We start from the raw sequence: 144,179 nt of genomic DNA, 5'->3' as shown, positions 1-144,179 counted from the left end.
TAATTTGCAAGGATACGTGCAACCCAATGTTCATAGCAGCAGTATTCGCAATAGCCAAGACATGGAAACAACCTAAGTGTCCATCAACAGATGAACAGGTAAAGAAGATGTGGTGTATATATATACAATGGAATATTACTCAGCCATAAAAAGAGAATTAATATTGCCATTTGTAGTAACATGGATGGACCCAGAGATTATCATACTGTGTGAAGTAAATCAGACAGAGAAAGACAAATATGTGATATCATTTACATGTGGAATCTAAAAAATAATGCAAATGAATTTACTTACAAAACAGAAACAGATTCACCAACTTAGAAAATAAACTTACAGTTGCCAACAGGGAAGGGGGCAGGGGAAGGAGTATGGGATTAAGAGATATAAACCACTATATATTAAATAGGTAAACAACAAGGATTTACTGTATAGCACAGGGAACTATATTCAATATCTTGTAGTAACCTATAATGGAAAAAATCTGAAAAAAATATTTATCATTTTGCTGTACACCTGTAACTAATACAATATGGTAAATCAACTATACTTCAATTTAGAAATATAACTGAAATGAAAAGACACTAAACAATGATATGAAAACATGTAAAGATATACAACACAGTTGTAAAGTTAAATATATAATCAGATTCAGAACTCTAATATTGTAGTATGATTGTGTATTAACAATTTATAGTATAAAGGTTAAAGGACAAGAGAATTAAAAATAACTATAGCTACTATAATTTAACAAATACACAACATAAAGTAATTTATGACACTAAAAACATAAAAGAGGGGAGTAAAATAATAGTTTTAGAATACAAGTAAAGTTGTTATCAATGTAAAATAGATCATTATATCCATAAGATGTTTTATGTAAGCTTAATGGTAACCAGAAAGCAAAAATTTAAAGTATATTCACAAAAGATAAAGAGAAGGAAATCAGAGCATATCACTATAAAAAATCACCAATTCTCAAAGGAAGGCAGCAAGAGAGGAGTTAAGGAGCAAGGTAACTATAAAACAGCTAGAAAGCAGTTACTAATATGACATTAGTAAGTCCTTATAAATTAATAATTACTCTAAATATAAATGGTTGAATTATCCAATCAAAAGGCACAGAGTGGCTGGATGGATAAAACAACAACAAAACTCAACCATACTGCTGCCTACAAGAGACTCACTTCAGTTTTAAAGACATACATAGACTCAAAGTGAAGGGATAGAGAAAGATATTCCATGCAAGTGGACACAAAAAGAAAGCTGGGTTAGCTATATTTATGTCAGTCAAAATAAATTTAAGTCAAAAATTGTAACAAGAGGCAAAGAAGTTCATTATATTAAGATAAAAGCATCAACTCATCAAGAGGATATAACAGTTGTAAATGTATATGCACTCAACATCAGAGCACCTAAATACTTAAGCAAATATTAACAGATATGAAGGGAGAAAAAGACAATACATTAGTAGTAGGGGATTCAGTACCTGACTTTCAACAATGGATGGATCATCTAGACAGAAAATCAACCAGGAAATGTTGGACTTGTTCCTTTAGACCAAATGAATCTAAAAGATATACTTAGAACATTCCACCCAACATTAGCAGAATACATGTTCTTCTCTGGTGAACATAAGGAAGATTGAAATCATACCAAGTATCTTCTCCAACAACGATGGTGTGAAGCTAGAAATCAACAACAAGAGGAATGGTGGAAATTTTACAAATGTGTGGAAATTAAACAACACACTATTGAATAATCAATGGATCAAAGAAGAAATCAAAGGGGAAATATAAAAAATCTCAAAAAAAGAAAATGGAAACACAACATACCAAAACCTATGGGACACTACGAAAGCAGTTCTGAGAGGGAAGTTTATAGTGATAAATGCATAGATTAAGAGAAGAAGAAAGATCTCAAACAATCTAATGTTACACCTCAAAAATTTATAAAGAGATGAACAAACTTAGGACAAAGTTAGAAGAAGGAAGGAAATAACAAATGTCAGAGCTGAAATAAATTAGAGACCAGAAAAACAATAGAAATGATCAATAAAACTAAGAGCTGCATTTTGAAAAGATAAACAAAATTGACAAACCTTTAGCTAGACTGAGTAAAAAAGAGGTATGACTCAAGTAAATAAAATCAGAAATGAAAGACATCACAACTTATATCACAGAAATACGTAAGATCATCAGAGACTACTATGAACAACTATATGCCAAAAAAAGGATAACCTAAGGGAAATGGAAAAATTCATAGAAACATACAACTTACTGAGATTGAATCATGAAGAAATTGAGAATATGAACAGACAAATAATGAGTAAGGAGATTGAATCAGTAATGCAAAATCTCCCAAAGAAATGCACAGGACCAGATGGTTTTACCAGTGGATTCTATAATACAAAACATTTAAAGAAGAATTAACACCAATCCTTCTCAAAATGTTCTGAAAAACTGGGGGGGGAGAAGACACTCCCAAACTCATTCTTTGAGACCAGCATTACCCTGATGCCAAAGCCCAATAAGGACACTACAAGAAGAGAAAACTACAGACTAGTATACCTGATGAATATAGATGCAAAAATTCTCAACAAAATACACATGGTTCCCAACTTACAATGCTTTGACTTACAATGTTTTTGACTTTGTGATGGTGTGAATATGATATGAATTCAGTAGAAACCATACTTTGAATTTTGAACTTTTCCCAGGCTAGTGATATGTGTTACAATATTCTCTCATGATGCTGGGCAGTGGCAACAAGCCATTTTTGTTTTTATTTCTTTTGACTTAGGAGACAGATCCAAAAAACTATTGCTACGATTTATGTTAAAGAGGGTTTTGCTTATGTTCTCTTCTAGAAGTTTTATGGTTTCAGGTCTTACATTTAGGTCTTTAATCCCTTTTGAGTTTATTTTTGTATATGGTATGAGAAAATGGTTTACTGTGGTTTAGCTGTCCAGTTCCAGCACCATTTGTTAAAGACTGTCTTTTCTTCATTGCATTGCCTTTGCTCCTTTATTGAAGATCAATTGACTATATTTATATGGATCTATTTTATGGGCTCTCTATTCTGTTCCATCAATCTATTTGTCTATTCATTCACCAATACCACATTGTCTTAATTACTGTAGCTTAATAGCGAGTCATGAAGGCAGGTAATGTCAGTCTTCCAACTTCGTTTTTCTCCTTCAATATTGTGTTGGCTATTCTGGGTCTTTTGCCTCTCCATATAATATTTAGAATTAGTTTGTCACTATCCACAAAATAACATGAGTTGGGATTGGATTGAATTTATAGGTCAAATTGGGAAGAGCTAACCTATTGACAATACTGAATCTTCCTATTAGTGAACATGGAATAGCTCTCCATTTATTTAGAACTTTGATTTTGTTTATCAGAGTTTTGTAGTTTTCCTTATACAGATCTTGTACATATCCTGTTAGATTTATACCTAAGTATTTCATTTTGGGGGTTGCCAATGTAAATGATATTGTGTTTTAAATTTCAAATTGCACTTGTTAATTGCTGGTATATAGGAAAGAAGTTGACTTTTGGATCCTGCAACCTTGCTATAATCACTTATTAGTTCCAGGAGTATTTTTGCCAATTCTTTTAAATTTTCAATACAGGCACATCTCAGACATATTGCAGGTTCAGTTCTAGACCAGCCCAATAAAGAGAATATCTCAATACAGTGAGGTACACAAATTTTTTGGTTTCCCAGTGCATATAAATTATGTTTATACTATAAGGTACTCTATTAAGTGTGCAATAGCATTATGTCTAAAAAACCCAATGTACATACCTTAATTTTTAAATTTTTGTTGCTAAAAAACACTAAACATCATCTGAGCTTGCAGAAATACATATTAATAATGTCAAAGATCACCAATCACAGATCACCATAGCAAGTATAATAATAATAAAAATATTTGAAATAATGCAAGAATTATCAAAATGTTACAGACACACAAAGTGAGCAAGTGCTATTGGAAAAATGGCACTTACAGGCTTGCTCAGTGCAGGGTTGCCACAAACCTTCCATTTGTAAAAAACACAATATCTGAGAAGTACAATAAAATGAGGTATGCCTGTATAGATGATCATGTCATCTGCAAAGACCATTTTAGTTCTTTCTTCCCATCTGTGTACATTTTCTTTCTTTTTCTTGTCTTGTTGCATTAGCTAGTACTTCCAGTATGATGATGAAAAGGTGTGATGAGAAAGGACATACTTGCCTTGCTCTTGATCTTAGTGGAAAAGCTTCAAGTTTCTCACCATTAAGTATGATGTTTGCTGTAGTTTTTCTATTTTTTGTTTTGTTTTGTTGTTGTTGTTTGTATATATTCTCTATCAAGTGAGGGAAGTTCTCCTCTGTTTCTAGTTTACTGAGAGTGTTTTGTTAAATCATGAATGGGTGTTGAACTTTGTCAAATGCTTTTTCTGCTTCCATTGATATGATCATGTAATTTTTCTTTTTTAGTCTGTTGATGTGATTGTAAATTGTAAATTGATTTTCAAATGTTGATTCAGTCTTGCATACCTTGGACAAATCCCATTTGGTCATGCTATGCAATTCTTTTTATACATTGTTGGATTTGATTTGCTAATATTTTATTGAGGATTCTTGCATCTATGTTCACTATGTTCATGAGAGATATTGGTCTGAGGTTTTCCTTTCTTATAATGTCTTTGGTGTTGGTATTAGGGTAATGTTGGCCTCATAGAATGAGCTAGGAAGAAAACCCTTTGCTTCTATCCTCTGAAAGAGATTGTTAAGAATTTGTATAATTTTTTCATTAAATGTTTGGTAGAAACCACCAGTGAACCCATCTGGGCCTGTTGCTTTCTGTTTTGGAAAATTATTAATTATTGATTAAAATTTTTAATCAATATAGATCTATTCAGATTGTTTATTCCTTCTTGTGTGAGTTTTGACAGCTTCTGTCTTTCAAGGAATTGATCTGTTTCATCAAGGTTATCAAATACGTGGGCAAATAATTGCTCAGAGTATTCCTTTCCTGTCCTTATAATGTCCATAAAATCTATAGTGATCTGCCCTCTTTCACTTCTCATATTAGTAATTTATGTCCCCCCTTTCTTTTTCTTAGTTAGCTTGGCTAGAGGCTTATTTATTTTACTGATCTTTTCAAAGAACCAGCTTTTGGTTTTGTTGATTTTGTTTATTGATTTCCTGCTTTCAATTTCATTGACTTCTGCTCCAATTCATATTACTTCTTTTCTTCTGCCCACTTTGGATTTAATTTTCTCTTCTTTTTCAAGTTCCTAAGGTGTAAACTTGGATTATTGATTTTAGATTTTTATTCTTTTCTAATATATGCACACAATGCTGTAAATTTCCCTCAGAGCACTATTTTCACTGCATTCCACAAATTTTAATAAGTTGGTTTTCATTTTCATATAATTCAAAGTATTTTAAAATTTCTCTTGAGATTTCTTCTTGGACCCATGTGTTATTTAAGGGTATTTTGTTTAATCTCCACATATTTTCTGATTTTCCAGTTATAGATTTCTAGTTAATTCCATTGTGGTTTTAAAACAGACACTTAAATATTTTTAAAATTTTAAGGTGTTTTATGGTCCAGAATGTGGTCTGTCTTGGTGGATATTTTCACCAAGAATGTGCATCTGCTATTGTTAGATGATACACTCTCTCTCTCCTGGACCCCAGCTACATTTCCCAAACAACGTTAACAACTTCTATAGTCTTCTGGAAATATTTTAAGCACTTATAAGTACCTTTCTCTATATATCTTGCATTATCAATGTTGAGGAACTTGCTTTACCTTCGCTATCAATGCTCTTGAAGTCAAGATTTGCAAGTGACTCAACACTGTATCCCCTCAGTAATTATCCCAGAGCTCTATGCCTGGTAGAATATTTGTAAAAGGAATGAGTCATCTCTTTCTGCTTCTAACTCAAACTGAAACTCTTATCAAGTTTATAAGGAACTTAGCATCTGTATCAGAGGCTCATCCTAGCAGAGATGACACCTTGGTACAAGAGACCATCACCAGTGACTGAGTGGACATATTACTTCCCATTAAAAATTGGCTAAAAGATGACATATTTTCCTAATTCCTTCTTCATTCCTTCTTTGCAAACCAGCCTCCAAAGAAATTTAGGCATAATTTCTTTGAAAAAAATCTATCCAATGCAAGCTGTGTAGATCTCTGCCCACCTGATAGTTTCTGTATGAGGCTCATCTTAACCTTAATGTGTTTAATGTCATTGACAATCCCCAGATAAGGACTAAAGAGTAGTAAGTCTCATTATGTTAGTTTTACCATAAAACTGTTATTGAGGAAGAGACGGAAATAACAGGATACTTTACGTGAGCTCTGGGCTTCTTGAGCTCTCTCATGGCTCCTAATGAGAGCATAATCACAAAATTATTATAGGGAATTTTTTCTTCAACCAATAAAACTGACACATTTTTCTGAGTCTGAACTAGAAAACAATTTTTGCACGCCCCTGCTGTCATTTACCTGCACATGGTGCAAGCACTTATTTTTGGTTCTTAATGAAGGCATGGAGCTTCTAATTATTTAGGGATGTGATTAAATGAGTTTCCCAGTGACTTGGTGTCACAGGAGAAATCTTTTAATTTGCACACTCCTACCACTGACATATCTTGCAAACAGTGACTATTTAACAATCCCCATTGCCACTCATTTGCCACTGCTCCTCCAATTCATTGACTTTGAAAGTTTTAATAGTGCCCAATGAAACTTTTAATTGCCACTGATTATCATTTAGGCTTCCTGAGGCAGGGTGTTAGAGGATATAGCCAGGCTATGCAAAGATTTGACTGCAGAGGTCTTAGATGAAGATCATATGAAGAACAAGTAGTTGCCTCATCTCTGTCTCCCCCCTACCTTATTTGTCATGAAGGGCTCAATAACTATTTTTGAAGATCTGCCTTATTTATTTTTGGGTTTTATTTATTCTCATCTCAGAGGCCTGTTAGAAATCCATAAACTAGAGCAGAGAAGCACAGAATATAATAATTTCAACCTAAATTATGACACCATCTTTATAGTTTAAAAACAGCAACTTCTACTTCTTTGTGCCCCAGTCTCATTTGTCCTGATTTACCTCTCATCTATTTCAGAGCCAGAACTTCAATGGGTTCTGCAGTTTATATCAGAAGAGGAAAGTCACTGCATCCCCCTTATCAAAATCTTATGTAATCTATATTTGATTTGGAATAACTGTGGGTAAGAGACTAATAATTAGAATGGATTTTAGGAAAATCATAGGCACTGTAAATGGAGCAGGAAATAAATGGGGGAAAGGGTGGTGTTTTTCTTACACTGATGAAGCTCCAGATTCAGCAAATTTCTTAGCATCAAGGAAAGAAGACTGAAGAAACTAGAAAGATGAGCATGTCAAAAATAAATTTAGGCAGGATCTGTGGATACAGGGAAGTGGTAAAAATAGTTAAGTTCTTACTCGTTTATAGAGAGCTCGACTGAGTATAGGTTTGACCACCGCACTGATCATTTTGAGGATTCTTTCAACTTTTTATGGTGATATAGTTTTTATCATGTTTTTCTGAATAATTAATTAGTTTTGCTCTGCATTCATTCTCCTTTGTCCTTTAAAAGAGCCAGAAGTGATTTAATTAAAACATTTTGGGGAAGTCCAGCATGTTCATCTGAAACTGTGAATCAAAAAATTCATCTACAATTTTTTCATTTGTCTTTTTGTTGCTTCATTAGTTAATTTTGATGAACATTTAGGGAATCACTGGTTGTGCATTTGCTGAACATGGAAACCATCTGCTTAATGGTAGCACTTAAGGGTACTATTTAGAACAAATCTTTTTCAGTATTTCAGACCTTGGCCTATCAATTTTTTGCAATTAATAGTAGTGGCCTTTACAAATCAGTTTGCCTCTAGCCTGTCATATACCATATGTACTTTTTTCTTTTAAGGCCAAAACGCATCTAGTTCATGAAACGATTTTCACCGTGGTAGGTCAATTTTTCTGGGCTGGAGAGCCCCTGTTGTTTCTCCTTTCTCATCTCCACTTTTCCATTTGCCTTTCTTCTACTTTACAAGAATGGACATACTTCTCACCCATCCCAAATCCACAATGGGCTCATTGTCTCAGGGTACCAAACAAAGGGACAATTTACAATATTGACTTAGGCAAACCCTCCTAATTCAAGGCACCTTAGTGTGACTATCTGTCTTTCACAGTTTCTGTTAAGGGAGAAGTTTCACATTAGAAATGATCTCAGAGGGACAGCAGTAAGCAGTCCTGAAGAGAGATCTTAGTTCCCTGCCCAGAAATTGAACCTGGGTAGCCTAGATGAAAACCGGGAATCCTAGCCACCAGACCCCCAGGGGCTAGAGGCTAGAAGTTATTTTTCTCTGGCTCTTGCCCCCAGTGAAAAATGCATTTCTCACGGAGGCAAAAACTGTAAAAGCAGGTACAAAGTTTATTACTAGAGACACAGCATAACATGTGGGAGAGCACACAGAGAAACAGTTTGTTTATTTAAGACAGAAGCAAGGCAGAGCTACACAGCCAGAGATAAAGGGTATGGGCATCCTCTCTAATGAGGAGGAGTGCAGTAAGTCAGAAACTAGACAGAGATGCGCACTGGGAGAGGAGTGCAGGTGTCCTGAATGAGGAGCATAGTAAAGAGGTGATTTAAATCACTTATATAGGAGAGTACTTCCGGGTCTTTGTTTACACTTGGCCAATTATCTTGTTTCTTTTTTCACACCTGCCTGGTCCTAGAACCCTCCCCAAAATGCGTGCGCAACTTTTTGCTAAGATGAATCCCACCATAGAGGCCTGTGCGTACATGTCCACACACATTATGGGGTGGTGCCCTCTCCCTTTTTGACCCCCAAGGAGACTTCTTGTGCATGTGCAGAAAGGGAAGTTTTCCTTGACTTCAGGAGTGGGCACCTTATCTCTTTACTTTAGCAAGCTCAGCTTCTGCCACTAGCTTTGTCCTTGGAGTGTCTGGGTGAGAACAAAGCTTCAATTTTACTCCACTTGACAAACACCAGCTGTCTGGCCCAGGGGCCCATCTATCTCCGACCTCAGAAACAGTGTCATTTTGACCCATGTTAGGTGTTACAAATTCAGATTTGTACCTGTCATGATCATCTCTAGCTGAAACAAAATTATTTTAACTAAAATTTTAAGTAATTCTATTGAGAATGCTCTAGTGTATCACTGAGTCAGGAGAGAGGATTTTATTTTGTTTGTTGGTTTGTTTGTTTTGTTTTCTTATACCCCTTTATTTCTTACATGAAGGATATCATACCAAAAGCATTCTTTTGTACATTTTTCCCCCTCTTATATATATCTTGGAAGTTATTCGTGTCAGTTTATAGAGCTTGTCCTCATTCTTTTTTTTTTTTTTCCGCCCCGAATGAAGCCTTTATTTTTTTTCTTTTCTTTTTAATTTTTTTATACATCTTTACTGGTGTATAATTGCTTTACAAGGTTGTGTTAGTCTCTGCTGTACAACAAAGTGAATCTGTTATATGTGTACATATATTCCCATATCCCCTCCCTCTTGAGCTTCCCTCTCACCCTCCCTATCCCACCCCTCTAGGTGGTCACAAAGCACCGAGCTGGTCTCCCTGTGCTATGCAGCTGTTTCCCACTAGCTATCCATTTTACATTTGGTAGTGTATATATGTCAGTGCTACTCACTTTGTCCCAGCTTACCGTTCCCCACCTCACCCCCCAACCCCATGTCCTCAGGTCCAATATCAACGGGAGAGGTGATTTTAAATCTTGGCTTGATCCCTCATTAGCAACGTGATTAAGGGGAAATATAGATTGCAGCTGAAGTGATGACAATTTTTCTTCGATATGATCTCACCTCTTCCATTCCCTGACCAAGAATATATCTTTCCTGAGGGCTGGTCCTGTGAGCATAAAACAAGGAGAGCATCATAAGGAATAGTGAAGGCAGCAAAGCCTTGTTTCAATCTTGGAAAGTCTGTATATTTTGTATTTATATATTAACTATCTTATAAAAAGTCAGCAGGTGGATGGCTCTGATAGGAATGCATAACAATATATTTATTTGAATAAAAAATGAATACACAGGTTTTTTTTCTGATTGGCTGATTGATTTGATAAGAACTGGTTTTGTCACTTAGATTATGTAGTGGATATTTACCATATATTGAATGAGGTGGGTATCAAATAACAACTCCAAGGCTTTGACAAAAACACATGATAAAATAAAAACATTTTATTTAAAAAGTTTGCAAAGATGTATTAAGATGAACAGTAATTTGATTTCTGAATTCTTTCTGAGTTTATGGAGTAAAACATATCTCCAAGTGGGAGAAGAAAAGGCGTAATTAATAGTAATTTGACACGTCTTCGTAAAGCCTTTTTGGGATCCTTCCCAGAATATGAGAAAGTGAATGACTATAATGAATGGGTAATTAATCATTTTGTAAGTTAAGTGATTTCCAATTCTTTGCTTTCAACTAAAGTTAGGTATTAGCTAATATACTTTGATATAATTGATTAAACAATGCTCTGAGATTTTGGCCTATAGCCCAGAAGATATTAAAAGAATTGAGTGACAGTGGTACAGCAAAACTCTTTCCATATCCAGCCACTTATTTACTTGAGCTTAATTGCTTAGCACTAAAAGTTATTTTAAAAAAGCAGAAGTAGAATTGACAGTAAATCCTATTTCTACCAATAAGTAATGTTGGATATATGAATTAACTGTTTTAAAAAGTACCATTTCCAATGAAATTTTACTCCGTTATATTTAATAACATTTCAATTTGAAGTGATGTAGTGTTACTTTGACTAAGTGTGTACTACTATTATTTACCATAATAATTCAATCCAGAAGTATGTTTTTAACACTTAGAGCTTTATGGCCATGAGAAATTTTAAAATTTAATTTTAATTTATATACTTAAGAGCGTAAACTATAATACATTTAGATAAAATTCTTGTAAAATGCAAGTTCAATAAGAAAATTAAATAATGTAAATTTCCAACTCTTAAAGAAGAGCATGTTTATGCATTTTCAAAAATGGGTGATTGGGCTTCCCTGGTGGAGCAGTGGTTGAGAGTCCGCCTACTGATGCAGGGGACATGGGTTCGTGCCCCGGTCCGGGAAGATCCCACATGCCGCGGAGCAGCTGGGCCCGTGAGCCATGGACGCTGAGCCTGTGCGTCTGGAGCCTGTGATCCGCAACGGGAGAGGGGAGAGGCCACAACAGTGAGAGGCCCGTGTACCGGGAAAAAAAAAAAAAAAAAAAAGGGTGATGGTCAAAAACAGAAATATAGATCAATGGAACAGGATAGAGAGCCCAGAGATAAACCCACGCACATATGGTCACCTTATCTTTGATAAAGGAGGCAAGAATATACAACGGAGAAAAGACAACCTCTTCAATAGTGGTGCTGGGAAAACTGGACAGCTACATGTAAAAGAATGAAATTAGAACACTCCCTAACACCATACACAAAAATAAACTCAAAATGGATTAAAGACCTAAATGTAAGGTCAGACACTATAAAAGTCTTAGAGGAAAATATAGGCAGAAAACTCTATGACATAAATCACAGCAAGATCCTTTTTGACCCACCTCCTAGAGAAAGGGAAATAAAAACAAAAATAAACATATGGGACCTAATGAAACTTCAAAGCTTTTGCACAGCAAAGGAAACCAGAAACAACACCAAAAGACAACCCTCAAAATGGAAGAAAATATTTGCCAATGAAGCAACTGACAAAGGATTAATCTCCAAAATATAAAAGCAGCTCATGCAGCTCAATGTTAAAAAGACAGACAACCCAATCCAAAAATGGACAGAAGACCTAAATAGACATTTCTCCAAAGAAGATATACAGATTGCCAACAAACACATGAAAGGATGCTCAACATCACTAATCATTAGAGAAATGCAAATCAAAACTACAATGAGGTATCACTTCGCACGGTCAGAATGGCCATCATCAAAAAATCTACAAACAACAAATGCTGGAGAAGGTGTGGAGAAGAGGGAACCCTCTTGCACTGTTGGTGGGAATGTAAATTGATACAACCACTATGGAGAACAGTATGGAGGTTCCTCAAAAAACTTAAAAAAAAATTACCATACGACCCAATCCCACTACTGGGCATATACCCTGAGAAAACCATAATTCAAGAAGAGTCATGTACCACAATGTTCATTGCAACTCTATTTACAATAGCCAGGACATGGAAGCAACCTAAGTGTCCATCGACAGATGAATGAACAAAGAAGATGTGGCACATATATACAATGGAATATTACTCAGCCATAAAAAGAAGCAAATCTGAGTTATTTGTAGTGAGGTGGGTGGACCTAGAGTCTGTCATACAGAGTGAAGTAAGTCAGAAAGAGAAAAACAAATACTGTATGCTATCACATGGAATCTTAAAAAAAAGTATTCTGAAGAACCTAGGAACAACACAGAAATAAAGATGCAGACGTAGAGAATGGACTTGAGGACATGGGGAAGGGGAAGTGTGGGCTGGGATGAAGTGAGAGAGTGGCACGAACATATATACACTACCAAATGTAGAATAGATAGCTAATGGGAAGCAGCGACATAGCACAGGGAGATCAGCTCAGTGCTTTGTGACCACCTAGAGCGGTGGGATAGGGAGGGTGGGAGGGAGACGCAAGAAGGAGGAGATATGGGGTTATATGTATATGTATAGCTGATTCACTTTGTTATACAGCAGAAACTACCACACCATTGTAAAGCAATTATACTCCAATAAGGATGTTTAAAAAAAAAAGGGTGTTGGTAGCAATAAAATTGTTATTTATATTACACAGGAGTGATGTACCCATTTTAATTAAACATGTTAATATGGATGATACGCTGAAAATTATAACCTTTGCATCTTTTAAATGTTATGATGAAAACCTTTTGGTATTACTTAATAATGTAGATGGTAAGATATCATTTTTCAAAATTAATCAAGGGGTTATATGAGAAAAAATATTTCTTGCCCCTTTCCTGAATGTGTGTTCATCTGCTATGATCATCTTTTTTTTCAAGGAATATTCTATTTTATTTTATTTTATTTTTTGGCTGAATAGTCAGCTTTATTTTATTTTGTCAGCTTTATTGAGGTATAATTGACATATAACATTGTATAAGTTTAAAGTGTACAATGTGATTTGATACACTATATATTGCAATATGATTATCACTATAGCATTTGCTGTAACTTCCATCACATCACATAATTACTAATTCTTTTTGTGGTGCAAACATTTAAGGTCTAGTTTCTTGGCAGTTTTCAAGTATACAATATAGTTCTGTTAACTGTAGTCACAATTCTTTGCACTAGATCCCCACAACTTATTCATCTGCTAATGGAAAGTTTATAACTTTGACCAATATCTCCAAGTTCCCCCACTCCCCCGATCCTGATAATCACCATTCTACTCTCTGTTTTTACCAGTCTGGCTTTTTTAGATTCCATATATGTAAGATCATATGGTATTTGTCTTTCTTTGTCTGACTTATTTCACTTAGTATAATGTCCTCAGGGTCTGTCCATGTTGTCATAAACGGGAAGATTTCCTTCTCTTTCATGGCCAAATAATATTATATATATATATTGCACATTTTCTTTATCCATTCATCTTTTAATGGACACTTAGGTTGCTTCTATGTCTTGGCTATTATAAATAATGCTGCAATAAATATGAGGCTGCATATAGCTTTCTGAGTTATTATTTTTATTTCCTTTGAATAATTACCAAGAAGTGGATTGCTGAACTATATGGTAGTTCTATTTTTAATTTTTTGAGGAAACTTCCTACTATTTTACATAGTAGCTGCCCTAATTTACATTCCCACCAGCAGTGCCTAAATGCTTCCCTTTCTCCACATCCTCGCCAGCACTTATTATCTCTAATTTTTTTGTCTCATCTTCTGTCCTGTTTGCTCTTCTAACAGGTGTGAGGTAATATCTCATTGTGGTTTTGATTTGCATTTCCCCGATGATTAATGACGTTGAGCACTGTTTTGTGTACCTGTTGGTCATTTATTTGTCTTCTTTGGAAAAAATATCTATTCAGATCCTCTGCTCATTTTTTAATTGGAATGTTTGTTATTTTTCTACTGAGTTCTATGAGTTCTTTCTAAATTTTGGATATTAACCCCTTATCAGATATATGGTCTGCAAGTATTTTCTCCCATTCCATACATTTTCTTTTCATTTTGTTGATTATTTCTTTTGCTGCACAGAAACTTTTTAGTTCAATGTAGTCCCACTTATTTATTTTTGCTTTGTCACTTGTCCTTAAGGTGTCATTACCAAAAAATCATTGCCAAGAAAATGTCAAGGAGATTTTCCCCGTATGTTTTCTTCTATGAGTTTTACAGTTTCAGGTCTTGTGTTCAACTCTTTAATCCATTTTGAGTTCATCATTGTCAGTGCTGTAAGCTAGGTGTCCAATTTTATTTTCTGCATGTGGTTATCCAGTTATCCCAGCACCATTTATTGAAGAGACTGTCCCTTCCCCATTGAGTATTCTTGGCTCCCTTGTCAAATATTTGTTGACCATATATGTATGGGTTTATTTCTGGGCTCTCTATTCTGTTTCATTGATCTATGTATCTGTTATTATGCCAATATCATACTGTTTCAATTACTATACTTTGCAGTATACTTTGAAATCAGCAAGTGTGATGCCTCCAGTTTTGTTCTTCTTTCTCAGGATTACTTTGACTACTCAGGGTCTTTTTAAATTTCATGTGAATTTTAGGATCATTTGCTATATTTCTGTGAAAAAATGCCATTGAAATTTTGATAGAGATTGCATTGAATTTATAAATGGCTTTGGGTAGTATGAACATTTTAGCAATAGTAATTCTTCTAATCCATGAACACAGGATATCTTTCCATTTGTTTATCTCTTCTTTAATTTCTTTCACCAAAGCCTTTTAGTTTTCAGTATACATATCTTTCACCACCTTGGTTAAATTTATTCTGGATTATTTCATTTTTTTGATGCCGTTGGGAATGAGGTATTTTCCCCCAACTATTCTGTTCTTAATGTACAGAAATGCAATTAATTCCTCTATGTTGATTTTGTATCCTGCAACTTTACTAAATTTGTTGATTAGTTCTAACAGTTTTTTGGTTGAGTCTTTAGGATTTTCCATATATTAGGTATCATTTTCCAATAAAGGCAATGGAATCTAAAAAATAATACAAACAAATGTATAGGCAAAACAAAAACTCACAGGTGTAGAAAACAAACTAGCGGTTATCATAGGGAATAGGGAAGGGGGAGGGGCAAATTAGGGGTATGAGATTAACAGATACAACTACCATGTATAAAATAGATAAGCAACAGGAATATATTGCACAGCACATGGAATTATAGCCATTATCTTCGTATAACTTTCAATGGAGTATGATCTATAAAAATACTGAATCATTGGGCTTCCCTGGTGGCGCAGTGGTTGAGAGTCCGCCTACCTATGCAGGGGACACGGGTTCGTGCCCCAGTCTGGGAGGATCCCACATGCCGCGGAGCGGCTGGGCCCGTGAGCCATGGCCACTGAGCCTGCACGTCCAGAGCCTGTGCTCCGCAACGGGAGAGGCTATAACAGTGAGAGGCCCGCGTAATGCAAAAAATAAATAAATAAATAAATACTGAATCATTATGCTATAAACCTGAAACTAATATAATATTGTAAATCAACTATACTTCTATTAAAAATAAATAAAAAAATGGTGCTGAACAACTGGACATCAAAATGTAAAGAAATTAATCTAGATACAAACCTTATACACCCTTCATAAAAATTAACTGAAAATGGATCAAAGATCTAAATTAAAAATGTAAAACTATAGGGACTTCCCCCATGGTCCAGTGGTAAAGAATTCACCTTCCAATGCAGAAGATGTGGGTTCGATCCCTGGTCGGGGAACTAAGATCCCACATGCTGCGGGGCAACTAAGCCCGTGCACCGCAACTACAGAGCCCACACACTCTGGAGCCCATGTGCCACAACTAGAGAGAGAAAACCCAAGCGCCACAACTAGAGAGAAGCCCACACGCCGCAACGAAGACCTGATGGGAACTATAAAAGACCTGAGCATGGATAGATTAAGGGTCTTATCCCAAGTATATATCCCAGTTCTAATAACTTTGGGCAGGATACTCACTTTTTAAGCCTCAGGTTCCTCACCTGTGTAATAGAGATAATAATAGTATTTAATCCACAGGTTTACTAGGGGATTAAATGAGGTAATGTATGGAAATTTAGACATAGAGTACTCAGTAAACATTAGCTCTTGTTGTTAATATTACTATTTCTCCTTACCTAAGTATCCCTCCTACATAAACGTAAGGTGAAAGAGACCGGGTTACTAGTTCAGAATATCAAAGGATAAATATAAATCACTAGAAAAAGAATGAATCTCTACCAGTAACTTTTGACTGTTTTCTGATGATGAAAAGAAAAGGTTTTCTTTCTGGAATTCACCTCTTCTGGCATCATTTGGCTCAGTTTAGTAACCCACAAGGCAAGTACAGGTGACTGTGGGGCATGTCCTCCACTAACTCATCCTGTGGTACACGTAGGAGGTAAGGACTCCAAGGGATATGACCAGAGGTGGGGGGCGGGGGCTCTGGTTCTGATCCACAACATTCAGGCTCTGCTGACAGGGGAGGAGGCTTCTTTGGCCACTAGGTGAAGCTGAGAGCTTTGTCCTTTTATCTAAGGGTCAGTAAGGTGAATGAAAGAAACCTGGAAAATAGAAGGGGCTTCTTACCTACTTACCAGTTTCGGCATACCTCTCCACTTCACTCACTCCTTGGCGGGGAGTGGATGTTTAAAGGTTATTGTTAATTTTGTGGTTCTGGAGCGGGTTTTGTCTTGATTTTTTGCAGAGATCTTATGCCTGACCTGCTCTTGAATCCGCCTTTTCAATTGAGAGTTGCAAAGGAGTATGACGGGGACTTCCCTGTTGGCACAGTGGTTAAGACTCCACACTCCCAGGGGGCCTGGGTTCAATCCTTGGTCAGGGAACTAGAGCCCACATGCATGCCGCAACTAAGAGTTCACATGCCACAACTAGAGAGCTGGCGAGCCACAACTAAGACCTGGCGCAACCGAAAAAAAAAAAAAAAGGAGTATGACGATTTTTTTCACATTTAAGTGACGGGAGCAATATGAAAATGACCCAATCCTAAATCCTTATGGTAACAGTCTTTTCTCTCACTTCGTAGGCTTGGGTTAGCTAGTATGACATGGAGGATAAGAGAGAAAAGTGTGTTTCAACTGCACACTGCTACAGAAAAGCAAATGCCCTGCCAGTGATGCTGATTCATTGCCAAGTTGAACAATTCTGAAAAAATCAATTGAGTTATCCTGAGTGCAATCTTTAACCAGCCCCCCTTCCTGTTCATACATACATATTCATCACTTTTATCAGAAGATAATCCATTCTGGAAAGGCAGCTGCTTTCTAAATAAATTGCTGTTCCTTAGCAGCTGAATCCAACAGGCTGTTTTTCTCACTTCAGTGAATTTGTTCTGACAACAGTGCATGCCAGTCATTTGCTCTTTTCTTTTCATAATTTGGTTTTATTATTAATCTATTCATTATGTTTATTGGCTCTGTCCATTATTTGAGAAACTTAGTGCATATTTACAAGTGCAATAAAAAGAGAGAGCCTCAGCCATTATAGCTTAAAGTCTAATAGGCGATGACATAAAATGATCTCTCTCTCTTCTACCTCTGACTGAAACTATGTGGGGCTATTGGGTTGACTGACCAAACTGACTAGCTAAAGCAGTATGATCCAGATAATGCAACCAGGTAAGTGGTTTCCTTGATTTTTCCCCCAACCAATTCAAATTCAAGGGTTGTTAATTGTTCTTTTTTTAAATTATTCACATAAAATTCACCCTTTTACAGTGTACAATTCAGTGGTTTTTACTATATTCACAAAGTTGTGTAGCCATAACCACTGCCTAATTCCAGAACATTTTCATCCACCCCCAAAAGAATCCCTTACCCAACAGCAGCCACTTTCCTCCCCAACCAGCTCCTGGCAACTATAAATTTACTTTCTATGTCTATGGATTCGCTTATTCTGGACATTTTATATAATGGAATAATATGTGGACTTTTGTGTGTGTCTTCTTTCAATAGGCATACTATTTTCAAGGTTCACCCATGTTGTAGCATATATTAGTACTTCAATCCTTTTTTATTGTTATTACTTTATTTTTTAGAGCCGTTTTAGGTTCACAGCAAAATTGAGAGGAAGGATAGAGATTCCCCATATACCCCCTGCCCCCACACATTCATAGCCTCCTCCATTATCAACATCCCCCACCAGAGTGGTACATCTGTTAAAATGGAAGAACCTACGGTGACACATCATAATCACCCAAAGTCCATAGTTTACATTAGAATTCACTCTTGGTGTTGTACATTCTATGGGTTTGGACAAATGTATAGTGACATGTATGCATCATTATAGTATCATATAGAGTATATGCACTGACCCTCAACTCCTGGCAACCATAGATCTTTTTACCATTTCCATAGTTTTGCCTTTTCCAGAATGTCATATAGTTGGAATCATACAGTATGTAGCCTTTTCAGATTGGCTTCTTTCACTTAGTAATATGCATTTAAGTTCCTCCATGTCTTTTCATGGCTTGATAGCTCATTTATTTTTAGCACTAAATAATATTCCATTGTCTAGATGTACCACTGTTTACCCATTCACCTACTGAAGGACATCTTGGTTGCTTCTAACTTTTGTCAATTATGAATAAAGCTGCTATAAATATCCATATGTGGGGTTTTGTGTGGTAATAAGTTTTCAGCTCCTTTGGGTAGATACCAAGAAGCATGAATGCTGAATAACATGGTAAGAGTATGTTTCGCTTTGTAAGAAATTGCCAAACTGTCTTCCAAAGTGGCTATACCGTTTTACATTCCCACCAGCAATGTATGAGTTTCCATTGCTCCACAATCTTCACCAGCATTTGATGTTGTCAGTGTTTGGGATTTTGGCCATTCTAATAAGTGTGTAGTGTATCTCACCATTGTTTTTATTCGCATTTTTCTGGTGACATATGATGTGGAGCATCTTTTCATATTTACCATTGGTATCTATTCTTTGGTGAAGTGTCTGTTAAAGTCTTTGGCCCACTTTTAAATTGGGTTGTTTGTCTTCTTATTGTTGAGTTTTAAGAGTTATTTGTATATTTTGGATAAGTCCTTTATCAGCTGTGTCTTTTACAAATATTTTCTCCCAGTTTGTGGTTATCTCCTCATTCTCTTGACATTGTCTTTCACAGAGTAGAAGCTATTAATTTTAATGAAGTCCAACATCAATTAATTCTTTCAAGAATTAAAGATTTAAAGAATTAAAGGATTAATCTCCAAAATTTATAAGCAGCTCATGCAGCTCAATAACAAAAAAACAAACAAGCCAATCCAAAAATGGGCAGAAGACCTAAATAGACATTTCTCCACAGAAGATATACAGTCTGCCAACAAACACATGAAAGGATGCTCAACATCTTTACTCATTAGAGAAATGCAAATCAAAACTACAATGAGATATCATCTCACACCGGTCAGAATGGCCATCATCAAAAAATCTAGAAACAATAAATGCTGGAGAGGGTGTGGAAAAAAGGGAACACTCTTGCACTGCTGGTGGGAATGTGAATTGGTACAGCCACGATGGAGAACGGTATGGAGCTTCCTTAAAAAACTACAAATAGAACTACCATATGATCCAGCAATCCCACTACTGGGCATATACCCTGAGAAAACCATAATTCAAAAAGAGACATGTACCAAAATGTTCATAGCAGCCCTATTTACAATAGCCCGGAGATGGAAACAACCTAAATGTCCATCATCGGATGAATGGGTAAAGAAGATGTGGCACATATATACAATGGAATATTACTCAGCCATAAAAAGAAACGAAATTGAGCTATTTGTAATGAGGTGGATGGACCTAGAGTCTGTCATACAGAGTGAAGTAAGTCAGAAAGAGAAAGACAAATACTGTATGCTGACACATATATATGGAATTTAAGAAAAAAAAATGTCATGAAGAACCTAGGGGTAAGACAGGAATAAAGACACAGACCTACTAGAGAATGGCCTTGAGGATATGGGGAGGGGGAAGGGTAAGCTGTGACAAAGTGAAAGAGCGTCATGGACATATATACACTACCAAACGTAAGGTAGATAGCTAGTGGGAAGCAGCCGCATAGCACAGGGAGATCAGCTCGTTGCTTTGTGACCGCCTGGAGGGGTGGAATAGGGAGGGTGGGAGGGAGATGCAAAAGGGAGGGGATATGGGAACATATGTATATGTATAACTGATTAAATTTGTTATAAAGCAAAAAATAAAAAATAAAAAATAAATGCTCAAAAAAAAAAAGAATTGTGCCTTTGATGTTGTATTTAAACTCATTGCCATATCCAAGTTAATCTAGTTTTTCTCCTATGTTATCTTCAAGGAGTTTCATAGTTTTACATGTTTATTTATTTATTTATTGACTGAGTCAGGTCTTCTCCAAGGGAAGAACACTGAATGTAGGAAAGCAGGAAGAAGGAGGCTCCTCACATGGCCACTCTGCTCCCATTAGTGATCCTGGTTGCAGAGGAGGATAAATCACAGCTTCCCAAGGGTAAAGCCAGGATTCATTGACTCAATGGCTCAACTAGACATTTTGCTGGCAGCCTTTGGTATTTCTGCATTTTTAGAGTTGGGGAAAAAATGACCTTAGAAACCAAAAGAAATGCCACGGTATGACCATAGCACGTGTTTGTCTGAACTTCTTCATGGAGGATTGTGGTAAGATAGAATTACTGAGACTATTTGTTGTAAAGTATTGCTAAATTTTCAATTTGTGTGTGTTTTCTTAAAACTTGTCTCATATGAAAAGGCATCTGGTTCCTTTAACTGGAAGCCGTTTGTTTCTGCAACAACTTTGTAGAGCAACTGCTGTGAGAAATCATTTTATGCAAACTTAAGGGCTTCCTAGTGAGGAAAAACTTTCAAAGAGGAGTCACTCCAATTATTGTTCTGAGGAGAATAAAATATTATTCCCTTATCATGAAAAAGATAGTCACAGAGGTTCATGCTACAGATACAACCAACATGACTAATTGTTCTCTTTCCACTTATGCTGCTTATAAGAGAAGAAGTAAAAGAAGCAGGATAAGATGAGCCAGAGGGGAAGGCAGTGGAGTTCTATATTCAGTCCTAATAGTCAAGCAGGGTAAAGAAATCGCTCATGGCTGTGACTGAGGGAAGTTGTGGTAAATTTTTGATACAAAGATCCCATTAAATCCCTGCTTTATCCTAATAAGATAGTCCAGGAATGAAAGCAATATAAGAACTCAGATGAGTTAGAAGGAAACCTTTACCAAAGCCTGAGAATATGAATCAGGATTAGATTGAGCAGTGATATACAATGTGAGAAATATTTCTGATTTTTACCTAAGTGTTTATTCAATTTTTTAAATTTTATTTTTATTTTTTATTGAAGTATAGTTGATTTACAATGTGGTGCCAATTTCTGCTGTACAGCAATTATCCACGTATAGACATTCTTTTCTAAGTGTTTATTTGAATCTTGTACTTTTCATATACTTATAATATTTTAAATGGTTGTGTTTAATGTTGGCTATTTAAATAGTAAACTTTGCTTTCTAAAAAAATGAGGAATAATATAACAGAAATATTAACCAAGCATTCTCTTTCTGTTACCTGTACTTAGGGTTACCTGGCTATTTGGACCATGAGATACATAATTATGAAGTCATCTGGAAAGCAATGGGCTACATTGTCTTCTCTCTGAAAAGGACCAATCTTGATTAATAACACTCTCTAGATAATATTAGATGTTTGTCCCTTATTAACATCTTACTTGTCCCTTATTTGCCCCTTATTATCTTATTCCATATTTCACAGCAGTCCCAGGTAGAAATCTAGTCTAAAGCTTCCTGCCTTGACTAAATTCAATTTCTTATCTAATATACATAGAAGAAAAGCCACCAGTGTTTGTCCTGGGGTAAGTAGTGAGAAATGAGGAGAGAAGGAAAAAGGATTTTCAAGGCTAGGAGACAAATTTAAAAGACCAGAGCCATGCTTTCTGTATTCCCTTGCACCAGATATGAAGATCCACACAGGAGGAAGAGAAGGGGAGGCAAAGAGGGGGCTCATCCATCGGGATGGCACAGATAAGCACAGCTATGTTAGCTCCTGTCATACTGCTTGATTGTTTGCTGGGTCTGTCCCATACGTTCAGGTCAGGAAGAAGATTTTCACCCAGGGAATGTCCCAAGTACTACAATCAATGCATTGCAAAATGTCTTGTTCTTTTGTAGTTGCAAAACTCCTTCATATATTTTTTGGTAGCTATCTAAGGCCTCTTTATCTCTCAGGATCCCAAATGTGTTATCATATTATGGAAATATGCAGGTCAATATTCTTAGCTCAGAGTAAGACTGTTCATTTATTCAACAAATGTATATGGAATTCCTGCCATGAGAGATCTAGCAACTGGGAGTACAAATAAGGCAAAATCCCCTCTCTCTATTGTGTGTCCTGGGAAAGAGTAAACAAGAACTACAAAGCCCCTGGTTTTATGGGGCTTAAAGTCTGTAGGAAAGACTGATGATTAACCCAATAATATTAGAAGGTGGATAAACATGAAGATAGGGGAAGCACACTATAATGGGAGAACAGAGCAAGGGGGATTGACCTTCAGGAAAGGGTATCAGGGAAAACTTCCAAAGCTAGGGACATTTTAGTAAGACATAAAGTGTGAGTAGAAGTTAGTCTGGTGAAGAAGAAGGTAAAAAGATTATCAGACAGTTGGAACAGCACACGGAAAAGCCCAAAGATGAAAGAACCCCAGTATGGCTAGAGAATGGAGTGTGTGTGTGTATGTGTGTGTGTGTGTGTGTGTGTGTGTGTACACACATGAGGTGGGGAGAGGTAGGGTAATGGAGGCATCTCAGACATAAGATGCCTACCCAGTATCCAATCTGCCACTTCTTTCTAGATAAACCCCAGTGGACATTCCTTAATCATAGGGAAGAAGGCCTCTACCTCAGCGTGCAGAATAAATCATGATTGGCCTAGTTTCTTTTCTCTCTTGCCCAGTGATTGGTGTACTAGCAGGCACATATGAAAAGAGGAGCCTCCCTGTGAGAGGTCCATGGGAATGGTTAGCCTCTAGGAAGAACTGGACTTCAATTAAAGCCTGAAGAAGTAGGAATAAACAGTTAAAGATGGAGGAGAGTTTATCAATCATAGGAAAGATTTCATAGAAACTGTGTGGCAGAGCAACAGTGGGAAATTGAATCAAAAGCACAGAACACAGAGATGTGAGTGGAGGGGTAGATAACAGGAAGAGATTGCATACTAGGTGGTGAGAAAAGATAAATGGTTACAAGGCAAAATGGGCTTGGCTAATTAGGATCCTTTTAGTTGAAAGCAATAGAAAGTCCCTTGAATTAGTATGTTTTACTTTTTTTACATTTTATTTATTTTTGGCTGCATTGGGCCTTTTTTGCTGCGTGCAGGCTTTCTCTAGATGTGGCGAGCAGGGGCTACTCTTCATTGCAGTGTGCGGGCTTCTCGTTGTGGTGGCCTCTCTTGTTTCAGAGCATGGGCTCTAGGCACGTGGGCTTCAGTAGTTGTGGCATGCAGGCTCAGTAGTTGTGGTGCATGGGCTCTAGAGCACAGGCTCAGTAGTTGTGGGATACGGGCTTAGTTGCTCCATGGCATGTGGGATCTTCCCAGACTAGGGCTCGAACCCATGTCACCTGCATTGGCAGGCAGATTCTTAATCACTGTGCCACTAGGGAAGCCCGAATCGTTTTTTTGTTTTTTTTGTTTTTTTTAAAGAAGTGCAGGGGAATTTGGCATAAGGATGCAGAAGTCTTTCATGGAACCAACGGTAAGAATGCAGCTGGACCTGAGGAAGAAGCTGGAAGCAAGAACTATTATGTCTTTGCTTCTCTTTGCCCATTTTCTTTCTTCTTATCTCTATATACAACTAATTAATTTTCTCTGCTTCTTTGTCCAAGGAGTGGATGCAGATCTCAAATTTACATTCTTTTTCCAACCAAATGAGCTAGCAAATTGTAACCAACTTCAGACCCAGTTCCAAAATCTCAGGAGGGAAGACCTGATTGTCACAGCCTGGGTAGGTGTCCATCCCTATTCCTATTGGCCAGGAGAGCAGAGTCACATGGGATAAACATGACAGTTAGCCCTGAACTCCAGTGGGTCAGGAGCACTGCCCCAAATTGTGATTCAGGAAGTTGACTAATGCACTCAAGACAATTTATCCTTACAAGTGCTTTTCTGGCTATATGGGATTGGTAATAGTGGGGGGCTCTCTGGCCTCTCAGGGATTAGCTAACTCCTGGGTAAATTACCTCTCTGAGGCATATCAGATGTCTGAGGGCTGTGAAGACTCCAGTTTCTCTGTATGGTGTCCCCTGTGGTCCAAAATGAATGAGACTTCCAAACTACACAGCTTCCAAGGAAGGGGGTGACTTGAGGCCTACAGATGTGTGTGAAGGTACATGTGATGATGTTCCCTCTCTTTCCTCCATTCGGTGGCTGCCTTTTGCCCTCCAGGTACCCACTACACTGCAGGGGTTCTCAGTTTTCTGTGGACACCAGAATTAACTGGAGAGCTTGTTAAAATTCAGATTCCCAGCTCCAATCCTAGCAATTCCAATTCAGTGATTCAGGGCAACATCTAGGAATCCTCATTTTTAAAAAAATTTTTTACTTTATATTGGAGGATAGTTGATTTACAATGTTGTGTTAGTTTCAGGTGTACAGCAAAATGATTTAGTTATTCATATATCTATTCTTTTTCAGATTCTTTTCCCATATAGGTTATCACAAAGTATTGAGTGTTGTTCCCTGTGCTATACAGTAGGTCCTTGTTGATTATGTATTTTATATATAGTAGTGTGTATATATAGGAATCTTCATTTTAAACAAGTACCTCAGGTGATTCTGGTGCATGAATTCCTTGAATCACACTTTGAGAAATTTGGTACTACCAGCTTGATGGCAACTTTCAGGGCCCTAATAATGCAACCAGCTAAAAGTCACTACTTAAAGCTATATTTAGCTCATTTTATATGTTTACATACATCAAATTATTTCCTTTGTTGACTCAAATTTGCATTAAATACAAAAATGTCTTTTTTGGCATCATGTTTTATTTCTATTTCCCAATTTCACTCCCAGCATTTAACTTGCTGCTTCTTAATAATTCTTGGTGAATGCTTCTGACTCTATCTTCTCAGCAAACTCTTTTCCTTTAGTAAATACTTTATTGCTGGTGACAGTCCGATGATCTTACTGCTTGTATCACTTGGCTAACATAGTTGTAGAGGTGGGAAAAGGAATGTTTAGCCTTTTAACCTGTTACTTCTACTCCTTTTAGGTCAAAGGCAGGGTGTAAAAACATGCAACAAACAAAAATGTTAGGTTAAGTATGAAACTGAGAACCAGGAGTTCCAAATTACCAGTTTATCCTAAAATATAATAAAATCCCAGGATGCCAGAACTGGTAGAGAACTTAGAGTTTATCTAGTTCAATCCATCATTAGGTTGGCTGTAATAATATGAACTATTTATTAAGGAACTACTATGTATCGGGTATTCTAAGTGCTTTGTATGCATTATTTCATCTAATCTTCACAATAACACTTGAGTAAGGGATCATTATTCCTAATGGAGCCAGGGTTTTAAGAGCATCTCAATAGGCTTGATCAGTGAGGACAATTAATAGGAATTAATTAATATAAAGCCATTTACCTGGTCTCCAAACCTGGCTGCACAAGTTTGGGATGGGTAAGATTGGACTCCACAGAATTTTGTATGAAATGACATGTGTATTTTCACTGACTGTAAGTTAAATGAGAGGCAATAGAACGACTGCCAAAAAACCTAAGTTTTCCTAAGTACTTGAATGGAAGATTTGTCCACTCTATTCTCTGCTCATTGTTCTGTGGAGTTGATTCCAGGCCCCACAATTTATGAGAAATTTTGATCAACCAGACCCCCAAAGGAGAGATACAGGGTCTTGAAAGACATTTCCTCTGAAGAACATATAAAGGAATGGAGGATATTTAACCCACAATAACATGAAAGCTGCTTTGAATACTTGAAGAGCCATGATATGCATTAGGAAAGGACTACGTGGGGCTCTGAGAATAGAAAGAGGCACAATGAGTGGGTCTCACAGGGAGACAAATTTCAACACAAGGTAAGGAAGCACTTTCCAACAATGAGGACTGTCCATCAACAGCATGGACCCCTGTGTCAGGCAGCAGGCTCCCCATCCCTGGAAGCATCCATGAAAACGAAGAACACAACTTGCCCTGGAAGTTTGGGAGGAGATTCATCCCAGGATATGGGATTTTGTCCTATGACCTCTCAGATCCTTCCCAACTTTGAGAATTTATTATTCTGATACAACAAACAGGTAATAGAAAGCTACTATACAAGAGACACTGAATCAGTGCTTTGAAGCACAAAAATAAGGCATGATTCTTACATTCAAATTACTTGCCAACTAATGGATAAAAAGACAGGTTGAAAAATAAATGTGATAATGCATAGTTCAAACTCCCCCTTTTACAACTGAGGTTAAAGTCAACATCTTTGTAGCTTCATTTATTGATGAAAGAATTGAAATTGAGGGATAGGGTGAGTATTGGATCAGGTGTTGCACATAGTAGAATGGAGATTCTATTTTGGGGTGACAATACTGTATTAAAGTGGTATTTTATTCAGGGGTTTTAGGGGTGTCCTATAACCCCTCCATTTAAAAGATTCTGATGGTTATAGACAAAAGACGAAGTAAACCAAAGAAGGTAAGTACATACTGTGCAATATCTATAGATTAGTCTCTAAATTCCAGTGGCCTAGGCTGTACCCCTGGGAGAAATTCTTTCTCTAAGTTAGGTTGGCTTGAGTGGCGTGGAAACAAAGCAGGCTGTTAGGCTCGCTCTTTGTACCTTCCACAAACCCAAATCCCCGTCCCAGATCCTGCAACTATAATAGGCAACAAGGAAAAGATATATCAGTTGCAGTTCCCATGTGGACTTGGCCTCTGCTACTTGTCGTGGGTCTTCCTAAACACTAGATCCTGCCATCATGTGGGAGAAGAGGAAGAAAGATGGCCAAGGCTGCCCTTAGAAGGAAGCAAAAGGAGAGGAGGAAACCCCACATTCATCCACACTGAGGCTGTTCTCTTTAGGAGCTTCACCTGCTGGTAACTGGCCAATCCAAACCTGGACTCCTCCTTAGGGGAGAGACTTCCTCTGTATCCCAAATCATCCTGTGAAAGGGCAGGGGGCAGGGAAATGTTGGGTGAAAGAGAGGCCAAGAGGGGCTATGACTTTCTTCTCCTAGAGGTCAAATTGCTGTTTTATATCATGAAGTTAATGACACCTGTTTCTAAATTACGTAATAGGACTGTTTGGTGTGTTCATCACATCTTTTTCAGGGCTATGAGCTCTTTGAAGAAATGTTAACTGTGCTATGACTTCAGACTGAACATTAGTTGGAATCTCAGAAAATAATTTTTTGAAATACCTACATAAGAATTTACTGTGCATAAACTATGTAATAGACACTTTGTCAGCACCAAATAATAAATTATAAAATTTATTCTCATAATAACCCTGTGATTTAGGGATGATTACTAAAATAATAAAATGTTTTGCTTTCCATCACATGTAACTTTCACACAAACATACTTCTGTTCATTCTGTGGCAAACTGTTCAAAAAACTTCTGAGTGTAGTTCTTAGTAATCTGACGTGTGTTTATGTTTCACAGGTTTTTTTGATCTTGTATCTTCATTGCCAGTACCCAGCCCTGGGTAATTCCTCATGTCTGTTCTCTCTGCTGCCACCCCCAGGCTACTGAGAGTTTCTGTGAGTAACCACAAAGCCATACTCCCAGGGTCCACTCTGATATATGCAAACTCTCCTGGGCTGGACTCTTACTGCTATTCAAGCAATCACTTTACTTATCGCTGTTGACTCCCAGATACATCCCTTTTAGTATCTATTCTATATTTTTCCATACTCCCTAAACCTTCCCCCATTGACCCCACTCCTTCTCCAAGACCACTTCATTCTTAGCAGATGGCCATTCTACTATAATATGGCTCCCCCATTCTTTCAAATGGATGCTCCCCTGACTTCACTCCATAGAGACTTGATCACCATAGCAACCACTGCTGGCTTTGGTTCATTTCCTCAGAAGCCCCAACTGGCAGAGATGGCTGAATCAGGGAAGTTTTGCAAGGAAATACTGGGAGCCCTTGGTACTGGGGGCTGAAATCTCAAAGGCAGCTCTAAATTTAACTAACCAGAAAGAAACAGATCCATAACCACAAAGAAAAAGCAAAAGGGGGTCTAGAAACAGCCATCTCTTGTCCTGCCACCTTCTTGAGGGAAATCATAGGTTCTATGAAAAAATAGAAGTAGAGGTGGAATTTGAGATCCTAATATCAAAAGAATTATGCTTTGTTTCATTCGTTGTTTTAATACATTAAAAGTGTGAACTTTAAAGAAAGAAAATGAATATCTGACATTGTTTATCCCTTAACTATAATTTCAAAACAGACTTATGGAGTTAAGGGGTGGAGTGATAGTTTAAGCCTATTTAGCAAACATTTGTTGCTGTTCTCTTTATGCCAGACACTGACTTAGGTGATGGAAAAGAATGAATACAATATAGAATCTGTCCTAATGGGAGATACATACACACTAGGGGGAAACAAAAAAGTTTCCAATTAGACTTAAGTCTGCTCTTACAGAGACATTTCTATCACAAAGCACAAGTATTTGTAAGCCTACATGGAATATCCATGAATTTGGGGAATGTTGTCCAATAAAGAAAGCACTCAGCCTTCATAGCACATCCAAGTTACCAAGGCAGTTCATTCTCTTTTGAATTAGTTCACCATGAGAGAGTAGCTCCCCTATAATGGACTCATCATTCACAGTTCTTGGGTTTTTGCATTTTCTCTTTCCTTCATCATGTTTACCCTTACTTCTACAGCAGCCGAAAAAGAAGCTCTTGGCCAAAATTTGAGGACAACAAGTTTAGGCTACACAACAGAAAACTATAATAAAATGTGGTCACACTGTACCCATATAAGGTAAGGACAAAGTACAGCGGCAACACAAGAAAGGTGGCAATTTATGTTGTCCTGGGGACTTGGGAGAGGAAGAGTTGGCAAAAGCTTCATAAAAGAGAAAATATTGGAGCTGTACTTTGTCCTCCTCCTTTATTCCTAGGTGATGTTTTAAATCATATTCTCCTTTTGGGGAAATTAAAAATAAAAAAAGTTGGAAGAGAAGAGGAAATAAAACTAATTCCTTTATAATTCTTCCCAGCCTCAGTCTAGACTTGCCAGAGAGTCTTTGCTAGGTTATGGACTTAGGTGTTGTTATTAAGGATTGTGTAGGATAGAGCCTTATTCCCTCTATACCCCAGAAGGCAGTAAACAGTTACTGATTCACTCTCCATCTCTCTTAAGCTTGCATTACTTAATTTCTTTCTTCCCATTAAATTAGTAAAAATCTCTTATTTTTTTCCTCAAAACGTTTTGGAAAGATCAAGGAAACCATCAAGTCAAGAGTATTGGAAACATTGGGGACACACATGGCGTTCAGATACTCTAGGTGTTGTCTAATGATATCATTTTTAAAATGTCTTTCATTATTTTGCCATGTCCTGAAATCCCATAAAAGCATAACAGAAATGGGCTTGGGAATTTTACTAAACTAAAATTTGTAAAGGAGGAGGGAAAGAAATGATGGTTTCCTTGATTTTCATTATTGTTCATGCCAAATTCCAGGAAAAAGTAAACTATCCATCAAGACTCACAGTTCAATGATTCTATATAGGAAGCCAAGGCTAGAAGTTCAAATTTTAACAGGGTTGATGAAAGTAGAAAAGAATCAGCCATCAAAATCTCATTTCCCATCAGCAGCACTTTCTGTTCTACCCCCAAAATGTTTCTAGGGCTTCACCTATTATACTTAGAATCATCAACATTGCTGAAAGCACTGTAAAGGTATTCATTATCTTACTTACTTTCCTAATTAGTTATGGGGCACATCTCTAGAGAACTGAAAGGGGATGGGTATCAGGAATGCTTCCTTGATGATAGGAAACCAAGTGACAAAAGAGAGGTGATTTGTCCCAAGATATCTAAAGGCAAATTGGAAATGACAGCTAGACTCAAGTTTGGTTCAGCCTGAATAAAGAAAAATTCTACCTCATTCACTGCCACCAAAATATTCGCCTTCACCTACAAAATGATTTTCTTTCTGGCATGATTTTTTTCCTTCGTTCAGCCTCAGAGATAATACTAATGATTACCAGTGATGGTAGTGAAAGCCAAGCTTAATCACCATAATTGACAATTAAGTTGGGTAACAACACAGAGACAGGTGATTTCACACAGGGCTAATGAAAATGGGCTATTAAAATCCACACACGTTTGGCAGCAATTATGAGCTCCTGGAACCATTTGCTTTGAAATGTGCACATTTCACAGGCGGCTGCCTGCCAGTGAGACAACTCTGAGCAGAACCAAGAAAGAAAGAGGAAAAGAAAGAGTAGCCAGAGATTTCTGTAGGTGCCATTTCCTTTTAGTGGTTTGCTGGATCTTTATTATTACGTGCCTGATATTTTAAAGCCAAAGAAAAATGCATAATTCACAGTTTTAGGGAATGATGACCCATTTTCCCACAAAACCACAATGGGACTGGCAGGGGACAAGGGATTGGGTGCGAACAAATCTATGGGGGCAGAGTAGAAGGAATCTGTGGAATTAAGGGTGGGCCATGTGGGAGAAAGTCAGGTTTCCTGTCTAGAGTGCACCAGAGGCCCTTATTTTAACAATTTTCACAAATGTAAAGTAGAAGTAATCCCTGCTTCCCAAGGATGACAGAGAATAGTTAAATAAGTTCAGTTCCTTAAAGGCACTTGGATTCAGGAGGTGAAGTTACTTGACTGGTTCACCACTATTACTCCTTTATACTCAGTCTGCCACCATTCTGCTAAAAGCCCCTGTCCATTAAGCTCGCACTATTTGGATATACCAGTTATGAGGGAAGTTAATTAGCTTGTTTTAATAACGGGAAACCAGACTTTGTCAACTCAGTGTCACTGGCACAGGATGGAAGTGTACACTTAACAAGGGTGAAGATGGGTCATCAGACCCTTTTTCATCTTGAATTTTTTGATTTAAGGTAGAGCAGTGTGTTGAAAGTGGAGGGACATAGGGTTGGCTGAGGAAGTTCGAAAGGGTAAAGAAGAAAAACTTGGCACAAGTCACAATTAAACTTTGGGATGAACAGAAGCTACAGGAAAGTTTAAGGCAAGGTGCCACCATTATTGCTGCCTTAATCAAAGAAAGAAATTACAGACTCATTGGTCAACTACTGGTAGCATAAAGAACATGGAGAAAATTACCTACTGTGTTCTTAGAAACATTTACCTAAGTATCTCTTTTGTGCTTCTCTCCGAATTGTATATGGTAGAATGTTTAAGTCGTCTTTTATGTCTTTTATAATTTGGAGGATGTGATGCTTAGGTGAACTTGAAAACATTTTATGCATGTGAAATATAAATTGCCTAAACTGGAAAAGAACAGATAAGTGGAAAATAATAGCCTTCACATAAAGAATCTTTTCACAAACGCATGAAAGGTAAAATAGGAATAATGATGAGTCAGATAATTCTTCAAGGAATGAGAATTTAGAAAATGTCAACTATTATCTTTATATGTTAATTAGTAAATCACAGTATAAACGAAACTAATCAATAAGATTAATGAGTATTGTTAATTCTAAAAAAAAAAAAACAGGAAACCAGATGACAAAAAGCAGTAACTAGTTGTCTTAAGGCAGTCTGGGAATAACATCTAAATATATTTAAATGTGGCAGTTGAATCTTGTTTTTTATCCACTATGACAATCACTTTTTTTTAATTTTTAAATTTCTTAATTAATTAATTAATTTATTATTGGCTGTGTTGGATCTTCGTTGCTGTGTGCAAGCTGCCTCTACTTGTGGCGAGAGGGAGCTACACTTTGTTGCAGTGCGAGGGCTTCCCTTGTTGCAGAGCATGGGCTCTGGGCATGCGGGCTTCAGTAGCTGTGGCACGTGGGCTCAGTAGTTGTGGCTCACATGCTCCAGAGTGCAGGCTTAGTAGTTGTGGAGCATGGGCTTAGTTGTTCCGCGGTATGTGGGGTCTTCCCGGACCAGGGCTTGAACTCGTGTCCCCTGCATTGGCAGGCAGATTCTTAACCACTGTGCCACCAGGGAAGTCCCGACAATCTCTTTTTTTTTTTTTTTTTAATTAATTAATTAATTAATTTTTGCTGTGTTGGGTCTTCGTTTCTGTGCGAGGGCTTTCTTCAGTTGTGGCAAGCAGGGGCCACTCTTCATCGCAGTGCACAGGCCTCTCACTATCGTGGCCTCTCTTGTTGCGGAGCACAAGCTCCAGACGCACAGGCTCAGTAGTTGTGGCTCATGGGCCTAGTTGCTCCGCGGCATGTGGGATCCTCCCAGCCCAGCCCAGGGCTCGAACCCGTGTCCCCTGCATTAGCAGGCAGATTCTCAACCATTGCACCACCAGGGAAGCCCCTCTCTCTTTTAATTTATGCATTTAGAGCACTCATATTTAAAGTGATTATTGATATAACTGGATTAATACCTACTATATTTGTAATTATTTTTCTTTTTACATCTTTATTGGAGTATAATTGCTTTACAATGGTGTGTTAGTTTCTGCTTTATAACAAACTGAATCAGTTATACATATACATATATCCCCATATCTACTCCCTCTTGCATTACCCTCCCACACTCCCCATCCCACCCCTCTAGGTGGTCACAAAACACCGAGCTGATCTCCCTATGCTATGCGGCTGCTTCCCACTAGCTATGTATTTTATGTTTGGTAGTGTATATATGTCCATGCCTCTCTGTCACTTTGTCACAGCTTACCCTTCCCCCTCCCCATATCCTCAAGTCCATTCTCAAGTAGGTCTGTGTCTTTATTCCTGTCTTACCCCTAGGTTCTTCATGACTTTTTTTTTCTTAAATTCCATATATATGTGTTAGCATACGGTACTTGTCTTTCTCTTTCTGACTTACTTCACTCTGTATGACAGACTCTAGGACTATCTACCTCATTACAAATAGCTCAATTTCGTTTCTTTTTATGGCTGAGTAATATTCCATTGTATATATGTGCCACATCTTCTTTATCCATTCATCCGATGATGGACACTTAGGTTGTTTCCATCTCCTGGCTATTGTAAATAGAGCTGCAGTGAACATTTTGGTACATGACTCTTTTTGAATAATGGTTTTCTCAGGGTATATGCCTAGTAGTGGGATTGCTGGATCATATGGTAGTTCTATTTGTAGTTTTTTAAGGAACCTCCATACTGTTCTCCATAGTGGCTGTACCAATTCACATTCCCACCAGCAGTGCAAGAGTGTTCCCTTTTCTCCACACCCTCTCCAGCATTTATTGTTTCTAGATTTTTTGGTGATGGCCATTCTGACTGGTGTGAGATGATATCTCATTGTAGTTTTGATTTGCATTTCTCTAATGATTAATGATGTTGAGCATTCTTTCATGTGTTTGTTGGCAGTCGGTATATCTTCTTTGGAGAAATGTCTATTTAGGTCTTCTGCCCATTTCTGGATTGGGTTGTTTGTTTTTTTTGTTATTGAGCTGCATGAGCGGCTCATAAATTAGGAGATTAGTCGTTTGTCAGTTGCTTCATTTGCAAATATTTTCTCCCATTCTGAGCGTTGTCCTTTGGTCTGGTTTATGGATTCCTTTGTTGTGTAAAAGCTTTGAAGTTTCATTAGGTCCCATTTGTTTATTTTTGTTTTTATTTCCATTTCTCTAGGAGGTGGGTCCAAATGGATCTTGCTGTGATTTATGTCATAGAGTGTTCTGCCTATGTTTTCCTCTAAGAGTTTGATAGTTTCTGGCCTTACATTTAGGTCTTTAATCCATTTTGAGCTTATTTTTGTGTATGGTGTTAGGGAATGATCTAATCTCATACTTTTACATGTCCCTGTCCAGTTTTCCCAGCACCACTTATTGAAGAGGCTATCTTTTCTCCACTGTACATTCCTGCCTCCTTTATCAAAGATAAGGTGACCATATGTGGTGGGTGTGTCCCTGGGCTTTCTATCCTGTTCCACTGATCCATATTTCTGTTTTTGTGCCAGTACCATACTGTCTTGATTACTGTAGCTTTGTAGTATAGTCTGAAGTCAGGGAGCCTGATTCCTCCAGCTCCGTTTTTCATTCTCAAGATTGCTTTGGCTTTTTGGGGTCTTTTGTGTTTCCATACAAATTGTGAAATTTTTTGTTCTAGTTCTGTGAAAAATGCCAGTGGTAGTTTGATAGGGATTATATTGAATCTGTAGATTGTTTTGGGTAGTAGAGTCATCTTCACAATATTCATTCTTCCAATCCAAGAACATGGTATATCTCTCCATCTATTTGTATCATCTTTAATTTCTTTCATCAGTGTCTTATAATTTTCTGCATACAGGTCTTTTGTCTCCTTAGGTAGGTTTACTCTTAGATATTTTATTCTTTTTGTTGCAGTGGTAAATGGGGTGTTTTCCTGATTTCACTTTCAGATTTTTTATCATTAGTGTATAAGAATGCCAGAGATTTCTGTGCATTAATTTTGTATCCTACTACTTTACCAAATTCATTGATTAGCTCTAATAGTTTTCTGGTAGCATCTTAGGGTTCTCTATGTATAGTATCATGTCATCTGCAAACAGTGACAGCTTTACTTCTTCTTTTCTGATTTGGATTCCTTTTATTTCCTTTTCTTCTCTGATTGCTGTGGCTAAAACTTCCAAAACTAGGTTGAATAAGAGTGGTAAGAGTGGGCAAACTTGTCTTGTTTCTGATCTTTGTGGAAATGGTTTCAGTTTTTCACCATTGAGGACAATGTTGGCTGTGGGTTTGTCATATATGGCCTTTATTATGTTGAGGAAAGTTCCCTCTATGCCGACTTTCTGCAGGGTTTTTATCATAAATGGGTGTTGAATTTTGTCGAAAGCTTTCTCTGCATCTATTGAGATGATCATATGGTTTTTCTCCTTCAAGTTGTTAATATGGTGTATCACGTTGATTGATTTGCGTATATTGAAGAATCCTTGCATTCTTGGAATAAACCCCACTTGATCATGGTGTATGATCCTTTTAATGTGCTGTTGGATTCTGTTTGCTAGTATTTTGTTGAGGATTTTTGCATCTATGTTCCTCAGTGATATTGGCCTGTAGTTTTCTTTCTTTGTGACATCCTTGCCTGGTTTTGGTATCAAGGTGATGGTGGCCTCGTAGAATGAGTTTGGGAGTGTTCCTCCCTCTGCTATATTTTGGAAAAATTTGAAAAGGATAGGTGTTAGCTCTTCTCTAAATGTTTGATAGAATTCTCCTGTGAAGCCATCTGGTCCTGGGCTTTTTTTTGTTGGAAGATTTTTAATCACAGTTTCAATTTCAGTGCTTGTGATTGGTCTATTCATATTTTCTATTTGTTCCTGATTCAGTCTTGGCAAGTTGTGCATTTTTAAGAATTTGTCCGTTTCTTCCAGGTTGTCCATTTTATTGGCATAGAGTTGCTTGTAGTAATCTCTCAGGATATTTTGTATTTCTGCAGTGACAGTTGTTACTTCTCCTTTTTCATTTCTAATTCTATTGATTTGAGTCTTCTCCCTTTTTTTCTTGATGAGTCTGGCTAATGGTTTGTCAATTTTGTTTTTCTTCTCAGAGATCCAGCTTTTAGTTTTATTGATCTTTGCTATCATTTCCTTCATTTCTTTTTCATTTATTTCTGATCCGAGTTTTATGATTTCTTTCCATCTGCTAACTTTGGGGTATTTTTGTTCTTATTTCTCTGATTGCTTTAGGTGAAAGGTTAGGTTGTTTATTTGAGATGTTTCCTGTTTCTCAAGGTAAGATTGTATTGCTATAAACTTCCCTCTTAGAACTGCTTTTGCTGCATCCCATAGGCATTGGGTTGTCATGTCTCCATTGTCATTTGTTTCTGGGTATTTTTTAATTTCCTCTCTGATTTCTTCAGTGATCACTTCGTTATTAAGTAGTGTATTGCTTAGCCTCCATGTGTTTGTATTTTTTACAGATCTTTTCCTGTAATTGATATCTAGTCTCATAGCTTTGTGGTCGGAAAAGATGCTTGATAAAATTTCAATTTTCTTAAATTTACCAAGCCTTGATTTTTGACCGAAGGTATGATCTATCCTGGAGAATGTTCCATGAGCACTTGAGAAAAATGTGTATTCTGTTGTTTTTGGATGGAATGTCCTATAAATATCAATTAAGTCCATCTTGTTTAATGTATCATATAAAGCTTGTGTTTCCTTATTTATTTTCATTTTGGATGATCTGTCCATTGTTGAAAGTGGGGTGTTAAAGTCCCCTACTATGAATGTGTTACTGTCGATTTCCCCTTTTATGGCTGTTAGTATTTGCCCTTATATTGAGGTGCTCCTATATTGGGTGCATAAATATTTACAATTGTTATATCTTCTTCTTGGAACGATCCCTTGATCATTATGTAGTGTCCTGCTTTGTCTCTTCTAATAGTCTTTATTTCGAAGTCTATTTTGTCTGATATGAGAATTGTTACTCCAGCTTAATTTTGGTTTCCATTTGCATGGAATATCTTTTTCCATCCCCTTACTTTCAGTCTGTATGTGTCTCTAGGTCTGAAGTGAGTCTCTTGTAGACAGTATATACATGGGTCTTGTTTTTGTAACCATTCAGCCAATCTGTGTCTTTTGGTGGGAGCATTTCATCCATTTACATTTAAGGTAATTATCGATATGTACGCTCCTATTCCCATTTTCTTAATTGTTTTGGGTTCATTATTGTAGGTCTTTTCCTTCTCTTGTGTATCTTTCCTAGAGAAGTTCATTTAGCATTTGTTGTAAAGCTGGTTTGGTGGTGTTGAACTCTCTCAGCTTTTGCTTGTCTGTAAAGGTTTTAATTTCTCCATCGAATCTGAATGAGATCCTTGCTGGACAGAGTAATCTGGGTTGCAGGTTTTTCTCCTTCATCACTTTAAATATGTCCTGCCAGTCCCTTCTGGCTTGCAGAGTTTCTGCTGAAAGATCAGCTGTTAAACTTATGGGGATTCCCTTGTGTGTTATTTGTTGTCTTTCCCTTGCTGCTTTTAATATGTTTTCTTTGTATTTAATTTTTGACAGTTTGATTAATATGTGTCTTGACGTATTTCTCCTTGGATTTATCCTGTATGGGACTCTCTGTGCTTCCTGGACTTGATTAACTATTTCCTTTCCCATATGAGGGAAGTTTTCAACTATAATCTCTTCAAATATTTTCTCAGTCCCTTTCATTTTCTCTTCTTCTTCTGGAACCCCTATAATTCGAATGTTGGTATGTTTAATGTTGTCCCAGAGGTCTCTGAGACTGTCCTCAGTTCTTTTCATTCTCTTTTCTTTATTCTGCTCTGCAGTAGTTATTTCCACTATTTTATCTTCCAGGTAACTTATCCATTCTTCTACCTCAGATATTCTGCTATTGATCCCCTGTAGAGTATTTTTAATTTCATTTATTGTGTTGTTCATCATTGCTTGTTTCATCTTTAGTTCTTCTAGGTCCTTGTTAAATGTTTCTTGCATTTTGTCTATTCTATTTCCAAGATTTTGGATCATCTTTACTATCATTATTCTGAATTCTTTTTCAGGTAGACTGCCTATTTCCTCTTCATTTGTTAGGTCTGGTGGGTTTTTATCTTGCTCCTTCCTCTGCTGTGTGTTTTTCTGTCTTCTCATTTTGCTTATCTTACTGTGTTTGCTGTCTCCTTTTTGCAGGCTGCTGGTTCATAGTTCCCGTTGGTTTTGGTGTCTGTCCCCAGTGGCTAAGTTTGTGTCAGTGTGTTGTGTAGGTTTCCTGGTGGAGGGGACTAGTGCCTGTATTCTTGTGGATGAGGATGGATCTTGTCTTTCTGGTGGGCAGGTCCACGTCTGTTGGTGTGTTTTGGGGTGTCTGTGGCCTTATTATGATTTTAGGCAGCCTCTCTGCTAATGGGTGGGGTTGTGTTCCTGTCTTGCTAGTTGTTTGGCATAGGGTGTCCATCACTGTAGCTTGCTGGTCATTGAGTGAAGCTGGGTGTTGGTGTTGAGATGGAGATCTCTGGGAGATTTTTGCCATTTGGTATTATGTGGAGCTGGGAGGTCTCTTGTGGACCAGTGTCCTGAAGTTGGCTCTCCCACCTCAGAGGCACAGCACTGACTCCTGGCTGCAGCACCAAGAGCCTTTCATCCACATGGCTCAGAATAAAAGGGAGAAAAAGTAGAAAGAAAGAATTAGTAGAAGAAGAAAGAAAGAAAGAAAGAGAGAGAGAGAGAGAGAGAAAGAAAGAAAGAAAGAAAGAAAGAAAGGAGGGAGGGAGGGAGGGAGGAAGGAAGGAGGGAAATAAGGAGAAAAAGAAAGGAAGAAAGAAAGTAAAATAAAATAAAGTAAGAGAAAATAAAATAAAGTTATTAAAATAAAAAATAATTATTAAGAAAATAAACAAACAAAAACGGATGGATAGAACCCGAGGACAAATGGTGGAAGCAAGGCTATACAGACAAAGTCTCACACAGAAGCATACACATACACACTCACAAAAAGCGGAAAAGGGGAAAAAATCATAAATCTTGCTCTCAAAGTCCACCTCCTCAATTTGGGATGATTCGTTGTCTATTCATGTATTCCACAGATGCAGGGTACATCAAGTTGATTGCGGAGTTTTAATCTGCTGCTTCTGAGGCTGCTGGGAGAGATTTCCCTTTCTCTTCTTTATTCTCACAGCTCCCGGGGCTCAGCTTTGGATTTGGCCCCGCCTCTGCGTGTAGGTCTCCCGAGGGCGTCTGTTCTTCGCTCAGACAGGACAGGGTTAAAGGAGCAGCTGCTTCTGGGACTCTGGCTCACTCAGGCCAGGGGGAGGGAGGGGTACAGAGTGCGGGCCAAGCATGTGGAGGCAGAGGCCGACATGACGTTGCACCAGCCTGAGGCACGCCGTGCGTTTTCCCAGGGAAGTTGTCCCTGGATAACAGGACCCTGGCAGTGGCGGGCTGCACAGCCTCCCCGGAAGGGGTGTGTGGATAGTGACCTGTGCTCGCACACAGGCTTCTTGGTGGCGGCAGCAGCAGCCTTAGCGTCTCATGCCCTTCTCTGGGGTCCGCGCTCTTAGCTGTGTGTCGCGCCCATCTCTGGAGCTCTTTTAAGCAGCGCTCTTAATCCCCTCTCCTTGCACACCAGGAAACAAAGAGGGAAGAAAACGTCTCTTGCCTCTTCGGCAGGTTCAGACTTTTCCCGGGACTCCCTCACGGCTAGCTGTGGTGCACTAACCCCCTGCAGGCTGTGTTCACGCCACCAACCCCAGTCCTCTCCCTGCGCTCTGACCTGACCGAAGCCCGAGCCTCAGCTCCCAGACCCGCCCGCCCCAGCGGGTGAGCAGACAAGCCTCTCCGGCTGGTGAGTGCCGGTCGGCACCAATCCTCTGTGCGGGAATCTCTCCACTTTGCCCTCCGCACCCCTGTTGCTGTGCTCTCCTCCATGACCCCGAAGCTTCCCCCCTCCGCCACCCGCAGTCTCCACCCGCGAAGGGGCTTCTAGTGTGTGGAAACCTTTCCTCCTTCACGGCTCCCTCCCACTTGTGCAGGTCCCGTCCCTATCCTTTTGCCTCTGTTTATTCTTTTTTCTTTTGCCCTACCCAGGTACATGGGGACTTTCTTGCCTTTTGGAAGTTCTGAGGTCTTCAGCCAGCGTTCAGTAGGTGTTCTGTAGGAGTTGTTCCACGTGTAGATGTATTTCTGGTGTATCTGTGGAGAGGAAGGTGATCTCCGCGTCTTTCTCGAACACTCCCTAACACCATACACAAAAATAAACTCAAAATGGATTAAAGACCTAAACGTAAGGCCAGACACTATCAAACTCTTAGAGGAAAACATAGGCAGAACACTCTATGACATAAATCACGGCAAGATCCTTTTTGACTCACCTCCTAGAGAAATGGAAATAAAACAAAAATAAACAAATGGGACCTAATGAAACTTAGAAGCTTTTGCACAGCAAAGGAAACCACAAACAAGATGAAAACACAACCCTCAGAATGGGAGAAAATATTTGCCAATGAAGCAACTGACAAAGGATTACTCTCCAAATTTTACAGGCAGGTCATGCAGCTCAATATCAAAAAAAGAAACAACCCAATCCAGAAATGGGCAGAAGACCTAAATAGACATTTCTCCAAAGAAGATATACCGACTGCCAACAAACACATGAAAGAATGCTCAACATCATTAATCATTAGAGAAATGCAAATCAAAACTGCAATGAGATATCATCTCACACCTGTCAGAATGGCCATCATCAAAAAATCTACAAACAAATGCTGGAGAGGGTGTGGAGAAAAGGGAACCCTCTTGCACTGCTGGTGGGAATGTAAATTGGTACAGCCACGATGGAGAACAGTATGGAGGTTCCTTAAAAAACTAAAAATAGAACTACCGTACGACCCAGCAATCCCACTACTGGGCATATACCCTGAGAAAACCATAATTCAAAAAGAGTCATGTACCGCAATGTTCATTGCAGCCCTATTTACAATAGCCAGGACATGGAAGCAACATAAGTGTCCATCAACAGATGAATGGATAAAAAAGATGTGGCACATATATACAATGGAATATTCCTCAGCCATAAAATGAAACGAAATTGAGTTATTCGTAGTGAGGTGGATGGACCTACAGTCTGTCATACAGAGTGAAGTAAGTGAGAATGAGAAAAACAAATATCGTATGCTAACTCATATACATGGAATCTAAAAAAAAAAAAAAAAAAAAAAGGTCATGAAGAACCTAGGGGCAAGATTGGAATAAAGACGCAGACCTACTAGAGAATGGACTTGAGGATATGGGGAGGGGGAAGGGTAAGCTGGGACAAAATGACAGAGAGGCATGGACATATATACACTACAAAATGTAAAATAGATAGCTAGTGGGAAGCAGCCGCATAGCACAGGGAGATCAGCTCGGTGCTTTGTGACCACCTAGAGGGGTGGGATAGGGAGGGTGGGAGGGAGGGAGATGCAAGAGGGAGGAGATATGGGGACATATGTATATGTATAACTGATTCACTTTGTTATAAAGCAGAAACTAACACACCATTGTAAAGCAATTATACTCCAATAATGATGTTAAAAAAAAAAAACCCACACAGCTTATAGAGGCATTCTCTCCCTTTTTTCTAGTATTTATATTTTTTCATTGTTTTTGTCCACTTTTATTAAGATGTAATTGATATACAGTACTATATAAGTCTGAGGTGTTCAGCATAATAATTTGACTTACATACATTATGAAATTTTAATCACAGTAAATTTAGTGAACATCCATCATCTCATATAGATACAAAATTAAAGAAATAGGGAAAATTTTCCTTGTGATGAGAGCTCTTAGGATATACTCTCTTAACAACTTTCATGTATAACATACAGCAGTGTTAATCTTATTTCTCATGTTGTACCTTACATGCATAGTACTTATCTTGTAACTGAAAGTTTGTATCTTTTGACCCCCTTCATCCTATTCCACGTTCCCTGTCCCCCCTCCCCCACCTCTGGTAACCACAAATCTGATCTCTTTTTATATGAGTTTGTTTGTTTTTGAAGTATAAGTGACCTACACCACTATATTATTTCCTGTTACACAGTATAATGATTCTATATTTCTGTACATTTCAAAATGATCGCAATGATTTGTCACCATACAAAGATATTACACATTTATTGACTATATTCTGCACACTGTACATTTCGTACTCGTGACTCACTTATTTTGTAACTGGGACTTTGTACCTCTTAACCTCCCTCAACTACTTCTTTCTTTCTATCACCACACCCCACCCCACCTCTGGCAAATCGCTGTTTGTTCTCTGTATCTATAACTGTTTCAGTTTTGTTATGTTTGTTCATTTGTTTTGTATTTTAGATTCCACATGTAAGTGAAATCATACAGTATTTGTTTTTCTCATCTACATCTGATTCATTTGTTATTTTTTCCTGTGTGTTGTGTGAGGTATGTTCCAATTTTATCTTCCTCCAAATGGTTATCTGGTTGTCCCAATACTATTTATTATAAATTCCATCATTTCCAGTAAGTTGAGATTCCACTGTAATCATCCAACTTTTCTTTACATTTTTAGGACTTCGTTTTGGCTTTCAATTCTATTCTGTCTGTCAATTAATGTAACAGTAGGACACATTTATTCATAGATACTTTATCCTATACTTTTAAATCTTCTTTTCTTATTTAGGCTTTCTTCACTAAATACTAAATACTGTGAAATTTAGTACGAAACTCTTGGGAAACAATGTGGTATTTTTATTTGGATTGCATTAAATATATAAATAAGGGGAAACTAAGGTCATTGTAATATTGACTTGTTCAAGTATCTTAGTCAATGTGTTTACATTGGTTCAAATATGCTTTTGTATCTTTTAGGGGTATTTTAAAGTTTTCCTTGTATAGGTTTTGCTCATTTCATGTTGATTTTATTCTTAAGTATTTTATTTTTATTGTCGCAATTTTACTTATTTTTTTATTAAAGTATAGTTGGTTTACAATATTGTGTTAGTTTCAGGTGTAAAGTGATTCAGCTATATATTTTTTTCAGATTATTTTCCATTATAGGTTACTACAAGATATTGGATATAGTTCCCTGTGCTGTACAGTAAATCCTTGTCATTTATCTACCTTATGTATAGTAGTTTTTATGTTAATCCCATACTCCTAATTTATCTCTCCCCTTTCTCCCTTTCCCTTTGGTAACCATAAGTTTGTTTTCTATGTCTGTAAGTCTGTTTCTGTTTTCTATATGGATTCATTTGTATTATTATTATTTTTTTTTGTTTAGAGCTCATTGTTAGCAGTGTTTATTATTTTATTATTATTATTATTTATTTTTTTTGCGGTATGTGGACCTCTCACTGTTGTGGCCTCTCCCATTGTGGAGCACAGGCTCCGGACGCACAGGCTCAGAGGCCATGGATCACGGGCCTAGCCACTCCGCGGCATGTGGGATATTCCCGGACCGGGGCACAAACCCGTGTCCCCTGCATCAGCAGGCAGACTCTGAACCACTGCGCCACCAGGGAAGCCCTGTATTATTTTTTACATTCCACATATAAGTGATATCATATTTGTCTTTCTGTGTCTGACTTACTTCATTTAGTATGATATTCTCTATGTACATCCATGTTGCAGCAAATGGTAATATTTCATTCTTTTTTATGGCTGAGTAATATTATATCGTGTGATATATATATTACATCTTCTTAAACCAGTCATCTGTTGATGGGCACTTGGGTTTTTTCCCCATGTATTGACTATTGTAAATAGTGCTGCTATGAACATTGGGTGAGTGTATCTTTTAAAATTAGAGTTTTCATCTTTTCTTGATCTATGCCCAGGAGTGGGATCGCTGGATCATATGGTAACTCTATTATTAGTTTTGTAAGGAACCTCCATACTGTTTTACATAGTGGCTGTACCAATTTACATTCCCACCAGCAGTGTAGTGGGGTTCTGTTTTCTCCACATCCTCTCCAGCATTTATTATCTGTAGACTTTCTGATGATAGCCATTCTGAGTTGTGTGAGGAGATACCTCACTGTGGTTTTGATTTGCATTTCTCTAATAATTAGCGATGTTGAGCATTTTTCATGTGCCTGATGGCCATCCATATGGCTTCTTTGGAGAAATATCTATTTAGGTCTTCTGTTCATCATTCTTTGATTGACTCATTTATTTTTTGATATTGAGTTGTATTTTTGTATTGAGCTGTTTGTATATTTTGGAAATTAAGCCCTTGTTGGTCACATTGTTTGCAAATATTTTCTCCCAGTCCATAGGCTGTCTTTTCATTTTGTTTATGGTTTCCTTTGCTGTGTCAAAGCTTATTTCCATTTACTTTTATTTCTATTGCTTTGGTAGACTGACCTAAGAAAGCTTTGGTGCAATTTATGTCCTAGAATGCTTTGCCTATGTTCTCTTCTAGGAGTTTTATGGTATCATGTCTATATATAAGTCTTTAAGCCACTTTGAGTTTATTTTTCTGTATGGTATGAGGGTGTTCTAACTTCATTGATTTACATGTAGCTGTCCAGCTTTCCCAACACCACTTGCTAAAGAGACTGTCATTTCCCCAATGTATATTCTTGCCTCCTTTGTCAAAGATTACTTGACTGTAGGTGTGTGGATTTATTTCTGGCCTCTCTATTCTATCCCATTGATCTATATGTCAGTTTTTGTGCCAAAACCACACTGTTTTGATAACTGTATCTTTGTAGTATTGCCTGAAGTCCGGAAGGTTATGCCTCCAGCTTTGTTCTTTTTCTTCACAATTGTTTTGGCAATTCTGGGTCTTTTATCATTCCATATAAATTTTAGGATTATTTGTTCTAGCTCTGTGAAAAATGTAATTGGTATTTTGATAAGGATCCCATTAAATCTGTAGACTGCTTTGGGTAGTATGGCCATTTTAATGATATTAATTCTTCCAATCTAAGAGCATGGGATATCTTTCCATTTCTTTGAGTGATATTCACTTTCCTTTATCAATGTTTTATGCTTTCCAGTGTACAGTTATTTTTTGTTAGAATTTTATATGTGTTCTTCTTCCTTGATGATTTCTAATCATATATAATTTGTATATATGAAGACTATTGAATTTGCATGTTAAAATTGTATATATTGCTACTTTACTGAGGGTTTTTACTTTTTAATTGCCTGAGTTTATAATTGATTGTTTTGTTAAACTCTCATATCACCTTTTAACATAGATCGTCTAACATCATCTTTCCAATTCTTACGTCTCTAACTGTTTTCTCTTTCTAGTTACATTGGCTAAAACCTCCAGGACAATGTTAAATATTAGAGGAGATAATAGGTATCTTTCTTGGTTCTTGACCTTAGTAGAAATGGCTTTAGTGTTTTCCCATTTAGTAAAATATTGGCTGTAGGAGTAAGGTGTATATATTTTATCATGTTTAGGCTGTATCCATCAATTCCTAATCTGAGTATTTTAAAAAATAAAAATGAGGACTTCCCTGGTGGTCCAGTGGTGGTGAGTCTGCCTTCCAGTGCAGGGGACACGGGTTCAATCCCTGGTTGGGGAACTAAGATCCCACATGCCGTGGGGCAACTAAGCCCGTGTGTCACAACTAGAAAGAAAAAACCTGCACACCACAGCTAGAGAGAAACCTGTGAGCCATAGCTGAGACCCGATGCAGCCAAAAATAATAATAAATAAAATTTTTTTTAATTAAAAAAATAAAAATGATTAGTGAAGTTTGTTAAAGACTTTTGTGGAATCTATGGTGATAATCTTATGCTTTTTTCCCCTTTTGATATGTTAATACAGAGAAAATTACCTCAATTTATGCCATATATATGTAATTTGGTATAGTGAATCTTATTTCATGTGACTTAAGTTTCTCTTTTCTTTTTTTTTAAGTTTGGCTTAAATGAAGCATAATTGACATATAAAACTATGATATATATCTAGATAGGTATAGCAAGAGAAACAATTTAAAACTGTAGTGTAAGTACAAAACAGTTAATGACAGTTATATTTGTCTTATACCTTTTATCACTGTGAGGTAATTTTCTTTGATGCTTTCTCTTGAATTCTATTTTGTTTAAAATTAACATTTGCCAATCCTAATTCTTGCTGTTAGTATTTCTTTGGCACATATTTTCCATATACTATTATTTTATTATAATAAGGGAAGTAGTTTGCCATTTAATATAGTGTAGTTCAGCACCTGTGCAGTTCTTGCTGGGTGACAACCCAAATGTTAGTTGACTTATTTCCAGGTATGTGCAAACCATATTATGATTCTGGGATCAAAGTTATGAGCGAGCTAGATATTTCATTTTCACCATACCTACTATCTCAATTGTTAAAATGAAATGGCTGTTTTCTCATTGTTTGTGTTAGTTAATTTTTTTAAATTAATTTAATTAATTAATTTATTTTCGTTGTGTTGGGTCTTCGTTGCTGCATGCAGGCTTTCTCTTGTTGCAGCGAGCGGGGTCTACTCTTCATTGTGGTGTGCAGGCTTCTCATTGTGGTGGCTTCTTTTGTTGCAGAGCACGGGCTCTAGGCACGGGGGCTTCAGTAGTTGTGGTGCACGGGCTCAGTAGTTGTGGCTTGCGGGGCTCTAGAGTGCAGGCTCAGTAGTTGTGCCACACAGGCTTAGTTGCTCCACGGCATGTGGGATCTTCCCAGACTAGGGATCGAACCCGTGTCCAGTGGCAGGTGGATTCTTAACCACTGTGCCACCAGGGAAGTCCTGTATTAGTTAATTTTTGATGTATAACAAATAACCACAAACTCTAAGTGGCCTACAGCAATAAGCATTTATTTCACTCATTGATCTGCAACTCCTCTGCTTTAGTTGAGGGAGCCCTGTTTCTCACTAAGTTCTGCAGGTCAGCCAGGTACAGCTTTGCTTCACATGTGTTCCACTAAGGTATAGGCTAACAGGATTACAGCTACTCATTGGAAGATCACATGGTGATAGCACAGGGAAAGAGGGCAACTAGAAAGAATTGAGGTCTCAAGACTGAGGCTCGGAATGGCAGACTGTCACATCTACCCACATTCCATTTATCGAAACAGGTAATATAGCCAACCCAAAGTCCACAGGTGAGGATGTGGATACTGTGAAGGGTAAGCATTGACATCAGTAATTTAACCTACTACATTTACCATCTACTTTTGGTTCTATTTTTTTGTCAGGGATTTTTTTTCTTTGTTACATTTATGCATCTCTATATAGGACTATAAAAATAAATCGTATATTCTATTTAACTCCCCATCACCCATCTATTGAGACAGCTAATATATTTAATCTTATTCCAGGTGAATAACGTTTATCCTTTTTTTTCTTTTAAATTTTGGCTTTATTGAGGTATAATTGATATATAAAACTGTAAGATATTTTAAGTGTGTATTGTGGTGATTTGATATATGCATACATTATGAAAGGATTCCCTCCAACTAGTTAATTAACACAACCAATACATCACATATTTATCTTTTTTTTTCCTTTTGGTGAGAACATTTAAGTTCTACTCTCTTAGCACATTTTGATTATATAATACAGTGTTATCAACTATAGTCACCATGTTTACATTAGATCTTCAGACCTTATTCATCTTGTAGCTGAAAGTTTGTACCCATTTACCAACTTCTCCCTATTTCTCCCAGCCTCCATCCCTGGCATCCATTTTTCTACTCTCTGAATTTGAGGGGGTTTTTTCTTTTAAGATTCCACATATAAGTAATACATGCAGTATTAGTTTTTCTCTGTCAGGCTTATTTCACTTACCATAATGCCCTCACAGTCCATTCATGTTGTTTCAAATGTCAAGATTCCTTATTTTCCTCTTTGATATTTTGTATTTAAAAATATAACCAGAAATGGATCACTAGGCCATATGGTAATTTTATTTTTAATTTTTTGAGGAACCTCCATATTGTTTTCCACAGTAGCTGTACCAGTTTACATTCCCACCAACAGTGCCAAGGATTCCCTGTTCTCCACACCCTCCAACACTTGTTATCGCTTGTCTTCTTGATGGTAGCCATTCTAACAGATGTAGGTGATATCTCACTGTGGTTTTGATTTGTGTTTCCCTGATGATTAGTGATGTTGATCACTTTTGCATCAACCACTTAGCCATTTGTATGTATTCTTTGGAAAGTCTATTCAGTTTCACTGCCTACTTTTTAATTGTATGGTTTGTGGGGTTTTGTATTGAGTTGTATGAATTTTTAAAATATTTTTTGGATATTAACCCCTCATCAGATATATGATTTGCAAAAACTTTCTCCTACTCTCTAGGTGCCTTTATCATTTTGTTGATGATTTCATGTACAGAAACTTTTTAGTTTGATGTAGTCCCACTTGTTTACTTTTGCTTTTGTTGCCTTTGTTTTTGGTGCCAACAGTCTCTATTCTGTTCCATCGTCCTATGCATCTGTTTTCATGTCAATATCATACTCTTTTGCTTACTATAGATTTGTAATATAGTTTGAAATCAGGAAGTGTGATGCTTCCAGCTTTGTTCTTCTTAAGATTGCTTTAATTATTCACTTATTTAGTTATTTTTGGTTCCATGCAAATTTAAGGATTATTTTTCTATTTCTGTGAAAAAATGTCATTGGAATTTTCACACAGATTGCATCAAAAGTGTAAATTGCTTTGGGTTATATAATCATTGTAATAATGTTAAATTTTCCAACCCATGAGAACAGAATATCTTCCCATTTATTTGTGTCTTCTTCAATATCTTTCATCAATGTCTTATAGTTTTCAGTGTAAAGGTCTTTCACCTCCTTGGTTAAATTTATTCCCAGGTATTTTACTCTTTTTGATGCAATTGTAAATGGGTGTGTTTTCTTTATTTCTCTTTCTGAGCGTTTATCAGTGTATAGAAATGCAATAGATTTTTGTATCTTGATTTTGTATCCTGCAACTTTACTGAATTTGTTTATTAGTTCTGTGTTTTGGTGGAGTCTTTAGGGTTTTCTGTATATAAGATCATGTCATCTGCAAATAGAGACAGTTTTACTTTTTCCTTTCCAATTTGGATGGCTTTTATTTCTTTTTCTTTCTTACACACTCTGGCAAGGACTTCCAAAACTATGTTGAATAAAAGTGGCAAATTGGGCATCCTTGTCCAGCTCCTTATCTTAGTGGAAAAGCTTTCAGCTTTTAAACATTGAGATTGATGTTAGCTATGGGCTTATCATGTGTGGCTTTTTTTAACTTTTTATTTTATATTGGAGTATAGTTGATTAACAATGTTGTGTTAGTTTCAGGTGTACAACAAAGTGATTCAATTATACATATACATGTATATATTCTTTTTCAAACTCTTTTCCCATTTAGGTTGTTACATAATATTGAGCAGAGTTCCTTATGCTATACAGTAGGTCCATTTAAAATATAGCAGTGTATACATGTCAATCCCAAACTCTCTAACTATCCCTTTCCCCCACCCTTCCCCCCCGGTAACCATAAGTTCCTTCTCTAAGTCTGTGAGTCTGTTTCTGTTTTGTAAATAAGTTCATTTGTATCATTTCTTTTTAGATTCCACATATAAGCGATATCATAGGATATTTCTTTCCCTGTCTGGCTTACTTCACTCAGTATGACAGTCTCTAGGTCCGTCCATGTTGCTGCAAATGGCACTATTTCATTCTATTCAATGGCTAAGTAATATTCCATTGTATATATGTACCACATCTTCTTTATCCATTCCTCTGTCCATGGACATTTAGGTTGCTTCCATGTCTTGGATATTGTAAACAGTGCTGCAATGAATATTGGTGTGCATGTATCCTTTCAGACCATGTTTTTCTCCAGATATATGCCCAGGAGCAGGATTGCAGGATCATATCATAGTTGTATTTTTAGTTTTTTAAGGAACCTCCATACTCTTCTCTATAGTGGCTGTACCAATTTACATTCTTACCAGTGTAGGAGGGTTCTCAGCATTTACTGTTTGTGGATTTTTTGATGATAGCCATTTTGACTGGTGTGAGGTGATATCTCACTGTAGTTTTGATTTGCATTTCTCTAATAATTAGAGAAATAATTATTAAATAATTATTGGAGAAATGCAAATCAAAACTACGAGATATGTGACTTTTATGCTGAGGTATATTCCTCCATACCCACTTTGTTGAGAGTTTTTTTTTTTTAAGACTTTATTGAATTTGTTACAGTATTGCTTCTGTTTTATATTTTGGTTTTTTGGCCCTGAGGCATATGGGATCTTAGCTGCCCAACCAGGGATTGAACCTGCACCCCCTGCATTTGAAGGTGAAGTCTTAATCACTGGACCACCAGGGAAGTCCCTGAGAATTTTTATCATGAATAGATTTGAATTTTGGCAAATGTTTTTTCTGCATCTATTGAGATGATCTACAGTTTTTACCCTTCATTTTGTTAATATGGTGTATCGCATTGATTCAACGTCTATCATTCAATTGTCCTTGCATTCCCTGGAATAAATCTCACTCCATCATTGTGTAAGATTCTTTTAATGTATTTTTGAATTGGTTTTGCTGATATTTTATTGAGGATTTTTGCATCTATGTTAATCAGGGATATTGACCTGTAATTTTCTTTCCTTGTGGTGTCCTTGTCTGGTTTTTGTATCAAGATAGTACTGGCCTCATAAAATGAGTTTGAAAGTGTTCCCTCGTCTTCTATTTTTGGAAGAGTTTGAGAAGGATTGATGTTAATTCTTCTTTATATGTTTGGTAGAATTTGCCAGTGAAGCTATCAGGTCCTGGACTTTTCTTTGTTAGGAGGTTTTTAATTACTGTTTAATCTTCTTACTAACAATTGGTCTGTTCAGATTTTCTGTTTCCTCATGATTCAGTCTTGGTAGGTTATACACTTCTAGGAATTTACCATTTTTTCTAAGTTGTCCAATTTTTGACATATATTTTTCATAGTATTCTCTTATCCTTTGTATTTATGGGATTATCAATTGTAATATATCCTCTTTCTTTGTAATTTCACTTGAGTTCTCTTTCTTGGTGTATCTAACTAAAGGTTTGTTTCTTTGGTTTTGGGTTTTTGTTTTGTTTTTTTTTAAAAAAGCTCTTAGTTTCATTCATCTTTTTAATTTTCTTTTTAGTCTCTATTTTATCTATTTCCACTCCAGTCTTTAGTTCCTTCTTTCCACTAATGTGTTTAATTAGAAGATTACCCCTAAGGCCACAGCTGTGAAGATAAGCTAATTGGCTCCTTTCACAGGAAGGCTGTAGGTTCATCTTACTGGCAGCTTGTTAAGAACTCTTTCTCCATTTGTTACAGTTCTATGGGACCCCCTGAATTTAAGACCCACTGCCACAAGACCCAGGTAATCGAGAGGTGTCCCCTCTGCCTGATAAATCAGCCCCTGTCAGGGCCTTCTGGGGGGATGGGTAGCACTGAGAAAGTTTCTCTTCCTGCTTCCTGTGTAACCACATTCATACACAGTTGACTCAAACACGAGTTTCAACTATGTGGGTCCACTTACTTATATGTGGATTTTTAAAATAGTAAATACAACCGTACTACATGATCCAAGATCTGTTGAATCTATGGATGTGGAACTGCAGTTACAGAGGAACCACAAGTGTATGGAGGGCTAGCTATAAGTTCTACACGGGTTTTCGACTGCACAGAGGGTGGGTGCCCCTAACCCCCACGTTGTTCAAAGGCCAATTGTAGTTTATTCCTTTTTCCCCAGTGGTGTATTGTATTTTCCTTTCAGGAGGGCTGGACTTTGCAAGTTCTCTCTCGTGGGTGAGTATCTGGCCACTTCAGCACTCACCTAATTCTTGCTCAACAGTAACAAGAGGTGTCCAGGAAGTCTCACTGGCTCTGCTGGTTCCACAGTTTGTATGGAGGTATGTCTGTCTGCTACTGGCTGAACAGGTGGGCAGAATTCCCCTTGGATCCCTTGGGGAAAGGTACAAGGTCTGGAAACCCTCATAGAGGTGACCCTGTTCATTATGGATGTCCAATTTTTTGGTTAACGAGGGGGATTAAAAAGGAGGAATATCTTATGCTGCCACGTGCTGATGTCCCTTTCCAACTTAAAATCTAAATAAGTAGAGAGTTTCTCTTTACTAACTGGTGTGGAAATTTTTCAGTGTTAACCAGTAGTGCTCTTGTACATTGAATATTAACTGAGAATCAGCACCTTTGCTCCCACCTGTTATATGCCAGAAATGTCAGATAAACTGATAAAATGTGTAGAAAAATTTGGTGTCTTTGGAAAGATTTACTAAAGATGAGTCACCAAAAAATTGACATCAAATTACATTTGGACAAGATAATTGTAAAAGGTTGAGGAAAAAGTCATTTTAAAATATGTAGGACAATGCACTCAGTTGGCAGATAAGTCTTAAGTTCTTTTACTTGCTAAGTTATGAGAATAGATTTTTAATATTAATCTGTTAAATACAAAGTCAGTTTAACCAAATTAGTTCATACACGTTGCTAGATTTGATTTGTTTTTATGTTATTTAGAATCTTTGTACTTATGTTCATAAGTAAGTATAGCCTATCATTTTCCTTGCTTGTACTGGCTTTGTTTTATTAAGGTTATACTGGCCCCATGAAATGAATCAGGGATACCACCTCTTTATCTATCCTCTATACAAAAGGGAGTATATACAAAAAGGGAATGACCTTCTGGGTTATTTAGTAGAACTTTTCTGTAAAGTATTTTGGGCCTGGTGTTGCAATATTCATTTGCCTGAAAATATCTACTTTGCTTTAATTCTTAAATGATATTTTAACAAAGTAAACAATTCTAGGTTATTTCCTTTCAGCAATTTGAAGATATTAATCTACTATTTTTAACCTTCCATTTGCTGTTGAGAAATTTGTTCATAGTATAAATTTTATTCCATGAAGGTTATCTGTTTGGTTGGTTGTTTTTGTTTTGTTTTGGTTTTTTCTCTATGTCTATTTTAAGATCTTCTCTTAGTCTTTGGTGCCCTGAAGTTTTATTATGATACGTTTACATGGGGATTTCTTTTTATTTATTCATTCCCTGTTTGGGAATCATTGCTTCATGAAACTTAAGTATTAATATATTTCATAAATTTTAGAATATTTCAGCCATTGAACTTTCAGCAAATTGATTATTACATCTCATACCCATTATCCCTATTCTCTTATTTCACATTTTCCATCTTTGTCCCTCTTTACTACATTCTTAGACCTATGTTCCATTCCACCAATTCTCTTTTTATTGTGTCTAATCTGATTAACCCATTGTAGTTTCCTATTGTGGCCGTAACAAATTGCCACAAATTTAAACAATGTTTAAAACAATAGAAATGTATGACCTTACAGTTCTATAGTTCAGAATTTCTAAATGGGTCTCCAGGCTGAAGTCAAAGGTTGTATTCCTTTCTGGAGGCTCTAGAGAAGAATCTGCTTCTTCACCCTTTCCAGCTTCTAGAAATTGTTCACATTTGTTGGCTGATGGTTTTCTTCCTCCAGTTTGAAAATCACATCCATCACTCTGACACTGACTGTTTTGCCTCCCTCTTCCACTTTTAAGTACTCAAGTGATTATATTGGGCCCACTTAGATAATCTAGTATTAGTCTCTTTACATTAAGGAAATCTGATTAGCAAATTTAATTCCATCTGCAACCTTAATTCCTGTTTTCATGTAACATAACATATTCATAGGATCCAGGGATTAGGACACGGACATCTTTGGGGGACCATTATTCTGCCTACCCATCCACTGAGTTAATTTCAATGATTTTATATCTCATTTCTACAAGTTTATTTGGCTATTTTTCTAGTCTGCCTGGTCACTTACTATACTCTCATTTTTGTTCATATTTTCAGTTCAATCTTATTTCTACAAATGTTGTAAATGTACTTTTAATATTTTACATCTGATAATTCCAATATGAGGCCTATTGGGTCTAATTCTGCTATTTGGTACTCCTGATCTTTTAAGGTGAGAAGAGTGATTGGGGGAATGTACAAGGTGCCTTGGGAAAAGCTATTTGGAATATTCTTGTAGGTTAGGGGACAGTTCCCAGAAGCAATGATAACTAAAGTAAGTCCTTTTGCATGAATTAATACTCTTAAGAAGGGGTTAGGTGTGTCAGGAGAAAACAGTATAAACAAAGACAGAATCCTGAAACAAATGGTGAATGCAGTGAACTAGGAGTGTTTGGTGTTATTGGAACAAATGAAAAATGTAGCTGAAAGAAAGTAAGGCTAGAGAGGTTGGCTGACTCACTCTAGGTCAGAGTGAATCGAGGTGATGCTGTAAACCCTATCAGTGATGAGAGTTACTGAAAATTTTATGTAGGGAATGATACAGTCAGATTTGGTGTCTTGAGTATGTAACTCTACATATTTTATTTTGTTTTGTTTGCTTCTTTTGTTTTGCTTTATGCAATATGATAAGCTTAGTCTTTTAACTGGCATTGTAGTACATTTACACTTACTAATTAGTTACATACTGATTTGCTTCTACTGTGTTATATTTTATATCAATCTCTGTCAGTTTTCTTCCTCCTTACCTGATTTCTTCGTTTGTTTGGGATTGGTAAATTGGTATTTATATGTTCCCTCTAAAAAAGGGAGACCACTGCTTGGTTTTATCCCTGCCATACCCTCTACTTCTCAACTGCAACAGCATATGCAAGGAGACAACGTGGTACTATTTTTTAAATATTGAAGAAAAGACCTTTGAAACAAATTGCAGATTTAGCCAAAAAGTCATTCAAATGTATATGAATAATAAAAGATCCTCAGATATACTAAGTTCCTCAAGCACGATGAGGGAGTAAGATAAGTTAGCGAGGTAGTATGTTGCCCAGGGAGCATCTGATGGTTTTATTCCTCTTATTTGAATAATTCCTCCAAAAGTATATTTAAAATGGGTCTTTTTGTGACAAACCTTCTGAGACTTTTGGAAATTATACAATAATATGCCTAGGTGTACAGGTTCTTCTAAGGTATGGGTTCTTTTTATCCCTTCTATTTAGTACTCTATGAACACTATCAATCTCCAGTTGTTAATCTCTCATTTTATTATTTTTTTTATTAAATGTAATAAAAAATTTTTTCCTTTTCCATTATGGTTTATTACAGGCTATTGAATATAGTTCCCTGTGCTATACAGTAGGACCTTTTTGGGGCTTCCCTGGTGGTGCAGTGGTTAAGAATCCGCCTGCCAATGCAGGGGACATGGGTTCAATCCCTGGCCTGGGAAGATCCCACATTTGCAGAGCAACTAAGCCCATGAGCCACAACTACTGAGCCTGTGCTCTAGAGACCCTGTGCCACAACTACTGAAGCCCGTGTGCCTAGAGCCTGTGCTCTGCAACAAGAGAAGCCACGAAAATGAGAAGCCCACACACTGCAATGAAGAGCAGCCCCCACTCACAACTAGAGAAAGCCCGCACACAGCAATGAATACCCAACACAGCCAAAAATAAAAACAAATACCAAGTGATATCACATGGTATTTGTCCTTCTCTGACTTACTTCACTTATTATGATAATCTCTATTTGTATCCATCTTGCTCCAATTGGCATTATTTTGTTCTTTTTCATGGCTGAGTAGTATTCCATTGTATATATGGAATATATATATATATATATATATATATATATATATATATATATATATATATATATATATATATACACCACATCTTCTTTATCCATTCATCTGTTGATGGACATTTAGGTTGTTTCCATGTCTTGGTTATTGTGAATAGTGCTCCTATGAACATAGTGGTGCATGTGTCTTTTTAAATGATAGTTTTGTCTGGGTATATGCCCAGGAGTCAGATTGCTGGATCATATGGTAATTCTATTTTTAGTTTTCTGAGGAACCTCCATACTGTTTTCCATAGTGGCTGCACCAATTTTCATTCCCACCAAAAGTGTAGGAGCGTTCCCTTTTCTTCACACCCTCTCCAGCATTTGTTATTTGTAGACTTTTTAATGATGGTCATTCTGATCAGTGTGAGGTGGTACCTCATTTTAGTTTTGATTTGTATTTCTCTGATAATTAGTGATGTTGAGCATCTTTTCATGTGCCTATCGGCCATCTGTATTTCTTCTTCTTTGGAGAAATGTCTTTTTAGGTCTTCTGCCCATTTTTCGATTGGGTTTTTTGTTTCTTTTGTTGTTGAGTTGTATGAACTGTTTGTATATTTTGGAGATTAAGCCCTTGTCAGTTGCATCATTTGCGAATATTTTCTCCCATTCTGTAGTTTGCCTTTTGTTTTGACTATGGTTTCCTTTGCTGTGCAAAGGCTTGTAAGTTTGATTAGGTTCCATTTGCTTATTTATTTATTTTTTTTTGTGGTACGCAGGCCTCTCACTGTTGTGGCCTCTCCTGTTGTGGAGCACAGGCTCCAGACACACAGGCTCAGCAGCCATGGCTCACGGGCCTAGCCGCTCCACGGCATGTGGGATCTTCCCGGACCGGGGCATGAACCCGTGTCCCCTGCACCGGCAGGCGGACTCTCAACCACTGCACCACCAGGGAAGCCCCCATTTGTTTATTTTTGTTTTTATTTCTATTGCCTTGGGAGACTGAGCTAAGAAAACATTGGTACAATTTACGTCAGAGAATGTTTTGCCTATGTTCTCTTCTAGGAGTTTTATGATGTCATCTCATATTTATGTCTTTAAGTCATTTTGAGTTTATTTTTGTGTATGGTGAGAGGGAGTGTTCTAACTTCATTGATTTACATGTGGCTGTCCAACTTTCCTAACACTACTTGCTGAAGAGACTTTTTGCCATTGTATATTCTTGCCTCCTTTGTCAAAGATTAATTGTCCATAGGTGTGTGGGTTTATTTCTGGGCTCTCTATTCTGTTCCATTGATCCATATGTCAGTTTCTGTGCCCAAACCATACTGTTTTGATTACTGTCAGTTTGTAGTATTGTTTGAAGTCTCGGAGGGTTATGCCTCCTGCTTTGTTCTTTTTCTTCAGGATTGTTTTGACAATTCAGGGTCTTTTATGGTGAGGAACTCCAACATTTAATGGCTGGGTGTTTGGGGCTGAATTGTGTCTTCCAAAATTCATGTGTTGAAGCCTTAATCCCCAGTACCTCTGAATGTGACTGTATTTGTAGATAGTGCCTTTAGAGAGGCATTAAGTTAAAGTCAGGCCATTAGGATGGGGCCTAATTCAATCTGACTGGTGTCCTTGTAAGAGGAAATTTGGAAATACAGATACCAGGGTATGCACGCACAGAGGAAACAACTTGTGAGGATACAACAAGAGGGTGGCCATCTGCAAGCCAAGGGGGGGGGGTCTCAGAAAAAGCCAACCCTTCTGACATCTTGATTTTGGACTTCAAGTTTCCTGAACTGTGAGAAAATACATTTCTTGTTGTCAACCAGTCTGTGGTATTTTGTTATGGCAGCCTTAACAAACTAATACACTAGGTAAAAAGAAGACCATGGGAGAAAACTGTGCAAAGATGATAAAAGATAAGTTCCTGGATTACTGTGTCACAGAAGAGTATCTTGTCGCAGAAGCCAAGGCAATAGTGTTTCAAAAAGAGGGAAGCAGTAGACAGTGTTGAACTCTACTCAGAGGTCAAGATGAGAACTGAAAAATGTTCTTTGGATTTAGCGACTTGGAGGTCATTGGTATTCTTAACACAGACTCTCTTGGTGGAGTGAAAGTGTAGAAAGTCAGAATGGTGTGGGTTAGAGTCAGTGGGAGGTGAAGAAACAAAAGCAGTGTAGATGGGACAACTCTTTGGAGGTTGGGCTGTGATGGGGGGAGGGAATGAGGATTTAGGGAGTTCTTTAAAAAAATTTTTTTTTATTATGTAAAAAATTTTTTGGCTGCGTCAGGTCTAAGTTGTGGCACATGGGATCTTTTGTTGCAGTGTGCAGGCTTCTCTCTAGCTGTGCCGTGCGGGCTCCAGAGAGCGTGGGATCAGTTGTTGCGGCCCGTGAGCTTAGTCGACCTGTGGCATGTGGGGTCTTAGTTCCCCGACCAGGGATTGAACCAGCGTTCCCTGCACTGCAAAACGGATTCTTAACCACTGGACCACCAGGGAGGTCCCTAGGGAGTTCTTTTTAATGAGAGTGACTTGACCTTGTTTATACGTCAATGGAAAGATTCTAATTTAAAGAACAAACTGAATATATAAGAGAAAGTGGTAGAATAACATTCTTGAGAAGGCTGGAGGGGACAGAGTTCACAGCAGACATGGGGCAAGGGGGCAGTTGACCTTTTTGTTAACATAAGGGAAGAAAAGGATAGAAGGATTGTTGTTCATTTTCTGGCTGGTGAAGGTCCTAGGTTTTTAAGCAATCTTTGCTTCCTAAAATGAAATCTCAGTTCAACTTTGCCTTATAACTAGTGTCATTTCCTCTCATGTTCTGGCATTTAGTTGGTTGGTTGTCTTATTTTCAGTGTGGTTGTGAGTCTTCACCTTAATGCCACTGGTATTTGAGAAGTTGGGAGAAGCTTCAAAGGCCAGTTGCTAGTCAGACAGCATAAAAATGACAAGTTTATATATTCTCAAGTTTTACATTTAAGTACTTAAGCCATCTGGCGTTTATGATATATTCAGGGAGTCTAATACTTTTCCCAACTTGCTAGCCAGTTATCCACATACCATTTTAAATTCAATATTTGAGTACCTATTAATTGGTTTGTGTGATAGGGAAAATAAATGAGAAATCACCTTTCTCAAAGGCCTTAGTACTTAGGCAGTAATTAAGTAAATATACCAATGAGTATAATATGTCAACAAATTAAGTGCCATAAACCCAATTATCGTTTGTAGTTCAACCACAGAGAGGTTAGATTTTTCTGGATTCCTAAAGAATCAGATTTGATAGGGGACAATAGTGGGTTGGAGATACGGGAGGGGATTTAGAGGGTGCAGGGTGTCCAGGGAGGGACCAGAATGAGCAAAGGCTCAAGCAAGAAACTGTAGGATGTCTTTGGGAAATAAGGTTAAATTATGGTGGAAGACAAGTAATGCTCGAGTGAGTTTATTCTTCACTTAGTATACAGCAAAAGAAAACACATTGGCCTAGAGATGGTTCAGGGCTCTAAAATGGGTGATTCAAGCTATACTTGAAGAGGATTAATTAACTTAGAATGTAGTTTAGATTGATGGGACAAAAAATTAAACAGGCATGTTACAAAGTGAAGGAAAGTTTATTAAAAATCAAGAAAATATGTAAGATTGTACATAAAGAAAATTTCAAGTTTAAGTTAAGTTCCTCACTATCTCAATAAGCAGGGCTTTTAAAAATTGATGTTTAGGGCCTCCCTGGTGGCGCAGTGGTTGAGAGTCCGCCTGCCGATGCAGGGGATACGGGTTCGTGCCCCGGTCTGGGAGGATCCCATATGCCGCGGAGCGGCTGGGCCCGTGAGCCATGGCCGCTGAGCCTGTGCATCCGGAGCCTGTGCTCCGCAACGGGAGAGGCCACAACAGTGAGAGGCCCGCATATCGCAAAAAAAAAAAAAAAAAAAAATTGATGTTTATGGTACAAACTTCTCCATAAAAGCTCATCAATGAACAAAATCTTATACTGTCCTCTTGGCCCTATCATGGCCTCCTCAGAGGGGGGGCCAGATGGCATCAAAGATGCTGTGGAAGAAATGGGACAGAACCCTTGGGATAAACAAAGTAGGTAGCTTCTCTCATTCTTCCTTCTCAGACAGTGACACACTTTGATGGGAAGAGTGAAGGGGTTATGAGACAGGAAAGACATATGGAGATAAAGCAGAGCAGCATTTTTGACTGATGAGCTAGGAGAGGTCAGAAAGGACAGCAGGGGGCTGCCACTAACAGGTGACCTCATGCTTAAGGGAGAAAGTGCCACATGAGTTTTCTGATCTCTTTCCGTGTTGTTTTGCCCAGTTTACCAGGGGGCAGACAGTCATGGCCCAGGGCCTTCGTCCAGAGAAAAGGCCCATAGGGTTGGAGCAAGTGGGACAGTATAGGGTGAAAAGAAGCCCCTTTCTTTTCAAAAAAAATACCTGTGCCCCTGAAAATGTCAGTTATGCTCCCTTTGGGAGTGAGTTCCCCGCTGATGCCCCTCTCAGATGTTCAGAAACATCTACAGCTAGTCCTATGAACTCTGATATCCAAAGGAAGTACAGCTTTTCAGGAGGGTATACAGCTTTTGGACAATCAAGTTTTCGTTGCATCTGCTTATACCGCACCTGTTTGGACTCTGGCTGCTTTTGAAGGGCCGGCAGCTTACTTATGCATTAGCTTAGATTTCTCTACATTCTCCCTTTTTGGAGTTCCAATTCTGCTTCTAAGACTTAAGATGCCAGTCAAGAGGTTAAAGTTATTAATAATCACCCATGTGTCAAGCACTGGTGGTTAAGAGTAATAGATAGGAGGCAATAAAAATGAAAGTAAGAAATTTTAGGAAAAACAAATTAAGGAATCGTGAATTTAGGGTCTAATAGGTCTTCAAAACAGATGCTAAATTGTTGAAGGGTGAAGGAGCCGAGAGGGAGTCAAATAGAACAGTACAACCCAGGTGCCAACAGCACTACTCTCCTTAGAAGGCCATGGTCCCAGCTCTGAGACTTAACAGCTTCAAAGCAGCAGAAATCAGGCTGGCTGAGGACAGTCAGCCAAGACTGAGACTTCATGTACAAAGTGTGAAAAGCCATAGCTTACATGGGTGTCTCCTCCTAAGACTCCTTCTCCTGTGGTTCTCTGCCCCCTGCCCTCCCCAGTCTGACATTCCCTGTCAGCTTTGTGCCATTTCCACAATTCCCTTATTTCTTGAAGCTGAACTGATTCGGTGGGAGGGGGAGTGATCTTCTGGATTCTCTGAAGTCACATTTGACAGGCCTCTGGGCCAACGTGTGTTCTTCTAGCTCTGAATGCTGAGCAGGATGAAGAGAGGGCAGGAGGGGCTCCACATGTTTGGATCAGGAATCTCATTTCTCAGCCTTTCCCCTCAGAGACCTATCTTTCCAAAGCACGAATTGGCCGAAGGTGCTTCCTTCCCCTAGAGCCACCCTGTTCTCCTATTACCTTTCCTTTCTCCTTAATCCATTCACCTTTCTCACTATAAAGAAATCAGTCTGATGGAGGGGATGAAAACTAGATTGAGGGGAAAGAAAGCAAAGAAACCATTAGAGATAGAAAATGTATTTATTACTATGCAAATAGCTGTGCAAACTGGGGCCCTGGCAAGCTGCCAAAGGATTTTCCCAAATATCTTGTGCATCCCTGTATTACACGTACCACATCAGTACCACATCCAGGAGAACAGAATTAGAATTCAGAAAACAGAGTACCTCAGAGGCCCACCAGATCCTGATTCCTTTTTGAAATATTCTATTACAGTAGCTTTAAGCAAACATCTTAGCTGGTTGCTGAAGGCTGGATCTGATGCTGAGCTGATTGTTAAGGCACCAGCTGTCCTAAGGAGGAAGATGAGGCCTGTGGATGAAGGATGGCAGCCTTGCTTCTAGGAAAGTAGTAGCTGATAAGGATGGTCAAGGAATATATATTTCATCACTTTAAAAAACTTTAAAAGTTTTTAAAATCAACTTTACTAAAACTACTAGTTCTTTAGTAATTATTGAAATAACCACTCCAGAAGTAGCATGCCTTAGTTTCTTTTTACCATATCATAAATCTTTCCAATATTGTTAGTACTTATTACTGTAGAATTATTATCTGATATACTAAAACTCTTTTGATACTGCTTGAATTGTGCAAGTGTATAAAACATAAATTCTCTGCTAAGTTTTTACAGTGGTTTAAATAAACCAGCACTGAGTGAATTAATTTCAGTTAAGTATCTAAGTAAAAAGATGAAGTTTCTGTATAATTATAGCACTTGGGGGCCAATTCAGCTTCTTCTAGTAATTTTGGACTCAGTACAGTTCAAACAATGCTAACTTATACAGCAAGCAGGTCATTAGAAGAAAATACTAGTCCAGCAAAACTACATTATATACTCATGGTCAAAATGAATTTCACACTGCTCCTTAAGAATACATTGAATGGGTTCAGAAATAAAACAGTTCACTTGTTTACTTGTTTGTTTATTTTAGTGAACAGAGTGAAGTTCTTAGAATCAGGCCTTGGTCTATGGGCCTGAAGGATCTCCAGAGAATTGATGTGAAAAAAATTCAGTATGTTAGCAAATGGCAATTCTTCAATTAATTCCCCTCTTCATATATCTTTTAATTTAGCTGTTGGCAACCAGAAATGCTTGAGTATATTTACCTCCTTGGATATATACAAGTTAGAAAATGCTTCTTAGTTTTTTCTCATTGAAGAGGGGTAGACTGAAAAACATGGCAGAAGACGACTTGGCCTTGGATTAAATAATGACACCAGAAAAATGCAAGACATTTTCACCTTTTGAGCTGGAAGTGCACACCATCAGGATAACAAAAGGATACATGTAAGTTGGGATGCCTCTTGAGGCCAAGTGTTTCCGAATAAGTCGCTCAGTACCATACCAGTTAAAACCTTTCGTGGCATGTCCAATGCGTGGAAGATGGACACTTGCTGTTAAAAAAAAAAAAAAAAAAGATCATGATATCTTCATTCATCAAATTGATTTAATGTGTATAAAATATACATAGGAGATAATAACATATTCTGAGTCACTTTGTGGTTTCCAATGAACAAAATGTATATAATCTTGGTGTGTCCCACTCAAAGCATATGATTATAATGTCAAAAATATTCTGGGGAGGGGTCATAATAGGGGAAAATTAAATTAATTCTATTGAACACAAGGACCTACAGGCTCTGGAAATAAGTAGGTACTATGGAAATAAAATACGATCAATGGTCAAGATGTAATTAAAATAAGGAAAGATTCTTTAACAAGTCAAGGGGACTTCCCTGGTGGCGCAGTGGTTAAGAATCCACCTGCCAGTGCAGGGGATGTGGGTTTGATACCTGGTTCGGGAAGATCCCACATGGTGCAGAGCAACTAAGCCTGTGTGCCACAACTACTGAGGCTGCGTTCTAGAGCCCTCGAGCCACAACTACTGAGCTCCCGCACCTAGAGCCTGTGCTCTGCAACAACAGAAGCCGCCACAATAAGAAGCCCGTGCACTGCAACAAAGGCGTAGCCCCCGCTTGCTGCAACTAGAGAAAGCCCGTGTGCAGCAATGAAGACCCAATGCAGCCAAAAATAATAAAGTAAATTTATTTTTAAAAAAGTCCATCAGTTCAAGAAACTCTGAGACACACTGGGCTTAGAAACAAAACTGAACTCAGATTTTTGGCAGAGAACTGTCTGCTAATGCGGACTGGGACTCTCCAAGAGGCGCTTCACAACTGCATTATGACCAGTTTACTTCATCTCTAGTCCTTTACTTCCTCATCTGTAAAATGATACAAATACCCAAGTGGATGAAGGCAGTCCACAGAGATAATGGATACAAAAGTGATGTAGAAAGGAAAAGTGCTTTGCAAAAAGATGGGAAGGTTGTTACTTCTGTGATTTCTCATACTGGGGCTTACCTTTACCATGTATGTTGAATGGGGTCTTGACATTTCTTACCTCCCTTTAAAAATCACATCATATGCTTGGGAGCAGAAATTCATCTATCCCTGAGCACAAGTGGAAGAACTTACCTTTCTTTTTCTTTGCTGCTAAAAATATCTTCTTCAGGCCCTCGTCTAGGGCTGCCATCTTAATGCCAGACAGGACATTGGCGCGATCACGGTGCTGGGCCACAATCAAGGCCAACTAGGAGGAACCATCATTAACTGGGTGGGAGCAGGAGTAGTTTCAAGGGGAGGTGATGGGAGTCAAAGTTCAGCTCTGATAAACTGATGTGGTTGTTTACTTACCAAATCTTGCCCTTTGTTTCTTGACTCTTTATCATCAATAGGAAATAAAAGGACACCTCCCAAACTCAAATCTGAGGTAAAACAAAAAGGAGCAACAGAAAGAACACAAAGTTCACTACAGAATGAGATCCCCGAGGAAGGACTATTCTGAATCCTCCTTATGTCTTGCCTTTTCCAAATCCACTCAGGTATGGGTAAGAGTGGCACCCCTGTCTTGTTCCTGATATTAGAGGAAAAGCTTTCAGTTCTTGTGGAATGTAATGTTAGCTGTGGGTTTGTTGTATACGGCCTTTTATATCATACTGATGTATGTTCCTTCTATACCCAATCTGCAGAGGGTATGTTATCACGAAAGGGTGTTGTATTTTGTCAAATGATTTCTCTGCATCTATTGAGATGATCACTTTTATCTTTCATTCTATTAATGTGGTGTATAACACTTATTGATTTGTGTATGTTGAACCATCCCTACATCCCAGGGAAAATTCCTGCTTGGTCATGGTATGTAATCCTTTTAATGAGTTCCTGAATTAGGTTTGCTAATATTTCATTGAGAATTTTTGCATCAGTGTTTACCAGAGATATTGGTCTATAGTTTTGTTTTCTTGTAGTGTCCTTATCTGGCTTTGATATTGGTAATACTGGCCTCATAGAACGAGTTTGGAAGTGTTCCCTCCTCTTCAATTTTCTGGAAGAGTTTGAGAAGGACTGATGCTAATTCTCCTTTGAATGTTTGGTAGCATTTGCCAGTGAAGCCATCTGGTCCTGGAGTTTCCTGTGTTGGGAGGTTTTTAATTACTGAGTCAATCTCTTTACTCATCATTGATTTGTTCAGACTTTCTAGTTCTTACTGGCTCAGTCTTGGTAGGTTGTAGATTCTATGAACTTATCCATTTCTTCTAGGTTATCTAATTTGTTGGTGTACAATTATTCACAGTAGTCTCATGATTCTATGTATTTCTGTAGGGTCAGTTATAATTTCTTTTCTGGTTTTATTTGAGTCTTCCCTCTTTTTCTTAGTCTTGCTAAAGGTTTATCAATTTTATCTTTTTGAAAAACTAGCTTAGTTTCACTGACCTTTTGTTTTTCTGGTCTCTATTTCATTTATTTCTGCTCTGAATTTTACGTCCTTTATTCTGCTAACTTTGGGCTTAATTTACTCCTCTTTTCTAATTCCTTGAGAGGTAAAGTTAGGTTGACTATTTGTGATCTTTCTAATTTCTTAATATTTGCATTTATTACTATAAGCTTCCCTCTCAGAACTGTTTTTGCAGCACCTCATAGGTTTTGGTTATGTTGTGTTTCCATTTTCATTTTTTTGAAATATTCTTTGATTTCCCTGTTGGTTTCTTCTTTGACCCATTGGTTGTTCAGGAGTGTGTTGTTTAGTTTCCACACAGTTGCAAATTTTCCAGCTTTCCTCGTTTTATTTCTAGTTTCATACCATTGTGAACAGAAAAGATACTTGGTATAATTTCAGTTGTCTTATTTTGCCAAGACTTGTTTTTTGCTCTGTCATATGATGTCTCCTTGAAAATGTTCCACATGCACTTAAGAAGAATGTGTATTCTGCTGCTGTTGGATGGAATGTTCTATAGATGTCTGTTAGGTCCACTTGGTCAAATGTTTGGTTCAAGCCCATCATTTCCTTGTTGATTTTGTCTGGATGATTTACGTATCACTGACAGTGGAGTACTGAAGTCCCCTATTATTATTGTATTGTTGTCTATTTCTCCCTTCATATCTATTAATATTTGCTTAATGTATTTAGGTACACAGATTTACGTGCATATATATTTACAACTGTTATATCTTCTTAATGAATTGATCCCTGTATCATTATATAATGACCCCTTTGTTTCTTATTACCATTTTTGGCTTAGAGTCTATTTTGTGTGATATAAATATAGCTACTTCCACTTGCTTTTAGTTTCCACTTGCATGGAATGTATTTTTCCATCTCTTCGAGTCTACATGTGTCTTTAAGGCCCAAGTTGGTCTCTTATAGGCAGTATATAGTTGGGTCTTGTTATTTTTATCCATCTAGCCACTCTGTGCCTTTTGATTGATGAATTCAATCCATTTACATTTTATTTATTTATTTTTGGCTGTGCTGGGTCTTCATTGCTGCACGTGGGCTTTCTCTAGTTGTGGCTAGTGGGGGCTACTCTTCACTGTGGTGCATGGGCTTCTCATCGCGGTGGCTTCTCTTGTTGTGAAGCACGGGCTCTAGGCACACGGGCTCATAGTTGTGGCACAGGGGCTTAGTTGCTCCGCAGCATGTGGGATCCTCCCGGACCAGGGCTCGAACCTGTGTCCCCTGAATTGGCAGGCAGATTCTTAACCACTGCGCCACCAGGGAAGTCACCAATCCATTTACATTTAGAGTAATTATATGTAAGGACTTACTAATGTCATCTTGTGCTTTCCAGTGGTTTTGTATTTCCATTGTTTCTCTTTCTCTGTTTTCTGCCTACCTTTGTAAATTGGTTATTTTTTGTGGTGGTATACTCTGGTTCCCCTTTCTCTGTCTTTTGTGGATCTGCTCTAGGTTTTTGCTTTGTGGTTACTATAGCGCTTACATGAAACATCTTATAGACAGAACAGTGTTCAATTGCCTATAAAAGCTCCACCCTTTTACTCCTCCCTTTTATATTATACATGTAACAATTTACCTCTTTTTATGTTTTTATATTATTCATTAGCAATTTATAGTAGCTATAGTTAGTTATTTTTACTACTCTTTTCCTTTAACCTTTAAATTATAGTTGAGTGGTTAACACACCATCCTAACACTTAGTTTTCTAAATCTGACTCTATATATTTTACCTTTACCAGTGTGTTGTGTACTTTCATATGTGTTCATGTCACTGATTAGTGTATTTTCATTTTGGCTTGAAGAACTCCTTTCAGCATTTCTTGCAAGGCAGGTCTAGTGGTGGTGAATTCCCTCAGCTTTTGTTTGCCTAGGAAAGCCTTTATTTCTCCTTCATACCCAATAGATAACTTTGCTGGTAAAGTATTCTTGGCTGGAAATTTTGATCTTTCAACACTTTGAATATGTCATTCCACTCTCACGACCTGTAGAGTTTCTGCTAGGAAATCTGCTGATAGCCTAATAGGGGTTCCTTTGTAGGTTACATTCTTGTTTTCCCTGGCTGCTTTTAAGATTCTTTATCATTGATTTTTGACAGTTTCATTATAATGTGTCTTGGAGAAGGTCTTTTTGCATTGAGATTATAAGGTGATCTATCAGCTCCATGGACACGTATGTCCAAGACATTCCTCAGGTTTGCAAAGTTCTCAGCTATTATTTCTTAAAATAAACTCTTTGTCCGCTTCTCCTTCTAGAAGCCCAATTATTCTGATATTTGTGTTTTCTTGTTTCAATCTCATAACTTACATAAGCTTCCTTCGCTCTTTTAAAATTTCTGTTCTTTCATCTGTTCTGTGTTATTTCAAAATTTCTATCTCCCGAAGTCACTTATCCTTTCTTCCATATGGTCTCCCCTGCTATAGCTGCTCTCTATTGCATTCTTCATCTCATCCACTGACTTCTTCAGCTCTACAATTTGTTTGGTTTTTTAAAATTTCAATCTCTTTGAAAAGAAGTCATTATGTTAACATATTTTATTCCTGATTTTACTGAGTTGCCTGAGTCTTCTTGTAAAATTCATTGAGTTTCTTTATAACTGCTATTCTGAATTCTTTTGTCAGTTAGATCATAATATTCTGTGCCTTTGAGCATGGTTGCTAGAGAACTGTCATTTTCTTTTTGTGATGCCATATTTCCTTGGTTTTTCATATTCCTGGTACATGCTGGTGCTTTTGAATCTGAAGTAGCGGATACGTCCTAAACTCTGTGCTCATTACCTTCAGCAGATGGGGTATTATGTTCTATGGTTTTGGTATTATCTCAGTTTTTCCTATGTGTTTGTGCTCCACTCTTCTTGCTCTGTCTTGTGGCCAAATTTTTAAGCTTTTGTGTCTTCTCTGATTCTTATAATTCACCAGGTTGGCTGCACACCTTTTTTCCCCAGAAAGTGGCACTATAAATTAAGTTTGTGGTTTCTTCCCTACCCATCGACAGGACCTGTTTTGAGTGGGCTCCTGGTCTAGCAGAGCTCACTCTCATGGACACACTGCGGAGCAAGCACAGGGAGCCAGCAGCAGAACTGGGGGGAGGTGTGGGTTTAACACTTGGTGCATAGGGAGTGCCCACACACCTAGTAGGGAGATCCCCAGGGTGGTACCCCCAGGGGTCCTTGAGTGAACTTCCTACTGAGCACATGTCTTTGACACCATTTGAAACTCTTATCTGCCTCTTTCCCAATGTCCTTCCTTCCCACAAGTCGTGGAGCTCCCACCTTAGTACTCCAGATGCTGGCAAAGAGAAACAGGTTTTTCCAGCTGTGTTCCACCTGGCGAGGGTAGCTAGGTGCCTCTGCCAGAAAAATCAGCCCCTCGAAGTGTTTCCTTGGGGGGAGGGTTGATGCTGGGAAAGTCTCTTACCACCTCTGCTGCAAGCAAACTCATATTTTTCTTTTTCTCCAATAGTGTACCAGAGTCTCCCTTCAGGAAGGCTGGACTTCTGCAAGTTCTGTGTGTGAGTACCTGCCCAGGGCAGCACTCACCTGATTTTTGCCCTACAGCAGTGAGAGGGGTCTAGGCAGTTTTGCTGGGTCCATTGGTTCCTTGCCTATACGGAGGTGTGTCTGTCTCTTACCAGTTGCAGTGGTGGGTGAGTCTCCTCTTGGGTCTCCCAAAAGACCCACCAAAGCACCCCCGTTCATGTTTAGATGTCTAAACCGTCAGTTAAAAAGGGAGATTAAAGAAGGAATGTCTTATGCAACCATGTCACCCCCTTCACACCTGAATTTTTATGATCTCCTAATTCAGTGCCTCTCAAACGCTGCCTACAAAGTACTCCTGTAGGCATTGGAGAGTGAATGCAAAACCCAGAGGCATCCAGGCTGGGAGGGGGTGGGGCACTATGAACGTAAAATTCCTTTAGAAGAGTCTTACGTTTGTCTTAAACTATTCAAATATTTTATTCTACAATACTTACATATTTGTATTTGTATATTTTCCTACCTCATCCAAATCAAATCAAATTCTCTAGAGAAATGTGCTAATTTAATTCTATGGCTTTGCATACTCCAATTTTTTTTTTTTTTTGGCCTACTCCAGTTTGAACCTTTTGTCCTCTCAATCCATCCTGCATACCCCAATTGTTCAAGTCATTCTAAAATATTTGCTCTGCTATGCCATTCTTCTACTCAAATCTCCCATATCTAGCCACTAGCCATTGGATAAGGTCCTGCCTAGAATGGCATCTCCCTGGACAAGTCGTGTACGGTCTTCTATAATGTGGCCCAAATCTCTTTTCTTTAAAATCTAACTCTCCTCTATTCCTCAGCCTAAACCCTCTATTCCAGCCTGTCTGACCTACACAACATTCCCCAAAAACATCTGCAGTGTAGCTGCAGGGATCATTCAATACCCCATACTGGGAACGGTGGAGTTACAGGGATACCAAAAAGAATGAGACATGGTTATGGACTCTCCTGCCCTTTCTCTCCACCTATTTAAATTCAACCCAACCCACCCTTCCAGGCCTAAGAGAACTTTCACCACTTTCCATGAAGCCCTCCCTGATAATTCAAGCCCACTTTTCATCTACCCTGCTCTACCTTATTTCAATCCTTCTTCAGAAAACAGTGCACACCCTCATCTGTTTCCTTACTGATCACTTACGCCTTAACTCTGTGCAACCAGGTTTTACTTTTCACACATTCTTCCAAGTGCTCCAAGGTCATGTGACTGCCCTTGGGGCAAATCCAATGGCCTTTTCCCAATGCTCATCCTCACTACAGTGTCTGACACTACAGACCACTTCCTGACATCTCTCCTCTCTTGTACCTCAAAACACTCCATTCTCAAGGTTCTCTTATTTTTCTGACAATTCCTTCTTTCTCCCCTTCTTGCCTCTGCTCCTAAATGGAGGTGTTTTCCATGCTCTATTCTCTGCCCTCCCATTCCTCGTCCAAAGGGGAACTTCTCAGCCTGCATCTCTAACTCCGACCTCCTGAATTCTCTCCTTTTCCAGCTGCCCAATCAATATCTAGATCTGGGTTAATTATTTCACACATATTAAGCTCTGTAATATGTAATCTGTTTTAGTAGAAAGAGTATTCACTCTAAGTCCTTACATCCCCTTCTACCCTGGAGAAGTGAGCAGAAGAATTAGGAAAAAAACAATCTCTAAGAAATGTGAAGAGCCCTCCTCCATTGGACAAGATCCTTTATTTCCTATGGAACTTGAGAGGCTAATCACAACAATCACTTTACTCCTCTTGCCACTTTGTGATCTCCACACATAACAGGAGGTGCCCTGGCCCCTCCGTATGCCAAGGGGGAATAGTGTTCAGCTTCCAAGTTCCCCTGCCCCGCACAGCTCTACTTCTGCCTCCAGGGAGTGTTACTTCATAATACAACCTCCTTCCCTTCAGCACCCAGGTCTTGTTAGCACTTCAATGGTATGTCTCAGTTCTCTCCCACAGGAGTCTGACATTTTCAGGAGATATTCCCTCAAGAAGATGGAGTGAATTGAGTAAACAATGAAATGATCTTCAAGCCAACACTTTAACATGCATGCAGGAATTGACATTTATCAAAGTACTTGCACATTCATTCATTATCTTCATTATAGTCCCATGCGGTGGGTGGAATAAGTATTATTCACAAATTACAAATGAGAAAACAGACACAGGGAGGGGAAGGGATTGCCTCAAAGTCACATATCAACCAGCTGACTGATGACAGAATGCGGCTCCAACCAGCTCGTCCTGCTCCTCATCTAGTGCTTTTTAATGCACCTAATACTTGTCCTAAGCGTCCTCTCCCCTCTTCTCCCATCCCTAACCCTTCTCTCTGCTTTGCTTCTTACCTTTCATTTTCCCAGCCAGCTCATATATTTTTCTTGGCTCAGCAGATCTTTTTTCCAGAGCTGTGAATAAACCACCTCTGCCCCAGCGGCCAGAGTCATCTAATAGAAGAAAGAGAAAATTTTCTTCTATAGGAGGCAAAATCCAGTCCACAATTTAAAAAAACAAAGGTACACCGAAGAGACTTGTAGAAGAATGATTTTTCAAAGAGCAGAAGAAACTAATCTCCTGCACCTATTATACACTGGACTTCTCAAATATGTTTAGGTTTTCTGGAATATACTTGGCCATCATAACAGAAAAGCATCAAAAAAATTAGTGTTTTGAAAGAGCAGAATCTCTGCGGTACTTCTGTAATTCCTGGGAGATGGCTGAGGAAAGATGCAGAGCAGACATAATACAACAGCACACAACTCCCATTTTACAGGTAAGAAAATGGAAAGGTTAAATGACTTATTCAAGCTGGTACTAACACAGCTAGTTAGTACCTGGTATTTACAGTCATTCATTCATTCAATTATACTATAAATATTTGTTAGTATTACATGTCAAGAACTGTTTTAGGCACTAGGGTTACAGCAGTGGACAAAAAAAAAAATCCCTATTCCCATGGAGCTATTTTCTAGTTCAATGAAACAAATAAGCAAATACATAGGCAATATGTCAGGTGGTGATGTATCATCAAGTAAAATAAGGTAAGAAAGTGGATAAAGAAGAATAGAGGGGTGAGGTTGGGGTCTGGGCAATCAAGAGAGACCTCTCTGAGATGCAGACATTTGAACAATGCTTGATGTGGCAAAGTGGGGAAAGAGGGCTCCAGACAAAGGAAGTAAAAAGTACAAAGGTCATGAGGGAAGAACATGCTTGGAGTTTTGAAAGGATTCATTTGTCTTATAGATGCTACCTCCTTGTACTCTCTTAAAAACCTTGTGCAGAGAATAGGGCAGATCTTATACCATTATACAGATAAGGAAGTTGAGGCCCAGAGAGGCTGGGCTGCTCAACCAGATAAACAAGAGGGACAAGAGTCAAATCCCAGTCTCCTGGTTCTAAAATTCACTCTTTTTGACCACACAAGACTACACTGGGCCCATTAATCACCCCTAAATCAGGATTCTGCCTCATCTTCCCCAGACCTTGGTACCACAAAGACTCAGGCCCCACCACTTTTCCTACCTACGCAGTGCACGATGACAGCATCCTCCGCCCCAGCCTGTGGGTGGGTGACATCACCGCTTACATACTTGATGGAGGTCGAGTCTGGGTCCTCATAATCCAGTTGGGCAGAGCGTTCATCTTCCCAGTCCTCCAGGTCCTCTGGTTCGCTCTCCTCGGAAGGCAGGCAGAAGGACTGGTAATCGTTGGACTCCCACCAGGCCATCCTTCAACAGGCCAGAGAGGAAAGGAAATTAACTGGGCTTATCACAATTTCCCTTGGAGCACATCTTGTACTGCTATTCACAAACAGTAAGTGCCAAGTGGAGATGCAATTAGAAACTCACCCTGTTTTCTGCCTATTTGTAAATAAACAAGAAGTGTTACTGATTAGCCTAACTGCCTCCTGACTACACTTCAAAAATGAGCAGCCACCGGATGTCACTGTTTTTAAGAACATGTGACTAAAAGGGAATGTTCAAGTAAACTACTCTCGTTAGGCAGCTGAAATAAAATCCTAAAATTTTCTAGCTTCAACTGAATGCATCTTCTCTGCCTTAGGCACTCAGGACTGTTCTCTTAAGTAGACTAACTGTTAAGGTTAAAGTTTAATCTTTAAAAATGTATTCTATTACCAGTAGGAACTACCAGCTTTACAGACATTTTCTGCAATTGTAAAGTGATGTTCAACTGTGGACTCACTATGCAATAGTGATTTCTTTACCAACTGGGACCCTCAGCTTTATTAATAATACAATCGAATAACACATACATACTTTTTCTTATGTTCTGCTTCTTCCTTCTTCCTCTTCTTCTCCTCTAATAGTTTCTTTCTCTTGGCTGCTGCTTCTTGTCCTTTCTTCCTCCTGTCCTCCAGCTCTTCTGGGCTCAGAATCCGCTTCCTTTTGGTAGACCCCTCCACAAGACCTGGGATGAGAACCTGTAGGAAGAACAAGCTCCATAACCAGGAAAGTTGGGGGCTACCTGTTCCTTCACGAGTTTCATTCATCCCTAAAACATACTCTGAACAGAAGCAACGTGCTTAATATTTCACAAGACATTGCCACCACGTCACCCTGGGTGGTGGGAAGTGGTAGCAAGACACTTCAATTAATACATCTTGTAGGCATGGTAACCAGGATACCATGCTCTAAACTCAACCAAAGCACTGCCATGGTTAGTACAGCAATACATCATTTTGATTAATTTCATTAATTTCATTAGGAATAAGGTACTTCAGAAAATAACTTTTTTTAAAAATTGAAGGCATACCCTGCAGGATGCTATTTTAGGTTTAACCATTTTTAATGGAAATCTTCCTCAATGTATTATATCATTCTGTCTTAAACAGAATATTTCAACATCATGATTATCTTAATGACAACTAGCATTTAATGAGCACAGATTAAGTGCCAAATACTGTGGACATTACATACAACACTTATGGTTGTCATCCTCTCTTAATGACATAGGGTCATGATTGTCAGCAGCAGGGTGTGGTATTTTGGTGTAATGCCATGATCCCTTCAGGGGTGGCTTAGATAGACAAGGCTGCTATCACCTGCATTAAATGGTAAAATATACCCTCGTTATTATTTTTATGCCAACTTCTTACATAGTTTTTATACTAGGGTACAGTCAATGATACTTATATTTCAACAAACACTTACACACTTATTTCTTAACCAATCACTCCCAGCATCGTTTTTTGTTCTCTTAGGATGAACGTTTGAAAGAATTTATCCTTACATAAATTAATAGTTCTTACACTGCCTTTATTTCGGAGTAACCGGCCCTCTTGACTAGTCTTCTCCAAAAGGGTTTTCTGAAGATTCACCAGTTGCTCAAATGATTTTCTGTCTTCTTTACTAGGCTCCTTAGAATAATCTTTACCTTCAAATAAGTACATGTGGTTTTCTAAAAACATAAAACACAAAGAGAGAAATGTTAGATACTAAAGAAAAATAGATTGATTCTAGTCAAAGCAATAACCAGGGCGAACAAAAGAGCAGGCTGTATTCTAAATGGGCTAAGACTAGCTTGTGATGAAGGTACTGGATTTCTGATCTCACTAATGCTGATGGGTTTGGGATCCACATGGGGATCTCGTGTATTTACTTTTCAAAGGAGAGAGCTAAAGCCCTTTTGGTCTATCTCTAGATGGTCTGTGAGTCTCTGCTGGATGCCTCCACCCTGCTGAGTTCTGGAACACTCATCACTTGTTCATTCCACACAACTCCCCAGCATAAATCTCACTGACATTAAGATTATCTAATAAAGGTAACCAAGAGCATATTTTTAAAATTCCAAACACACGTTTAACACTCAAACTTTTCCCCCCTTTGCTGTAATATTAAAAGGAACAAGTAGAAAATCTAGGAGGGAATAAAGAAGCACAAAAACAATCCCTTAGATTTACAATATTCTTTGTAGATCTCATGAAGCATCTTCATGAGCCTCACCCCAGTTCTGATATAACTAACCCCACTTAAGAAAGGGAAAACTGAGGCTCAGACAGTGATCAAGAGACTCCCCAGTTCTCATTGCTAATAAGTGAAGACGGCAGGATTTTCTGACTCTAAGGCCAGTGTGCTCTTTTCAGTACACTACTGTTCTCTAAAGAAGGATGGAAAGGTAACAGGCCGGCAAATAACAATTACAGTAACAACAATAATGGTGACAGTGTAAACTTGAATAGCATTTTATGCCATGTGTTTTGCAACTGTGTAAAAGAGTAAAGCAGATACTAATAGCACCGTTTTACAGATGAGGACACAAAGGCTCAAAGAGGTTGGCTGATGTGCCAAGATCATGAATCACATGATAAAGATAAGTCACAACAAGCCAAGACTAGCAACCAGAGAGGTGAGACAATGATTCTAAAGTGAAACATATTTAATAGCACATGTTACCAAAAATGTATTTTCACAGCGTTATAATATCAGCTATAAGTATGCTTTCCCCAGAGAGTACGAAAGCAAAACATTTTCATTCTCAAGAGATCAACTGCTTCACACTTGTACCCAAATCCAACCAGCTGTAATTCTAATTGGCATTTGCTAATTAAATCAGCAGGGGGCTTTCAATGAGGTGCTCTATCAACAAGTGGAAAAAAAAAAATAAAGAGCCAAGAAGTGTAAAATATCAACATATGTATCTTCATGCAATTCTCAACTTATGAACGTGATTTAAAAAAAAAAAGCCTGGCATTCAAGATAAAGCCACCCTGTTTTCTATTTAATTTTGATAGGGGATGCTGTAATTACTAGTCTTTCATATTTATTTGTATTCTTTTAACCATGCTATCTGTCTTCAGTCTGCAGCCCAGAGAAGTTTGGAGACCACAGGCTTAGACACTTATCTATAGCCTGCCAATGGAACCATCTACCACAGAGTGAACTCTACACTCACTGATCAAAGACAAAATTCCAAATTTTAATACAACTGGGAAATCTTTTCTGGCAGCTGGACTGCCTGAAAAAAAAATATTTCTCAGTCCAACTGCTAAAAAAATTGTAATTATCTTTCTGGAAAACAGTGAAATTTTATTTTGTTCTACTAAACGTTAGGAAAATAAGCTGAAATTAATCTAGATGAGTGCAGAAATGGGTGCAAGCAAGCTTCAGTACTTAATGTAATCAAAGTGCAACTTAAAAATAGGACCACATACATCTATTTCTTCTCCCACCTAAAATAAGTACATGGCAGTAAAGGGATTTTAAAAAGATATATGAGATGACAGTGGATGAAAAGGTCAGTAAATCTTTAGAAAATAGAAGTGGCTGGAGGGATGATAAGAGTGAAAAGAACAGTGGAAGCAAAACACAGGTGCCTAGCCAAGGGGTGATTATAAGAACACAGACCCTTTCAATCCCCCAAAAGCTTAGAACTTACCATGGACGAGGAACTGTGGGGTGGAGGAACTGAGAGAAAATCTGCACACCAAATACAGGAGTGCCCTGAACCCCTTCACTCACGCTGTCTCCTCAATCTGAGCAAACAGGTTATTCCGACCCTTACCCACCTCTTCCAAGAAAGATATTAAAGGATTCGTCTCTGGAGAAACAGAGTTACCCAGAGAAAAGACTTCCAATACAGACATCTGGGAAGGTCCCTTTCAGTGTGAAAGACAGCTCACCAACCAGTGATGCTGGAATAAGCCCCGGGAGCCCAGATGCTGTGGACCAGCTGGAGAAAGAGGATCTCACCGCCCAGGGCCAGAAGGGAAGGGGTAAGGAACTGAAATAGCACCGACGAATGGGGTCAGAAGGCCCAAGACAACTGATGGTTGCAAGGCAAATTTTATTGTGCTACAGTTGCAGATTATATAGACTAGAAAAGGGAAGGTTGCCAGACGGTGGTCTACATTATCTAATGACTGTCTCAGCTCAAGGTTAACTTCCCTGGGAGAAAACCCATAAACCCAGAATCATCAAAACTAACCTGCACGTGCAGGGGGGAGACAGCTTTGCTTATCTCATTTTACATTATTTCTGATCTCTGGGCCCTGGTGATTTACCTCCCATGGAATGGAACAAGGAGGGAAACAAGTAGGTACAGTCCCTTCGAGCAGCGGCAGCATGCCTGGCACGTCCGCAGCCTCCTCTCAAGGCTGACTGCTTCCCACACCCAGATACCTGCTCAGGCCGGAGCTGCCCATCAGCTTTGGCATTTCACCAGCACACGTGAACAGCCAGCCAGAGCACACCCGGTATTTCAGGAAAACTACCAACAAGGAGAAGACAAATTTTTTAAAAAGAAGGAGAAGCAACCAGAGAAAAGAGAGACAACACAGGGAGTAGAGGAATACTTTGTTAAAAGATACAATAAATATTCTCCCTGGAATACTTTTTAAAAGCTATAATAAATGTCCTCAGAGAGGATGTTATACCCCTGGAATGAGAACAAGATACATTTAAAACAACAACAAGCAGAGAATAAGAATGAGTTCTTGAAGAATAAAAATGGGATGCTAATATTAAAAAATTTAGAAGCTAAACTACGAGCAAAGTCAAAGAGCACTATCTTGTAGAATCACGCCAGCTGCTGACATTCCAATCTCCCCAAACATCCTATAAAAACCATACAGAACAAGGATAACAAAACCACCCTGAACCCACGCCTACTACAAAACTAGGAGGCAGAGAGTACTACAAACTTCAATTTGAAGGTAGGTAGAGAAATGAACATCTCAAACCAGCTAAGTCGGCTCCCAAGCCCACACTAGAGTAGAGAGTCAGGCAGAGACTGCATAGAAAAGAGGCGGTTCTAGCAACGTCAGACACAGATCAAATTTATCCCACACGAGAAGGACACACCCCAAATGGGAAAATAATGAAGAAAGGTCTGAGACCTGGCAGATCAGAGCAGCGGCTACTAAGGAATTGAAAGGAAGGAACTAGAAAGTAGTTGCAGCTTACAATTTGGGAAGGCACTGCTTCTGGGGGCAAGAGACAACTTAGAAGGGGAAGACATGCTTTGACAGTTTGGTGGCAAAGGGAAAGAAGGAAGCAAGTGATGGAAATTCAGGGTCCTACAGAAACAAAAGAGAATCACAAAACCGCAAGTCATGCCAGCCCACTCTCCACCCAATAAAAGGAAGCAGTGTCGGGTAAAGAAACTGCCCTTCCCTGTATGAACGGAATAAGGTACTCTGGAATTAAGAAGCCTAGTAAGACTATCAGACCTCTCACCCCAGTCCACACTGAATCTCTGTTGTCACTGGTATGGGAAAATAAAGTCATTTCAAAATAACCCTAAGACAACAGGAAACATCCTTACAAAGCTACTATGTGAAAAAAAAAATTTCAAATCAGAAATTAAAATACTATAGAGATAGTAATGGACAAAAGACAAATGTTGACCCAAATCAGAAAAAAAAAGACAAGATCATCTCATGATCATATATATTGCTTCACTAAAAAAATTAAAATTAACGGTACCTCACTTCACAGAGCAGTGAAATGAAAACATAGGTATAAGGCACATAAGTTCACACTTAATGCTCCACTGGTGTTAACTATAATTTAAAAAATAACTCATTCTACTATTCAGAAAAGGGATCACTGTGTGTAGCGCCATACTAAGGACAGAAGGATTTACTGATAAACGAGAGAAGACGCTTGCAATCAAGGGAGGAAAAAACACAAATTAAAATCCTTGAGATTGATACTACCATAAGCATTAGTATCATCAACTTGGTTCAAAGTTCAGATACAAGGGAACAGCCAATTTCCAATCAGCCTAGGAAGAGTTCTTGAACCATGTTAAGTCTTAAACAGTGTGCCCAAGATGAGAATAGGGCCGGACAGGAAAAGGATGTCCCAGGAGCAGTATCCAGGACCTTCCCTGGGGACCGATCTCACTCATGTTCTAGCCTGGGGTGGCCGCGCCATTGGCTCTGCTCTCATCGCCCCCACTTACTTCCTTCCTCTTGTTCTCTGCTTCTTTCTTCTGCTGTCGGCAGGGCACCAGAGATCCACTGGCCATCTTTTGTTTCTCCCAGGATAGACTCCAGGTCTATTTCATCCATGGTGCTCCCCTCAGAGGACAGGAGTTTATCCAAACCGAATTTGAGTATCTCATTCAACTTGAATGAAGAAAACAAAAAGTCCAGTTGGCCCTCATGAAAACAAACATTGGATATCAGTGATTTGCAAAGTGGCTTAACGACACCAGGCACACTCCTTCTCTGATGGTCAGCCTTCCTTCTCTCCCCATGACAGATGACACCAATGGGGCTGTTCTGTAGTTGGATGATGGGTAAGCAGAGAGTGATAAATGACAGAGATGCTGACTTTGACAATTCTCAATAAACAAAAAATCTGAGCCTCCAATTTTTTTTTTTTTGAATAACAGCCATATCCTGCATTATCTTAGCACTTCTCATGGAGTCTTTTTCACAGGCAATCCCAGCAGCCACATGAGAAGTCAGACCCTGTTAGCTACTCTCCCATCCCTTCCACTGCCAAACTTCTTGGAACGAGAAGGCTACACGGGGTACTTCCTTCCTTTGGCAATTTTGTTCCTGCCGCAGTGCTCTATGGAAACTGCCTTCACAAAGACCAGTAACAACTCCCAACCACTAGACCTGAAAGCCCTTTCTCAATTCTAATGTTGCTGGACATTCCTCTAGCACTGCACTACCCTGCTTCTCTTTCCTTCTCTCTGATGTGCCCTCAGCCTATCCCTAGGGCTGTAGGAATGACCTAAAAAGTTCAGATCATCTTTCCTGGCTTTAGCTTCCTACTTCCAGCTCTGTACTTCCCTAAGTGATAACTCTGAGACTCTAAACCAAGCCGCATTCACATCTTGGCTCATTTGCATCTTGTCTCTTTAGACTGGGTCAGTTATCTCCAGATGGTGTATTCTGTAACTTGGAAATCTTAATGTATTCTGTATCAGCTTGAAAACAATTTAGACAGCTCACCTAAGCATCAAACCTGGATATACTGATCTTTAACCTGGATATATATAACAAGACGACTGGCACCAAAAATAGAAGAAAGCCAAATATTTATGAAAAAGACTGGTCCGTCCTGGGACACTCCCTTCAGTCTACCTTGTATTTATGCTTTCACTTGTGATGTGTCTCAGTCACCAAGGGACTACACGTGTTTTTAAAGAAGCAATAATATTACAGTAATTAACGGCAAGGGCATGTGCTTGGAAGTTAGAGAGTACTTGGATTGGCGTCCTAGTAAGTGAATGTCCTAGGGCAAATTATTTAAAATAGGAATAAAGGGAGTGCCTACCTCATTCCCTTGTTATTCATATTCATGAAACAATCGGAAAGAAGCACTTCATATGATACTTAGCGCACAGTAAGCGTTCAATACATGTTCACTACATCTGCATCCGCCTCTCTCTGTTTCTATTATGTTCCTCCTGCAGGATAACAAACCTTCCTTCCTTCCTTGAGGACTTCAGGATCCTATACTTCTTAAATTTACTAAACAACAGTTACATCTTTTACTATTGGATTCTTTTCATCTTACAAACAAACCCTGCTGTCTTCTGAGACAAGGGCATTGGGTTGTTACCTTTGCTTTTGGCAACCAAAGAGATAACTTGCAGAGTCTTGGTAGGGAAGAGAGAAATCAGACATTAGAGCCGGAACGTAACCTTCTGATAACCACGAGCTGGGCGAGATTCCGACAGAGCCCCTCTCAAACAGCCAGGGGTCTATGTTCCCACTAGTATTTGGCCCACGGCACAGAGGCATGTCTACTCAATCACATGGACATGCCCAGCAGCCTGCTTCACAGGGACACCTCGACTGAATCCCCTGAGCCCCTCCCACACTGGGAGAGTTCCAACTTCTCACTGACAACCCCTCCTCCTCCCACACCCAGAATGTGGGCACTCCAAGGCTCCGCCATCTATTCCCACCACCAGACCCAACGCTGAACTTGTCGCTCTCAAGGTTCTATGGGAGAACTCGTGCATGGAGAACTATATTTAAGAGTCTCTGCTGTCTGTCCCTACCTCTCTCTCAAGCCTTCATCTTACATTTGTAATTGCCTTTTGGATAATGTGAAAAAAATACGTACAGCCGGCCCTGCCACCAGCATGGATAAGCATGCACACATCAATTGGGAACCAAAGGAAAAACAGAGAAAGAAAAAAAACACACTTTGCACCTTGAGATAAACAAAAATCAAACAAGTACATGCACAAAACCCAGGGATACTTTCTAATTCTAGACCTAAAATAAAAGAATCCTTGAGCCCTTCCTGTCAGCTACCGACTCACTAACAAAACCAATGTGAGCCCTGTCTTTTGCAAAGCTGATGTGTAAAGATACGCACTGGTCTTTGTGGATATGATAGCCATGTGAGAAAATGTTTTTTTAACCAGACTAACTGTAAACTGGGTAATTCTGCTTATAATAGTGTTTAACTTTTTTTCCTTTAAATACTTGTTGTATTGATATTTTGTTTGATAAACTAGTCCCTTTAAAGCCTACTCTCCTACAAACTTTTGCAAATGAAATTTTTGTCTCTGAGTTTTCCTCTAATAATAGTTTTGTTTATATTTTTTTACTGCAAACTCTGTTGACTAAAGCATAAACTATCTTCCCTTCCTAAAACTCTGCCTACCTTCTATCTTCCTAATTTCTATCCTCCTCATCATCCAGGCTTAAGACCTTATAGACACCTTTGAATTTTCCATCTCCCTAGCTTCCCACCTCTAAGCAGCCGACTCCTGTCATTTCTTCTTTTGTAATGTTGCTCACTCCAGACCCTCCCACTGCTACTGCGCCGTCAGAGGTCTATTACTCACTTCACGCCTGGATCTTTCCAGTATGCTAGGAGTTGGTCTCTCCACTTCCAGCCACTCATCCCTGGGTCAAAATGGGAGAACCTGGGATATATCGTAATATGGGTTCCAATTTTAACCCAAGGGCTGCTACAGAATATCTCTAAGCCCTCTTCCAGAAGACAACTTTCTCTAAAGTCTTCCAAGCCAGCATTTGCTTCCTATCCTGCGTCCCCTTCTTCAAGAAATTAACTCTAGTTCTTTCGTCTATTTTTCCTAAGGCATAATTTTGAATTCCTGATCTTGTCCACCTTTCTCTGAGTATGAAGAAGGTGATGTAGAGCGCTGATCCAAGGGTCTGGGGTTAAGATGGAGGTATGAGATTAATCATTATTTATCATGCTGAGTTGTTTATCTAATTCTCTTAAGGCCCCCTGAGGTAACTTGTGGTATCCTCACTTTTAGAAAAACAAAGGTTAAGAGATCTGCTCAAAGCCACTCAGCCAATAAGTGGCAAGGCTTGGATTTGAATCCAAGCAGAGGGATCCAAAGCCCATCCTCATTCTGTATTTTTCTGCCTTTATATATCAGATTCATTTTAGCTCCCACAGCAGCTTGCACGCAGTAGATATAATGAACGGTAGGAATTTGCCCAGAGAACAAATGTGTGGTTGGGGAGAGTGGGTGGTTAATTCATTTACTTTCTCATCCACAGGAGCACTGACTAAAACCAGGACACATTCTAAAGTGAAGAATACGTTTTACCTGGAGGTCAGCATGCGCAGCAGGTTTCTGGGCTCCCAGAGTAAAATGGCCCCCTTCTATGATCATGTTGGTGAGCTGCAGCTTGGAGGCTGCTTTCCTACAGACTATTTCTTCCACAGTGTCTCGGCCAATCAGCCGAATGACTTTAACGGACCTGTACAGAAGTCAAAGGAAAGCAATGCACTAACATAGAAGGGCCTGCAAAGAAGGGCACAAGCATGCAAGGTCAATACACCTAAAAGAAAACAAACCCAAAATGCCATGTTCAGGGTACAACTAAAGGGAAGTGGTTGTATGTGAACCTGAGCATTTGTTAGACAGATCCGGCTTCTAATTCTCACTGAACCCTTCCAAAAGAGTCAAGGGAGGGATGATGAGATGGCCATAACTGGGTTCCTTATCTGTGGTGGAGGAAAACTTTCGGGAGATCTAAATCATCCTCAGGCCAAAGGGTAAGACTTATCTTTTTAGCTTAGCTCCATAAAGCCATAACTTCATTTTTTAACTGAATTAGACCTTAATTCAGGAAGGATGAGATAAATAACTTCTAAAGCTTCCTTCTAGTCCTTTCACAATCTGACTCTGCTCTTTGTTTTTGTTTTTGTTTTTTTTGCAGTACGCGGGCCTCTCACTGTTGTGGCCTCTTCCGTTGCGGAGCACAGGCTCCGGACACGCAGGCTCAGCGGCCATGGCTCACGGGCCCAGCCGCCCCGTGGCATGTGGGATCCTCCCGGACCGGGGCAGGAACCCGTGTCCCCTGCATCGGCAGGCAGACTCTCAACCACTGCGCCACCAGGGAAGCCCGACTTTGCTCTTTTTAACAAAGCAAGTATGGAATAATAACATGCCCATCCCAGTACTACTCATGAGTGAGCAACAGAGCTGGGCTAAAACCTAGCGGTCTCTCGCCCTCCAGTCTAGGACTGTCACCAGCCCACACTCTTCACCTTCCTCCCCAACCCAGAACTGCTCAAGAGCCAAGGAAGTGGAACCGTGCTATGCTTAAATCTCTCACTTGTTCTGGCCAATTCGGTGAGCCCTGGCAGCTGCTTGCAAGTCATTCTGAGGATTGAAATCGCTGTCAACAAAAATAACGGTATCTGCTGCCGTTAAGTTCATGCCAACTCCACCTGAAAATAATGCAAAAAAGAATGTTATCAGCAGCACATGGGCTAGGGACCAGACAATAAAGACGCAAGGCTACAGTGGCCAGATTGATAAATTGAGAGCAGCCAAAACAATTGGCTTCATCCTTCAAACTGACACCCCCATCCCCAGCTCCAGACAGAGCCTTGTAGTGGTTAAAAGTCCTACCTGGGCTCCTATCGCCTGACTTGGGAAAGTTTAACGACTGAAAGTAACAGAATGAGGGCAGCAGGGGTAAGGAGCAAAAGTGGGTACTTAAGTTCATGCCCTGAAGCCATCTTAAATCTCTTCTGTTTAAAAATCTTCATTACAATTTGTTTAGAATCATCTATAGCAAAGGCCACATGCTCTTTCAGAACCAGTTTTAAATATGAGTGAGGTCTGCTGTGGGCAACATTAAGAGAAGAGCTCTTAACATCCACTGCAAGGTACAACTAAGCAGTAAGACCCGCGATACAAGTTAATGAGAAGAGGGGATGCCATTTATTACACTCCCAAGAGGAGTGGGGAAGCTACCTCCCTCTGACTGGAGAAAACTTCAGTTAAGTCTCTTCTGTATGTGTTTCCACATTAATCAAAGACAAGGTAACAAAACCAACCAAAGGACAAGAACACTCCCTGGGACAACTTTCTGGTCTTTCTTCAGCACTGTAAGAAAAGGGCTGGGGAGGCTCCCTGGACTACAGGAATTAAGAGAACCATGAAGGCAAATTACAGCCTTCGCTTTGATTAATGTGGAAACAAGTACAAAACTGACTCCCTCTTTGCAGGGTCGTTACAGCTCGTTGCTGAAACAAGCAAGCCTGAAACGGCTTGTTCCAAGAGCCAAAATTAAGGACTAACTTTTGAGACAGGCTACTGTCTCTATGCTGGATTTCAAGACAAGTCAGGCAGGAATATTCTAATTAAACCCTTCATATAAAATTAAAGTTGGAATAAAGAGATATTAAAGACTGATTACTGAGAGATGCTAAATTATATTTAGTAATAATGATGGCTACCCTGGTGCTGTGCTTTACTCCTTGCCAGGCACTGTTTTAATAAGCACTTTACATATATTAACTCCTTTAATCCTTGCAACAATCCTATGAGCAGTTACTGTTATTATGCTCATTTTATAGATGTTGAAATGGAAGCACAGAGAGGTTAAGGGATTTACTGGAAGTTGCACAGCTGGAAAGAGAAAGTACCAGATTCAGTGCCACATGGTCTGGCTCCAGAACCTATGCTTTTTACCCACTATTCCATAATACCTCCCAGGCACTTCTTTCATTAAAGTGTGCTCCCTAAAAATTTTCTTCTTCTTCTTGGGTTAATGTTGTCTAAGTTAAACTCTTCTTCATGAAGGGGTAATATTTTATAAATAAGTTGTAGCCAGACTTCTTTGGGACATATTCATGAGCTATCACTGCCACCTGGTGGCGATATGACTCAATCAGAAATATGTGAAAGTTGGAGGGGAACTGCTGAATAAATGATAATGATGCAAATATACAGCTAAAAAGCAAGAGCAAACAGGACAGTGTTTGGAAAAGACTCATGTCCAGAACTGCTTTGGCTTCTAAAAGATCACTGTGTTTCAACTAATTCTGAGTGCTCCAAGGAGATTAGCTGAAAAGCAGAGATCTCTTTCTTCCTAATTTTAGACGTTTCAAACAATGCTTCTCTCTGAATATGAAGATGATGAAATCAGTAAAGCATAAAGAGGGCTGTTTTCCCAACAGTGATGATGTTTGCCCTGATCCTTTCGGTCTCTCCTAAGTCTACCCTGAGACAACTAATGACAGGAACAAATGGCTGAGATCCAGGGTGCAGTTGATGATCTTGGAAGCGAGTAGGGTCATATGAATCTGACCAGATGTTCACAATACAGAGGTGAGACGTACACAGGCGGAACAATGCTTAATAAATGCTTACTAAGTAAGCCTGAACTCTCCTCTTGATCTCTCTTTATTAATAGAGGACACATATCCCTTCAGAGCTCCTGCATCTATTCCATCAAGATTTAGGTCTACAAAAAATAAAATAATGAAACTTAAGATTCTATGAGTTTAAAACTAACTTAAGGTCTGCTTGTTCCATGACATGAGAATAATTTGATCTCCAAGAGCTGATGTCATATTATTTAAAGAAATGAAAACATTCTGTAACTGGTAAAACACTATAAATGTCATGTATAATATTTTTAACAAGTTTATATAGGCAATGTTATAAATAATTCTAACAAGCTGGCAATTTCATTATCACTTTTTTTTTTTTTTTTGCAGTACGCGGGCCTCTCACTGTTGTGGCCTCTCCCGTTGCGGAGCACAGGCTCCGGATGCGCAGGCTCAGTGGCCATGGCTCACGGGCCTAGCCGCTCCGTGGCATGTGGGATCTTCCCGGACCAGGGCACGAACCCATGTCCCCTGCATCGGCAGGCGGACTCTCAACCACTGTGCCACCAGGGAAGCCCTATCACATTTTTTAATACTAGATTTTTATTAAGCTTTTACACTATTCCAGAGCTACTTGTTGGAAGGACAACTAGTAGACAGGTTGTTATCTCATTTCATGGCTGGGAAGGTAAGCTGTCTCTATCAAATGTGACTAAAATTTTGCAGAAAATCATAGAAATCTTTCAGGACGATCCCAGGTCAATAGTCAAAGCAGGTTAGAATTACTTTCCAACGACCCCAGGTTTTAGCCTTACTTCCCTGATGAGATGAAAGTTTAGATCGGTTGGATAGAAAAGAACACCATGCTAGGAGTCCAGCACCTTGATAAACTTATGTCATCTCCCTCAGTTCCCCCTTTTTTCCACTCCTCAGTAATAACCTCACCTTTCAGAGAATTAAGGAAAAACATACTAATGGTTAGGATGTGAATGTACTGTGTCACCCCTTATTTGTCTGCTTTGGTCAGTGTCTATGCAGCCTACCTGCCCTGGTACTCAGGAGAAAAATAAAGATGGGCTGCTGTCCAAAGTTCTTGATGGCCAGGTGTCTCTCTTCTCCTCTCACGGAGCCATCCACACGCTCATAGCTGTAGCCTTCACACAGAGGGAGAAAACAGAGAAACATTAACCATTTCCAAGTATTCTCTGTGGAATTAAACACTGTCAGCTCAAAACCAAATGCTGATTTGTCCCTTCTCATATACAGGCACGCCCCTACTGTAAGCAACCTTCCTTTGGTTCTGAACAATGTTCTTACACTGCTTTCCTCTGTAACAGCCCCACACCCCAGGTAACTCTTCAGGGGCCTATCTGGACTGTTAAAAGTCTAAAAGTCTTGAGCAATGTAGTGGTCAAGGGATGTCACCTCTATAATCCATGTAGTCTTGGAGAATATCCAACATCTGGGTCATTTGGGAGAAAAGTAAAACTCGATGGCCCCTGGCAAGAAAAAGAAAAGGAAAACTGCCAACTCTGATAGTATTTAAGGTGGGTTTCGCTCAGGTGACACTTACCAAAGAATGCAAGTTTATAAAGAAATGAAATACTGAAGCAGAAATATAAATGTCGTAATCATTTACAGAGACTTCTTCAGTAATGCAAAATGCTTTATGGAAGGATATAACAGCACATGTAGCTGTATCCTTAGAGCAGTTCTCAAACTAGAGTGGGGATATTCCCAGGAGCATGTGTCAATGCACCAGAGCGTGTAGGAAGACTGGATAACCAAGACACCTCTTTCTAGGATGTCAAATACTAAATGCAAAGAAATAGACACTTTTATTTTAACAGCAAAATAAAAGATTTGTGAAGAGAAAAATGCAAAATTCAAATGTACAAAAAACAAAAATTGATAACCCTAAAGAGCTTGTGGTTGGCAATCTATAGCTATTCTCTACTTGGGGGTGAAAGTTACTATCCTCTCAATGTATAGCATTATTGGTTAAAAATTCTGAGAAACATCACTTTAGAGAAGCAAGGGGCAGGTGGCATCTCATATCCCATGTGATACATGAGAAAATTTATGTAGGGAGAGGAGAGAGGAAAGGAGGAGGTAAAATGGATTAAGTCAAGAACAAATTCAAGGGAATTCCCTGGCGGTCCAGTGGTTAGGACTCTGTGCTTTCACTGCTGGGGGCCAGGTTTCAATCCCTGGTTGAGGAACTAAGATCCCACAAGCTGCACAGTGCGACCAAAACAAACAAACAAAAAACAAAGTCAAGCTTAGAGCCCCATGCTATCAGCCATTATTTGACCGTCATAGAGAGTGAAGTAAGTCAAAAAGAGAAAAACAAGTATCGTATGTTAACACATATATGTGGAATCTAGAAAAATGGTATAGATGATCTTATTGGCAAAGCAGAAATAGAGACACAGACGTAGAGAACAAACATATGGACACCAAGGGGGGAAAGGGAGGGGTGGGATGAATTGGAAGATTGGGATTGACATATATACACTACTGATACTATGTATAAAGTAGATAACTAATGAAAAAGAATAAAGAAAAAAAAGTTTGTGTAAACAAAGAAGCACAGCACTGTCAAAACAACATTCTCATTAGGAAAACTAATTTAATCTGATTTTGCAATGGGTGTAGATGAACAGTTATGAACAATTCCTTCAAGACTCTAGCCCCACATTGGTAGAAAACGCACTGAACTTAAAATTGAGGACCTCAGTTCTAATCCCATCTCTGTCATTTGCTAGCTGTGGTGGCCTCAGACAAGCCACACAATCTTTGGGCCTGTTTCATCACCTGTGAAAGGAAAAGGTTGGAGAGAAGGTATTTATCGGTCCTTCTCCAACACTAAGACACTTAGAGTAGATACATCATAGCCAATAAAATATAGTAAGACATGTAGTTATTTGACTTGCACATTCCTAATGCTAGACAGTTTTGCCAAATCTGAGGTTTTAGGTTGGTTCAGGCCTACTTGGGTCAGTTGTCCCTAAGGGATAACTTTGAAATCCTTGGGAAACTAGGATTTTTCTAGACTCCTCTGTCCCTCTGGGGATCAGGAAGATCAGATACAGGCTGGACACCAGGCCACTGAACACTTAGCGGAACCTTTAGAGGCTCCAGAAGTGACTCGGTCATCCGATGCCCAACTCATGTCTCAGGGAAAGAGTCCCCAAGTTCTCCCTGGGTTCAAACCAAGGCCCACAAGTTAACAGAAGTAAATATTTACTAAGCACTTATTATGTGCCAATTCAATGCAAGGTACCAGCAGGAAATGAAACAAGAAATGCTTGATGTTATCTCTGTCCCTGTGGAACTAAACAATATAGCTGGAGTGAGATGGTTAATATACAGCAATTAACCAGACAGCAGATTAAGGCAGCACATTGCCAAGCACTGGATTACGATCCTAAGTGCTGTATGAAATCAGGAAAGGAAAGGATGATTATGGAGGGGATGGTGTGGGATGGAATGGAATGGGGGGAGGGGGTTGTAGTTGCAGAGAAGATGGAACCTGAATCAGGGTCTTGAAAAAAGGAGAATTGGGATTAGTCTCAAGAAACCAGTGAGTTGCTCCTTATTCTGGTTTTAACAGTCACCAGCTCAGAGCAGAAAATATGAAACTACCACCTACTTGGAATATAGGAATGCCAGCAGCTTATCCAGCAGGTGAAGTTTCCCACTGGCCTCGATCAGGTGACCTCCAATTTCAAAAGGCTCTGGTTCCACACCTGGAAAAGAAAGAACCCACTGCCCGTAAATGTGTCCCCAGTCAGGGCAGACTGAACAGAAAAGCCGACAGCCAAGGCTACAGAGAGGCCAAGCTCCTTCCAACTGATAAAGGGCCCAAGTCTCATATCTCTTTGAGGTGTTTCATAATTATTTTTTACATGATGATCTCAGCACTGCCTAACATCAATCACAGAGCCTGGCACACCCAATATGCCTAAGAAATATTTACCCAAGGAAGAAACCCACTCTTTAGGAAGCTGAGGCACCAGGGATACGCTAAAGACCAAAGAGACCCAAAATTGAAACCTTCAGGCTCTCACTCTAGAAAACAAATCAAGAAATAGGCTTAGATGTATAAATGAGTCATTCTCGAGGTGGGGATAGTAGAATAACCTGGAGGGCTTCCTTCAAAATCTACATGTTCCCAATGCCCCATCTCTTAAAAAAAAAAAAAAAAGCTCTGATATGCACCTAATTAAGATTCTGTGACATTTTAAAACAATTCATACTGCTACTTGGCAAAGACTTCCTTAAGATGACTTGGCAAACCCTCCACACTGATCCTATCAATAACAGAGCCCTCACAGCCACAAAAAGTCTGGAATGGTCCCAAAGGCTACCAATCAGAGTGAATTAAAAAAAAATTTTTTTTGAATGAAAACACTACATATCAAAATGTATAGAATGCAACTAAAGTAGCACTTAAGAGGGAAATTTACAGACATCCATAAGATGAAAGGGAAGAAGCAAAGGAGGCTGAGAAGGAGCAGATGTAAGGCAGGTGGAAAAGCGAGAGAAAGTATTGTCCCAGAAGCCAAAAGATAAAGGTGTCTCAAGACGCAATCAATTACGTCAAGGTTTTGAGAGGTTAATTAAAATGTCAACTGACAACTATTGGTTGAGCCACTTGGAGACCACTGGTGAACTAGGAATGGTAGTGATAAAAGGCTCAACAAGTGGGTTCAAGACCAAGGGGCATCCAATCATAAAGAAATGATCAGATAATGATTCACTTTGTTATAGAGCAAAAACTAACACAACACTGTAAAGCAATTATACTCCAATAAAGATGTTAAAAAAAAAAGAAATGATCAGATAAATTCAGATTATGACACATCCCATAAAACAACCTGCCCTGATTCTTCAAAACTGTCAATTTCATGAAAGACCAAAAAATAAAAAAAAAAAAGCTGAGGAACACTTCTAGATTACAGGAGAGTAAAGAGAGCCCTCATAGCCACGAAAGGCCTGGAATTGTCCCAAAGGCTACCAATATAAGTGAATTAAATTTTAAAAAATGACAAAAAGGGCTTCCCTGGTGGCGCAGTGGTTGAGAGTCTGCCTGCCGATGCAGGGGACACGGGTTTGTGCCCCGGTCTGGGAAGATCCCACATGCCGTGAAGCAGCTGGGCCTGTGAGCCATGGCCACTGAGCCTGCGCGTCCGGAGCCTGTGCTCCGCAACAGGAGAGGCCACAACAGTGAGAGGCCTGCGTACCACAGGAAAAAAAAAAAAGACAAATGCAATGCAGGATCTATGACTAGATCCTGAATTTAAAAAAAAAGACAGACATGAGACAGATTTACAGGAGAGAAGCATACACATTATTTCCCATAAGTTTTTACATGACACAGGGAGCTCTCCTAAGGAAATGAAGAAAGACCCAGAAAAGTGGCAAAATTTAAATGCTTTTCTATTGTGCTGAACAAAGAGAGGCAATTGTGAAAAAGGAACCACACTATGTGGGAAAGGCTAAGGAGAATGAGAATTGTGTTTAACAAGGCCTATTTGTACAGAATTCTCTCATTCTCCAATTTCTGCCCTTGAGTATAACCATGTCACTCTCCTCCCAGCAAAGGGAGGAGGTCTTCATGGTGGGAGGGGATGGGGGATGGATATGTTATCCTTTCTGCGCCTGCTGTTTTGGGGGTTGGATTGTTTGTTTCGTTTTTGCTGTTGTTTCTAAGTGTCCGTAGCTCAAAACAATAAAAAAATGTAAATCAGATAATGTCACTCCCTCTGATTAAAATTCTCCTGTGTTTTCCCATTGTATCTAAAATAAAAATAAAATTACTTTAAAAAAAGAAAAGAAAAATGAAGTCATAAGGGATGTTTAGGAGACAACTGAAGAAATCTGAATATGAACAATACATGAGATAACATCAACATAAAAAATTAACAGGAGAAAATGGGGGAAAATAGACAGTAAATATAGGCAAATCTTTTGAAGAATTTTGCTGTGAAGTTGGCCACAGAAATGACAACAAAAAGTAATGTGAGAAAAAAGGGCACTGCCTCACCATCAAATAAATATGGGTGATCCACACACTTTCGAAGCTGGGACAAGACATTCTGAAGTTTAACTTTCTTTGCCATCTCATTTTCAAACACATCTGAAATTTAAAAAAGAGAGAGAGAGATGGACTACTGGACAACAACAGAAAAAACCCTGTAAGTTTCCATACATAACCTTACTCATTTCAATAATATATCTTTCAAACCTATATTAACTTCCCAAATTTCACTGAATCGCATTAAGAATTAATAGCACATCGATATAACGTTTTCTTAACCATCACCTTGTTTCAAGAAGGAAGCCTAACTATAAAACAAAATCAGGGGGTACTTTGTTACTCTTTTGCAGAATTCTAAATTTCACTCTTCAACTGCTATTCTGGAGCCAAGGGACAAAACAGTGCAAATTGAGAGACCTGTCTATTCCTACCTCTCCCTTCCCAGTCCCGATTCCTTCCAGATAGTATTGGGTTGGCCAAAAAGTTCATTCGGGTAACGTCTTACAGAAAAACCCAAACGAACTTTTTGGTCAACCCAATATGATTTATCCGAAACATTTTGCAATGTGTTAAATATGTGTCAGGATAGGAAAATGAAAGGCATGACTGGGACACCTAGAAGAGTTTGCTTAACTAAAGGCAATAAGGAAAACCTGGAGCAGGGGGATGGGGAGGAAATTTCACAAATGCAACAACAAATAAAGTCTGAGTTATATTAAAGATACTCTGCAGCTGACCCGAATATTATTCAGAATACAAAATTCCATCCCATGTGCTTGCTATACAAAGTGAGTGTGATTATAAAATATTTCCTTGCATGCAAATCACATCCTCATTTAGTTTCTAAATGGACAAGTGCCCTCTGATTACCTAGGTCTTTCATCAAAATGGCCTTGTAGTATTTTTTCTGCAGTGCTGACATGCCATGGTATATCACTACTTCTGTCTTCTTGGGAAGCTCTGTGGCTACCTCAGCTTTCACTCGCCTCAGCAGAAATGGCTGCAAGAGTTTGTATAGTTCACTTGCTGTATGAGGGAAAAACACACACACACAAGTAGTGTGGGACAAAAGCAAGACCAAGGCAATGAATTACTGGAGAACATACAACAACTTCTTTTTGTTTCTCATTTTCATGCCAATTCTGGGTTCTAGGCCAGCACGGTAATGTTTCATAGTATTTCTTCCTTCATTGGGTTCTTCTTTCCAACTCCTTCTGATTCTTACTAATAATCTCATTTGCATAGAGCTAGTCTGTTTCCAGGATACTTCTGCATTTGATCAGCATAACAGCTCAGAAATGTACGGCAATAGGTAATATTGTCTCTATTTGTATAACTAAGTTAAGCGAAGCTCAGAGGAATTAAACCCCTTATCCAAAGTCACACAGCTGGCTCTAATGTTGCTAGCACTCAAACTTAGTTCTTCGACTTCAACTCCCTTGTTCCTTCCCCAGCTGTCGTGAACTTCGAAAACTAGCCTAAATTGGAATTCCACTGCATGTAGGATTGCCAGATATGGCAAATAAAAATACAAGTGCCCAGTTAAATTTGAATTTGATAAACAAATAATTTTTTTAATATCAGTATGTCCTGTGTAATATTTGACTGGGTGTCATATATTTTATCTAGCAACCCTAAACATGGGAACAATCAGAGCAGGCTCCCCAGGTAAATTTCAGCCTGTGGTGCGGGGATCTCTGCTGTGAGGAGCCTTTCCAACTCACACTCACCTAATACATACATACCCACTAGTTGGCATGCCTACCACTTGCTTTGAATAATCATCCTGGGATAATATCACAGAGATAGACAGACAATCCTATGAGGCAGGGGGGCAAAGGTGCAAGAGGAAGAAGACCATGAATGGTGACTGTACCAACAAGGAAGGCTTCCCCCTGTACTTCTACCACCATCCATCCCAGACTTCTGGTTTTGGTGCAGTGTTAAAAGAAACACCAGTGCTGTGGAACGCTGAATGACAGTTTCAGACTATAGCACCTGCATACTTTTCTGCCTCAGGAAGTAGCACGAGAAGTTAACAATGTCCTTATAGAAATTACATGTTGGAAAAAAAAGGTCTGCAAATCAGCAAATATTATTTCTTCTGAAAATGACCCAAATAAGCACGATTATAGAATCATGTAACAAACGAGTAAGAGAGTCATGAATAGCAGGAGCTGGGAACAGCAGGAGGGCTCTGACATCACCTTATCTTTGTGCAGCTCTGTATCTCCCCGGAAGGTATCCTCTGGTTATCGATTCTCTTTCTTTTCTATCTATAACCCTTATGCACTAGTGAAGTCTCTGGGCCAGACCTCTTGGGCATGATTTGTAAGAATGGAACTTACCTGACTCAGACTCTTTCTCAATATCCTGGTAACGCTGAATGAAATCTTCCACCTGCTCCTTGGAAAAGAGATCAGGCTCCACAAAACTGAGGAGAGAGTAGAGCTCTCGAAGGCTGTTCTGGATGGGAGTTCCGGTCAACAGGAGATTGAAGACGACTGAAAACTCAAATATATAAATAAATAAAGTGAAAAATCCATAACCCTGGAAAGCAAGACTGAGTTACCCATCACAGCCTTTACAAAGAGAGGCATGATTTAATGAAATGACTAAAGGGACATGAAATCAGAAGGCTCAGGTTCAAAATGTATATAACTGTTTGATGTAGGAAATAATACCTCTTCAGTTTCAACTATAAGAAAGGGTAATAATCCTGTGAAGGAGATACCATTATAAGGTAAGTAAAATCACATTTTGAATGCTAAAGTACTGCATGAGTATTGAATATGGGTACTGTTATTCAATCTATGTGGGCATTCAAGCACACAGCATATACCCAAGCAGTTTGAGAAGCCCAAAGCAATAGCAGCAGGACCCACCACTACAAGCAAGAAGCAAGAAGATCTCTTTTAAAAGAATGTCCTTTTGTAAAACTTTACAGGTGCAGCCAATGCAAGGCATCAAGACTTCTGGACATTTCTGGACCATATAGAGTCCAAAATGGAAACAAACTCTTTAAATTTTGAGCAAAAGATGGGAACACCAAGAATAACAGACTAATGAAGTAAAGGTTAGGAAAAACAATAACATCAGATATTAGGTAAAGCAAAGGACAACTCTGAACTAACATTAACAAGAACTTAGACCACTTGAGTTAAATAATACAGCACAAAGAGAAAGCCATGTCCTATGTATATATGTTAAACATCAAAATACATTATGTATGAGTGTATGTATCTATATAGATACACATATACACTGCACTTTGATATTTAAAGTAATATATTTTTATTTTTTAAATAATATATATGCATATTTACGTTTGTGTATACACAGCACTGCAAAGGATGTGGCAGCATATACACCAAATATCAACATATGCAGTGGAGTAGGATTTTTGGTAGCTTTTACTTTTCTTCTTGTGTTTCTATATTTTGATTTGGGAGGGGGTCATAAGAAGATACTGCTTTTGGGAATTCCCCAGCGGTCCAGTGGTTAGGACTCCGTGCTTTCACTGCCAAGGGTGCAGGTTCAATCCCTGGTCAGGGAACTAAGATCCCACAAGCCACACAGTGCAGTCAAAAATTAAAAAAATAAAATTAAATCAAATTTAAAAAAGGAGACAATGCTTTTGAAATAAGAAAAGGTGATAAATGAAACGACACAATCAATTAAAATTGATTTCAAAATCTTTTTTGGGGGGGCACTCTCGTTTCTTTTTAAATTGTCTAATCAATGTCCATTCATGCCTACTCTGCTTGTAGGACAGTGTTTTCATAGTAGTTCAACAATAAAGATTTCCAATAACCAAATCACATTTTTAAAATATGTACTCACCAAGCAAAGAACTAAAGTGACCAAAATAATGAGGTCAACAAAGATAATCAAGGTTGTCAGTCACTAAAATCAACTTACACTATCACATGAGTTAACATTTTTATTCAAAGCAGTGTCCATTTTGGCATCAAAACTTATACTCGGGAATAAAAAAAAAAAGAAGTCCAGAGATGGGGCTTCCTTGGTGGCACAGTGGTTAAGAATCTGCCTGCCAATGCAGGGGACATGGGTTCAAGCCCTGGTCCAGGAAGATCCCACATGCCTCAGAGCAACTAAGCCTGTGCGCCACAACTACTGAGCCTGTGCTCTAGAGCCCGCGAGCCACAACTACTGAAGCCCACACGCCTAGAGCCCTTGCTCCGCAACAAGAGAAGCCACTGCAATGAGAAGCCCGTGCAATGCAACAAAGAGTAACCCCCAATTCACAGCAACTAGAGGAAGCCTGCGCGCAGCAACGAAGACCCAACACAGCCAAATACAAATAAATAAATAAATTTATAAAAAAAAAAGTCCGGAGGCAATCTGTTTGTGTACAATATTTTGTAAACATTTTTGTAGAAAATATTTTGCAAATATTTTCTACATTATTAAATATTCTGCATAATTTTTCATGGCAGCCTTACTTTGTAAGTGTACTGTATGCGTATAGCATAAATTGTATAACCAATTCCTTATATTCACATTTAGGTTGCTTCCAACTTTTACAAACAAGCTCAAAACAACATTAGGAAGGAGGAAAAGGCAGTACCCTTCTCCCCACCAATCAATAAATGTGAGTATTCAGATATAGAGAGCAGACTTGTGGTTGCCAAGAGGAAGGGGGATGGGGGAGGGATAGACTGGGAGTTTGGGATTAGCAGATACAAACTATTACACATAGAATCGATAAACAACAAGTTCCTACTGCATAAAACGGGGAACTCTATTCAATATCCTGTAATAAACCATAACGGAAAAGAAAAAAAATTAAAATTATTAAAGTGAGTGTTTTTTTCTGACCAACTAGTTGTCTGCAATTCAAACCTCACCTAAAAAGGAGTACTTAGATGATGCAGAACAATTTCCTCACTTAGCCCCTCTGAGCCTTAGTTTCCTTATGAGTAAGAAGAAAAGGCTCTGGAGCCGGCAACAGACTTTAGCTTCCCCCACTCCAAGCTCAGGGTCCTTTTACTACACCCGCTTTTCTTCTCCCATTGTAAATCAGTTAACTGGCATGGTAGTTTATGAAGCAGTCTCTTATAAGGTTAGGCGCCAGGATATGACAACCTCTTGGGAAAGAGATACTGTTATGAGTCCCTAAAAAGAACATAAAGGACACTATAGAGCAGAGGGGCCCCCACTAAGGGACAGCAATCTTTGAGATTGTGCTAATAATAGACAGTGGCCATATCTGCATTAACACTAAAAACTGCAACTTTTAGCCAATAAATATAGAATTAAAATCTAAGACTTTCTCCAAAAGACCTCTAAATTTATTAATTGATCTATTTTAAGATAGGGACCAAAATTCAGTGACGGTCCCAGACATTCACACATGGGGGTCTCCTGAACGAACAAGCCTTTACTAGGTCAACAAGGAGAAGGGCACTTCATACTCATAAGCTGTTCCACTGGCTCCTCAGAAAAGAGGGCATCTCTAGGGCTACAATGACATTTCTCATCTACTTTGCAGGAATGATGCCAGAGATTAAGAGAATGGAATAAGATCAAGGGTGTCATATTCAAAAGTATGACAAAGACAGGAGAGACTGGAGGGACTATTCAACGGTGTGAAATCAGTCTCTTCATGACTCCGTGAACTGTCAAATTTTTTAAACAGGTAAATGGGGGAGGGGTACAATATGTCAGATATTTTGTTACTGCAGACAGAAAAACTACAGTAAGATTATTTTTAAAGAAATTGCCTCTTTGAAGAAGATCAAAAAGACAGTTGAAACATTTCCAAAAATACAATGTATTTTCCTGGGGTAGAGTCTTACTCATTTGATAACCAGATTTTAGTAAACACCTCCTGTGTAAAAGACAAGAGGAAGAAGTTAAGCCATATTAAGTACTACTTCTGTCACCATAAATGTTCACTGAGCCCTGTAGAAATCTCACTGAAAAAAAATATTTCAACTGAATTAGCTCTATACAGGACTAAACAATTTTTTTTTTTTTTTTTTTTTTGCGGTATGCAGGCCTCTCACTGTTGTGGCCTCTCCCGTTGCAGAGCACAGGCTCCGGACGCGCAGGCTCAGCGACCATGGCTCATGGGCCCAGCCGCTCCGCGGCATGTGGGATCCTCCCAGACCGGGGCACGAACCCGCGTCCCCTGCATCGGCAGGCGGACTCTCAACCACTGCGCCACCAGGGAAGCCCCCTAAACTAATATTTTTTAAAAGGGAGTTATATAAAAGCTAAGAGTATCCTGGGAGTTTACCTCTGAAAGTGTCTTATGCAGCAAGGAGCTTTGGTTTTTCAACCTGTGAGCTTCATCCACAACAAGAACGCTCCAAGGGAAGCTGTGAGGGAAAAATCCAAGCTTTCAGTTTTATGTAACTCAAACATATATCTCACAACCAAAAGTCTTACTATAAAACCATGACTCTTGCTGGGAAGACTAATAGCAAGTCCATTCTATTAGAAACACACCCAAATTGCCTTCTTATCTGAGATCATGTACATAAGACAATCTGGATAAGGTAGTAAAATTAAGGAAATTTATGGGAAAGATCTATGCATTGAAGGCAGAAAGAAAGGAGTCAGAGACATAAAGCAAAAGAAAACGCTTATGACCACCTACTATGTGCCAGACACTCAGCTTGGGGCTTGAGGTATGTTATTTAAACCAAAAATATAAAGTGAGCAAACATTATTGTGCCCATTTTACCAACACAGAGACTAAAGCTCAGAAAGGTAGATGACTTGGTCAAGGTCATAAAGCTAGTATGAGGCAGAACTGAGATTCAGACGCAGAAGAAAAGCCAAGAGACAGTGGTGTCACAGTAGCTAAAAAAGTATGATTTTAAGATGGGGACGTGGTGAACAGGATCAAATATTACAGACAGTAGGATACATCATTGGCTCTGTTAACGTGGCAGTCATTGGTAGCTGTGCCAGAGCACTTCTGCAGCATAATAGTTACAACCACAAACTCACAAGAGGTTGTAGTCATAAAAGCACATCCTCTGCATATACTCCTGGGAAGCTGTTTTTCCCACCAAAAAATTTCAAAATATGGAAATATATGTATGTATGAATATGTTCCAAGCTCCATTATTTAAAACAGCAAAAAATTGAAAATAATAATAATAGGTCCAATAATGGGTGACGAAATACAGCATTTTAAATGATAAATATGATTATGTTATAATATAAAGGCCTATATAACTAAAAAAGGTATTATATATCTTTTTCACAAATGTGAAAACCATGCAAAAGATAATAAAGTGGAAGTTATAAGGTTTTAACTTTTTTTTTCATTTGTAAACATTCTGTACTGCCATTACATTATTTTTATACTTAAAAAACTAAATATATATACAAGTAAAGCAGAATATTGGGAAGACAGTAGGTATGGAAATAAAAATCCCTCAAATATTAGAGGAAGATATTGAGCAGAGGTTGGCCTTATGAGGAGGAAGCCTTCTTCCTCTGAGGCCACAAAGAAAATCCAAAAAACAGGTAAAAATCCAGCAGAAATTGGGATCATTCCTACTGGGTAGCAGGACCAGGGGCTGCACTGAAGGATAACAAAGAATAAGAGTGCAACTGATGTTGGACACTGGTCATGAGACAAGGTGTGAAAGCAGCTGTAATACAGTGCCTGGCTCCTGTTTGAATTACCATTCAAAATAAATTAGGTATTAATCTATTAAGATTATTATGGTATTATTAAGGTACTAAGAACTAGATATTCAGGTTTTTACACACCGCAAGCATCCAATAAAAAGTGTATTCAATGAAACAGACTTCAGGGAGGTGGATCTGGGCTCAGTGAAAGAAGGAGGTCAAGTCACTCATCAAAGGACACGCCAAGGGATGTTCCCTGGAGAGGATGAGGCAGAGGGAATTCCAGCACTGAACAGAAAGTAGGACAAAGTAACTTCTAGTCCCCTTGATCCAAAGATTTTGTAAGTCTGCTGTCAAAAAATGTTCCGATTTTTCACATTGTTACATGCACAGTCTCAGCTCTCTATGATAAGCCTCTTTAGGGCAAAGATTACATTACACTCCCTGGCTGTTCTCAGAGTGTGCAGTATAGTAATACAAAGTAAAACCCTGCCAAATACATGAACCTAGTTGCAGGGCAGGAATAAAGAGGCAGACATAGAGAATGGACTTGAGGACATGGGGTGGGAGGGGGAAGCTGGGGTGAAGTGAGAGTAGCACTGACATAATATACACTACCGAGTGTAAAATAGTTAGCTAGTGGGAAGCAGCTGCATAGCACAGGGAGATCAGCCTGGTGCTTTGCGATGACCTAGAGGGGTGGGATAGAGAGGGTGGGAGGGAGGCTCAAGAGGGAGGGGATACGGGGACATGTGTATGCATATGGCTGATTCATTTTGGTGTACAACAGAAACTAACACAGTACTGTGAAACAAATACACTCCAATAAAGATTTATTAAAAAAAAAAGAATAAATCCATGTTCTCAGAGTTCATACTAAGTAAACATTATAGATGTCTCTTTATTATTTAGGTTCTTAAATTCACCTGGAATGGATTGAAGGCAGATGATCTAATATAGAAAGACTGTACTTCTGCTGAAAATGTGAAACTCCAGTGCACCTAGATACTTTGTAAAGCTCTCTTATAAAGAAGCTCCCCAGCACTGAGTGGTGGGTTTGGATGTCTGCTCTGCCATTTACTAGCAATGTGCCCTGGGATGGGTCACCTAATCTCTTACCTTTCTCATCTATAAAACAGATGATAATACCCACCTTAGGGTTTTCATGAAGATTAAATAGGATAATTTATGTAAAGTACCCAATAACATCTATCTCCCAATCTTCTTGTCTTTTGAAACTTCCGATATATTGCCTTGTATTATGGATATCTCTACCCTTCTTACCCCTCTACTGGAGTTTATGTCCTCTTAGCATCACTCTATGGTTTACTTGCCTGGTATTGCTGATAACTCCCAGAACAGTGTCTTTCCAGGGGACAGATCTTCAATAAATATTAAGTTGGATATTAATAATAAAAAAGAAGTGAGAGGGAATGCATACCCTTTTCCTAAGAAAAGTAAGGTAATATGCTTACTTAAATGAAACTTAAGTGAAACAAAACACTAGATGGAAGTCATGAAATCTATGACTGATCCTTTAGTGTTTCAAAATAAGATGAAAATAAAAATCCAACTCAGAAGAACCTGGATAGGAAATCACATTCAAAATATTGATAAAGCACTTTGAAAAGTTTCCAAATATTAAAGACGCAAACCCCACCTAACCATGTCATAACTACACATGCTATGGAGAATAAAACTCTGTCAACATAACTTCTTATTCACCTAAAACTAGCTCTTGTTTGATTTACATGGTGACTGTTGTCTTAACCACATACTGCAACACCTCATCCCTATTGCCAGGTAGTACTAAGAGTTACATCTACGTTTCCTGTACTTCACGAGCTGAGGAGAGGCCTGAAAGCCAATTCACCGGAAAGAAGTATACTTAAAAATCCCTTTCTAAAAAGCTAATTTTATAGCACTCACTGCTCTTTTAGGATACTTCCAGGAAAAGGCTCAAATAATTCACCTGCTGTGTTGTAGTAAAATCTCCACACTGCAGTCCTGAAAGGTATTTGTGCAAGTTGTGATGTAAAGAATCTAGTATCTATTAACCACCCACCACTATACCTTATTTAATCCTCACAACAAACATCCAAGGTAAAAATTTCATTATCCCCATTTTACAGATGAAGAAGCTGAGGTTCACAGACGTTAAGTAATGAACCCAAAGATTTACACCTAATGAGTAGGGGGTTAGACTGTAAGAGTCCTGCCACGCCGCACACCAGATAAGACTCATGGATGACACATCAGGAAAAAACACAAAGTGCTAAAATGTGAAGTAAAGACATGACTTCCACGATATATTTAAGACAATTTTTGTAGTGCAATATACTCACGACTTTAGAAATGATGCATCTTTCAAGCAAATCTGAAAAATTAAGGAAGACACATTACAAAGGCTGATATTGATATAACTCTGATATTAATAAGCTAGCTTTTTATTAACTCTCCTAAACTACAGGATTTAGCTAAGTCTTATTCATTCACTACGTAAGAAATTCTGAGCATAACTTCTAAGTAGCACCATCTTACAGACAAACAAAGGGAGGCATGAATGAGTGGAAGGTCTTGCTTACAGTGACCTGGACAGTCTTAGCTTGAAGAACAAGGACTTAAACAGGGACTGGAACTCAGTGTCTGGAACTAAGTGTCCTCCTTTCCCACCCTCCAGTAACAAGAGATGATGCCTCAGCCCTAAAAACCCTTTCCCCTGCCTGCCTGCCTCCTTCTACTCATTGGCCAGGAGGCCGCTCAAGTAGTACCTACCTGGGAAGCCTTCCCCCTTGATCCACCAGGACAGAGAGGGAGAGATAGCTAACTAACTTGGAGCACAATGGTCTTTCGCTTCCTTTGCTCACATCCTCTCTGTAAGAATCTAATAAAAGTAGACCTTCTTCTCAGAACAATATGAACCCTCAAGAAAAAATTAAATATAATTCCAGTAGATTCTACAACTTCTAAGGTCCCAGGTTAAGAGTTCTGGCTGTAGAAAAACAGATACCTCATAGGTAGTTAGCAGCACATGAAAACGTGACTCCTGCCTTAGGTCTTGCTGTAGGTGGGCTCTCTCCTCCTTGTCACCTGAATATGTTACACAGGAAAGACCTGGAGCAAATCTGAATCCAAGAAAAGAGGTAGATGAACACAAACACAGAGCCATGGAAAAGGGGTGCACGTCTGGAAAATTACTTTTCATGGAAGGATTGCAGATGTGCAGACCCCAGGATGCCCTGCAGTCAGAATGAGTCCTGGGACCCTGAAATCTTACCTACAGTAATGGGTAAACCTAAGGGTAAGTCCCTGTGTGAAGAGGGAGACGTGTCAGATAAACATATAAAAGGGTCTTGTGTTAACTGTAAAAAGAAAACTATTTTTCCACATTTGTTACTTCCTATGAAGTGTCACTATATCACTATGAAAAAGATGGTTTCTTCCTTAGTTCAGCAAAATTTACTAAAAATGAGTACTGACCTTCAAATTGACAAAAGGTAACAATAACATCCATTGGACCCTCCCCCATCAGATCCTCAGTCTCTACCTACACTGCCTCATGTCAGAGTTTTCTGGAAGAAATAAACTCACTGCTTAGGACAATATGTTGTTTTATCATATTTCACATAGAACCTAGAAAACAAAATCTTAATGTGAAAGATAAAATTTCAGCCACATCTACTCTTGTACCTCTCTATCTCTTCTTTCCAGTTGCTCAAAACAGACAAGGGACAAAGAATCAGAAATGGTCCTTCATCATTTAATCTTCCTGCCAAGTAAACGAAGAGAGCAATAGTCTGGAACACAGAAAAGGAAGGCATTTTTGACCATATTTCCACATGAGAAACAATGATAAAGTTCCCACAACCTTTTAGAGAACACTTACAATTGCATCAAAAATAATAAAACACAAACACAAATTGTTGTAGAAGACTTGCTTTACAAAAAACAAAAATAATATACAATCCTCCACACATTAGGAGAGTCACCCATTCCTAGAGTGAAATCAGGTAAGCCTCAATATGACTGCCAAAGAAATTTATGGTACTCAATTACATCAATAGTCAACAAGCAATGGTACTCAAAATTTATGTAACTGAACCTTTTATACAAAGGAAAACATCAGGAAAGACAATAGAAATCAGTGAAAACAATGCAAATGATGCACAAGGTCAGGAATGCTCTAAAAACATAAGGTAAGAAGTATCAAGACTTGACTGCAAAGAGGCCCAACCATGTGGTGGCCTCTTGCTGTTGTCCAGGATCTCCTAAGAGATGATGTTTTCCTTCCTCCCTCCATGTGCATTGATGGTGCACCTTCTATTTACTAGGCACTATTCTGAGCTCTGGTATATAATTAATAGTGAACAAAACAAACAAAACTCCTAGTTCTCCTGGGGCACACATTCCAGTGAGGAAAACAAACAATAATATAGCCTCATAAACTCAGGTCAGGGTCTAAACTAAAAATCTTTGTAAAGCCCAATAGCCTATTTTAGGATATGGCTATACACACTTTTGACCTTTTAAATTTTTCTTTAAAAGGTTGCTGTGATATATAGAGAAAATAGCACTCTTTTATGAAACAAAAAGTTTGAGGGCCCACCATCCCCAATGGCTGAACTGTTTCTTAGAAAAATCTATCCTAAGGATATAATCCAAAATCCTAAAAAAGCTATACAAGCCCAAAGCTGTTCACATAGAGGTTAATTTAAATATCACAAAAGAGGGGAACTCTCCATTCCTCATTTGTAGAACATTCAAGTAAATTATGATCAATTCTCTTGATGGACCATTATGCAGCCAATAGAAAATAATCACAGTGAAGAATATAAAATATAAAGAATATAAAATGGAAAATAACAATGACTATTAGATTAATAAAATGCAAACTATATGTGCACTATAATTTCAACCATGTAAAACACATATTGCTATTCATGATTATGGCTAGAGTGCTATGGTTATGGGTTTTAACTGATAATACATTAATTTCATAATGGAAATATTTTTCTTTTTTAACTACCCATGGCTTCCCAGCCCAGATTGTGCCCAGACAACCACCCAGTAAGTATTTACTGAATTAAAATCATTCTGTTTAGTTTTTGCTGAAGACGCTATTTAGAGAAAATTTATCTTTTATTATCTTAAACCAGTTATCTACAAATTTGGATTCACTAGCGGATTCTTCCCAACATTTAAGAAAGAAACAGTAACAACTCTATACAAACTCTTACATAAATCTGAAAAGGAAGGGATACTTCTCAACTCACTTTATGAAGCCAGATTTACCCCAATACCAAAACCATACAAAGACATTACTCAATGCAAAATTACACATATGCAAAAATTCTAAACAAAATTTTAATAAGATGAACTTGGAGGTGTGATTTTTAGGGCACTTAAAGTAGAGCTATATGAACAACCTGGGAAAGGCAAAGGACAAGTGGAATTTGCTGGCTCTGAATGAAGTCTGGGCGATTCCAATGTCCATGGCACAGGAGACTGCAAAGAGGGCTCTGTACCTGAGTACAAGAGTCCGTTAGCCTCCCTCCCAGAAACACTGGGAAACTTACCTTTGTTCCATAGCTCTCAGTTCAGGAATATACTAGAACCAGAATTATTGCCTGAGACACCTGAGGGTAATAAATGAGGTACCTGGGGCTACCATGCTCGGAGGTCATACTGTATCCTGAATAACCCCAAGATTGATGAGGTACACCTGGATTCGATTAAGGCATCTCCAGCATATGGCCAGCCTAGACTCTGAGCAGAACTGCTCCATCTGGATGTTTATGGATGTGAGGTTAGAGGGGGCAGGTTAAGCTTCTAAAAGGATGAATGAGAACTTTACTCACTCTGTGGGTTCACTGATGAAACCTTTTTGGAATCAACAAACCTACAGTTCCATGGTTTCTGCTCAAGTTGCCTCTGCTGTGTATCCTGACTGCACTGACTTTCTTTGGTACTTTATAGATGAATAAACCTTGTGTGATGAACCCAAGGAGTATCTGTGTCTGGACTTTTCATCAATCCAAGCCTACCACTGACATCTGTCAACATGAGCTGTATTGGTGATCATCCTACTGGAAGCATCAATCTCAACATGCAACCTGCTAATCAATGCCCAAGGAAGCCACATCTAACTCTCCAGGTGTCTAGACTATATCCTACAATTAGATGGCCAAGGCATTTTGGAAAACACAGAGTATTTCCTCTGTACTTCTGTAGCATGGCAGAGAAATGGGAATTAGCCCCACCACTCACTGATGAAGAGAGACTAATATGAGAAATGATCCAGTTATCTTAACTAGATAAAATATTACTAAGGGGCTTCCCTGGTGGTGCAGTGGTTGAGAGTCCGCCTGCTGATGCAGGGGACACAGGTTCGTGCCCCAGTCCGGGAAGATCCCACATGCCGCGGAGCGGCTGGGCCTGTGAGCCATGGCCGCTGAGCCTGCGCGTCCGGAGCCTGTGCTCCACAACGGGAGAGGCCACAACACTGAGAGGCCCGCGTACCGCAAAAAAAAAAAAAAAAAAAAAAATATATATATATATATATATATTACTAAGGAGGGCAGAGTCAATTTGATTCCTAAGACAGGTATATTTGCTTTATATAGAGAAAAACCCTGCCCATTAATTGTAATTCTATATGTCAAGGGATAGATAAAATATAGGTAGTGACACAGTTCAAAACCATCCCCATGGGCTTCCCTGGTGGCGCAGTGGTTGGGAGTCCGCCTGCCGATGCAGGGGGCGCGGATTCGTGCTCCGGTCCGGGAAGATCCCACATGCCGTGGAGCGGCTGGGCCTGTGGGCCGTGGCCGCTGGGCTTGCGCATCCGGAGCCTGTGCTCTGTGGCGGGAGGGGCCACAGCAGTGAGAGGCCCGCGTACCACAAAAAAACAAAACAAAACAAAACAAAAAAAACAAACAAAAAAAACCATCCCCATGATGAGAAAAGTCAAGTCCAAGGTCACGATATCTTAACAAAGGTTCAGGCATTTTACCTCTTAGTATAAAAATACATACCAACAGCTGGCAGCTAAAGATAGTAATGAGTCATGAGGAGGTACTTCAGTAGAGGTGAACAGTACTTACTCCACAGTAACATACCTGGCAGGTCTTACCCAAGCCCATCTCATCTCCCAGTATGCAGCCATTCTGACAATGGAAGCGTTGGGCTAGCCAGTTGACTCCCTCCAGCTGATAAGGGCGTAGATGGATCCCTAGAAATAAAAAAAGCAGTAAGTCCAAAGAGCAGACATTTAAGCATACACACAGGCTATGCTTAAGACTTTGACTAAAGAACACAGCCTAAATTCCCATACCCCAAACCTTACTGGCCATATTCTTTGCTAAGAAGTTACAGATATGCAAATATTTGCTGACTTCCAAACTACTTTTTGAGCAGACTTAATCACCACTATAATCAAAGCTCTAAAACAGCCTGTCAGTGTTACAGGATCCACTTGACAGTTGAGGAAGTCAGTCTGGGATTTGGCCTCTAGACTGTCTGAGTCTCAGGCCAGTGTCCATTCTAGGAAATGAGGCTTTACTGATGCGATATAACAGCAAACAACACATGGACTGTACATGTGTCTGCTTGCTTAATTGCAATGATGTAAATTTGCCCTCAGGTGCTAAAGAAAAAAATCAGAACAGGACTAGATTAAATCATGCTTCAATCAAGAAGCAGTGCTGGGCTCTTCCGGGGAAGATGGCGGAAGAGTAAGACACAGAGATCACCTTCCTCCCCACAGATACACCAGAAATACATCTACACGTGGAACAACTCCTACAGAACACCTACTGAACGCTGGCAGAAGACCTCAGACCCCCCAAAAGGCAAGAAACTCCCCACGTACCTGGGTAGGGCAAAAGAAAAAATAAACAGAGACAAAAGGATAGGGATGGGACCTGCACCAGTGGGAGGGAGCTGTGAAGGAGGAAAGGTTTCCACACACTAGGAAGCCCCTTCGAGGGCAGAGACTGCGGGTGGCGGAGGGGGAAAGCTTCGGGGTCGCGAAGGAGAGCACAGCAACAGGGGTGCAGAGGGCAAGGTGGAGAGATTCCCGCACAGAGGATTGGTGCTGACCAGCACTCACCAGCCCGAGAGGCTTGTCTGCTCACCCGCCGGGGTGGGTGGGGCTGGGAGCTGAGGCTCGGGCTTCGGTCCAAGCGCAGGGAGAGGACTGGGGTTGGCGGTGTGAACACAGCCTGCAGGGGCTCAGTGTGCCACGGCTAGCCGTGAGGGAGTCCGGGAAAAAGTCTGGACCTGCCGAAGAGGCAACAGACTTTTCCTTCCCTCTTTGTTTCCTGGTGCACGAGGAGAGGGAATTAAGAGTGCTGCTTAAAGGAGCTCCAGAGACGGGCACGAGCCGCGGCTAAAAGCGCGGACCCCAGAGACGGGCGTGGGACACTGGGGCTGCTGCTACCGCCGCCAAGAGGCCTGTGTGCGAGCGCAGGTCACTGTCCACAACCCGCTTCCGGGGAGCCTGTGCCACTGCAGGGGTCCCGGAATCCAGGCACAGCTTCCCCGGGAGAGCGCACAGCGCGCCTCCGGCTGGTGCAACATCACGCTGGCCTCTGCTGCCGCAGGCTCACCCCCGACTCCGTACCCCACCCTCCTCCCGGCCTGAGTGAGCCAGAGTCCTGGAAGCGGCTGCTCCTTTAACCCTGCCCTGTCTGAGTGAAGAACAGACGCCCTCCAGCGACCTACACACAGAGGCAGGGCCAAATCCAAAGCTGAGACCCGGGAGCTGCGAGAATGAAGAAGAGAAAGGGAAATCTCTCCCAGCAGCCTCAGAAGCAGCAGATTAAAGCTCCACAATCAACTTGATGTACCCTGCATCTGTGGAATACATGAATAGACAACGAATCATCCCAAATTGAGAAGGTGGACTTTGAGAGCAAGATTTATGATTTTTTCCCCTTTTCCGCTTTTTGTGAGTGTTTATGTGTATGCTTCTGTGTGAGATTTTGTCTGTACAGCTTTGCTTCCACCATTTGTCCTAGGGTTCTATCCGCCTGTTGTTTTTTTTTAAATTTTTTTCTTAATAATTATTTTTTATTTTATCTTACTTTATTTTATTTTACTTTATCTTCTTTCTTTCTTTCTTTCTTTCTTTCTTTCTTTCTTTCTTTCTTTCTTTCTTTCCATCCTTTCCTCCTTTAGACAACAAATCATCCCAAATTGAGGAGGTGGACTTTGAGAACAAGATTTATGATTTTTTCCCCTTTTCCACTTTTTGTGAGTGTGTATGTGATGCTTCTGTGTGAGATTTTGTCTGTATAGCTTTGCTTCCACAATTTGTCCCAGGGTTCTATCCGTCCTTTTTTTTTTCTTAATAATTATTTTTATTTTAATAACGTTATTATACTTTATTTTACTTTATCTTCTTTCTTTTTTCCTTCCTTCCCTCCTTCCTCCCTCCTTTCTTTCTTTCTACTTCTACTAATTCTTTCTTTCTACTTTTTCTCCTTTTTATTCTGAGCCGTGTGGATGGAAGGCTCTTGGTGCTGCAGCCAGGAGTCAGTGCTGTGCCTCTGAGGTGGGAGAGCCAACTTCAGGACACTGGTCCACAAGAGACCTCCCAGCTCCACATAATATCAAACGGCGAAAATCTCCCAGAGATCTCCATCTCAACACCAACACCCAGCTTCACTCAACGACCAGCAAGCTACAGTGCTGGACACCCTATGCCAAAGAACTAGCAAGACAGGAACACAACCCCACCCGTTAGCAGAGAGGCTGCCTAAAATCATAAGGCTACAGACACCCCAAAACACACCAACAGACGTGGACCTGCCCACCAGAAAGACAAGATCCAGCCTCATCCACCAGCACACAGGCACTAGTCCCCTCCACCCAGAAGTCTACACAACCCACTGAACCACCTTTAGCCACTGCGGACAGACACCAAAAACAACGGGAACTACGAACCTGCAGCCTGCAAAAAGGAGACCCCAAACACAGTAAGATAAGCAACATCAGAACACAGAAAAACACACAGCAGATGAAGGAGCAAGATAAAAACCCACCAGACCTAACAAATGAAGAGGAAATAGGCAGTCTACCTGAAAAAGAATTCAGAATAATGATAGTAAAGATGATCCAAAATCTTGGAAATAGAATAGAGAAAATGCAGGAAACATTTAACAAGGACCTAGAAGAACTAAAGATGAAACAAGCAACGATGAACAACACAATAAATGAAATTAAAAATACTCCAGATGGGATCAACAGCAGAATAACTGAGGCAGAAGAACGGATAAGTGAGGTGGAAGGTAAAATAGTGGAAATAACTACTGCAGAGCAGAATAAAGAAAAGTGAATGAAAAGAACTGAGGACAGTCTCAGAGACCTCTGGGACAACATTAAACGCACCAACATTTGAATTATAGGGGTTCCAGAAGAAGAAGAGAAAAAGAAAGGGACTGAGAAAATATTTGAAAAGATTATAGTTGAAAACTTCCCTAATATGGGAAAGGAAATAGTTAATCAAGTCCAGGAGGCACAGAGAGTCCCATACAGAATAAATCCAAGGAGAAATACGCCAAGACACATATTAATCAAACTGTCAAAAATTAAATACAAAGAAAACATATTAAAAGCAGCAAGGGAAAAACAACAAATAACACACAAGGGAATCCCCATCAGGTTAACAGCTGATCTCTCAGCAGAAACTCTGCAAGCCAGAAGGGACTGGCAGGACATATTTAAAGTGATGAAGGAGAAAAACCTGCAACCAAGATTACGCTACCCAGCAGGATCTCATTCAGATTTGATGGAGAAATTAAAACCTTTACAGACAAGCAAAAGCTGAGAGAGTTCAGCACCACCAAAACAGCTTTACAACAAATGCTAAAGGAACTTCTCTAGGCAAGAAACACAAGAGAAGGAAAAGACCTACAATAACGAACCCCAAACAATTAAGAATATGGGAATAGGAACATACATATCAATAATTACCTTAAATGTAAATGGACTCAATGCTCCCACCAAAAGACACAGATTGGCTGGATACAAAAACAAGATACAAAAACAAGACCCATATATATGCTGTCTACAAGAGACCCACTTCAGACCTAGAGACACATACAGACTGAAAGTAAGGGGATGGAAAAAGATATTCCATGCCAATGGAAACCAAAAGAAAGCTGGAGTAGCAATTCTCGTATCAGACAAAATAGACTTTAAAATAAAGACTATTACAAGAGGCCTTTCTCACCTTTTGAGATGGCCCACACTCTGTCTGTGGAGTGTGTTTCTCTCTAAATAAATCCACTTATTACCTACCACTTTGTCTCTCACTGAATTCTTTCTGCGATAAAACATCGTTAAGTCATTCATTAAGTCCTGAAACCAGGTGTGTGATCTCAGTTGGAAGACTGTGGGTTTTGGCCGGTTTCAAGTCCCAGCTGCATGGGTTTGAGTCCCAATCAGGGTTTTGGCTGAGTTTGAGTCCTGGCTGCATGGGTTCCAGTCTCAATCAGGGTTTTGGCCAGGTTTGAGTCCCGGCCGTGTGGGTTCAAGTCCCAGTCAGGGCTTAGGCTGGGTTCAAGTCCCAGCATGTGAGTTCAAGTCCCAATCTGAAGTGCACGGTTTCAGCTGGCGACCACCAAGGGACAGTGGTAAGGTAAGAAAATGTTGAGAGTTAAGTCTTGGTCCTAAAGAGGCCAGTAGGATGCCACGAGCCAGGCATACAGGGGAAGATGCTCTGCCAACGTCTGCTCATTTTTGACTGGTGGGTCAACCCCGTATACTTATGCACATCCAACAGCAGGTCCAAGACAGGATTGTTCATCTCTATACTCTTCTCCTTGACTCTGAGGTTTTTCTTCTTCTTCTTGTATTCTTGTTCATTCCTGCTCTATTTCTTTCTTTCTTCTATTAAACCCAGAAGACCTGTGTGACCACCAAGGTGGACTTTTTATTGCTTTTACTCCCCTCCCTCTGACCCTTACAAGTGCTTACCCTTTATTCCCAACTTATAGCTAGACCAAGTCCCACCCATCATCAACACAATTGGGGACGTCTTCTGTGCCATTTCTTTGTGAATTTTTGGGCACTAACACCTGGTTGGGAGACTACCTTGGAAGGGTTAGCATCTAAAATTGTAAGTGCAAATCTTGACTAAATTGCACGGTGGATTTTGACTTAAGAGTGGAATTTTGGATAGCTCAGGAATTAGAGACATTACCTCAGGCTTGTTTGAAATGGGTCAGGCTGCATCAGTCCCAACCAATACCCCTCTGGGCCATTTACTCCAGGATTAGGAAAGATATGGACAACAGGAATTAAAAGGAAAAAACTTAGTAGGTTAGGTAATCAGGTTTGGCCACAATATGAGTTAGGATATTTAAAATGGAGTGAAGTACCCTATGTTCAAATTTTCATGGGCTTGTATCTACGCAATGGAACCCAAAAGGAATTTAAGGTGTGTGTAGCTCGGGAGGAATAACTCTAGGAAGGATACAGAGGACATTTTAACTCACTCACCAAAAAAAAAAAAAAAAAACATTAAATAAAGACTAATACAAGAGACAAAGAAGGACACTACATAATGATCAAGGGATCGTTCCAAGAAGAAAATATAACAATTGTAAATATTTATGCACCCAACATAGGAGCACCTCAATACATAAGGCAAATACTAACAGCCATAAAAGGAGAAATCGACAGTAACACATTCACAGTAGGGGACTTTAACACCGCACTTTCACCAATGGACAGATCATCCAAAATGAAAATAAATAAGGAAACACAAGCTTTAAATGATACATTAAACAAGATGGACTTAATTGATATTTATAGGACATTCCATCCAAAAACAACAGAACACACATTTTTCTCAAGTGCTCATGGAACATTCTCCAGGATAGATCATATCTTGGGTCACAAATCAAGCCTTGGTAAATTTAAGAAAATTGAAGTTGTGTCAAGTATCTTTTCCGACCACAACACTATGAGACTAGATATCAATTACAGGAAAAGATCTGTAAAAAATACAAACACATGGAGGCTAAACAATACACTACTTAATAACGAAGTGATCACTGAAGAAATCAAAGAGAAAATAAAAAAATACCTAGAAACAAATGACAATGGAGACACGATGACCCAAAACCTATGGGGTGCAGCAAAAGTGGTTCTAAGAGAGAAGTTTATAGCAATACAATCCCACCTTAAGAAACAGGAAACTTCTCTAATAAACAACCTGACCTTGCACCTAAAGCAATTAGAGAAAGAAGAACAAAAAAAAACCCAAAGTTAGCAGAAGGAAAGAAATCATAAAAATCAGATCAGAAGTAAATGAAAAAGAAATGAAGGAAACGATAGCAAAGATCAATAAAACTAAAAGCTGGATCTTTGACAAGATAAACAAAATTGATAATCCATTAGCCAGACTCATCAAGAAAAAAAGGGAGAACACTCAAATCAATAGAATTAGAAATGTAACAGGAGTAACAACTGACACTGCAGAAATACAAAAGATCATGAGAGATTTCTACAAGCAACTCAAGGCCAATAAAATGGACAACCTGGAAGAAATGGACAAATTCTTAGAAATGCACAACCTGCCAAGACTGAATCAGGAAGAAATAGAAAATATGAACAGACCAATCACAAGCACTGAAATTGAAACTGTGATTAAAAATCTTCCAACAAACAAAAGCCCAGGACCAGATGGCTTCACAGGAGAATTCTATCAAACATTTAGAGAAGAGCTAACACCTATCCTTCTCAAACTCTTCCAAAATACAGCAGAGGGAGGAACACTCCCAAACTCATTCTACGAGGCCACCATCACCCTGATACAAAAACCAGACAAGGATGTCACAAAGAAAAAAAACTACAGGCCAATATCACTGATGAACATAGATGTAAAAATCCTCAACAAAATACTAGCAAACAGAATCCAACAGCACATTGAAAGGATCATACACCATGATCAAGTGGGGTTTATTCCAGGAATGCAAGGATTCTTCAATATACACAAATCAATCAACGTGATACACCATATTAACAAACTGAAGGAAAAAAACCATATGATCATCTCAATAGATGCAGAGAAAGCTTTCGACAAAATTCAATACCCATTTATAATAAAAACCCTGCAGAAAGTAGGCATAGAGGGAACTTTCCTCAACATAATAAAGGCCATATATGACAAACCCACAGCCAACATTGTCCTCAGTGGTGAAAAACTGAAACCATTTACACTAAAATCAGAAACAAGACAAGGCTGCCCACTCTCACCACTCCTATTCAACCTAGTTTTGGAAGTTTTAGCCACAGCAATCAGAGAAGAAAAGGAAATAAAAGGAATCCAAATCAGAAAAGAAGAAGTAAAGCTGTCACTGTTTGCAGATGACATGATACTATACATAGAGAATCCTAAAGATGCTACCAGAAAACTACAGAGCTAATCAATGAATTTGGTAAAGTAGCAGGATACAAAATTAGTGCACAGAAATCTCTGGCGTTCCTATACACTAATGATGAAAAATCTGAAAGTGAAATCAAGAAAACACTCCCATTTACCAGTGCAACAAAAAGAATAAAATATCTAGGAATAAACCTACCTAAGGAGACAAAAGACCTGTATGCAGAAAATTATAAGACACTGATGAAAGAAATTAAAGATGATACAAATAGATGGAGAGATATACCATGTTTTTGGATTGGAAGAATCAACATTGTGAAAATGACTATACTACCCAAAGCAATCTACAGATTCAATGCAATCCCTATCAAACGACCACTGGCATTTTTCACAGAACTAGAACAAAAAATGTCACAATTTGTATGGAAACACAAAAGACCCCGAATAGCCAAAGCAATCTTGAGAACGAAAAACGGAGCTGGAGGAATCAGGCTCCCTGACTTCAGACTATATTACAAAGCTACAGTAATCAAGACAGTATGGTACTGGCACAAAAACAGAAAGATAGATCAATGGAACAGTATAGAAAGCCCAGAGACAAACCCATGCACATATGGTCACCTTATCTTTGATAAAGGAGGCAGGAATGTACAGTGGAGAAAGGACAGCCTCTTCATTAAGTGGTGCTGGGAAAACTGGACAGGGACATGTAAAAGTATGAGATTAGATCACTCCCTAACACCATACACAAAAATAAGCTCAAAATGGATTAAAGACCTAAATGTAAGGCCAGAAACTATCAAACTCTTAGAGGAAAACATAGGCAGAACACTCTATGACATAAATCACAGCAAGATCCTTTTTAACCCACCTCCTAGAGAAATGGAAATAAAAACAAAAATAAACAAATGGGACCTAATGAAACTTCAAAGCTTTTGCACAGCAAAGAAAACCATAAACAAGACCAAAACACAACCCTCAGAATGGGAGAAAATATTTGCAAATGAAGCAATTGACAAAGGATTAATCTCCAAAATTTATAAGCAGCTCATGCAGCTCAATAACAAAAAAACAAACAACCAAATCCAAAAATGGGCAGAAGACCTAAATAGACATTTCTCCAAAGAAGATATACAGACTGCCAACAAACACGTGAAAGAATGCTCAACATCATTAATCATTAGAGAAATGCAAATCAAAACTACAATGAGATATCATCTCACACCAGTCAGAATGGCCATCATCAAAAAATCTAGAAACAATAAATGCTGGAGAGGGTGTGGAGAAAAGGGAACACTCTTGCACGGCTGGTGGGAATGTGAATTGGTACAGCCACGATGGAGAACAGAATGGAGGTTCCTTAAAAAACTACAAATACAACTACCATATGACCCAGCAATCCCATTACTGGGCATATACCCTGAGAAAACCATAATTCAAAAAGAGTCATGTACCAAAATGTTCACTGCAGCTCTATTTACAATAGCCAGGAGATGGAAACAACCTAAGTGCCCATCATCGGATGAATGGATAAAGAAGATGTGGCACATATATACAATGGAATATTACTCAGACATAAAAATAAACGAAATTGAGCTATTTGTAATGAGGTGGATAGACCTAGAGTCTGTCATACAGAGTGAAGTAAGTCAGAAAGAGAAAGACAAATACCGTATGCTAACACATATATAAGGAATTTAAGAAAAAAAAGTGTCATGAAGAACCTAGGGGTAAAACAGGAATAAAGACACAGACCTACTTGAGAATGGACTTGAGGATATGGGAAGGGGGAAGCGTAAGCTGTGACAAAGCAACAGAGAGGCATGGACATATATACACTACCAAACGTAAGGTAGATAGCTAGTGGGAAGCAGCCGCATAGCACAGGGAGATCAGATTGGTGCTTTGTGACCGCCTGGAGGGGTGGGATGGGGAGGGTGGGAGGGAGGGAGATGCATGAGGGAAGGGATATGGGAACAGATGTATATGTATAACTGATTCACTTTGTTATAAAGCAGAAACTAACACACCACTGTGAAGCAATTATACTCCAATAAAGTTGTAAAAAAAAAAAAAAAGAAGCAGGCTGTTAAGAATGGAAACAACCTTACATAGAAGGTGTTTTAACAGTGCACAGGGACAACAGAAAATGTCTGAAATCCACATAGAGCTTCTGCCATTTCTCTTTCCTCTCTCTCTCTTGAAAATAAAATCCAATTTCAGAGAACAGCCATATCTTTGGGAGACGGAAGACCCCAAACATACTTTATAGAAAAACTATTAACAAAAGTAAAACTCTGGTTTGATCTCATGACATTTAAAAAGAAACTAAACAATATATAATTGTAGAACATTGAAAAGATTAACAAATTATTTTTATTAAGCACTTACTAAGTACCACAGAGAGCAGTAAACACTGTACATAAGTTACCCCATTTAATGCTGATAATGATCCCATGTACTAGGTATTATCCACATATTGTACGTTAGAAAATTCAGAAAATCAAAGAAAATTAAAATGTGAAATCTGGAGACTTCTGCTATTGGGAAGATGGAGATGTTCTTTTCCCCATTCCTCTTGCTGATATAACTAAAAATCCTGAATATTACAAAGAAAATGAACATGATAAGATGACTCTGAAAAGGTGGGGTGAAGAAGGCAGACTGGTTAGTAACCTCGGGACCCAGTAAACAACACAGTGATGAGTTCCCTGGGTTTCTTTTTGCCTCATATATCCAGACTTAGAGGTGAAGAAATTGGCCACCCAGAAATGCCAATGGACATAGAAAGAAAAACAAAAAAAGCCCACAAAAGCCTACTCCCACTAGCCAAAGGAAAGGGACAGCCTAGAGAGACAGAAAATGTAAACTTTTAGACAATAACCACTCCAGTTAAGCCAAACACCATACGGAAAAAAACGTGGCCCACCCACATCAGCAAAGGCCAAATGGGAAACTACACCTCCACCCTCAAGAGGTTGTAATGAAGTTCCCCAACATCCCCAGCAGGAAGGTACCAGAGAGGGCTAGGTAGGGAGCCAGCATTTTCATCCCCACTCACCAATAATGAGGCCATCCCCACTCCATTTCTCCCTCCCATGCAGGTCAATGGAGACCACATAGTGAGCCTGGACTTCTACCCCTACTAGATCTTATGAGCCCCCTCCCCAACTACCCCTAGAAATGGTGTCAAAGGAGGTCCAGTGGAGACTCAGGATTTTTATCACTGCCTAGAGGTAATGAGACCACCCCTACCAGTGTCAGTGGGGACCAAGTTGGGAGCCGGTACTCTCATTCTCACCCAGAAGTAAGGAGGAACCCCCTCCCTATCACCAGGTATCAAGAGAAGCTCAGAGGGGGAGCCTGACTTCTATTTCCACCTGGTAGTAACAAAGCAGCAACCCCCCTTCCCCTGCCAGAGCAGCATGAAACAGACAACTGAACAGAAGGTTTAAATAAGATCCTGAGTCTCAAAACATAAGACAAAAATTTCCAGGTTTCAATAAAAAAGATCATACATTATACCAAGAACCAGGAAGGTTTCAAACTGAATGAAAAAAGATAATCCACAGATGCCAACATCCAGATGACACAGATGTTACACTTATTTTAAAGCAGCAATGATAAAAATGCTTCAACAAGCAACCATGAACATGCTTAAAACAACTGAAAAAATAGAAAGCCTCAGTAAAGAAAGTCTCAGCAAAGAAAAAGAAGATATTTAAAAATACAATAACCAAAGTAAAAAGCTCAGAGAATGTACTTGATAGCAGAATGGAGAGAAGAAAGAATCAGTGAACTGTAAGACAGAACCATAGAAATTACTCAACCTGAACAATGGAGAGAAAACAGACTGAAAACAAATGAACAGAGCTTCAGGGAACTGCAAGTCTCTAACAAAAGAACTACATTCATTCATTGACATCCTAGAAAGAGATAAGAAACAGGACAGGGCTAAAAAAGAGTACTCACAAAAATGGGTGAAAACTTCCCACATTTGGCAAAAGACCTACAGATTCAAGGTGAATGAACTTCAAACATAATAAAAGAATAAATCCAAAGAAATATACACCAAGACACATCATAATTAACTTCCTAAAGACAAAGAAAATGTCTTGAAAGCAGCCAGAGAAAAATGACATAAGTTACCTAGAGGGGAAAAACCAGGAGGCCATTACCCCAACTGTCAGCTCCAGGACCCTAGTGCCTCAGCTGCAAACCGTGCCAGCAAAGTGGATGCTCAGTACCCTATCCAACCCCACTGAGGTTAAGAGTTACGGCCAAAAGAAATGTAGAAAATTTAAATCCCTCAGGGACTGCAGCCTTTCTCCCTCACTTTCCTCTTCCAAATCTTCCACAGTCATCTGCTAGGTGGAAGTCAAGTCATATGCACAACACAACTCCAGGCAAGTCTCGGAAATGTAGTCTTTTTCTTTCTAACCTCTAGGAGGCAGTAAGGCATGCTTCGGGGCTGGGGAAGAAATAAATTTGAGGGACTTCCCTGGTGGCACAGTGGATAAGCCCCCGCACTCACACTGCAGGGGGCCCAGGTTCAATCCCTGGTCAGGGCACTAGACCCCACATGCATGCCACAACTAAGGAGCCCACCTGCCACAACTAAGACTTGGTGCGGGACTTCCGTGGTGGCACAGTGGTCAAGAATCCGCCTGCCAATACAGCAGACATAGGTTCCAAGCCCTGGTCCAGGAAAATCCCACATGCCACAGAGCAGCTAAGCATGTGCGCCACAACTACTGAGCCTGTGCTCTAAAGCCTGCAAGCCACAACTACTGAGTCCACATGCCACAACAACTGAAGCCTGTGCGCCTAGAGCCTGTGCTCTGCAACAAGAGAAGCCACTGCAATGAGAAGCCTGCGCATTGCAACGAGGTGTAGCCCCTGCTCACTGCAACTGCAGAAAACCCGCACGCAGCAACGGAGAGCGAGCATAGACACAAATGAATGAATTAATTAATCAATGAATGAATAAATAAAATAAAATAAACTCCAAATGGATTAAAGACCTAAATGTAAGACCGGACACTACAAAACTCCTAAAGGAAAACATAGGAAGAACACTCTTGGACATGGATCACAGCAAGATCTTTTTTGACCCACCTACTATAGTAATGCAAATAAAAACAAAAATAAACAAATGGGACCTAATGAAACTTAAAAGCTTTTGTATAGCAAAGGAAACCATAAAAAAAAATGATAACCCTCAGAATGGGAGAGAACATTTGCAAATGAATCAACAAAGTATTAATCTCCAAAATATACAAGCAGCTCATGCAGCTCAATATCAAAAAAAACAAATAACCCAATGAAAAAATGAGCCGAAGACCTGAATAGACATTTCTGCAAAGAAGACATACAGATGGCCAAGAGGTACATGAAAACATGCTCAACATCACTAATTATTAGAGAAAGGCAAATCAAAACTACAATGAGGCATCACCTTACACCGGTTAGAATGGCCGTCATCAGAAAATCTACAAATAATAAATGTTGGAGAGGGTGTGGAGAAAAGGGAACCCTCTTCCACTGTTGGTGGGAATGTAAATTGATACAGTCACTATGGAGAACAGTATGGAGGTTCCTTAAAAAACTAACAATAGAATTATCATATGACCCAGCAATCCCATTACTGGGCATATACCCTGAGAAAACGATAATTCAAAAAGACACATGGGGCTTCCCTGGTGGCGCAGTGGTTGGGAGTCCACCTGCTGATGCAGGGGACACGGGTTCGTGCCCCGGTCAGGGAAGATCCCACATGCCGCAGAGCGGCTGGGCCCATGAGCCATGGCCGCTGAGCCTGTGCGTCCGGAGCCTGTGCTCCGCAATGGGAGAGGCCACAATGGTGAGAGGGCCGCATACTGCAAAAAAAAAAAAAAAAAAAAAAGACACATGCACCCCAATGTTAATTGCAGCACTATTTACAAGTCATGGAAGCAACCTAAATGTCCATCGACAGACGAATGGATAAAGAAGATGTGGTACATATACACAATGGAATATTATTTAGTCATAAAAAGGAACGAAATTGGTTCATTTGTAGAGATGTGGATGGACCTAGACACTGTCATACAGAGTGAAGTAAGAAAGAGAAAAACAAATATCGTACATTAATGCATATTTGTGGAATCTAGAAAGATGGTACAGATGAACCGGTCTGCAAGGCAGAAATAGAGACACAGATGTAGGGAACAAACGTATGGACACCAAGGAGGGAAAGGGGGGGGGTTGGATGAATTGGGAGGTTGGGATTAACATATACACACTAATATGTATAAAATAGATAACTAATGAGAACCTACTATATAGCACAGGGAACTCCACTTTGCTGTACAGTAGAAACTAACACAACGTTGGAAAACTACTATACTCCAATTAAAAAAAAATCATAGCAATAATAAATATTTGGTTCCAAGTATATTTTTTAGTATTATTTAAAATAGCAAAAAAAGAACCTAAATACCTAAATAGAGTGGCTGGCTAAATTACAGCACATCCATACACTGAAATAGTCTGTACCTAATAAATATGATATTGAAGAAGACTAAATGATAATAAGGAAGAAAATTATAGTTTCCAAAAAGTACATGAAACCCCATTTTTGCACTTCTCCCTCAGTCCCGGCTCCACCCTGGAAAAGAAAGAAAAAAAGAAATTACATACACACATATGCATGCACAGACCAAGGACTGGCAGGATAGATAATAAGATATTAACAGTAATAGGATTATGTATATTACTGTTTTTTCTTTATGCATAAAACATTACCCTAAATGATTTACAGAGAACATGTACTACTTCTGTCAATCAGAGGGAAAAAAAAGCATTAACCATGTTTAACCAACTCACAAAGAATAGTTTCTAAGAATATTAATTTATTCTGGCAAATAGAAATAGGAATTTCAAGTTATAAGATTAAATGGTTATTCCTCTGAGTATACCTATCTTCTAATTTTTTCTTTCCCCCCACTATCCACTTATCCATGCCCACCACCAAGCTTCCACATTTGTCTATTTACTTCTTCATTCACTCACTCTAATTCATCCAGGCAAACTTGCAACCTCTTATCTATCTCCTCAATTTCACTATAGTAACAGCACTGGTCCATGTGTATATTTCTCCAAGTGTATTACTGACAGTCCAGTATCAATGTGCACATTAGAACAAGCCTTCTCTCACACATAGTATCATACCCAAAAACACATGCAAGGAAATAGGCAAACACAAATAATCATGTATAAACTTTGGCTCTGGGCTTCCCTGGTGGCGCAGTGATTGAGAGTCCGCCTGCCGATGCAGGGGACACGGGTTCGTGCCCCGGGCCGGGAGAATCCCACATGCCGCGGAGCGGCTGGGCCCGTGAGCCATGGCCACTGAGCCTGCGCGTCCGGAGCCTGTGCTCCGCAACGGGAGAGGTCTCAACAGTGAGAGGCCCGTGTACCGCAAAACAAAAACAAAAACAAACTTTGGCTCTATAAACATATAAACTTTACACCAAACTTAAAAGCATCAGTCTGTAAATTCATATTTAAATTGGATACATACTCCTTACAGACACAGAGATACCATTTTCATAGATTCAGAGCCTCAAGAAGGGAGAGTTCTTTCTCTTCCATGTCTGTACTGTCCATTTATCTCTTCCCATCCCTCTTCTAAGTTGGACATAGAACTGCCCCTTTTGTTTCATTCATAACAAAACCTCACCCGTCCTTAGTATTTGGCACACAGTATGAGTTCAATAGATACTTGTTTATATTTTTGAAATCACTCACAGACTCCAATCTAGAAACTCTAGGAGAGCAGGGCCCACACTTGTATCCTCATCTCTGCACCTAACATCTTGTAGCATGTGGCTCTCAGTAGCACTCAATAAATAATACATCATTATTATTGATCCAAGAGTAAGACAGTTAAGGCACAGCACTGCGTTCCCCATTTTATAAATAAAACGAGTATGGGAGAGGTTAGGTGGTGAGTCAAGAGCAGGCCGGGAAATAGGACTGGGTCTCTCCATCCTATGACCTCCATCCAGAGATGCGGTCTGCTCCCCTGCCTGCAGACCTCAGGGGGATGCAAGTTTTCGCGCTTCGAAGTTTCTAGGGAAAGGCTACTATAAATAAAATAGCTACATGCAGTAATGAGTTTATGAACTTTGCTTAGTTGCATACTTCAAATTATAGCGTTGAGGGAGAATTAACCAGTGGAGTATTATCAAAGAAATGCGCGCGCACGGTAAACGAAGAAGAAAAGTGAAGCTTGGATCAGAGTTCTGATAGTTTTACACAAGCAACTAGTTAAACCCCCCAAGCCAGGCCTCCAAACCCACCGGAACAGAAATTTTAAACCCACACCTTTGGGGCGCTAGGACGCCCTCCGCTTCTTCAGAGAGGACGGTCCTACCTTCCGAACAGGGGCCTCACCAAGTTCCCCCTCCACAGGGCCAGCGTGCCGGGTGGCGGGGGCCGCGGGCGGGCCTCGCTTCCCTGCCGGGAAACACATTCTTCCCGCGTCCGCGGGCCCTGCGCGCTGCGCAGGCGGGGTAAGGGCTACCTGGCCCCAGGCGGGGTTCCTCTCCGCCCAGCCCCACCGCAGGGGCGAGAAGGGAAGGCCCTGTTGTCCTCAGGTTAAAAACCCACAAGACGTCCACCCGCGGCACCGCCGGACCGTTCCTGGCGCCGGGTCCCGGGCCGGGAGAGGAGAGTCCCGAAGAGTCGCGCGGCGTAGCCGGAAGTTCCCCCGTGGCCACTGACCTGTCAGGCCCCACTGCTGCAAGTCCTGCTCCTGCACCCGCGCCCGCGCCGCCTCGACTCGGCTCTCGCCCTGAAGACTCTGTAGAAAGCCGGGCATGCGGCCCTCGCGGGTCGCAGCGCCCTCACGCTCCATCAAGCCACGGCGAGGCTCCGCCCTGCGCCGCCCCGCGCGCTTCCTTCCCGACGTTCGCGGCCTAACCCCCGGGCGCCGCCGCCGCCAGAGGGCGCGTCCGGCGCTGAGGTTTGGGCGCGGAGAGTGCCGGAAGGTATCCTACCCGCTGTTGAGGAGCGCTTGCAGCCGGGTGCGCGTGGGGCCGCTCGATTCTCACAGCTTATGCCCTCTCTAGGCGACTGATGACCTGAAACGCTCGTCACTCACTTATTATTTAATCAACATTGACTGTCATGTGCCAGGTGCTCTGCTGGGCTCTGGGGTTATAGCATTCAGTAAGACATCGTCTCTGCCCCTCAGCAATTCACAGCAAGATTGTAAAGTTCAGTTTACACGAGTAATAAATTGGCTTGGGCCCTGAAATCCTCTTACTCCCTGTTGTCTGTAGGGTGGAACTTCTGAATGGTAGAAAATTAAAATCATGAAAGATGTCGTTGCCACACTGGGTTTCTTAAGTGAATTATGGGGAGCAAATTGAAGCGCTATGTTAGATTGTGAGTCACCATGACTCAACATAAACTTTAAGTGGATTTAAGATGTAGTGATTTATGATTAGTCGTATACCACTAATACAAATATTATGATAACAACCAAATACCTGCATTTATTGATGCGTTAGAGTTGCTGTCTCATTTAATCCTCCCGATAACCCTATAAATAGGTAGCATAATTGTTCCTACATCACAGTTGAAGAAACTGTGACTTGGAGTGGTAATTGACAAAGCTGGAACAGTGACCATGTTATTCTCTGGGTAATGTCATAAGAATACTGAATTCCTATTTAGGTTAAATCTTGGTGCTTCCACCTTCAGTAAACACAGATTAAAGTTGCACTCCCCACATCTTCACCCCCTTTAAATAAAGGGGGGAACTTAGCTACAAAGGAGATGTCTTCAGGTTTGTTTATTCATAAAAACTCAAACAAAGCACTGTTTGTGAAGCTAGCTTTGTGTCTTGAGTCATTCTGTAAATACTGACTGAACATCTACTATGTGCCAAGCACTCTTTTGGCACTGGAGATAGAGGCCACTGATCTCATCTGTAGAACATTTAAGTAAATTATACTTATATTAAGTTTATAGTTTAAGCTTATATTTCAAAAGGAGGAGACAAGTAATAAGCAAGTAAAATCAGGTAGTGATCAACGTTAAGGTGAAAGAGAAAGTCACTTAATGGGGCTACACTGATATCCTACCCGGGTATTTTCTCAAAACCTTAACATAGACTTGTGCCCTTTGCTGGCTTCTCTGGAGGGGCTTCTGTCCTATGTGGCTGCTCCTGAGTGGCGTTTGCATCCTGGTCTCTGTGTTTGACTTATTTCTTCCCCTCTAGGCTCTGTGGGTAGACTTATCCACTAAAGCAGCAATATCAACTACCTGCAGCTCAAACAAAAGGGTGTTCATTATTTTTAACTTTAAGTACATTTGTTTTTGTATAATACCAGAGATAGGATACTAGCTATAAGCTAAGTGTTCTGTTGGTATATTTAGTCTGGCATCTAAAGCACAGCTAGGTAACTGTATAAAGGTAACTGAGAGACTCCAAGTCAGCTAGTTGAGATGATGCCTATAAGTCTACTCTGAATGCTGTATGAAAAGTCTATAGAAGAGAGCAGAGTGGAAGCAGGGAGACCAGTTAGGAGACTGTTGCAGGTGTCTGGGCAAGAGAGGATAGTTGTTGGGTCACTGTGGTGGCATTGGAGTGGTGAGAGGTGGTAACATACTAGATATTTTCTAAAGGTAGCGCCGGGCTTCCCTGGTGGCGCAGTGGTTGAGAGTCCGCCTGCCGATGCAGGGGACGCGGGTTCGTGCCCCAGTCCGTGAAGATCCCACATGCCGCTCCGCGGCTGGGCCCGTGAGCCATGGCCGCTGAGCCTGTGCGTCCGGAGCCTGTGCTCCGCAACGGGAGAGGCCACAACAGTGAGAGGCCTGCATACCGCAAAAAAAAAAAAAAAAAAAAAAAAAAAGGTAGAGCCTATAAAATACACTGATTCAGGGACTTCCCTGGTGGCGCAGTGGTTAAGAATCCACCTGCCAATGCAGGGGACACAGTTTCGAGCCCTGGTCCAGGAAGATCCCATATGCCAAGGAGCTGCTAAGTCTGCGTGCCACAACTGCTGAGCCTGCGCTCTAGAGCCCGTGAGCCACAACTACTGAAGCCCGCGTGTCTAGAGCCCGTGCTCTGCAACAAGAGAAGCCACCACAATGAGAAGCCCGTGCACCGCAAGGAAGAGTAGACCCCACTCGCCACAACTAGAGAAAGCCTGTGCGCGGCAACAAAAACCCAATGCAGCCAAAGATAAATAAATAAATAAATATTTTTTTTGGTAAGTTTTAAAAAAATACACTGACAAAGTATCTGAGAGAAGTAGAGGAATAAAGGGTGATTTCAGGGATTTGGCCTAAGAAAATGGTATAATGGAGTTTCCATTTATGGAAGGGAGAAGACTGAGAATGAGGAGGTTTGAGAAACATGAAGAATTCATTTTTGGACAGAGTAGCATGAAATGGTTACTAGATATTCAAGTATAGATTTTGAATAGATAATCAGATTAGTCTGGAATTCAGGGGAGAGATTGGAACTGAATGTATAAATATGGAAGTCCTCATTTTAAGATAGACCTTAAGCCTTGATACTAGATGGGTCCCCCTAAGAGATGACTGAAACTATAAAAGAGACTAAGCCTAGGACAACTAATATTTAGAAGACAAGAAGATGAGGCGGAACCAGCAGAAGAGACTAAGAAGAACAAACAGCCTGTGACATAGTATGAGAACTAAGAACATGGTGTCCCTGAGCCAAATGAGGTGCTTTAAGAAGTGAGTGATTGTGTCAAATGCATCTAAGAGGTGGAATAAAGGTAGGACAGAGAAATAACCACTGGATTGGGCAATATGGTAGTCATTGTTGACCGTGACAAGAATGATTTCTGTATACAGAAGTGGGTTTTAAAAATGGAATAGGAGGGGGCTTCCCTGGTGGCGCAGTGGTTGAGAGTCTACCTGCAGATGCAGGGGACATGGGTTCGTGCCCCGGTCCGGGAAGATCCCACATGCTGCAGAGCGGCTGGGCCCGTGAGCCGTGGTCACTGAGCCTGTGCGTCCAGAGCCTGTGCTCCGCAACGGGAGAGGCCACAACAGTGAGAGGCCCGCGTACCGCAAAAAAAAAATAAAAATAAAAAAATAAAATAAAAATGGAATAGGAGGAAAGAAAGTGGAGACGAAATGTCTCATGCCTCTTTCAAAGAGTTTTGCTGTAAAAGGGAGCAGAAAACTGGGAGCAATGACTGAAAGGGGAAATAGGGTCAAGGGGAGGGTTGTTTTGCAGATGGATGACATTAGAGCATATTGAAAGCTCAGGGAAAAACAATCGACAGAAAAACTGATGCTGCAGGAGTGATGTCCTTAAGTGAGAGGAGGTGGGACCCAATGTACGAGTGGAGGGGTTGGTCCAGATAGGAGCATGGACAGTCCACGCATTGGAACACACAGAAGCACAGTGTATGTACAGAAGCGGTGGGGAGAGCACGTGGAATATCTCTTCTGTTTTTGTTGTGTATGTGAAGTAAGAAACAAAGTCATCAGATGAGCTTGAGGAGGGGGAGTGGGGTTAGAGGTTTCAGGAGGGAAAGGTGTGAAATAATTGTCTGGGGAAGTGGGAGAGTGAATTGACTGGAGAAAATTGCCAAACAGCAGCGAGGGACACTTGAGGTTTATGGTTGCGAGACCAGTCCGCATAGTGTGTGCTGGGTGCAAGTGAGGAATAGTTAGAGAACTGGATTTTACCAGGTTGGATTTTTCCGGATGAATACAATAAATAGTGGTTATGCTAGCCACATCCCCAGTGTCTGGAATGGAGGTGAACAAGTCAGAAAATGTCCTTGCACTTACAGAGTTTAGATCCTGTGTTGGAGACAGACAGAATAGTGGTGGCGGTGGGGAGGCAGTGTACAAGTGAGTTATCAGGTAGTATTAGTGCTAATAAGATGGTAAAAGAAAAAAAAGGGTAATAGATTAAGAGCAGGACTGGGGAGCAGCTCTGTACTGGATGGGTTGAAGAACATGTCACTAACAAAATGACATTTGAGCTAAGATCTGAATGATGAGAACCCAGCTATGTGAAATCAGGAAGGAGCGTGTTCAAGGCAGAGAGACCACAAGGGTGAAAACACTGAGGCAGGGTTAGCAAGGGAGTAATAGATTCTTTTCATTTGTGAGGGTACACTTGAGAGGACCGATGTAGGGCTGAGGGAAGGAGAAACAGGACTGAGGGAAAGAGAAACACTGAGACTGACGCCCAGGGGTTTCTGCCTCAGGCAACTGGATGGATGTTGACGCCACCACTGAGACAGAGAATATAAGAGATAAAAGCTGGGCTGAGGAAGAGAAGATAATTTCACTTTTAGATATGTTGAAAATTCAACTGTACCTAGAAGATTACCTGGCACATAATAAGTATTGCTGAATCTTTGAATGAGGTATCTGTAGAACAATTCTAAAATCCAGGACCTATGATTGTTATAACCTTGAGGTACAGAGAGGATATTTCACAAATGGGTAAACGAAGGTGCAGTGAGTTTAGGCAACTTGTCCAATGTTTTCTAGTGAATCAGTGTTAAATTCCAGAATAAAGTATAACCCCAAGTCCTGTTTCATTCATTGCTCAGGTTATATAAGCATGGTGTTCATATTAATTCTTTGATTACACCACAGAGAAGGTACACCCGCTGCCAACGGCAACCTGATAAGATTAATGGTATCCAAATCATGTCAGTGATGGGCTTTGGCATATACCAACCCTACCAAAACATGCATGATCACAGGTTAGTGAACAAGTTGTGTTTCTTGTCTGTTATGTCCCTGCTCTGTTGTGTCACAGCAGGATACTATCTAGCAGCATCTAGTGAGTCAGATATGGAGCTTGAGTAAAAGTTGTGACCATGGGTGAAAGTTTGTACAGACTTCTTTTTGAGTACATGGACTTAGACCTTTGGGCTCAGGTTAGGATTACGTCAGTGCCCTATATCAGTGGCCTAGTGACTGCACTAGGATGAAAGAGGCTACAATCTTAAGATTCTACTGTGGTTGACAAGAGCCCAAAGCCATCTCATGCCCTAACCCCACAAAGCTGGGTCTTAGGTTTGAAAAATGAGCACACCTGTTGCAGACATGTATTCCTGAGACACTTATAACACTAATGCAAGGGAGTTCTCCCAACTCCATCCCCCCAAACTGCTCAAAATTGTCATGCACAATTAATACTCATAATCAAAGGTTTTAACAATAAGAGAGTGCTTCTGGGATGCTTATAATACACAATAATTTATAATGAGGATAAAATAGCTACCCTATAAAGGTGTTGTTAAAATTAAATGAAATAATTTTTTACAAGGAACTAAACACAAATTTGAATGTCCAGGATATTGTGAAGGAACAAAAAAGTTAAGTTGGGAATGAGCCTGGTGATCACCTAAGTATCTACATCTTAACAGTGGAGACACAAGAAGTCAGGAATTATCTCACATTGTTGAGGTCCCATTGTAACCTCATTTGCTCGGGGAATCCACAGGCAAATGTTCCATAGTGTTTTTCTCATATGTGTGGCCCATAGATACAGATTCTGAAGGTAAATAAAAACACACACTCACACATAGAGTGTGGGATGTTTACTCAATGGTGGGGTCGTGGGGTCGTGGATACCCAGCTTTGGTAGATGGTATTACTGTTCCCAACTATTCACTTTCTCCCCTATAAGATGATTGTACATCCAGCCCTTAGCTAATAGACTTCAGTGCCTCCCAATAGGCAGGGTCCATATGATTTGCTTTGGTCAGTGGAATGCAAGTGGATGTGATGTACTCTATGTGAGCTAAAGCTTTAAATGTGCTTGCTTAGATTGTTCCTACCCTTTGCCAGGAGAGCTACAGAAACCAAACAGGGGCTGTGCTGGTTAAAATCTTTGCTAATCTTTCCATGTCAGTACAATAAATTCGTCTCATTCAAAATAAATTCTTAAAAATATACTTAAAAAAATATATGTAGGGGCTTCCCTGGTGGCGCAGTGGTTGAGAGGCCGCCTGCCGATGTAGGCCACAACAGTGAGGGGCCAGCGTACCACACACACACACACACACACACACACACACAAAATATATATATATACATATATATATATATATGTATGTATGTATATATTAGTCCAGGGGTCCCCAACCCCCAAGCCGCTGACCGGTAGCAGTCCACAGCCTGTTAGGAACCGGGCTGCACAGCAGGAGGTGAGAGGCAGGCGAGAGAGCAAAGCTTCATCTGCCTCTGCCGATCGCTCCCATTATCGCCTGACCCGTCCCCCCCATCCGTGGAAAAACTGTCTTTCACGAAACCAGTCCCTGATGCCAAAAAGGCAGGGGACAGCTGTATTAGTCTACAGTATGGTGTCCCATAATAGAGTCCTTGACCATCTTGATGAACATTTAGGAAGTTATTTCAAATTTTTCACTATTTATGCCACCTGATACTTGAACTCGATGTGCCAGGCCATGTGCTGAGCACTTTACATGTATTATTTTCTTTGTTCCTCACAACAATGTACAGGGTAGGTAATATTCTATTCCTCATTTTACAGATGAGAAAACTGAGCCACAAAAATATTAAGTTGCCTGAGGTCAGAAAAGTAGTTAGTGGTAGAGTCCACATAGTCTGGCTCCAGCACCTAAGCTATACCCCAAACAATGCTACAATAAACATCTTTGTTTATACACATGTGTAACTATTTCTGCAGGAAATCCTGGAAGGGAATTTGTGGTAAAAGGAACTCACAGTTTTGATAAACTTGTTCCACATGAAGGCTTAATCAGTTTATCTTCCACCCACAGTAGATGAGCATGCCCACTTCCATCACTTTTCCAATTCTGAATATGACCAATCTTTTTGTTTTGTTTTCCAATTGATGAGGAAAACAGATATAATATTACCTAAAATTTCTTTGGTTACATGTCTGATTGAAGATCATTTTAGAAACTAATTAGCCATTTTTAGTTCCTTCTGTTTGAATGGACTGTTCATATCATTTGCTTATTTTTCTATTGTCTTGTCTTTTTTTAATAGTTGTGTGAAGCTCTTCACGTATTTTGAATTTTAATCTTTTGTTGAATTCCTTATTTATTATTATTTATATACAGAAGTTTTGAATTTGCATGTGTAAGACTTCTCTTTCACTGTTCTTGGATTTTAGACTCTTACTTATTATAAATGCCTTCCTTTTCTCCCAGATTATAAAAATATTTTCTTATATTTTCTACTAGTAGTTCTCTAGTTTTATTTTTTATATCTACCTCTGGAATTTGATACAATGCAGAGTCAGGACTTAACTTTACCTTTTTCCCCAAATAGATAACAAACATTATTTATTGATAATTCATCCTTTTTTACAATGATTAAAAGTAGCATCTTTATTACAAACTAAATTCCTTTATGTACACAAGGCTATCTTTTTACACAACTATACCACACTGTTTCAATCACTATACTGCTACTTTCTTTTTAAATATTTCTTTTCAATGTTTGTCTTTATTTTAATTTTTTTAACACATTTTCTTTTCCAGTATTCAATATAAATTTGAGAATCAACTCATCAAGGTCCATAAAAATTCAACTGAAATTTTGATTGGATTGCCTTGACATCAACAATTAATGTTGGGAGACTGGCAAACTTAATAATTTGTACAATACTAAGATTCCCTGTCTGGGAACAAGATATTTATTGAAGTCATATTCTATGTCTTTTAGTCAGGTTTTATTGTTTTCTTCAAATAGGTCTTGCATATTACTTTTTTGTTTATTCTTAGGAAATGTTTAGTTTTTCCTGCTATTGTGTTTTTGTTTGTTTGTTTGTTTCTATAATTTTTATTTGAGCTGCTACTCTTTCCATTGCACCTGCAAAGATAGGGACTCATTTTTTTTTCTTTTTTGACTGTACTGCATGGCTTGTGGGATTTTAGTTCCCCAGCCAGGGATCAAACCCAGGGCCTCAGCAGTGAGAGTGTGGAGTCCTAACCACTGGACCGCCAGGGAATTCCAGGGACTCTTTTTTTTTTTTTCCTGGCTGTGTTGGGTCTTCATTGCTGCACACAGGCTTTCTCCAGTTGCGGCGAGCGGGGGCTACTCTTTGTTGCGGTGTGCGGGCTTCTCATTGTGGTGGCTTCCCTTTTTGCAGAACATGGGCTCTAGGCACACGGGCTTCACTAGTTGTGGCATGCGGGCTCAGTAGTTGTGGCTCGAAGGATCTAGAGCGCAGGCTCAGTAGTTGTGGCACACAGGCTTAGTTGCTCCGCACCATGTGGGATCTTCCTGGACCAGGGCTCGAACCCGTGTCCCCTGCATTGGCAGGCGGATTCTTAACCACTGTGCCACAAGGGAAGCCCCCTTTCCTGCTCTTGTTAATGGGATCTTTTATTCTCTTACTTTTTTAATTGATATATAGGAAAAAACATCAATTTGTGTATGTTGATCTTATATTCTGCCCCTTTATTGAACTGTCTTTTTAGTACAAATAGTTATTCAGTTGATTCTTCTAGATTTTTAAAATTTCCATTTATAAAAAATATTACTGCATGTTACTGTGACCTTTAGTAAATGGCTTAAAAGGTAAAATAAATGTGTTTTCAGAGTAAGAATGAGTCAGTAATGCCTAACAGAACCATAGATAACCATTAAATTATACTGGCATATATGGGGCCAGGGAGGATAAATAGCAACTATCTGATTTTATTGCACTACCAGCCATAAAATTGTAGGCTATGTGGACTTTCAGTTTGACCCAAGATGATGAGTCCAACCTCTAATGTTACTGAACCCACGTCCAAGTGCTCACTGCTCAGAAGCCAATTCTCGAGAGACAAGTGTTGGTCGGAAGGAAAGGTTACTTTATTTCCGAGGCCGGAAATCAGGGGAGAGGGTGGACTCCTGTCTGAGAACCAACTCCCAACTGCTGCTCAGGGGAAGGGGCTTTTAAAGGGGAGTTTCAGGGCTGTATAGGCAGAGGGAGGGAGCAGAACATCACAGTCAGTTCTGACAGTCATCTTGAAACCAGTAATATGATGATCTGATTGTCATCATCTTGGTTGTTTTAAGTACAGTTAATCTTCAGTTCCAGGGTTTGTTCCCATTTCTTTGAGGCCAGTTCTCAGAACTGTGACAGCTTATGTCATGGCTTCAATTTGGTCATCATGTAGTCATCCTCCTCCATCTGGTGGGGGCTTCAGTATCTGCAAACAGCTCACAGGACATGGCTCAGAATATTATCTATAGCCCTTAAGGAGGAACTAAAGGTCCTTGACTGTGCTTAATGATTAAACTATTATTATTTGGTCTCCTTTGACTGTTTTCCTTGGTTTCTGCATTTCCTCACTTCTCTGATCAAACCTATTCTTTGGCTAAAGATTTTCCACAGACAAAAGGCAGGCTGAGGACAGGGGGTGGGGCAAGGACCATAGGGTCTTGCTCCGTTTCACTAATATATCTCAACTTATTTATCTATTAATTATTTTAAAGTTTACACACAGCAAATTCACTCTTTTTTTTTGGTTTACTGCTTTATGAGTTTTAATAATGCAGAGATCCTTATAACTACCACCACAAGCAAGAAAAAGAACAATCTAACACTCCTTAATCAGTCTCTCAACCCACCCCTAATCCCCAAAACCACTGATCTGTTTGCCATTACTACAGTTTTATCTTTTCCCGAATGTCATATAAATGGAAATATACATTATGTTACATTTTGAGACTGGCTTCTTCCACTTAGCATAATGCATTTCAGATTCATCCATGTTGTTTGTGTATTAATAGCTTATTCCTTTTAACTGATGAGTAGCACTCCATTGTATGAATACAACACAGTTGTTTATCTATTCATCTGTGGAAGGCGATTTTGGGTTGTTTTCAGTTTTTGACAGTTATGAATAGTATTGCTATGAACCTTTATGTACAAGTTTTTGTGTGGACATGTTTTCATTTCTCTAGACAAAATACATAGAAGTAGGGTTGCTGGGTCACATAGGTATTTAACTTTATTAGAAACTGTCAACATGTTTTCCAGGATGATTATTCCATTTTGCATTCTCACAAGCAATGTAGGAGAGTTCCAGTTGCTAAAGATGCTTACCAGCACTGGGTATTGTCATTATTTTTTATTTTAGCCATTCTAATAAGTGTGCAAGAGTTTCCCATTTGGTTTTCATTTTCATTTCTGTAATGACTAATGGGTTCATCATGGGTTTTTTGCCATCCATATATCTCCTCTGGTGAAGTGTCTGTTGAAATCTTTTGCCCACTTTTTTTAAACTGTATTTTTTTTCAAGTTTTAAGAGTTCTTTATATATTCTAGGTAAACGTTCTTTGTCAGATGTATGATTAGTAAACTTTTCTCCCAGCCCATGGCTTATCTTTTCATTCTCTTAATGTCTTTTGAGGAGAAAAAGTTTTAAGTTTCAACAAAGTCTAATTTATAAATTTGTTCTTCTATGGATTATGCTTTCAGTTTTGTATTAAGAAATTTTTGCCCCACCCAAAGTCATGAAAATTTTCTCCTATAATTTCTTCCAAGAGTTTTATAGTTTTACATCTTACACTTAGGTCTATTATCCATTTTAAATTCATTTTCTATGTGGTGTGAGATATAGGTCAAGGTTCACTTTTTTTTTTTTTTGCATAAGGATGTCTAATTTTTCCAGGATCATTTGTGTAAAAGACTGTCCTTCCTCCACTGAATTGCTTCTGTATCATCATTAAAAATCAATAGACTGAATTTGTGAATGTCTATTTCTGGAGTCTATTCTGTTCCACTGATCTATGTGTCTATCCTTTCACCAACACCACCGTCTTCTTTACTGTAGCTTTATGATATATCTTAATGTGCAGTGTGTCTTCCAACTGTGTTCTTGTTTTTCAAAATTGTTTTAGATACTTCAGTTTCTTCACATTTCCATATGAACTTTAGAATTATCTTTTCTATAATTGCAAAGAATTCTGCTGGAATTTTAATAGGGATTATATTAAATCTTTATATCAACCTAGGAGAATTGACATCTTAACTATATTGAATTTTTCAATCAAAGAAAAGCATATGTCTCACCATTCATTTAGGTCTTCTCTGCTTTATTTCATCAACATTTTTTGATTTTCAAAATAAAGATCCTGCATGTCCTATTATAATTATACCTAGTGCTTCAATTTTGAAGAGCTATTGGTACCGTTTTTAACTTTTAGATTCCAATTGTTTATTATGAATATATAGAAATGCAAGTTGATTTTTGTATGTTGGCCTTTTTTATACTGTAAACTTGCTAATCATTTGTAAGTTCTAGTAGCTTTTTGTGTAGATTCCTTGGAATCCTCTACATGGACAAGTGTGTTCTCTGCAAGTAGGGACATTTCTTCTTTCCAGTTTAAATACCTCTCATTTCTATTTCTTTCTTAAAAATATTTATTTATTTATCTACCTATCTATTTCTTTATTTGGCTGTTCCGGGTCTCAGCCGTGGCACACGGGATCCTTGTTGCAGCATGAGGGATCTTCAGTTGCGGCATGCGGGATCTTTGTTGCCACATGTGGGATCTTTAGTTCAGGCACGTGGGATCCAGTACCCTGACCAGGGATTGAACCCTAGCCCCCTGCATTGGGAGTGCAGAGCCACAAGCGCTGGACCACCAGGAAGTCCCAGTTCTTTTTCTTATTATACCATTTAGGATTTCTAGTACATTTATGTCTGTAAATTGGAATTAGTATTTTGTAGAATATGAAGTAAGAATCAAGCTTTGTGGGGTTTTTTTCACCTAACAGCATATATTGATAAGCTATTTTTCCAAGTGCTTTGCAGTGACAACTTCATCATAAATCAAATGTCTTTGCATGCATGAACCAGTTTCTGGATTCTCTATGGTGCCCTATTCATCTACTTGACTATTCTTATACCAACACAACACAACTGTAGCTTAGCACAGCAAGTCTTCCACCTTGTTTTTTTTAACACAGAACATTATTGAAAAAAAATTTTTTGATTCCACTTTTTTAGACATTTTTTATTTTAGAGCAGTTTCAGCTTCAAAGTTAAATTGATACCAGGTACAGAGACTTCCCATATACTGCCAGCCCAACACAGGCATAGCCTGCCACATCATCAGCATTCCCCACCAGAGCATTACATTTGTTGCAATCAAAGAACCTACATTGGGCTTCTCTGGTGGCGCAGTGGTTGAGAGTCTGCCTGCCGATGCAGGGGACACGGGTTCGTGCCCAAGTCCAGGAGGATCCCACATGCCACGGAGCGGCTGGGCCCGTGAGCCATGGCCGCTGAGCCTGCGCTCTGCAACGGGAGAGGCCACAACAGTGAGAGGCCCGTGTACCACAAAAAAAAAAAAAAGAACCTACATTGACACATCATTATCACACAAAATCTATAATTTACATTAGGGCTCACTCTTGGTGTTGAATATTCTATGGGCTTGAACAAATATAATATAATAACATAAATCCACCATTATATTATCATACAGAGTATTTTCACTGCCCTAAAAATCCTCTGTGCTTCACCAATTCATCCCTCCCTCCCCTCAAACCGCTGGCAACCAGTGATCATTTTACTGTCTTCATAGTTTTGCCTTTCCCAGAATGTTATATAATCAGAATCATATACTTCATAGCTGTATTAGTCAGGGTTCTCCAGAGAAACAGAACTAATAGGATATATATATACACATAGATAGATAGATACATAGATAATAAGAGACTTATTATGAGGGATTTGTTCACTAATTATGGAATCTGAGAAATCTCACGATCTGCCATATGTAAGCTGGAGCACAGGAAAGCCAGTGGTGTAGTTCCAATCCCAATTTGAAAGCCTGAGAACCAAGGAAGCCAATGGTTTAAGTCATAGTCCAGTCCAAAAGCCCAAGAACCAGGAGTGACCATGTGTGAGGGCAAGAGAAGATGGATGTCCTAGCTCAAGTAGAGAGCAAATTTGTCCTTCCCTCACCTTTTTGTTTTATTCAGGACGTTAATGGATTGGGTAATGCCCACCCACATGGGTAAAGAGTGATCTTCTTTACTCAGTCTGCTAATTCAAATGCTAATCTTGTCTAGAAACACCCTCACAGACACACTCAGAAATAATGTTTTACCAGCTATCTGGGCATACCTTAGCCCAGTCAAGTTGACACTTATTAACCATCACAGTAGCCTTTTCATTTTAGTTTCTTTCACTTAGTAACATGCATTTAAGTTTCCTCCATGTCTTTTTATGGCTTGGTAGTTCATTTCCTCTTAACACTGAATAATATTCTGCTGTCCAGATGTACCACAGTTAATTTATCCATTTGCCTAATGAAAGACATCCAAGTTGCTTCCAAGTTTTGGCAATTACAAATAAAGCTGCTATAGAGATTTCCCTGGTGGTCCAGTGGTTAAGACTCCATGTTCCCAATGCAGGGGGCCAGGGTTCGATCCTTGGTCAGGGAGCTAAGTTCCCACATACTGCAACTAAGCCCACGCACCACAACTACTGAGCCTGCGCACTCTAGAGCCTGCATGCGGCAACTACAGAAGCCCACACGCAGCAAGAAAGAGTCCACATGCTGCAACGAAGACTCAGCACAGCCAAAATAAATAAATAAATAAATAAATAATGAAAAACAAACAAATAAAGCTGCTATAAACATCTGTGTCAACAAAAGACTCCAAATAGCCAAAACAACGTTCAGAAAAAAGAACAAAGCTGGAGGCATTACACGTCCTGATTTCAAACTACATTAAAAACCTACAGTAATCAAAGCAGTATGATACAAGCATAAAAAACAGACATATAGACCAATGGAAGCGAGTGGACAGCCCAGAAATAAATGCATACATATACAGTTAACTAATCTTTGACATGGGTGCAAGAATATAAAATGGGAAAAGGATAGTATCTTCAATAAATGGTGTTGGGAAAACTAGATATCCACATTGCAGAAGAATGAAATTAGACCCCTATCTTATACCACTCACAAAACTAACTTGAAACACTAAATTGAAATGGATTCAAGACTGAAATGCAAGACCAGAAACAGTAAAACTCTTTGAAAAACCATAGGGAAAAGCTCCTTGACATTGGTGTTGGCAATGATTTTTTTAGATCATCCAAAATCTCAAGCAACAAAAGGAAAAATAAACAACTGGTACTACATCAAACCGAAAAGCTTCTGTACAGCAAAGGAAACAATCAAGGAAATGAGAAGACAACCTACAGAATGAGAGAAAATATTTTCAAATCATATATCTGATAAGGGGTTGATATCTAAAATATATAAGAAACTCATGTAACTCAATAGGAAGAAAACAAATAATCTGATTAAAAAATGGACAAAGGGTGTGAATAGATATCTTTCCAAAGAAAATATACAAATGGCCAACAGATAGATAAAAAGGTGCTCAACGTCAATAATTATCAGGGAAATGCAAATCAAAACTATGATGAGATATCACCTCATACCTGTTAGAATGGCTATTATCAAAAGAAATATATGTAAGAAATAACATATGTTGGCAAGAATGTGGCAAAAAGGGAACTCTTGTACTTTGTTGGTGGGAATGTAATTTCGTATGGCTATTATGGAAAACAGTATGGAGGTTCCTCAAGAAATTAAAAATAGAAATGTGATAAGATCCAGAAATGCCACTTCTGGGTATGTACCTGAAGGAAGCAAAATCAGTATCTGGAAGTGATATGTGCACTTCCATATTCATTACAGCATTACTCACGATAGTCAAGATATGAAAACAGCCTAAATGTCCACCAAAAGATGAATGGATAAAGAAACTATGTTATATAGACATACAATAGAATATTATTCAGCCATAAAAAGGGAATCCTGTCATTTATGACAACATAGGTGAACCTAGAAGGCATTATGCTAGATGAAATAAACCAGAAGGGAAAGATAAGTACTGTATGTTATCACAAATAGTAGGATGTGGAATTATTATATGTGGAATCTGAAAAAAAAAAGTTGAACTCATGAAAACAGAGTAGATTGGTGATTACCAAGGGCTAGAAGGTAGGGGAAATGAGGAGATGTTGGTCAAAGGGTATAAAATTTCAGTTATAAGATGAATAAATTCTGAGGATCTAATATACAGCATGGTGACTATAGTTAATGATTCTGTATTGGATACTTGAAATTTGCTAAGGAAGTAAATGTTAAGCTTTCTCACCACACACACACAAAAGGTAACTATATTAGGTGATGGATGTGTTAATTAACTTGATTGTGGTAATCATTTCACAATGTATAAATGTAGCAAATCATCATGGTGTACACTTTAAATATATATAATTTTATTTATCAATTATACTTCAATTAAGGTGCGTGGTGGGGCATGGAAATCTGAGTGCAGGTTTATATATGGACATAAGTTTGAACTCCGTTTGGAAATACCAAGACTCACGATTGCTGACGGCTGGATGTATGTAAAGTTTGTAAGAAACATTCAAAGTGTCTGTACCATTTTGCATTCCCGCCAGCAATGAAAAAGTATCTGTTGCACCATAACCTTGCCAGCATTTGGTGTCATCAGTGTTCTTGGGTTTTGGCCATTCTCCTAGGTGTGTAGTGTTATCTCACTGTCACTTTAATTTGCACTTGCCTGATGACATATGATGTGGAATATCTTTTCATATGCTTTTCAATCGTGAGTCTTAGAATTTGCCATCTATATATCTTCTTTGGTGAGCCTTGTTCTTTTTCAGGTGCCTTGGCTAAGATTTTAAAATCAGCTACACACACAGACACACGTGTACACACACTACGTATTGAGATTCTGATTGGCATTGCATTGAATCTGAAGACTAAGTTGCAGTGACCTGACATCTTTGCAATATTGACTCATAATGCATAAACATGGTATCTCACTCCATTAATTTAGGTCTCTTTAATTTCTTCCAATACTTTTTCCCACTTTCTGCATAGAGGACTTGTATATCTTTGGTTAGGTTTATTCCCAGGAATTTGATATCTTCATATGGTATAAATGGTAGAAATATAAAATTTAAATTTTTTCACTTCATACTCTTTTTAAAAGACTATTTGCTGCTTAAAACAATAATACTGTCAATGTATCATGGGGTTCGTAACATGTTGAAGTAACATATATGACAATGATAACACAAAATTCAGGAAAGATAAATAAAATTATAATTATATGGTTGTAAGACTCTTACGTTGTTTGTGAAGCAATTAAGTACTAATTCAAGATAGTAATAAATTAAATATGTATATTGTAATCATTAGGGTAATTACTAAATATATAAGAACTATATGTAAAAAGAAAACAAAAGAGGAAAAATGGAGAACTAAAACATACTTGACTAACCTGAAAGAAACCTGGAAAAGAGGAACAAAGAAACAAGTAACAGAACAAATTAAAAACACAAATATGATATACTTAAAGCTAACCATATCAGTAATCACAAAAAATTTAAAGGGACTAATCACTCTTTAAAAGAAAAAGATTGTCAGACTTTATTTTTAAAAAGAACCAACAATATCCTGACTACAAGAGATACACCTTAAACATAAATGATTTAAATATAAGTAATTGGAAATAAAACATGGAAAGAGATACTCCGTGAAAAGAGTAACCATATGAAAACTGATATGGCTATATTATTAATGGTCAAAGTAGATGTTAAGGAAGAAATAACAGAGAATAAAAGGAAATTCATAATAATTAGAAGATCAATTCCATAGGAGAAATACATAATCCTAAATCTATATGCACCTAATAATATAACTTCAAAATTTATGAAGCAAAAAATTGACAGAACTGTATGGGAAAGACAAATATAGAATTAGAACTGGAAATTTTAACATACCTCCTCAATAACCAATAGAACAAGCAGACAAAATATTAGTAAGGATATAGAACATTTGAGCAACAATACTAAGCAACTTAACTGACACTTGTTGAAAATTATACTCAACAGCTGTAGGTTGCTCCATCTTTTCAAGTGCATATGGAACACTGAACAAAATATATCATATACTGAGCCATAAAACTAGTAATCAATTTCAAAGGATTAAAATTATACAAAATATGTTCTTTAACCACGGAAAAATTAAACCAGAAATCAATAACAATAAGATATCTGTTACCAAACCAAAACGTGGGTCCACTCGCCTGGTGGGTTGTGGTGAGGGAAAGTGCAGCATTTATTGTTAGGCACCATATAAGGAACCCGGGACAACTAGTGCTCAAAAAGCCTGACCTCCCCAATGGGTTTCAGCAAGGCATTTTTTATATATATATATATTTTTTATTAGTTTCTGCTTTATAACAAAGTGAATCAGTCATACATATACATCTGTTCCCACATCCCTTCCCTCATGCATCTCCCTCCCTCCCACCCTCCCCATCCCACCCCTCCAGGCGGTCACAAAGCACCGAGCTGATCTCCCTGTGCTCTGCGGCTGCTTCCCACTATCTATCTACCTTACGTTTGGTACTGTATATATGTCCATGCCTCTCTTTCGCTTTGTCACAGCTTACCCTTCCCCCTCCCCATATCCTCAAGTCCATTCTCAAGTAGGTCTGTGTCTTTATTCCCGTTTTACCCCTAGGTTCTTCATGACATTTTTTTTTTAATTCCATATATATGTGTTAGCATACGGTATTTGTTTTTCTCTTTCTGACTTACTTCACTCTGTATGAAAGAATGCTCAACATCATTCATCATTAGAGAAATGCAAATCAAAACTACAATGAGATATCATCTCATACCAGTCAGAATGGCCATCATCAAGAAATCTAGAAACAATAAATGCTGGAGAGGGTGTGGAGAAAAGGGAACACTCTTGCACTGCTGGTGGGAATGTGAATTGGTACAGCCACTATGGAGAACAGTATGGAGGTTCCTTAAAAAACTACAAATAGAACTACCATATGACCCAGCAATCCCACTACTAGGCATATACCCTGAGAAAACCATAATTCAAAAAGAGACATGTACCAAAATGTTCATTGCAGCTCTATTCACAATAGCCCGGAGCTGGAAACAACCTAAGTGTCCATCATCGGATGAATGGATAAAGAAGATGTAGCAAGGCATTTTTAAAGGTAAGGTAAGGGAGGGGCATCCCAGTGTATGTGATGAGCTCCTGCCGAATTCTCTGATTGGTTGATGGTGAGATAACAGGGTGGTGTCACAGGGGTTAACATTATCAATCCTCAGGCTCCAGTAGGTCTGCGGGCTACGTGCCCACAGTCATCAAGTAGTTAATTTCATCCATTTGGTGCGGGTTTTAGCATCTATAAAACAACTCAGGAACTGTGTGTCAGATACAATCATCTAAGTACAATACTTCAGAGGAGCTAAAGCAGAGGATATAGGGAAGAGGTCTGTCAGGGGAAGGACCCATAGGATCCTATTTGGTTACATATCTAGAAAATCCCAAATCATCTGGAAATTAAGTAACTTACTTCTAAGTAACTGATTCATCAAAGATGAAATAACAATAGAAATTAGAAAATATTTTGAAAGTAACAGTAATGAAAATACAGCATATCAAAATTTGTGAGACACAGCTAGAGTAGTTCGTAGATGGAAATTTGATGAATTAAGTATCTATCTCAATAAGGTACAAAAAAGAGAAGGTAGAAAGAAATAAATAAAATCAGAGGTTAATGAAATAGAAAAGAGATATAAAACAGAGAAAGACAGGGACTTCCCTGGTGGTGCAGTGGTTAAGAATTTGCCTGCCAGTGCTTGGGGCATGGGTTCGATACCTGATCTGGAAAGATCCCACATGCCCAGAGCAACAAAACCTGTGCACCACCACTATTGAGCCTGTGCTCTAGAGCCCGCAAACCACAACTACTGAAGCCCTCGCGCCTAGAGCCCATGCTCTGCAACACGAGAAGCCACCACAATGAGAATCATGCGCACCACAACAAAGGGTAGCCCCCACTCACTGCAACTAGAGAAAGCCCACACACAGCAACGAAGACCCAATGCAGCCAAAAATAAATAATTAAAATAAAAATTTAAAAAACTGAGAAAGTAAATGAAGCCAGAAGATGGTTCTCTGAAAAGGTTAATAAAATTGGTAGAATTGATCAAGGAAAAGAGTAAGAGAGAAAACATATATACCTAATATCAAGAATGACAGAGGCAACATCACTATAGATGCCACATACATTAAAAAATAATATGTGTTCATGAACAACTTTATCTCAATGAAGTTGACAACCTAGATGAAATGGGCACCTTTTTAGAAAAACACAACTTACAGAAATTTTGCATAATCCTGTATCTTTTAATGAAATTAAGTCCATAATTTACAACATTCCAATGACAAAAACGCCAGATCCAGATGGCTACCCTGATAAATGCTGCCAAACTTTTAAGGAAAAAGATGAACAATTCTACACAAAATCTTTCAGAGAGGCCAGCATAACCTTGATACCAAAATCTATCAAGGACATTACAAGAAAAAAAAATTACAGAGTAATATCCCTTAAGAATACAGGTAGAAAAAAATCTAAATGAAATACTAACAAATCAGATACGGTATTATGTAAGAACCATACACATCATGGTCTTGTGAGTTTATTCCAAAAAGACATAGCTTGCTTAACACTTAAAAAATCATTCAATATAATTTTAACAATGTCATCATCTTAAAAGATACAGAAAAAAGATACCCATTCATAATAAAAACTATTAGTTGACTAAGAATAGAGAGAAACTTCCTCAATTTGATAAGATTATTTACCTAAAACATACAAATAATATCATACTTAATGGTGAAATAGTGTATGCTTCGCCCTTACAAGATAAAGATGTCTGTTATCACCACTTATATTCAACATTGTATTGGAGTTCCTGCCAGTGCAATAAGGAGAGAAAAAAAAAATTTTAGTTGCAAAGGAAATAGTAAAACTATCTTTATTCATAAATGACATGATTGTGTACATAGAACATCCAAGGAATGTACAAACTACTAGAAGTAATAAGTGAATTTAGCAAGGCCATGTGTTACAAAGTCAATATACAAATATCAGCTATATTTCTTTATACTTGCAGCAAACAATTGAAATATGAAAATGTAAAAATAATACCATTTACAATAGGCTTTAAAAAATAATAAGGTACACAAGACTAAATAAAATGCAGAAGATTCTACAGTTAAAATCATAAAACAAGGAGAAATCAAAGAAGACCTAATAAAAGAAGAAATAGCCTATTTCATGGAGTAAGGTTTAATTGTTACGATGTCACTTCTCCCCAGTTGGTCTATACATTCAATGCGATCCTAATCAGAATCCCAGCAGGCTTTTCTGGTAGAAATTGATAGGCTAATTTTAAAATTTAAATGCAATCATCAAAATCATCTTTAAAATAAAGATGGAGGATTTATGCTACCAATTTTCAAATTTTACTATCAAGGCAAGTAATTAATACACTATGGTATAGGCATAAGGATAAACAAATAGATCAATGGAACAGAATAGAGTCCAGATATAGGCTCACACATATATTGTTACTTGACCAATGAAAAAGACACCAATGCAATTCGAAGGGGAAGAAAGGTCTTAGAATAAATGGTGTTGGAAGAATACAGCATCCAAATAGAAAAAAATAAACCTTGACTCTTACACTCATACCATTCACAAAAAAATTAATTTAAAATGGATTGCAGGGGACTTCCCTGAGGTCCAGTGGTAAAGAATCCACCTTCCAATACTGTGGACACAGGTTTGATCCCTGGTCAGGGAGCTAAGATCCCACATTCCGTGGAGCAACTACGCTCGAATGCCACAACTACTGCACTCGCAGGCCTCAATGAAAGAGCCTGCGTGCCGTGCACTACAGAGCCCACGCACCCTGGAGCTTAAGCGCCACAACTAGAGAAAGAAAACCCACACGCCACAACTAGAGAGAAGCCCACATGCCTCAGTGAAGATCCCACATGCCGCAACTAAGACACTATAGCCAAAAAATAAAGGAAATAAATTTTTTAAAAAATGGATTGTAGATCTAAATGTGAAATCTAAAATATATATCTAGTTGGAAACACAGGAGACTATATGATCTTGGAGTAGGCAAAGATTTCTTAAATAAAAGCAAAAAGTACTAACCCTAAAGAAAAAAATTATAAAGTAGATTTCATCCAAATTTAAAACTTCTGCTCATCAAAAAACACAATTAAGAAAGTGAGGGACTTCCCTAGTGGCACAGTGGTTAAGAATCTGTCTGCCAGTGCAGGGGACACAGGTTCGTGCCCTGGTCCGGGAAGATCCCACATGTCGCAGAGCAACTAAGCCTGTGCGCCACAACTACTGAAGCCCACGCACCTAGAGCCCATGCTCCACAACAAGAGAAGCCACCACAATGAGAAGCCTGCTCACAGTAATGAAGAGTAACCCCCACTCGCCGCCACTAGAGAAAGCCCGCGCACAGCAATTAAGACTCAACACAGCCAAAAATAAATAAATATTTTAAAATAAATATGTCTGCAAAGAATTGGTAACCAGCTTGTACAAAGAACTCTTACAACTCAATAATAAGACCACTCAGCTTTTAAAAAACAGGCAAAACGTTTTCACAAACACTTTGCAAAGGAGATGTACAAATGGCCAAGAAGTTAAATGGAAAGATGTTCAACATCATTAGTCATCAGGGAAATTCAAATCGAAAACACCATGAGATAATACCACACACCCACAAGAATGGCTAACAGTACCAAGTGTTGAGAGGCTATGAAGCTACTAGAATTTTATATATTGCAGGTGAGTGTATAAAATGGCACAACCTCTTTTGAAAACTTTTTGGCAGTTTCAACTAAAGTTAAACATAAACCTACCCTATGACCAGCAATTGCACTCTTAGGCACACAAGAAAAATGAGGGCAGATGTCCACAAAAAGGACTTGTTCAAGAATAAAACACCTTCTTCATTACACCAAAAAGTGGAAATAATCCAAATATTCATCAATGGGAGAATGGATAAACAAATTATAGATCCATACAAATAAAAAGAGCAACCTACTGATACATGCAACTACCTGGATAAATCTTAAAAACACTACATTGTGTAACGATTCTAAGCACAGAGAGTGAGTACATACTATATAATTCTATTTATATGAAGTTTGAGAACAAATAAAAGCATCAGATGTTAACTAGACTTATTTTGGTTATCATTTCACAATATACAAATATCATTCAGATGCACAAGTGTTGTACACCTGAAACTCATATGTTACATGTCAATAAATAAAAAACAAACAGTAATAAAAAAACAAACAAAAACAAAAGGAAACAATGCTTACCTCTGGAGGTGGATAGTGGCTGGGAAAGT

At 39.1% G+C, this 144,179-nt stretch overlaps 1 protein-coding gene across 2 annotated transcripts; it reads right to left on the bottom strand.

The window, feature by feature from the left end:
* Positions 1–60,938: 60,938 nt before the first annotated feature.
* CHD1L (chromodomain helicase DNA binding protein 1 like) lies at positions 60,939–121,811 on the bottom strand. Of its 2 annotated transcripts, XM_082613705.1 has the most exons (23): positions 121,612–121,811; positions 105,566–105,678; positions 102,138–102,244; positions 101,458–101,572; positions 100,793–100,824; positions 97,096–97,177; positions 93,179–93,341; positions 91,701–91,856; positions 90,837–90,929; positions 88,440–88,536; positions 86,210–86,283; positions 85,828–85,938; positions 82,777–82,891; positions 81,762–81,915; positions 78,159–78,324; positions 73,504–73,652; positions 72,512–72,675; positions 71,757–71,962; positions 70,583–70,681; positions 63,634–63,704; positions 63,415–63,529; positions 62,223–62,331; positions 60,939–61,291 (listed from the first exon to the last, which is right to left on the bottom strand). In XM_082613705.1, the coding sequence occupies exons 1-23, from the start codon at positions 121,742–121,744 to the stop codon at positions 61,213–61,215; spliced, it is 2,703 nt and encodes a 900-aa protein (XP_082469831.1). In that variant the 5' UTR covers positions 121,745–121,811; the 3' UTR covers positions 60,939–61,212. The 2 variants fall into 2 exon arrangements, with proteins under 2 accessions (XP_082469831.1, XP_082469832.1); XM_082613706.1 differs by lacking the exon at positions 91,701–91,856.
* Positions 121,812–144,179: the final 22,368 nt, after the last annotated feature.

Source organism: Mesoplodon mirus (genome assembly GCF_964341445.2).
Source record: "Mesoplodon mirus genome assembly, chromosome: 3".
Taxonomy (NCBI): Eukaryota; Metazoa; Chordata; class Mammalia; order Artiodactyla; family Ziphiidae; genus Mesoplodon; species Mesoplodon mirus.
Note: the sequence above shows the minus strand (reverse complement) of the source record. Positions and strands in the feature narration are given on the sequence as shown.

Excerpts from the sequence above, each read along its gene's own strand:
- CHD1L (XM_082613705.1), bottom strand. The coding sequence starts at position 121,744 with ATGGAGCGTGAGGGCGCTGCGACCCGCGAGGGCCGCATGCCCGGCTTT. Across the intron at positions 81,916-82,776 it reads CACCGAATTGGCCAGAACAA|GTCCGTTAAAGTCATTCGGC; the intron begins GTGAGAGATTTA and ends ACTTCTGTACAG. Across the intron at positions 72,676-73,503 it reads TACTCCGAAATAAAGGCAGT|GTTCTCATCCCAGGTCTTGT; the intron begins GTAAGAACTATT and ends TTCTTCCTACAG.